The sequence below is a fragment of the Lissotriton helveticus genome, chromosome 12 (assembly GCF_964261635.1).
Source record: "Lissotriton helveticus chromosome 12, aLisHel1.1, whole genome shotgun sequence".
NCBI classification, from domain to species: domain Eukaryota; kingdom Metazoa; phylum Chordata; class Amphibia; order Caudata; family Salamandridae; genus Lissotriton; species Lissotriton helveticus.
In genome coordinates, this window is record NC_136073.1 from 112,926,253 (window position 1) to 113,070,431 (window position 144,179).

At 46.1% G+C, this 144,179-nt stretch overlaps 1 long non-coding RNA gene across 1 annotated transcript; it reads left to right on the forward strand.

Moving 5' to 3' along the window:
• The first annotated feature begins 25,061 nt into the window (after positions 1-25,061).
• LOC144799785 (uncharacterized) lies at positions 25,062-87,041 on the forward strand. Its single transcript, XR_013603868.1, has 2 exons — positions 25,062-25,239; positions 86,485-87,041. It is a non-coding gene; the product is annotated as an uncharacterized LOC144799785 (long non-coding RNA).
• Positions 87,042-144,179: the final 57,138 nt, after the last annotated feature.

Consider the following 144,179-nt stretch of genomic DNA (forward strand, 5'->3'; position numbering starts at 1 on the left):
CAAATCAGTTTGCGCCTCACCACTGTAAAATGTCACCAGCCGCCCCTGACAGTTGGACCTGAATTTTTTACTTTCCTCAGAAATTATCCTTATGGAGAGTTCAGCAAGAGTAAGATGCAGTGAGGGCTCTGCTGCCACAGGTTCAGGAGTGCTTTCTGAGAGTAACTAGTGGTGCAGTTCGCAGGACAAGAATAGCATTATTATGAAGGAAGTTGGCACACCCAGGGTACCTAGGTCAATCTTTATCCTTTGAATGGGAAGTCCTACCACTGTTAGTACAAAGAGAGGGCGTGTCTTCCATGCAGGCATGTCTGACACAACCTCGTTATAGCTACACCCCCTGCCAGGCCAGAACAATAATGATGTACCCTTTCCCTTGCTATCTTAACCCTGAGGGCCATGCTGAGGGTCCCTTGGGAGACCCCTGCCTCAGGATATTCCTCTGTACCTGGAGGACAATCAGCCTCTGGGTGACACAAGACCCAGAATTGGCAGCTCGGTGCGAAGTAGCCCACATTTCCGTGAAATATCTTATCTTACAGCTTCACCTTCAAGCTATACTTCCTCTGTGCAGCACAGCCCAATAAAGATGCAACACTTCTACCTGCGCCTTCAACAACTCTTTCGAGGCCCCTCAATGCAGCTCATGGTCGCAAGAGGATCTTCCTATTCCTCTATTTTCTTTCATCTTTTTTTTTTAAGAGCCGACCGGTGGAAGCTCAAATACGTGCATGCTTTGGGCTTCTTTTCCCTGCATGAGACTGAGGGGAAAATCATGATGAGCCTAACGCTTTAATTTATTCCACTCAGAAAGTAAGAAGCACTTCCGGGGATATTGGGGATGCAGGGGACAGGAGGCGTGAAGATCCTGGAAGGTTAATATCCATGACGCACAGGGACAAAAGGTGTGAAGGTGCATGAGCAGATACCCATAATGTCATGGCAGCGAAGGTGTGAAGGTCCTGGAAGGTTAATATCCATGATACACAGGGACAGGAGGTGTGAAGGTGCATGAGCAGATATCATTAATGTCCTGGCAGCGAAGGTGTGAAGGTCCTGGAAGGTTAATATCCATGATACACAGGGACAGGAGGTGTGAAGGTACTGGAGTGTTTATATCAGTGGTGCACAGGGACAGAAGGTTTGAAGGTCCTGAAAGGTTAATATCCGTGATACACAGGGACAGGAGGTGTGAAGGTACTGGAGTGTTTATATCAGTGGTGCACAGGGACAGAAGGTTTGAAGGTCCTGAAAGGTTAATATCCGTGATACCGTGATACACAGGGACAGGAGGTGTGAAGGTGCATGAGCAGATATCATTAATGTCCTGGCAGCGAAGGTGTGAAGGTTCTGGAGTGATACAAGTGATTTAAGGGACTAAAGATGTGATGGTTCCCAGAGAACTATAGCAGTGCTGTCAGGGTACAAGAGTTTGGAAGAAGATGCACAAATGTTTAAGAATATAAGAGTTATTTCAGTGATGCTCAAGTTTTAATAGTGTGATTGCCTGAGAGGTAATTTCGATGATGCACAGAAATGAATGGTGTGAGGGGCCTGCATGTCTCTCCAAATGTCAATAATAAAAATATTCTTCGACCAAAATATCAAGCCACGTCCTAAATATGCAAGACCTAAAGATCATGGAGGTAAGAGCAAGTAGGAAAGCATAGATTCACTATCCTTAACTCCAGCTCTGCGTACCTTGATCTATATATTTTGTGAAGATGCATATAGTTCAAGTTAAATGTAGTGTAATATTTTGGTCCTCAATTTTATGGGCCCAATATATTTTGTAGCTGATATCCCAGTGAATAACTAGGCGCCTACTGGTGCAATTATGTGTACTAGGCGTAGCATCTGATCCCTTGGTAGGCTATTATTGGGAGCATGTCCATGACTAGAGAACACAAATACTTAAAACTAATCTTCAGTATAGATTGAAATCTGACTTTACTAGCAACAGTTAGGACTCTGTCATTGGGTTCATATTACAACATCCAGCGCCACTTTTGCAGAACCAGACTTCACACTGGCAGGACCGGGGCGGTTAAAAGCTTGTGAAACCTTTTCAGAGCCAGGAAGGGAACCAAAAATTGACATTTTAATGCAGTTTATTAGCTTACTTTGAATCCTATTTTCCTGCCTTACAAAAGAAACTGCCTAGTGTTACAGAGGGTGATTAGTCCCTCACTTTGCTGCAAATCTGTATATTTACAGCCTGTTGGAGACATTGCTACTCATATGACTTCGTCTAAGCTGTTTGTTTGTACGAGTAAGTCTTTATTGGTATAATGTGCATAGACATTGGACAGTTAGAACAATTATATCAAGCGCAATAATACAGATATTTCGCTAGTACACTTTAGTCATGAGCTGATGCCAAACTGTATTGACAACAAGAATTATATAAAGTATATTTCCAATGTTGATCCAAAACTTGCAACTGCCCGGCACATGGGGTTGGGGATGTTGTATTTTGGGCGAAACGGTCTGTGGAACGGCGGGTTGGGGTGGGGAGGGGGGTCCATCTGGGACACACGGGGGGTCACAGTCTGAAACATTCGATGACTACATATAGGAGTACGGTACGTGTCTTGCAGTTGTTAAACATTTGTCTTCCCGAAATTCAACCATACAACTGCCACTATTAATCCATACAACAATTGTTATTTTGCCTAAATTATGCTAATGACCCTACCCCTACTGATCTATGCACTGTCATCAATACTATGCAAGAAGTTACTGATCATAATATAATTGCTGTCCAAATAAATCAGACTGGCAGACAACGCCTTGGTCATTTGTAGGAGTGGTGGGCACCCTCCCATTGCTATCCCATTCTCCTTTCAGTTTTCCCCAGATTCCTCTTCCATGCCCCCACGGAAGGTTCAATATTGCACTGGGACAGAGTCTGAGAAGGTCCGTGGACATATAGCTGTAATATTCAGGTGTGAAGGGTCCTCTGGAGATGTGCCAGTAATACACAGGGATAGAAGGTGTGAAGGATCCTCATTAGACATGCTAATGACACACCAGGGAAGAGGATGTGAAGGTTCCTCTGAGACATGCCAGTGACACACAAGGAAAGAAGGGGCGAGGGTTCCACAGGAGACATGCCAGTAACGCACAATGAAAGGAAGTGCGAGGGTTCCACAGGAGACATGCCAGTGACACACAAGGAAAGAAGATGTGAGCGTTCCACAGGAGACATGCCAGTAATAAACAAGGAAAGGAGGTGCGAGGGTTCCACAGGAAACATGCCAGTAATAAACAAGGAAAGGAGGTGCGAGGGTTCCACAGGAAACATGCCAGTGATACACAAAGGAGTTGCGAGTGTTCCTCAGGAGACATGCCAGTGATACGCAAGGAAAGGAGGTGCGAGGGTTCCACAGGAGACATGCCAGTGATACGCAAGGAAATGAGGTGCGAGGGTTCCACGGGAGACATGCCAGTGATACGCAAGGAAAGGAGTCCGAGGGTTCCACAGGAAACATGCCAGTGATACACAAAGGAGTTGCGAGTGTTCCTCAGGAGACATGCCAGTAATAAACAAGGAAAGGAGGTGCGAGAGTTTCACAGAAAACATGCCAGTGATACACAAAGGAGTTGCGAGTGTTCCTCAGGAGACATGCCAGTGATACGCAAGGAAAGGAGGTGCGAGGGTTCCACAGGAAACATGCCAGTAATAAACAAGGAAAGGAGGTGCGAGGGTTCCACAGGAAACATGCCAGTGATACACAAAGGAGTTGCGAGTGTTCCTCAGGAGACATGCCAGTGACACACAAGGAAATGAGGTGCGAGGGTTCCACGGGAGACATGCCAGTGATACGCAAGGAAAGGAGGTGCGAGGGTTCCACAGGAAACATGCCAGTGATACACAAAGGAGTTGCGAGTGTTCCTCAGGAGACCTGCCAGTGATTCACAAGGAAAGGAGTTGCGAGGGTTCCTCAGGAGACATGCCAGTGACACACAAGGAAAGGAGGTGCAAGGTTTCCACGGGAGACATGCCAGTGACACAAGGAAAGGAGGTGCGAGGGTTCCACGGGAGACATGCCAGTGATGCGCAAGGAAAAGAGGTGCGAGGGTTCCACGGGAGACATGCCAGTGACACACAAGGAAAGAAGATGTGAGCGTTCCACAGGAGACATGCCAGTAATAAACAAGGAAAGGAGGTGCAAGGGTTCCACAGGAAACATGCCAGTAATAAACAAGGAAAGGAGGTGCGAGGGTTCCACAGGAAACATGCCAGTGATACACAAAGGAGTTGCGAGTGTTCCTCAGGAGACATGCCAGTGATACGCAAGGAAAGGAGGTGCGAGGGTTCCACAGGAGACATGCCAGTGATACGCAAGGAAATGAGGTGCGAGGGTTCCACGGGAGACATGCCAGTGATACGCAAGGAAAGGAGTGCGAGGGTTCCACAGGAAACATGCCAGTGATAAACAAAGGAGTTGCGAGTGTTCCTCAGGAGACATGCCAGTGACACACAAGGAAAGGAGGTGCGAGGGTTCCACGGGAGACATGCCAGTGACACACAAAGGAGTTGCGAGTGTTTCTCAGGAGACATGCCAGTGACACACAAGGAAATGAGGTGCGAGGGTTCCACGGGAGACATGCCAGTGATACGCAAGGAAAGGAGGTGCGAGGGTTCCACAGGAAACATGCCAGTGATACACAAAGGAGTTGCGAGTGTTCCTCAGGAGACCTGCCAGTGATTCACAAGGAAAGGAGTTGCGAGGGTTCCTCAGGAGACATGCCAGTGACACACAAGGAAAGGAGGTGCAAGGTTTCCACGGGAGACATGCCAGTGACACAAGGAAAGGAGGTGCGAGGGTTCCACGGGAGACATGCCAGTGATGCGCAAGGAAAAGAGGTGCGAGGGTTCCACGGGAGACATGCCAGTGACACACAAGGAAAGAAGATGTGAGCGTTCCACAGGAGACATGCCAGTAATAAACAAGGAAAGGAGGTGCGAGGGTTCCACAGGAAACATGCCAGTAATAAACAAGGAAAGGAGGTGCGAGGGTTCCACAGGAAACATGCCAGTGATACACAAAGGAGTTGCGAGTGTTCCTCAGGAGACATGCCAGTGATACGCAAGGAAAGGAGGTGCGAGGGTTCCACAGGAGACATGCCAGTGATACGCAAGGAAATAAGGTGCGAGGGTTCCACGGGAGACATGCCAGTGATACGCAAGGAAAGGAGTGCGAGGGTTCCACAGGAAACATGCCAGTGATACACAAAGGAGTTGCGAGTGTTCCTCAGGAGACATGCCAGTAATAAACAAGGAAAGGAGGTGCGAGAGTTTCACAGGAAACATGCCAGTGATACACAAAGGAGTTGCGAGTGTTCCTCAGGAGACATGCCAGTGATACGCAAGGAAAGGAGGTGCGAGGGTTCCACAGGAAACATGCCAGTAATAAACAAGGAAAGGAGGTGCGAGGGTTCCACAGGAAACATGCCAGTGATACACAAAGGAGTTGCGAGTGTTCCTCAGGAGACATGCCAGTGACACACAAGGAAAGGAGATGCGAAGGTTCCACGGGAGACATGCCAGTGATTCGCAAGGAAAGGAGGTGCGAGGGTTCCACAGGAGACATGCCAGTGATACGCAAGGAAATGAGGTGCGAGGGTTCCACGGGAGACATGCCAGTGATACGCAAGGAAAGGAGTGCGAGGGTTCCACAGGAAACATGCCAGTGATACACAAAGGAGTTGCGAGTGTTCCTCAGGAGACATGCCAGTGACACACAAGGAAAGGAGGTGCGAGGGTTCCACGGGAGACATGCCAGTGACACACAAAGGAGTTGCGAGTGTTCCTCAGGAGACATGCCAGTGACACACAAGGAAATGAGGTGCGAGGGTTCCACGGGAGACATGCCAGTGATACGCAAGGAAAGGAGGTGCAAGGTTTCCACGGGAGACATGCCAGTGACACAAGGAAAGGAGGTGCGAGGGTTCCACGGGAGACATGCCAGTGATGCGCAAGGAAAAGAGGTGTGAGGGATCCACAGGAGACATGCCAGTGATACGCAAGGAAAAGAGGTGCGAGGGATCCACAGGAGACATGCCAGTGATACGCAAGGGAAGGAGGTGAGAGGGTACCACAGGAGACATGCCAGTGATACACAAGGAAAGAAGGTGTGAAGGTTGTCGAGGGGAAAGCCAGTTGTGCTTTGCGACAGAAAGTGTGCAGGCCGTGTGAAGGGATATCTGTTCCTGGAACTGAGTGCAGAAATGGGAGAAGGCCTGCTTTGTGGTCTTTCCTTTCTTGAATCATTGTGTCTCCAGTCTGAGTTCTGGGCTTCTGTTATAACCCTGTTCCCAAATGTCATTGATTTCTTAGCCAGGCATGGAGGGTGTCATTTCCGAATGCCCAGGAGGAGATGCTGCTTGTCTAGGAGACATTGCAGGCTTATAAGGGGGAGCAGTTTAGGTCCTTTGGCATTGGGGTGATGTAGTCACCTTTCTTCAGGCTGCTGATGAGATGCGATGCACCATGTATGAGGCCTGTCAGCAGTCTCAATTTATTGTTTGAGCACCGACTGAGCGTAGCAGGGCCTCATTGATGGTGCAAGAGGCCCAAGACGTGCACTGTTGATCTGAAGTTTGTTTCCGGTAGAAATACTTGTATCTTTTTTTCAGGGGGTAAAGCAGATAGCATGCACACCTGGTTTTGCTGGTGATGTGCTCATTAAATGAGTGGTCTGAGGCTAGGAAGAAATGTGTGATACCCTTCATTGGTTGTCAGTCAGTAAATCCTTCTAGGCTCATGGCAAATAGTTGGGGTTACACATGTGATTGTTCGGTGCTATTGGTGATGAAAAGAAACACTTTCATTCCTCCTATAGTAATGGTGCCCAACAGAATTCATGCAATCAGATTGCTCATCTGATGGGTGAGACTTGGGCAGAGAAGTCTGGCAGTCCGATATCCTTTACGCGCCCCTGGCTGTTGGAGCTAGTTTGAGAGCTTCAGGACACTAACTCCAGGAATTGAATCTGTCCACCTCTGATGTCCTGGGGCTGACTTACTATGTGAACTAAAAGTAGAGCACCAAGTCACCCCTTCAGCATTTGTCTCTCAAGGTAGTGAGGTGAGCAATCCAGGGCTTACTCTGGGGGAGTTGGTGTATTCAGTAAATTACAAACTAACTTTTAATAAATCTATTAGTAAACCAGTACTAAATGTTCAATAGGAGAAAGTGCTTTATTCTACCTATATCACTACCCTACGCTACAGTATTGGGATATGCAAACAATTACAGGAAATAAACCTGCACGCTTCAGGTTTTTGAGCGATTCAAGCTTCTGGATATGATCCTAGGGTTTAGTCCTTTAGTTCTCTTACACCGGCTGTTATTGCAGATGCCAAAGGGCAGGACCGTATGTGCAAATTGAAAGTCTCACTTTGCTATCGGCTTCGGTAGGCGCATTTACCTTGATTTCCATGCAAAGGCTCAGTTCGCAGAGCAGGTGCACAGCTGCTGCGGCTGCCTCGTCGCATCTTCTTAAACTGCCATATTACTTGGATTACATACCGGTAGTAATCTTCATTACTCCGATTCTCTCTTCCTTGTCCCAGTAGTTACACCTTGAGGTTTACCTCTGGGATACCCCTCAGGGACAATCTACCAAGCTATTTTCTCTCTTTACTAAAACAAAACTAAGCCCCTTCCATAAACACCTCCCTGTCCTATCGCACTTCCTGTACACCGAAGGAGGAACTAAAGGCAGAACATTTCTAGACACTGCATGTGCAAGATAGTTTCCCGTCCTCCCACACCACAGAATCTGTCTTATCACAACAACTTCAGGAATGCATTGAACGAACCAAGAAACATATATTGCGTATTTGGCAGACTTCATTCATGCACCATTTTCAACATCAGCCCAAAATATGAAATACAAACTGTTCATTGTCCACCACAACTGCTTACGCATTCTGCTACACAGATACCATGTGCACACCTATGACATATGTGACACACACCGTATGCTGCGAAGGAACCCGGTACTGGGCACTGGCGGACCAATAAAAAAGGTAGGCTAGTAGAGCATATTAACACAAATGTCTGCCCAGTGAGAGGCACTGCCTCTCCCTGGGGACAGCCTAGTGAGCTGACTGTAGTCGCACTCGATTAACGAGGGTGAGCATGAACCCCGCTACATCATAAACTGGGCCATCCATGTGCACGCTTCATGTTGTGTACACAGAGGCAAAAGGAAATGTATCCAACTCCAGAGGCTTGGTCGTTGCACACTCTGAGCCATGGATGGACATTTGCGTCCCAACACTGGCCTTTCACATTGAGGTGCCCAACTGGCCGTCAGCCTGACTGTCAGCACCTTCATATTCCATGCCAATTTACAAATTCCATTTTTAAGTTAAAAAACAAAATAAAACTAAGAATCAAAGTAATTGAATGCATTAGTCAGTTTAGCATAACTTTAAAGAGAAAGGACAGGGGTATGTAAATTGATCGGTGCAAATAAAAGGTGGTTACAATTCATGTAACAATCTTAATACAAAATGTAAAATAACCAGTTAATATAATATCAACCTGAGGAAAGTCAAGGAGGTTTAGAGACTTCTTGTTGCACTGGATTCAGGGAGAAGGAGCGTCTAGCACTAGCATCAACAAACAATTTAATGGGTATATTTAATCAAAAAGCTTCATTCATGTACACAGGCCGTGAGACGGTATATCTTGGTTCTCCACCTTGTTAAACACGTGACCGCATCATCATTTGGTTTCTTTTCTCGTATGCTTTCCTCCACCAGGAGGAAAAACCACTGGTTATTACAGTAGTGATCTTTGATGAAAACATGGAAGTGCTCAAGGCGAGTTAAAAAAGGAAAACTTTGCATTACCTGAACTGTACCTTTATTCAGTTCGTAATGGAGGCAAGTAAAAACAGTGTTGTGCGTGAGAAGACAAATTATTCATCTAACGCATTGAATTGTCCATGTGCATGGTTGACCTGTTTCAGCCCCATAAAATTGCCCTCACTGGTCAGGGGGCCTTCTTCAGGACCTTACAATGTGGAGGCTGCGAGTTGTCACAGCATGGGTGAGTGCTACATTGGCTCACCTAATTAGATAAAGTACCTTTGAGTCCTTAATTACGGACTTCCTCAGGGTGCCGGCGGGCGTATCGACCTGCTGGCTTGAATGTGCAGCGCGACTTGTGCTCACTCTCCTCTCGGTGCCCCGGCTCAATGTAGTAGGCAACCATAAATTTGAGCATGTTGTTGCCATGTGAATAGGGTATACAAAAGTTTTATCTAATCTATGGTTATAACAAACAGCGTACCACCATGCTTGATAGGATAATTTGGTCAAATCTTTACAATTTTTGGTTATTTGTTGAAGAGCAACTGCGAACAATAAGTCTATTATCTTTGTATTAGAATCACAATCTGCCCAGATGGGGGATAAGCTTCCCAAAAACACATGAGAAGTAGAACAAGCATTTGCAATGCAATAGGTCTCGCATTTACGCAAGTTTAAGCTATTGGCATTGTAAAAGACGATGCATATTATTTTGGTTTTTTAAAACCTAAATTAAAGGGATTGTCATTTACAATGCTAATACCTTAAACTCGTGTAAATGAGACCTATTGCATTGCAAATGCTTGTTTTCTAAAGGTAAAAGGCCAGGGCTTCCATGTCCTTACATAGAGACCATGATCTTGGTCAACGACCTCAATGTTAGGACATATGTATTTCCTCTTCACCAGATTTGTCCACCTTGCCCCCTCAGTATACATAGTAGTGTGATTGCCTGATATGCCCCCACGCCCCACATCAGAGTAGGAGACCCACCAGAATCTCTGAGGGTTCTTTCGTGGCCATTGCATCTTTAGTTTCAATCAGGAATCAGAATTCCAAATTCATGCCTCATAAGATCTAGTCACAGTATTCCATCTATCAGAGCCTGAAAGGTAATAATGACCTGACAGTGGCCTAGGCCTCGATTGATAAGAGGTAGCCTATCTGTGAGCTCTGGAAGCCTGTCCCTTACGATCAGCTAACAATATGGGTCTTGTGGCTTGTCCCCTTTGATCAGCTAACAATATGGGTTTGGCGGCTTGTCCCTTTCGATCGGCTAACAATATGGGTCTGGTGGCCTATCCTTTTCGATCAACTAACAATATGGCCAGGGCTTGAAGTGGGACGGGCCCTGCCGGTGCTCAGCAACTGCAGTTCTAAAAAGCAGGTGCTGAGACTGGGCTCTATCGGGCTGCCAGGGTGAAAAACAAATCGTAACTCTGCAGCAGCACCACCCTTCATTGCCTTTGATGTTACTTCAAAGAGACTAGCTAGAGTACTTTCACAGTCTTGTTTTAGAATGAAAGCATTTTCAATATTATATACAATGTAGAAATAGTTTTTGCTTATGCCTCTTATGCAAATAAGAACCTGGATGCAATGACGGAAGCAGCAAAATACCAGTCTGGCGGCACACTATGTTAAGCACAGAATTTTAGCTTACATGTTTTCAAACCACACTCTTAATTATCAACCATGCCCCTTTGAGAGACTCCCCCCAGTTTTTTCGTCCCACTTAAACCGCTTAATATAGCACTGGTGGCTTTTCCCTTTCGATCAGCTCGAAGTATGTCCCCTAGCCTGACCGGAAATAAATATGCCACAGGGAAGGTAAGCAGTCATGCAACAATCACCAAAGGTGCCTCACTAGTCACATGGACTACCATCTTAGTTATTCTGAACAAAAGGATAGAAAGACAACAATGCCAATCTAAACAACAAGCATTTATCGTAGTGACAGACAATCGTTCCCCTATGTCTGCACATTTGTGATTCTCTCTGAAAAACAATACATTTCACAAGAACTTTGTGCTTGTCGAAATACCTCATGTTTTGCGTATGGTATTCTTGAAAGACAAAGCTTGCGCCCTAGTGTCTGAACCATTGACATATTTAACTCCTAACGAGCTTTTGACGAGATCCTTTCCATGCTTTCCATGCACAAGTTATCAGTACCCGAAGAGCACCGCATTTATCACTTTTATCTAGTATAATCGGGCAAAGCCTGCTGTGATTGCGGACATCCGTCTGACAAGACCCAGCGTGGCTAAAAGATGCTACAGCAGCTGCTAACAAAAACCAACAAACCTCACCGCTGCAATAGTCCCCAGATGCCCGGGTCTTCCCTAGAGCTGCTATATCTTAGCACTGGGTGGGCTGGAATTTGTGGCAGATGCTATTGATGCCATTCAGGCCAGAGTGACCTTACCGTGACATGCTTTTACAGCCTCCTATGTGGCTCAAACTCCACCTTGAAAGCCATAAGACATGCTTTATCTCGCCCTTCCAGGATTGCTTCAACTGAAAATGTATCCGCAACAGTCCCTTGTTTGCATGCACTTTAAACAAGCTGAAAGAGACACTGTGATTGTGCGTGTGTGCACATTGGCTGTCCAGACGCAAGCTAAAAGACGCGCGTGCCCATGTGCTGTCTGGGCATGCACATGTTTTGTCCCCTTCGCGCACCAAACCGACAATAGTCTTGCCAAGGCGAAGCAGCACATGCGCTGCGTTTGCTAGGCAAGACCTAAAAAGAACATCTGGAATAAAAAATTGTATTAATTTGAGACCATACATTTTTCCAAAAATTATGAACAGGCGGGCATGTAAAAAGTAAGTGGTATAGATCTGCATGTGGAGAAGAACATGTCCAACAGGTATCTGAGAGCTCAGCGTGTCTTGCATTTAAAGTAACCGGGGATAACAGAAGTCTATTTTATATATAAAAGTGTCTGTGTGGTGTTCGCTGCTCTAGAGGATTTCCTCATTTTAGTCCATATTTTTGTTCCATATCGCTGAGTACCAACAAACCTCTAAATCTTTTTCTCGAGCGCTCCCACTTAGTTTTCCCTCGTGTATTACAGGAAGTATGTAAATAAATATAAATAAGAGGCTTTGTGGTTAATGCGTAAAAAAAATATGTAATTTGTTGACCGGAGAGGAAGCCGGATCAGTAGGAGGGTTTGGGAGTGTGTATTGGGCTTGAGCATTTAAAATGACTTGTTTCAGAAGGAGATATTTAGGTTGGAAAGATGTAGGTAGGCCACAGTCTACTAGCTTGCGAGAGACATAATCTCAACTTGTGTATATACAGTTGAGGTATCCAGATTAAACCTCTTTGCCTCCATGAATTCCAATATAAAGGCCTGGCACGTATCAATATCATGTTATTATGCCATATTGTGGATCTGGATAGAGAAGTCCAATCCCTAGAATCTAGCGGAGAGTTAGGCATCAATATTTTGGATGAGTGTTTAAGTACTGGAGTAGATAAAGATTGTGGTTTGTGAGAGAAAGGTAAATATTCTTGAAAGGAGAGCTAAAAAATGGTTCAAGTTGAGCCCAAAGAGGACAATCTACGAGAGACTCGGAGAGCCATCTCAACGCTTGACAAAGTAAAAAAGATTTGTGGTATGTAGGGAAATCGGGGAAATTAACACCACCTTCTGACTTTGGAGATGTCAATTCTGATAGACATACACAATTTTTTTATTACTCCATAGAAAAAGGGATAATATAGAGTTAATTTTCTTTAAAAAATCCAAGGGAATAGAAACTGGGATATTGGAAATTATATAGAGATTTATAGGGGACAACATCTTTATGATGTCTAAACAGCCCCGCCAAGATGGGTATAAAGGGTGCCATCTAGTGGTCAAAGAGGATATTCTCTGTGTTCAATTTTCCATCCAACGTGAAATTTGTACCTGAAATAGAAGGGTTAAACTGTAAGCTTAAATACTTAATATATTGAGGGCTACATGTGAAGTTGGAGATAACGAAATTGTCTTTGAAAGTGTATATTTTGTTAAAGGTAAGATTTCACATTGATTTTTATTTAATTTATATCCAGAGACCGCTGCAAAGGAATAAACTTTTTGTAGGAATGCGGAGAGAGAGGTCTGAGGTTGTGAAATAAATAATACATCATCAGCGTAAGCTGCCAATTTAATATGAGTATCTTTAAAGTGAAATCCATGAATATATTTATATTGACGGATTCTTGATAATAAAAAAAGGTCTAAGGCTAAATTGAAAAGGAATGGGGACAGTGGACAACCCTGTCAGACACCTCTACCTAAATTAAAGTAAGAAGATGTACCACCGTTTGCACACACTGCTGCTTGTGGATTAGTATATTAAATTGATATGAAAGAAATAATTTTAGGACCAAAGCCAAACCACTTAAGTGTGGGAATTAGGTAAGGCCATTCCACTCTATCAACCACTTTTTATGCACCTAAGGCTATTGCTGCCAAGGAATGTGAGACATGGAAGGATTTGGACAGGATGTCAAAAAATAAACGAGTATTGTCTGTAATGAGGCAACCCTTAACAAAACCAGATTGTTCCGTTCCTAATAAATCAGGCACATAGGATTCCAGGGTTCATTTACAAATTCCTTTTAAGAGTCCAGGAGGCCTTTTATAACTTGCTTATTTAATAGCTACTTCCCTAATGCTATAAGCAATTAGTTGTGTGAGGGCACTGTATGCATTGAGGTACTCTAAGACAACCAGCAGCAGCGTTTGATGGGAGAAGTCAAGATGAAAGAGACCTCGCAAATCATCCCAAATATAGAGATCAGTAAAGTTTCTCAGTTTGGTAAATTCTCATCTGTTACCTTTTATACAGAGTGTCTCTTTCTGACTTGTAAAGATATACACAAGTGTTCCCTGGGATTCAATTTCAAACAAATAACAATCAATCTAAAGCAATCAGTGGTTCAGAAATGTACTGAAATCTTCCAGAGGAAAAGATGGGTCCATGTGTGTTTAAAAAAAAAAAGTTATGTGACTGAAATCATTATGAAAACTACAATTGAGTTGTAGATCCAATACCAGACACTGTATGTGTGTGGACGGATTTACTGATGTAGCAGAGTGTATGGTGCATTAATGTGTTCAAGAAATCCCCAAAACCACCAGAGCAAAGGAGCAAACGGGTCTCCTGGGTAATCATTTCATAAGGCTTTATTCGGAACATAAAGGAATATCCATAAAAGCACACATAGTGGTAAAAACAGGTCACAGTTACAGTACCATTTACATAAGCAATTAACAGTTGTGGTTAAAAATGGAACATAATATACAGACGGGGACAGAATAAATATTTAAAAACTCATACTTTTCCTAATGCCAATTGCTTTAAGCAGAAAGGTAGCAGTAAAAAAACAGACGTCAGGATGGTGCAGGTTAAAAAGCAATTTCATAGAATCATGGACTGTCCTTACACCAAACTTGACGAAAATCTGTTTTAAAAAGGGTTTACGATAATTCCCATACAATTGACACAGCAGAAGAAAGTGCATAGTGCTTTGTGCAGAGATATTGTCACACAAACAGGGGCCAACGGGGTGCTTGTTCACGGAAGGGAAAGCAACTAAATTGTGCACAATCCCCATCCTTAACCTAGTTAAAACAAACAGATGGGAAGCTCTGGTCACTTGGGTCAGATATTGTTGATAGCCCCCAATTTCATTCATACTGTTGTAGATGACACAGGTAGATAACTTGCCTTCCTTACAGGTCCTCCTCTCTGATTTACAGTTCAAAAAAATATTCTTCATATCAGACTTAGAAAAGTCTACAGCGCCGTATCGGTCAGTAAGAATATTAAGACCATAGGATTCCTGGAAGTTGTCAATAATATATTTAATCCAGGGAATCTTTAAATGGTGATCCATAGTTAGACAGTCATTAATAATATCTCAAGTTAGAGATGACTCCTCTTTCCGCCATATGGAGCGCCACAACACTAGTGGTCTCAGAAGAATTAAATCACTTAAGTATTGGATTCCGAGTTCTCTATGAACTAAATCATTAGAAGTAGATTTAGGCAGACACAATCTTTTTAAGAAGGCGTTCTCCTCCACCTGAAGGCTCCCAGCAGGGGCCTGACCCCAAACCCCGGCCCCATAGAGGGCAACCGCAAGACATCTGGACTGAAAGATCTTGAGCATGTCTTTAATCCGTTTGTTCCCTATTTTAGTGGCAAAAGTGAACACCCCGTTGGCACTCCTCAGCATCTTAATCTTAACATTCTTATGCTCGCTGGCCCAACTGCAATTCTTAGAAAAAGTAATCCTGAGATAGCAAAAGTTATCAACTTTTTTGACCCTTTGACCTTCTATATGATAAGACTGAGGCTTACTCGGACCAGGCCCACACTCCATGATATAGGTTTTGCTTTTATTAATCACAAGTTTTCTATCCTTAATAAATTGCGAAAACCTGTCCAAACGTTGAAGGCCAATAGGGGTCCTTGCTAGCAGCACGGCATTGTCCGCATAGAGTAATACAGGAACATTAAAATCATTAACTCTCGGGGCATCTGCCACTACTGTCTGTAAAACCGAGTCTACTTCGTTGATGAAGAGTGTAAAAAGCAAGGGGGCTAAAACACACCCCTGCCTTATACCCCTCCCGATATTAAATTTGGTGGAACACTCCCCATTTCTGACATCTAATGCTGGTACGTAGTTTGGCATAAAGGCGGGCCAAAAAGAAAATAATACCCTCAGGTGCCCCCATTTCGATCAGTTTTCTCCAGAGAATAGCGTGGTCCACCATGTCAAAGGCGCTACTCAAATCTGCGAAACAGAGATAAATAGAGCCCTTCTTTGCCTGGGTATATTTTCCGATCAGGAATTCGAGATTTAAGCACTGCTCAATTGTTCCACATCCTTTCCTAAACCCGAACTGGCAGTTAGCTAAGATCCCGTTAGTTTCAGCCCATTCTTCCAATCGAACTAGAAGTACCCGGCTCATAATTTTCACCGAGGAATCCAACAAAGAAATTGGACGATAATTTTTCGCATCTCCCCGGTCACCTTTCTTAAATATGGGGATAATAATTTATTCCTCCCAGGTCGCGGGTATCCCATAACATACTGCTGCATTAAAAACTTTAACCAGCAGTGGGCCCCATACATCCGGGGCTGTTTTATAGACCTCAATGGGGACCCCATCAGGTCCCTGAGCCTTTCCCCCTTTACTAGCTCTAATGCTATCCAGTACCTCTATAATAGTAATATCCAGAGGGATAATGGGCCACCCATCTATACAATTACCCAAGGCTTTATCTGAATCAAAGATAATAGAGAAATGGGCAATCCATGATTCCATACTAATCATGGAAGTTAATTCTGGAACCTTCTCATCTTTGAGAAACGGGCAATTAACAGTGGCCCAAAATAGTGTGCAATTTTTTAACTCTGCCGCCTCATTCAATTTATCCCATGCCTCAAGCTGAAGCTCTTTCTTTCTTCGTTTTAAAATTATCTTATAGTTAATTCTAAGCTGGGACACCTGATTCCTATCTCTAGGTTTGACTGCCAGAGCCTCTTTAAGCTCTTTTAATGTAATAGTGCAAGCATGGTCAAACCATCCCCTTGATTGGTCGGGCTTAGGGCCAGCTTTTTTGGTAAACTTATTGTCAATGATGGTGTTAATTTTAATAAAATATCCGATCAGTTCAACAGTGACATTAACTTGCTCGAGGATCACAGTGATTTCTGACCGGCAACTACTTATAATAAAATCTGATGTCATTTCAGCCTTATCCCCCTTCCATCTTAACCTAGTACCATTAGGTCTATGGGGTTCAATGTTAACAATAACACCTAGATCAGGTACAGGTTTTTCTTTCCAGAGTGTGGCCTCAATGGTTAAACAGTTATGGTCGCTAAGCATTATATCCACGACCTTGTGGGCCAGACTCCAAGGGACAAGGTTAGAAGACATACATATAAAATCAATGACAGTATTTGCCCCCCTACCTACAAAAGTGGGGATACATTCATCTAAATCATTCCTCATGTTGTCCAATATTTCCATATCAAGTACTGCCAACAAATTGTTCAAGGATTCACCGTACAAGTTATGGGGAAAGTGGAGATCTGCATCCCCAACACGGTTGGTAACCCCACATATACCGTGGAGGGAGAGGGGGCAGACTGCAATGTTAAAATCCCCTACCAAAATAAATTCAAAAATAACGTTTGATCCATCTATAACAGTGGTTCCCAAACTTTTTTGACCCGTGGCTCCCTTGACCTAATTGGCAGTTGGCCATGGCTCCCCACCATTTTTTTTACCGGTGGGCGGGTGGGAGAGGATGTAAGCCCGACAGCAAGCAAGCAGCTGTCTGCAAAACAGCCTTCAGGGGAGCAAAATGTATTTTAGAAAGTTATGTCTACTTCTAGAGTACTTGTGGGGAGTTTGTATGTTGCTCTACATTATGGTGTCCAGTTGATCAGGCCTCATTTGAGGTGTCCTGCATAGTTCTGGAAGCGTCACCTCAACACTGTCTGGTTCTAAAGGCCACCCCAGTGCATGCAGGACCAAACTTTGAACCTATTCAGTGCCACCTGCCAGCCACTTATGCATGGAGCATGCCAGCAGGGCAGCCTCTGTACCCTTTACGTGCCATGTGCCAGCCAGTCTCACCTTTGGATGGAGGCTGCCAGCAGCGCTATCTCTGCCCATGTGCCACTCAATCTTATCTCTGGATGCAGGATGGCAGCGGTGCACTCTAAGTGCCCACTCCGTGCCAGGTTTAAGGTAACATCCCCTTTGAGTAAAGGATGCCAGCAGAGCAATGTCAGTGCGAGTCAAGGCCTTTCTGTGGTGAATCCTCCAGATAGCTGGAATGTAGGCTCCGTCAGTAGTATGTCGACCGTCTTCTTAGAGGTGTTAGATGATGTGCTTAGAAGCTGTGGCAAGGACCAGGTATCCTTCCCGGCTCACTGACCTCATCTTCTCGAGGTCACGGGCAGGGATGGGGTGCACCCAGCAGCATTAGCTTGGTTCATTGCAAGTGCTTGTGGGGTACATTGGCTGAGATCAGGTATTTGTTGAACAAGAGTTTTATTCTGCAGAAAGTCCAAGACACAGTTCATTGCTAGGAATTGACCAAACTCTGAGGGGCTTCATGTAAGGTTGGTTCAGTGTTTGGTGGTTCTTAAAGCTCTTGCTTTCCAGCCTTAGCGCCTACTTGCTTCTCATCACCCTGCACCCTCTATGAATATTGCATCGGTCCTAAAGGTGGTTCATAGAGGCGCCCTGTTTGTGGTTAGTATTAAACTTATCCAAGCAAAGCCTAATGCTAAAAGCACGCTTATGAAATACAGCTCGAAAGTGAAGAGCGAAACAGAGGAAAATACCGGAGAACTTCATTTGAAAATCTTGAATGCTCAAGATATCTGGGGAAGCGCACTGCCAGCTAAAACACCATGAAACAGTCAAAATGAATATCACGTGACCTCGTCACATTCTCTGCAGCAAAGACGCACAGACAAATGGCAACACTGAACCGAGCAAGCGTAAGCACCGTCCTAGGACACGCCTGGTCCCAATAAACGCAAAACACACAAAAAATGATAACATCAGGGCAGTGTGAAATATGCCATCCATCTCTAAAGTACATACTTGGGGCCGCACGAGCAAAGAGTATGGGTGTGTTATAAAAACGGCTCAAATTACAAATCAACCCCAACTGCCCATTTAACTTATCTTATGTGGGAAGAGGTTCCAACGACAGAAGACTGCAGGCTGCAGAAGACAGCGGGAGGCAGAAGACGACAGCAGTAACTTCCCCTCAAACGGCCAGAGCAGCGTATGGCATGCGTATGCCAGTAATGTAGACTACCTCCGTAGGTACACTTGCCTCCCTTCCTCTCACGAATTGGTAATTGATCTTAAAAATTACCCAAAGTGACATTTTCAAACAAATGAGGGAAGTAACCATGATAGGTACATTTAAAGAAGGTCGTTTTTCATTGAGTAAAAACATTTGCTGAGTTTCAGGTGATAGTTAATACGTTGGTGTTTGTGCTCTGATGAGGGATGGCTTGCAGCTGCAGCCATATATACATATCTTGCTCCCTGAGCAGCTAATAGCCTTGTTAATTACCCTATTTAACACCTTTAGACAGTCCTTCAGGAACCAGGCTCCTGACAATACAAATTACGCTGCAGATGAGAGGTTCTCCATGGGTTTCCTCCTCCTTGGCTCACAGTACACAGAGACCTTGCAATGGGCTAGTCCGGTAAGGATAAACAACAGGAAAGCCACTGTGCAGAGTCTCCGCCAATTGTAAAATGCACGTACAACGCACGCGTATACATACGCACATATGGCGGCAGTGCGCTCTTGGGACAAACCATGTCCCCGTTTTTTTGCAGGGGGGACGTATTTTGGCTGCGGGTGCAAGAGGCTTCACATTTCCACACTGTGGCCGCGGCGCCCCTGGCTCCTCATTACGGCGCACCGGGGAGCCGCGGCGCACAGTTTGGGAACCACAGATCTATAATGTCAACCAGAGCACTCTCTAGTGCGTTAATCACCAGATGCCTGGTACCATCAAAAATGTTATTATAAAAATTGATTAAAAGAATATTTCTTCCCTCCTCCTGTGACAACCATAAAATTTGAGAGTGAGCCCCCACGATAACATATTTTTTAACGATTATAGGTATTTTTACAGATATCAATATCAAAAGCCCGCCCTTGGCTCTACCAGAGGTTGATGCCGTAGCGGGCAGATGGTTAGACACAAAACCATTATAACCCAAATTTTTTTTACACCAGGTTTCCTGGAGGCAAATAATATCAAAGAGGTCAACAAATTCCATCCACCCCAGACAATCCTCCTTAGACTTTAGACCCGCAACATTCCAACTGGCAATAAAGCAGCTAGAAAGCCCGGTAGGTGTATGCATAGTATCTACAGTAATAATAGTTGGATTAGTACAATGGTTGTCCTGTACAACATTGGGATCTATATAAGTTGAACTTAGCCTATCTACTGTAGGTAAACCCTCGATATGCCCATCAGAATCATCCAAGGCAATGTGAATCATACGATTAACATTTTGCTTACCTACAATGGTAGTAGACCCCAAATCATTTCCCACTACTACTAATTCTCCACCATGGAATTCACTATTTACTACAGGTTGAGAAGGAGGCTGGTCAAGGTTCAGTCAATTATTGGAGTTTAAATCACTCAGGGGTTGGTAGCGGTTAGATGTTGCCAACTCAAAACCCCTAGACATACTAGAGGCACTACCTCTTCTTCCCCCAAAATCGTTAATTGGCTGAGCAAATAGATGTCTATAAAAGAACCCCAAAGGCCTTAATGTTATCCCCTGATCATTTGGTGGGCGGGAGGTAGCTCTAATCAGAGAGGTAGTGGCTAGATGGGGATTTTTAAAATTAACTATTACACAATCGCCACTAATATTTTTGTGTGATTTCCCTATCCAGTTGGTTCTTGTAGTAGTTAAGATCTGGTCGGACAAAGCTACAGGGAAACCACACTCTCGATTGAGCCAACCCACGGTTTTGTTCTTTAGGGATTCTTGAGTTTCAAAGTTGCCAAATAATTCTGATTCCCTGACTGGTGGAACATTAGTCAAGACTGCCACATAGGGGGCACAGTCAGGTGGTAAGTCGGGTTGCGGATAGCCGTGTCGCCTTGACTTCTCTTTTACTGGCCCTGGCTTATCCGCAGAAACTGTTCCAATAGGGGTCCTTAAACTCACCGTTTGCACTGGGTTAGATATAGCTATGTTAACAGGACAAGGTCCCTCATTGGGGATATCTGGTATCTCTATCACAGGACCATTAACCCTAGTACTGGTTTCTAAGATAACATTAGACCCTGCGTGTAAACTCAGGAGAAGGCCTCCCAACCTTGTTACCTCCCCCGAGATAGCATCAAGTCTGTCCATTAACGGTTTCAAAATGTTATCCATCTTTGCATCGATAATGCTAATCAAAAGCTCTAACTGTTCTGGGACCAGTTTAACCTGGGGATTGTTAACAACAGCTTCCAAATCGCTTGAGGCGCTGTTAGATAATGGCTCTGGTCTTTTCTTGCTGTGCTTCCCCTCCCCCCCCCCGCTCCCCGTTTTTGTGTATCTATCCTGCTGATATTCCTCCCAGATCTTAATACCCTCTGGGCTCTAGGAGTCGGAGAGTCAGAAGCTGTTATATCAAGAGGAGATTCTGGCATAGCCACATTAGGCTCAAGTTCCATAGGGGTAGCCACAGGGAATTCCAGATTAGAGCTTATTTCGATTAAAGAAGTAGACAAGGATATGGGTGACTGGGGTGGGTCAGAAAGGGTAACAGAGGGGCTCCCCCGCCCCAATGAAAGTCGGCGATCTTTATTAATTTTATCTACTACCTTAACAAGATAATTGTCAAAAATAGCTAGGGCGGGGCGAGTGTTTACACTGTTACATTTAGACATAATTAACACTCTCAAAATACTACACAAAGAATATTACAATTCCGAAAGCCTTAGTCAGGAACAAAAAAATAGTTCCAACACACAGTTAAAAAATGAATCGGTTCAAACACAGTCCAGGGAACAAACCAGCTAAAAGCAGCTTGGAAATGACAAAAACAGGTTTGAGTACCAGTAGCAGAACTAGAACAAGATAGTTTAAGGGTACCTCAGCTTGTTCCAGAACCAAGGACCATGGCCCTGCCCCTATCTGTCACAGACTGGCCGCCTTTAGTCCGGGCTTCGTCCGGCGCGTCCCGCGGATGCGGGAGGCGTTCCTTCCTTTTCAAGCGCCTCCGGGTGCGGTGTTACCGGCGTCAGGTGTGAGCCGCCGGGGCACCTGGGAGCTGTAGTTCAGCCGTTCCCCACACGGCGTCAGCGGGACACTCTCCAGTGCGGCCGTTCCCCTCACGGCAGGATAGAGTGCCAGGTAAGTTTTCCAGCAGCCTTTTCGGTGTCCCTCCTGGGTAATCAATGGTTTCAGAGACTAGCTGCTTCAGAAGGAAAGGGTACATTTAATTAAATTAGACCTATTCAGTCCCAGCAGTGGTGATCTTTCTGACTGTAAATACATTGTATTGCCATTTTGTCTGCTCAGAGTGACTCCAGCCCACTGGTTCCTGCAACAAGAGTTAAGGTAACAATAACATCACCTCTAGATGAGCAATGATGCAGCTCATAAGTGACCCAAAGGTTATTCTTCTAGTTGTCTTGCTTAAATTACGTTTAATCAGATTACATAGCCTAGATCTTGGGCACTGTTAATTTCATGATAAACCAGGGCATTAATATGAAGAAGGGTGCCTGCAGCCTGGATAATGACAACTTTATAATTCCCCCTGTTTAAGCAGGAGGAGGATTCAGCTCATGGATATGAATAAAGGGGTAGCTGCTGCTATCCGTGTCACCGTATCCTAGCCTTTGGTCCCCTTTGCGCTACCTAAGCAATCCCTAGTCTCTGGAACAAAATGTATGATCAAAAAGTAAATTGAGCTGCAAGGAGCCCTGACTTTTTTCGAACTTTACCTCCTTGCCTTCACCTAACCCCCAGTAGGTAATCGGGGGCTGGGGGGTATTGTGGGGCTGAGGGTAAGCACTGTGATGTCATTGGGTTTGAAGGGTGCGTGACGTCACTCCTGCTACCACTGGCATTTTGGTGAATCTACATCATGGTGGGGCAAGGGTTGGGGAATGAGTTGTTGTTCGGGATAAGGGGGCGGGTGTGGGATTCCTTAGGTGGGATTGCAGTACAGAGCAGGTCTTAAATACAGAAGGGCTTATCAGAGCATGGATGTTGTCCCCAGACCTAACTTTTTTTAACCTGATTTTCTCTTCTCCTTTGCAGTGTCTGGGAAAGTCATCACAGCAGGGATGTCCATTGCAAGCATCACTGTCGGTGAGTGGGTCCTACCCTGTGCTGCCCTGCTAATGTGTAGGCTGAACCTGCTGCATGTCTTGAGTTACACCCTAGAGGGGTTTAGGATGTTGCAGCAGGGTAAACCTGATTTGTCTGCCTTTGACTAGAGGAATCCAACTGAATTCTAGGCTGCATGGTGCCCTGATGTACTTGGTCCAGGATTTATTTTTCATTTCATTTGACAACAATCCCCTCATAAAGCTGAGCGTTCATCGCCATCAGTTGTATCTGGTCATTATTCTACCAGCATAGCCACTAATTTAACGTTGAGACTGGTAAAAACAAATCATAAAAATAAGCAAAAATGTATTTTTTCCTTTTGAATCTTTAACCTAACACAGCAGATAAATGGAGACCTCATTCAAAGGTATTTTAGCACTGCCTAAACTATTCCTAAATGATTTTTAAAGCAGCTAGAGGCAGAATTACCATAATATAAAGTAATAGAGGATTTTGCAAATATTCCCTTGAGGTATGAGCTCCTGACTCTTTCAAAATCTGAAGACACAAAAATTGGCTGTTCTTCTTTGAAAAAGGTGTCAATCCTAGCTCGACCTGTACTAATGGCTCCAGACCTCTCTTGCCCCAGGAGACAAGACTATGATAAACACTGCTCTGATTTAGGGGGCTGTACACCTTGTAAACATGCTGGGGAAGGAAACGTGTCCCAAGGAAGCAAGACCATGCCCCATTTTTGGAGCACGCTTCTTCAGCCATGAAACCATGGAACTCCAGCTCAATGAGCCATCTACCCAGCTATTGATCACTCCATCACAAGCATATTAACTATCACTGCTTCAAGGTATCAGTGACCATACGTACACCCTGGCTCACCTGCTGCTTGCATTATAAACCTCCATTCCCTCAAAGACCGTCCCAAATCAGACTAGAGTTGCATTTATTGTTGAAGTTTAGTTTTTGGGTAAATTCTATACCACACCCAGAAAACCACAGAATAAAGTCAGTAAAATTATACATTAACCAATATGAAAAAAAGCCTTCTGCAAGCGGTCCTGAGTGTAGTATGTGATTCCAAGCTTTCCTTCACCTAGAAGGGCAAACATAGTCAACTACACATGCTCCTGCAGGGTCAACCCTTGTTCCAGGCCACACACACACTGGAGCTGAACAGACCCTTAACTGTGCAGCAATACAACATAAGGTCGGGCATGTCTGGCCAAAAACACATTCAGAAATGAATGCATGCAGTAATGGCCCTAAATTGCTACACTGCTTACCAGCGGAACAAAGAATATTGAAGACAAAAAGCACCATCACCAAATGCTTTAATCCTGGCTAACGTCTACAGTCAGGCAGGCACAGAGAGTGGGTGTAGAGTCCGGAACTGTACGGCACAAAATTACGAATTTTTCACCAAGTGACTTAGATATTTCTCTTCCACCAGAGTAAACGGGGAGACATAACTGCAACCAAATTGGTTGCCATCAGCCTGAACCTTCCTGGCGTACTTGTGTACTACAAAGCCATTCACATTTAGGGTAAACCTCATAAAAATGGGTGTTCTAGCTCTAAAAAAACAAGACAAATAGTTCCATTTAGACGAGTCAAACACTGAAAGTTTGTACAAACGATATGTGTTCCTGTTTGACTCTTTTTCCTGTTAGAAGATGGTCCCTTATTCGGCTGACGACTGCTTGTACTTCACCTCAAATTATTCCAAAACGTGCTTAGGAGTTATTAAGGTCGCAAAATTAGTCTTAAACACATAATGAATGGCCACACATCAGGCTGAAGAATGTGAACGAGCAGAATAGTATCTGACTTGTGTTGCTTGTTGTTACAGTACAATATTGCACTACTAGTAGTAGATGCAATTCATAGATGTTTATGAGGAAGCCTCTCTAAAACACCTTTCGAAGTAGTACCCCAGAACAGTTTTAGGAGTAAGGGCAAACTGAAATTCCTGTCTCCAAAAACAAACCACAAAGAAACAGGTGGGTACTTGGGATTACAATGAAAGGAGTCGAGCAACTACAAATTACCATTATGTGCTTATTCCCCTCAAACTACCCCTCGGTTTAACAACATGTGTAATATAGAGAAGCATTGCTGCCACTTTGCTGTTTACACTGATCTGCCTTTACATAGTGGCTTTAAAACCAGTTTACACATTAAATGAAAACCCAACTTGGCCACTTAAATGCATTTTTGTGCACAGATGCTCGCCTCCTTCCTCTCACTGAAAGAAGCCGAAATGAAAGGAGGCTTGGGATGGAAGGTGCAGTACTACTCTGATGATGCTCTCTTCTTGCTCCCACAGGGTCGGTGTACTTCCACGACTGCCCTGCACAGTACCTCATCCCCTACTACCTGATCATTTCCGGTGTCTCCAGCCTCCTGCTTCTCATTCCAAGCATCTTGCCCTGCAGAAACCGAGAAGAGCCCTCCATTCTGGTCAACGTCTTCCATTCGATCTTCGGCCTCTTCCAGCTGGCGTTTTTCATTGCAGGTCAGCATTAATCACTGGGTGGGACACAGGTTTCAGCTTCATAGAGGTTCACCTGTAGAGTATCATCACAGCTCCACATTTGAACTTTGCCACTACTGACGATTACCTCAACAAAAAATACTTCTACCATACAACTACCTCATTTGCTTCTACATAGTATTAAAAAAATTTATGTTCGAGGCATATGAGCTGTAGATCATATGCCTTAGGATAGATCACCATCTAGTGTTGGGTCCAGATGTTTGCACTTTTATTTTTGTTTGAAGAAGTCTTTGCAGTCACAAGGTAGGGGACTCCTCCTTTTGGTGATAGTGCACATGGGCATCGACTCCAAACCCAGATTTTTTTTCCGCCATCGGGTTCGGAAGTGTATTGCTGTGGTTCGGTATCGTTCTCGAACCGATTCGACGTGCAAACCTCTAACCTCGATGGTATTGCCTTTCGATCGCGGTTTCCTGTTCGATGCGTATTGTTTAAACTGTGAAAACCTCCGATCAAGAACTTCGGGGCGCCATTCTGACTATGCCAGCAGTTGATGGAATGCACTCAATTTAAACTATGTCCCGGGTGTAGTGCTAAATTTCCATGGACACACTTGCACGAGGTGTGCAACCTCTGCTTATCCCGGAACACGACGAAAAGGACTGTGAAGCGTGCCGATTGTTCCGATCCAAGGAAACCATTTGTGATCGTCGGGCTCGATGCCACGTGATACAGCACAGTAGTGGCTCCATACCGGACATCTTCGTTGAAGTTTTAGATTCCCATCGTCCAGCTGCAGAAGCAGAGGACTAAGAACTGGTCTCTGTGTCCCAAGCTGACTCCGACATGGTAGAGCTACTGAATATCACTCCGGATCAACGTACCGGGAGAACAGAACTCCATGTGCCCACTCAAGCAAAACCTAAGGCTCCGGTATCACCTTTGCCTTTGGGCTCAGGTCGGCACCAAGAAAATGTTTCAGATGCCTGGCTATGAAACACAAAGACGAGCCTTCCGGCTCATTCTCGAGCCAGCCACATTCCGATGCGGAACCAACACCCTCGGCACCGAAACATAAGACGAAGCATTTGCCAGTCTCCACACCACCGGCACCTTCAACACCGAAGGCTTCGGAGCCGAAATCCTGCAAATCTAAAGCTTCGGAGCCTAAATCCTCAATCTAAAGCTTCATGGCCGAAATCCTCCAAATGTAAAGCTTCAGGGCCGAAATCCTCCAAATCTAAAGATTCGGAGCAGAAATCGTCTAAACCGATATCTTCAGAGCAGAAATCCTCGACATCTGAAGGCTCGGAGCTGAGATCCGCTGTGCCGAAAGGTTCGGAACCAAGAACTTCCATTCCGAAAGCTTCAGAGCCCAAACCGGCTAAAACCAAGCACTCAGATTCAAAATATTAAACGCCCAAAGACTCTCAGCCCAAATCTTCGACGCCGAAATCAACTCCTAAAGAAAAAGGTACCCCATACAAAGAGCCTCAGTCCGACAACCCACCTTCGAATCCAAAACAAAAGACTAAGTATTGACCCTAAAACTGGACACCTCCTGGCCACTCTTCTTCCTAAAAAACGTAAGCTGTATCTCTGAGGATTGCTCTATACCTTTGAAGAAAAAGGACATGGGTACTAACGCCTCTCCCCTTTACATACCCCCTCTCCTCCTTACTCAAATGTAATCATTACACTATAAAATACAACACCACCTCCACTACCACCTGACCCACAGGATGAAGATCATGGGGATGAAGATCAGGATATGCCACAAGTTCAGGACCTACCACAGGACACTGATCCCTGATAGAATTATTATAAGGAACCAGATCAGGACAATGACCCAGACCCTTATCCCTCCAGACCCTCCCCATCTGACGACCACATTGGCAATGTTCAGCTTATCAACAGGGCTGCTCAATATCACGGGGTGGAGCTTCATACAGACTTTCTAGAAGAAAATTTCCTTGTTGAGACACTAACGCACTCATAAAGGTCTACTAATTCTTTACCAATGCTCAAGGGCATGTTAAATCACATGGATGAGGTATTCAAGGACCCAGTTGGATCCAGAATACTCACACCTAGACTAGATAAAAAAATACAAAGCTGCTCCTACAGACCACGCATATATAAAAGGTCAGTTGCCCTTAGACTCTTGTAATATCTAACACCCACAAAAGGGCAAACTCTCAAAACACAGGTGATGCCCCTTCTCCTGATAGTGAGTCTAAAGTCACTGATGCCTCAGGCAAAAGAGTGGCTTCGCAGGCAGCTAACCACTGCCGTATTGCCAATGCTCAAGCGCTTTTAGCATGCTACGATAGGGCTCACTACGATGAGTTGGAAAAACTCATGCAATATTTGCCAGATGAGTATAAAACCAAAGCTAATGACCTCTTAAGAAGGGAAGCTCATTACCAACACTTCCATCCAAAATGCGCACTGGATGCAGCACACACAGCATATCGTGCCATCAACACTAGCATACTATTTCGCTGACACGCTTGGCTTAGAATCTCTGGATTCAAGCAGGAGGTACGGTCCTCCATACTTAATCAACCCTTTCATAAAGAGCATCTTTTCGGGCCAGCTGTCGCTATTTCCCTAGAAGATATGAAGAAAGACACGGAAACTACAAAGTCCATGGGGGCCTTACAATTACCTTGTAGCAGGGGTTCCTTTCAACCCTCCTTTTACAGGGGTGGCTCAAAAACAGTGTCCACAAAGAATCCCTCCTCCTCCTATAAGGGTAACAACCAATCTCCCTCCTCCAGAGGTTGTTTTCGAGGAGGCAACAGTGGAAATAAGAATAAGGTCTAGATGACTGGCTAATAAAAGTCAGATCACAGCACGGCTGGATACACCACACTCACAAGACAGTTCAGCTGCTTCACGACTTGGGTTTCACTGTAAACTGCACCAAGTCTCACCTCCAACCATCCAACATGCAAGCATACCTAGGAGCCACAATAGACACTTGCAGAGCTCTAGCATACTCCAACCCAGCCAAAATACGCAACATGCAAAATCTGATATCACAATTTCAGCCTCAACACTCACTACCAGCCTGAGTGTTCATGCAATTAATCGGCATGAAGGCTTCTTGCATTTTCATCGTTCCTTACACGATACTTCAAATGCGTCCCCTACAGGGATGCTTAGCACATCAGTGGAACCAGGCTCCAGGTCAGTTAACTGATCTAGTGTTGGTGGTCAGCCGCAACAATCGCTCTCTCCAGTGGTAGAATACACAAAATCTTTCCAAGGGGGTGGCCATTCGTCGACCTAGTTCCACAATAGTGCTAACAGCAGACGCATCGCTCACTGGTTGGGGGGGCTCACCTTCAAAAACATACCATTCAGGGCATATGGCCCCTATAACAAAAACAACTCCACATAAACCAGCTGGAGCTAATAGAACTTTTCCTAGCATTGAAAGCTTTTCAACTGCATCTAGTAGGCAAATCAGTCCTAGTTCGTACAGACAACATGACAGCAATGTACCTCATACAAAAACAGGGGGGGGACTCTACACCTTTCACAACTACCTCAAAGCATATGGAGATGGGCCATACCTCAAAAAAATATATCTCCTTACAGAACACCTCCCAGGAGTAAACAACCAGATTGCAGATCTGCTCAGTCGACAAAGACAACAGATCCATGAATGTGGACTACATCCTCCAGTTCTCCTCCCATTCTTCCAAATGTGGGGCTACCCAGAAATAGATCTCTTTGCCACACACATCAACGCAAAATGCCCAAGCTTCGCATCTTGGTATTCTCGTCCATTGTCCTATGCACTGCGCTATGGATGAATTGGTCACGAAAATGTGCTTCCGCTTTTCCATCTCTCCGGCTAATTCCATTACTGGTTCAGAAGCGCACACAACATTCCCTGTCAATGATCCTAGTTGCTCCCACATGGGCTCGAGAGCCATGGTTCCCAACCCTGTTGGAACTGTCCGTAGTTCCTCACCAAAACTACACCTCTCCCCCAAGCTTTTCACTCTGAAACATGGAGAGATCAGACATCCAGATCCCAGTCAACTCAAACTTGCGATCTGACATCTGAAATCATAGAGTTTGGCAACCTTAATCTTCCGCCAGACTGCATGAATGTCATTAAAGAGGCTAGATGCCCTACCACAAGAGCATGCTATGCTGCGAAGTGGAAACAATTTGTCATTTACTGTACAAACAACAACATCAATCCACTAGATGCTTCCATACAAAAAATAACTTTCTATCTGCTACACCTACAGCGTTCTAACTTAGCATATACATCTATACGCTTACACCTTGCTGCAATAGCGTTGTATCTACAAAACAGACAACACTTGTTTTTGTTTCGAGTGCCTGCTATCAAAGCCTTCATGGAAGGACTCAAAAGAATAATTCCTCCTAGACTTCCACCCTCTCCAGAGTGGAATCTTACTACAGTCCTTACAAGACTCATGGGTCCACCCTATGGGCCATTGCACAAATGTGAATTACAATTTCTCACCCGGAAGGCAGCCTTCCTTATAGCCATCACATCTCTTAGAAGAGTAGGTGAGCTCCAGGCACTAACTATACAAGAACGATTTTTACTAATTCACCAAAATAAAGTGATTTTTAGGACTAACCCTAAATTATTACTAAAAGTAGTTTCTTCATTTCATCTCAACCAATCCGCTGAGTTAGCTGTTTTTTTCCCTCAAACAGACTCAGTGGCAGAATGCACTTTTCACAAACTGGATGTAAAAGAAGCCATACTATTTTACCTTGAAAGAACTAAATCTTTTAGGAAAACTAAACAACTTTGTTGCTTTTTCGGCACTGCATAAAGTCAATCCCATATCAAAAGCTGGTGTTGCACTGTGGATAGTTATGTGCATCCAAATATGCTACATTAAAGCTAAGCGCTCATTAACAATTCCCCCTAGGGCGCACTCTACACACAAACTAGGGGCTTCCATGGCATTCTTAGGGAATATACCCTTAGATTACATCTGCAAAGCTCCAAAATGGCCTATATCTCACACATTCCCAAAGCCCTATTGTGTAGATGTGTTGGCAAACCAACAAGCTAGTGGGGGCAAGGCAGTTTTAAGAACACTATTTCAAACCACTGCAACAGATACAGGTTAACCACCGCATGGAGGATAACTGCTGTTTAGTCTTTGCTAAAGCATATGATCTGCAGCTCATATGCCTCGAACGGAAAATGCTACTTACCCAGAATGCTTCTGTTCTTGGCATATAGAACTGTAAAGCCGTATGCCCCCACCAGCCTCCCCGGGTACCTTTTATCTGTTGCAGTATTATCTTACTTAGATACACTATACATGGACATCCCTTTACTACTTTTACTAACGCCATCATCACCTTACGGCAAAACAATCTGGGGGTGGAGTCAATGGCCATATGCACTATCACCAAAAGGAGGAGTCTCCTACCTCGTGACTGCAAGCACTTCTTCGAACAAAAACAAAGTGCAAACATGCGGACCCAACACTAGATGGCGATCTATGCTAAAGCAAATGGCTCTGCAGCTCTATATGCCAAGAACAGATGCATACTGGGTAAGTAGAATTTTCCTTAACATGCATTTATTTCAGTTTAATTAAATGCAATTACATATAAATGTAAATTATTTAAAGGATCCAGTCACAGTATTCAAGAACCAGACACTAGAACCCAAGGTCTGCAGTATTTCAATTTATTGCAGTGTCTCCAAATACGCCATTCGGTTGGTATCAGCCTTGTTCACATTAAGTAAACCGTTGTTGTTGTTGTTGTGTAATTTACGTGCTTGCGTGCCACATGGCTCAGTGAATATAGTGAAAATACTTATGACCAGCTTATTGCCTATTTCATTTCCAAAATATCTAGTGATTTTCAGAAATACAGCCATAAATATAAATTAATCTAATCACATAACTATTGGTTGGGGTTAGTTTTAAAACTCACATTAGTTATTGTATATTCATTTACCAGTCGGTGGTATTATTAGTGCTATGGTAAGGGCACCATATTTTATTAAAAAACATTAATTGAATTTACATCTATTATATATTTATCATTGGAAAGCGTTTTTATTAGGGGCTATAGTATGAGTTGCTTAATTGGAGCTATCCATATAAAAAATAATTAAAGGTTTTAATTTCTAAGTCATAGTACAATGGTTAGGTACAAAAAAATGAAACTCAATCATATTGTATTTTTATTAAATATAATTTAAAACTTAAATATCACAGTTTATAAATATAGTGAATACGTTTCGTACTGAAATACATTTAATGTTTATTTGTAAGCTCTATGATTAGGCATTAAAGTGCAGGTAAACATCCAAATGAGGAAAAATAGAGCTGAGAGGTAATGGAAGACCATTAATAATAATTTTAAGGTAATTGTATTGTAATTGCATTTATATAGCGCTTACTACCCTAGACAAAACGCTGAGGCGCTTTTTCGGCGAGTAGCACACTACTCCGGGACCCATAAAGGAATTAGTGTTGAATTAGTATAGTAAAATATGAAAGTAATTTAAGTGGTGGATAGGTTAGTCAGTTATTTGGATTCGGAAGGATAGTAGAGTAAAAAAGGTTTGTATTTATATAGCGCTTGTTATCCCTGATGGGATGTTGAAGCACTTTTTTTGGCGAGTAGCACACTACTCCGGAAACCCATAAAGGATTAGTGGTGAATTAGTATAGTGAAATATGAAAGTAATTTGAGTAGTGGATATTAGTACATAATTTGGAATAAGAATGATAGCGGAGGGATAGAGGGGGAAGAAAGGTTTGCATTCATATAGCACCTGTTATCCCTGATTGGTGTTGAAGTGCTTTTCTGGTGAGTAGCACGTTACTCCAGAACCCATAAAGGATTAGTGTTAAAAATTAGTGTAGTGAAATATGAAGTCATTTGAGTGGGGGATATGTTATTCAGTTATTTGGATAGAGAAGGGTAAGTGGCGGGATAGAAGAGGGAAAGAGGTTTGTATTTATATAGCGCATTCTACCCCTAATGGGGTTTTGAAGCGCTTTTTTGGGCAAGTAGCACACTACTCTTGAACCCATAAGGATTAGTGTTGAATTAGTATAGCGAAATATGAAAGTAATTTGAGTGGTGGATATGTTAGTCAGTTATTTGGATTGAGAAGGGTTGGGGAGGGGTTGAAAACGGAAAAAGGTTTGCATTTATATAGCGCTTGTAACCCTGATGGGTGTTGAAGCACTTTATTGGCGAGTAGCACGCTACTCTGAAAACTGTAAAGGATTAGTGGTGAATTAGTATAGTGGAATTTGAAATTTGAGAAGTGAACATGTTAGTCTGTTATTTTGATTGAAAAGGATAGTGGAGGGATCGAAGAGTGAAGGATTTAGAGATGTATATGTTCGAGGCATGTGGGCTGCTGAATTCATATCAATAGCATAGATCGCCGCCTAGTGTTGGGTCCGGATGATTGCACATTGTTGTCCTGGAAGAGTCTTCGAAGTATCACGAGATAGGTGGCTCCTCCCCTGGACTACAGTGCGCATGGGCATCGACTTCATCCTTAGATTGTTTTTTTCCGCCATTGGGTTCGGATGTGATTTCGTTAACTCCTGTTCGGAATCGATATAAAACTCTTTCGAGGCCAAAAGGCCTTCTTCTAACCGTCGGTATTGTTTGCGTTCGGTGCCCGACTTCTTCCAACTCATCGAGTCGGATATCCGGGCGGTCGTGTGACTCTTCGGGGATCGAGGCCCAGGCGACGCGGCAAGACTTTCGACGGCATGGAACGGAGTCCGTTCAAGAAGTGTCCCGTGTGTGGATCCAAGTACCCACACATCGATGTCCACCCAGTCTGCAACAAATGCCTGTCGCCGGACCACGACGAGGCCAATTGTATGGCCTGTTCCAGGTTTCGTTCTAAGAAAACGATCAAGCTTCGGCGCGTAGCGCGACTCGAGGCCCGGCAATCGGCTCCGGCACCGGTGGACATCTTCGTCGACGCAGAAGCGGACGAGCAAGAGGTTCAACTGCAGATTTCACCTCCATCGGTGGTCGTCGAGTCCCACTATGAAGCGGACGCCGAAGGCCAAGATGTGGAGGAAGTCGTCGACGAGGTAGGGGGCGACGACGAGGCCTATGGGGCCATGGAAGATAGCTCGGAGGAAGAGCTATACCCCGTTCGTACTCTTACAAAGGCTCAGGTCGAGGGATCGCCACATGGCCTTACCCAAGACCTTACACCTAGATCCACGGCCCCGCCTTCCGGCCCGGCTACGGACACTTCAGCGGAGCCGCCATTGTCGAAACCGAAACTGAAACCAACGGTGTCGACAAAGACAAAGATGGCCGAGGCGCCATCGAAACCGAAGACGTCTGCTACCCCATCGACGCCGTCGTCTTCGGAGGCCTCAAAGCCAAAGAAGGCTATCGAGCCAGCCAAGGTGCCAAAAGTGGTCAAGGAGCAGAGCTCAAAGAAGGCCGTCGAATCGGTGTCGAGCAAGGCAGTCGAGCCGAAATCCAAGAAGGCTGTCGTGACTGCATCGGACAAGGCCATCAAGAGCGCAGAGCCGAAATCTGGGATCCCGACGTCAAAGGTCAAGGCTGCCGATCCGAAGCCGTCGGCGTCGTCGTCTGCGGCCGTGGACAAGGATCGTAGCGCACCAGTGAAGGATGCTCCTGCGCCTCGATCGGAGACACAGAAGGCATCAACGCTCGGGTTCTTCCCCTGGGGGCGGACCCAGGTCATCGGTCGGGTCGACGAAACCATCCGCTTCCTTTACGAAGCAGGTCTCGGACTCCCTCAAGCGACTTAAGAACAAGGCTTCTGCGTCGGAACCGAAAACACCTTCCGCACCGACGCAAATAACTTCGACGCCGATCCTCTTCACGTTACCGCCTAAGGTGGCGCCGAAGGCCTTTGCACCGCGGTCGGTGCCCAAAGACTCGGTATTGTCGACGCCAATTCACCCGGCTGGGAGTTTGAAGCATCGACAACACTCTTTGGAGGAGCAGTCGGAGCATTTCATCGATGCCGACACCGGAAAGCTTACGCTTTACAAGAGGAAGATTACAGCATCGAAGCCCTTTGTCATTCACAATTCCCCTAAAGCGCAAAAAGCCTGCACCAGAAACACCAGTCTTGGTTGAGCCATTAGTTCCACAGACTCTAAGAGGTGCAACACCCTCACCCACTTATTCTGATGGAGAGGATGGAGGGGAGCAGGATGAGAAGTACAATTTTCCTACCATCACAGAGCCCGATGAGCAACAGGACTCGTGGGTGGAGGCAGGTGATCAAGGGGATCAGCAGGCAGTCCATGACCCTCAGGTGTACAACGTCAAGACTTCTCCCACTGAGGATTCTATGGCATTTCATGCTTTGATTGAGAGGGCAGCTAAAAACCATGATGTTGAAATGCATGCTGACCCTGTGGAGGCTGACTTCCTTTTTGACACTTTCTCCACTGCAGAAAAAACTGTCAAGACTCTTCCAATGCTAAAAGGGGTCCTTAGGCATGCTGCGGACATTTTCAAAGAACCCACGAGGTCAAGGGTTGTTAACCCTCGAATTGAAAAGAAATACAGACCAGCGCCTGGCGATCCAACCTACGTAAAGGGCCAGTTGCCATTGGACTCTTTGGTGGTCTCCAATGCCCGCAAACGGGCGAACTCGCAAACCACGGGTGAAGCTCCTCCCCCAGACAAAGAGTCAAAAGTGCTGGAGGCATCAGGAAAGAGAGTAGCAGCTCAGGCGGCCAACATCTGACGTATCTCAAACACGCAGGCGCTATTGGCTAGATACGACAGGGCACACTATGACACCCTAGAGACCCTGTTGCAACACCTGCCTGATCAGTTTAAGGAGGGAGCTGAGATGCTTGTCCAGGAGGGAAAGCTCATTTCCAACGCTGCTATAAAGTGTGCACTAGTCGTTGCGGACACAGCAGCAAGGGCAATCAACACTAGCGTGATGTTGAGGCGTCAAGCATGGCTCCGAATCTCAGGGTTCAAGCCAGAGATACAGACTACTATCCTCAACCAGCCGGTGAACCCAGACAGGTTATTTGGTCCAGAGGTGGATACCACCCTGGAAAAAATTAAGAAAGATACTGAGACTGCCAAGTCCATGGGGGCTCTCCAGTCCCAACAGTTTCGAGGGAACACTTTTCGTCGCTCAGGCAATCGAGGTGTTAACAGAGGCCAGATGTCACAGCAGACACAGTTCAATAAAGGCGGGGCGCAATCCTCATACACAAAGCAGAGTAGAGGAGGATACCGGGGAAACAGCTCCAAGGGCAGAGGCAACAACAGTTCCCGTACCTCTGCCACCAACAAACAGTGACTCCCTGTCACTGCCCCCCGACCATCCAACACCTGTCGGGGGGAGACTACAGCAGTTCCTGCCAGTCTGGAAGTCCATCACCACAGACAGGTGGGTCAGGAAACTTATCCAGTTCGGCTATTGTTTGGAGCTGACATCCACTCCACCCAACATACCCCCAAAACACCGTCCTATGTCAGCAGAGCATTTGCACTTATTGCAGCAGGAGGTTCTTGCGATGCTGCAAAAAGGCGCAATAGAGCTCGTGCCAGTGGAGGAAGAAGGCACAGGGGTGTATTCCCTGTACTTCTTAATCCCAAAAAAGGACGGGACACTCAGACCTATTCTGGACCTACGGCCCCTGAACCAGTACATTCTCTCAGAACACTTCCATATGCTAATACTGCAGCAGGTTCTTGCATTGCTAAACCAGGGAGACTTCCTCGCAACCTTAGACCTCAAGGATGCTTACTTTCACATCCCGCTCAATCCTTCCCACATGAAATACGTCAGGTTCACCATCCAGAACAGGCATTACCAATTCAAGGTCCTTCCTTTCGGAGTGACCACAGCCCCCAGAGTGTTCACGAAATGTCTGGCGACAGTGGCGGCGCACCTCAGGAGACAGAACGCCCATGTCTACCCTTATCTGGGCGACTCGCTGGTTCAAGCAAAGTCAGCCCAGCAGTGCGCAGCCGACATGTCCCACACTATTCACCTTCTTCACAGTCTGGGGTTTTCACTAAACTATCCGAAGTCGCACCTTCAGCCAGCCCATGTGCGGCAGTATTTGGGCGCAACGATAGACACTCTGGCCGCCACGGCTCAGCCAAACGCAGTGAGGATAGGCAACATCCAGTCGCTCATCCAACAGTTCAGACCACAACACTCCCTTCCTGCGAGAGTGTTCATGCAGTTGATAGGCATGATGGCCTCCTGCATCTTCATAGTCCCGCACGCACGGTTGCATATGCGTCCGCTCCAAGAATGCTTGGCACATCAGTGGACTCAGGCTCAAGGACAGTTGAAAGACCTAGTATTGGTGACCGGTCGGGCATACAACTCTCTGCATTGGTGGAATCCACACAACCTTTGCAAGGGCCGACCGTTCCAGGAGCCTGTGCCACAGATTGTCCTGACGACGGACGCATCTCTCCAGGGATGGGGAGCTCATGTGCTCCACTACACGGTGCAGGGACTATGGACGCCGCAGCAAAAGAAGATGCACATCAACTACCTAGAGCTGATGGCAATCTTCATGGCGCTCAAGTCCTTCAGAGTACATCTGTGCAACAAAGTCGTGTTGATCCGGACGGACAACATGACAGCCATGTACTACATCCAAAAGCAGGGAGGTACACACTCTCCCCAGTTGTCTCATATGGCTCAGAGCATGTAGAAGTGGGCCATTCAAAGGAACATCTTCCTCATGGCGGAACACCTCCCGGGCAAGGAGAATCAGATGGCGGATCTGTTCAGCAGGTACAGCCACCAGATGCACGAGTGGGAGATACACCCATCAGTACTCCACCCATACTTCCAGCAGTGGGGTCATCCAGAGATAGACCTGTTTGCCACAAGGGAAAACGCAAAATGCCAAAGCTTTGCCGCCAGATTCCCTCACCCACAGTCGCAGGGCAATGCGATATGGATGAACTGGTCAGGCAGATTTGCGTACGCTTTTCCCCCAGCACCTCTCATACCGCTGGTGGCAAGAAAGCTAAAGCAACACTCGATGACTCTCATCCTGGTTGCTCCAACGTGGGCACGCCAACCATGGTACACCACGTTTCTAGAACTCTCCGTGGTACCGCATCAAAGGCTGCACCTCACACCCAGGCTCTTGACGCAGAACCATGGCGACATTCAGCATCCAGATCCGCAACAGCTCAATCTGGCGATCTGGCTCCTGAGGTCTTAGAGTTTGGCTACCTTAATCTACCTCCTGAATGCATGGACATCATCCGGGAGGCAAGAAAGCCCACTACCCGAGCTTGCTATGCAGCAAAATGGAAGCGGTTTGTCAATTACTGTAAAGACCACAATATCAACCCGCTAGATGCATCCATTCCTAATATCATCTGCTATTTGTTACATCTTTACAAATGCAATCTGGCATATGCTTCCATTCGGATACACTTATCCGCCATAGCGGCTTATCTTCAGAACAGGCAGCATCTCTCTGTCTTCAGGGTGCCTGCCATTAAAGCATTCCTAGAAGGGCTGAAGCGGGTCATCCCCACCTAGGACCCCGCCAGCTCCTGTGTGGAACCTCAATGTGGTCCTCACCAGATTAATGGGTCCCCCGTTTGAGCCTCTACATTCATGTGAGATTCAGTTCTTGACATGGAAAGTGGCTTTTCTCATTGCCATCACGTCTCTACGACGCGTTAGTGAGCTACAGGCGCTCACAGTCCAAGAGCCATTTATACAAATTCACTCTAACAGGGTGGTGCTGCGCACTAACCCTAAGTTTCTTCCTAAGGTGGTTTCGCAGTTTCATGTCAATCAAACCATCGAACTGCCCGCATTCTTTCCAAACCCTGAAACAGTAGCAGAAAGAATGCTCCACACGCTTGATGTCAAAAGGGCGTTAATGTACTACATTGACAGAACGAAAGATTTTAGAAAGACACAACAGCTCTTTGTTGCCTTCTCAGCCCAGCACAAAGGCAACCCCATTTCCAAAGCAGGAATAGCCAGGTGGATCGTTAAGTGTATTCAGATTTGCTATCACAAAGCTAAGCGCACTTTAACGGTCCCCCCTAGGGCCCACTCCACACGTAAGTTGGGGGCCTCCATGGCGTTCCTAGGTAATATTCCTTTGGAAGACATTTGTAGAGCAGCCACATGGTCTACACCACATACGTTTACTAAACACTACTGTGTAGATGTGCACTCCAAGCAGCAGGCAGCTGTAGGACAGGCTGTTCTTAAAACACTTTTTCAGACTTCTGCAACTGGCACGGGCGGCCGCCGTTAATGGAGGGACTGCTATGTATTCTATGCTATAGATATGAATTCAGCAGCCCACTTGCCTCGAACTGAATATGCTACTTACCAGTATGCATCTGTTCTTGGCATGTAGGGCTGCTGACATTCATATCGCCCGCCCTCCTCCCCGGCGCCCGTAGCGGTTGCAGACTTTTTCTTACATTTACTCTTAGGCATGGCCATCGCTTACACTATTACACTCCATCTTTGCCACAATGGCTAAAAACAATCTAAGGATGGAGTCGATGCCCATGCGCACTGTAGTCCAGGGGAGGAGCCACCTATCTCGTGATACTTCGAAGACTCTTCCAGGACAACAATGTGCAATCATCCGGACCCAACACTAGGCGGCGATCTATGCTATAGATATGAATGTCAGCAGCCCTACATGCCAAGAACAGATGCATACTGGTAAGTAGCATATTCATTATATTTTTTGTGAGGTCACAGCAGTAGGAGGAGGCTTTTGGATGAGTAAAAAGGGGCTGTGGAGGGGAAGAATCAGAGGGAAGAGTTTAGAAAGGTTTGTTTTGGGGGATCGGTATAGTAAAAGAGGTGTCAGATGATGCAAGGCGGGGTATAGTAGACGAGAGTCTAGAAAGGGTTATTTTGGGGATCATAGTAGTGGTATGAGTTTGGGATAAATAAGCGTGAATGTAGAGGATATATTGATAGATGTATTGGGTGAGAAATAGGGTAGTGCATTAGAAAGAGTAGTTGAAAGATGAGTCAGAAAGTTGGGAGCGAACGTATATTGAGAAAAGTATAGGCTAAGAAATAAGGTAGTGCATTGGAAATGCTAAATTTGAAGAAAGTGATATATATAGATCCATACGAACGGATATAGATGCATAAAGGAGGTAATTATATGTAGATTAAAGATATTGATAGCGGTACAGGATGAGAAATAGGGTAGTGCATTGGATATGCTTTTTCAGGAGAAAAGTAACAAACCCATAGATCCAAGTACATACTTGCACAATGGAAGCAAGAACATGTAGCCCAAAGATGCACCAGATAAACTCCTGTTTTCAAGTGCTATTGTACTTAATTATTTTTTTTAAAACATAATTATTCTACATGTTTATACAAAGCAATACACAAAGATCGGTACATATCTATAGTGAAAATAATGCTTATATACAGAGGGATATGCTGTAAATTTCTGTTTGCGTATGGTGCTTATGTGGGGAAGAGCCAACTCTTGAGTAGTTTTCTGAAGATAAGGTGGCTGTCCGTGGATCTTCTGTTAGGGGTAAAGAGATCCATAGTTTGGCTGCTTGAACGGAGAAGTATGTGCCACCCATGTTTTTTGTTCTTGTATCTTGGGATTTTGAAGCGAGGTGCCCCTTAGGTGCGGAGGTTCCTTTGTTGAATGTGTTTGGTGATTTTATTCCTGATGAATAGCGGTCCCATTCCAAGTATTGCTTTGTGGGTGATACAAAGCAGCTTGAACGCGGTTCTTCTGGCAACCGGTAACCAATGCAGGGCTTTCAAGGCATGTGAGATTTGGTGTTGCGGTTTGATATACAAGAGCAGTCTGGCAGCCGAGTTCTGAATCCGTTGTAGTCTGTTCATGGTCGTTAAAGGTGATCTGTGGTAGAGGCTATTGGCGTAATCGAGTTTTGACAGAACAAGGGAGATGGAACCTTGTGTGGAAATCCCAAATGAGGGGAAATTAATCGCATCGTTTTTATAGTGACAAAGCTTGATCTTGCTAGTTTGTCTACTTGGGCATTCATCGATAGCTTGGAGTCTAAGATTAGACATTAAAGGCAAGGTAACCTCTGAATGAGGAAAAATAGAGCTGAGCGGTAATGAAAGACATTTAATAATTTTAAGGTAATGGTAGAAGAGGTAATATCAGGCTTCTTGGATCCCTCAATAGGGCATCAATGTGGGCTCAGCAGCTCTTAGTGTGGGTGTGGAGTGACAAGGTGGTGTTTTCATGATCTTTGTAAAGACCCGAGCCCACACAGAGCTCTAGTATTGAATTCTACCTTGACGAAGGTGATCAAATGAGTAGGGATATAAGTGTTTGAAGAAAAGCACCTGATTAAATAACATTTGCTCCACATAACTTGTTCAGAAAACTACATGTTCGAGGCATATGAGCTTCAGATCGCCACCTGGTGTTGGGCTTGGATGATTGCAGGTTGTTGTCTTCTTGGAAGAAGTCTTTGTAGTCACGAGATAGGTGACTCCTCCCTTGGACAATACTGCGCATGGTCATCGACTCCATCGACTCCATTGTTTTTTTCCGCCACTGGGTTCGGATGAAAGTTTTCCGCTCCGGCTAGAAAATACTTTTTCAGCAATTTCGAAGGGAGAAACTTTAGATAAACATTTTAGACATCGAATAGACTTTTCAACATCACCAGCTACATTCCGGTGCGTCAACTCGGGCCATTGGGCCTATCGGCGCCGTACGGCCTACGCCTCATGGACATAACTCCATTCAAGAGATGCCTGCTATGTCGAGCAAAATTCCCTCATGGCGACCATCACGAGGTTTGCAACCTCTGTCTATCGCCGGAACACGACGAGTCGACCTGCACAGCCTGTGCATCCTTCCGATCAAAGACGACCATTCGGGATTGGAGGGCCCGTCGACACGAGATGAGATCAGCGCCAGCACCTAAGGCCATCTTTGAGGAGGAGATCGTCGGAGAGGACGTCTCCGGGGACGAGGATCCACTCAAAGATATCTCCAAGGACGAGGCTCCACTCATCGCCGAGGAAGACACACCTGATCTCCAGATCATTTTGGGGGCAGAGGACTCAGACGACTCGATTCCATCTCGGCAGCCCGTGAGTACTCTTGCCCCTGCACAACATACACTACCCAAGCCAAAGGCAGCGGTCGGCACTCCGCCCATGGGGCCCAGTCGAGACCGAGATCTACCCTCAAACGCCCCGCCTTCCGACTCTGCTCAGAGGAAAAAGACTACGCCTTCCGGTGCCTCGGCACTGACGAAACCACATGTGCCAATCCCACCTCCTCCATTGGCACCGAAACATCCTTCGACACCGAAGGACTCTACGACACCGAAGCCAAAACGCCCTTTGGTGACCAAAGACAAGGACCCTTCGGCACCCAAACCAAAAGACACATCGGTGCCGAAGCCAAAAACTGTACCGGACTCGAAAGCTTCGACTCCAAAACCTTCCTGTACCAAAAACAAAGATGGAAAACCAGAGTGCGGCGCCGCAGGGCCAACGAGACCTGTCTCCACGCCGAAATCTCCAACATCGGTACCAAAGACTCCAAGGCCTGATACAGACAAGCCTACCAAGCCGAAACCACTGTCTGCACTGAAAAATTTGCTGCAGGACTCCACAACTCCTCTTAACCGCTTCCGTGCGGCGCCGATTCCGCCCCTGTGCTGGACATTCCAGAACAGGGTGCGGTTGTGACGGAACCATTCCGTCATCCGCACAGCTCAACCGTGACTGATGACGGTGGGTTCCGTCACCAGCATCGAAGGGGTTAAAGCCAAAAACAAAAAAATACCCCTATAGGCACTGAAAAAAATCGACGCCGAAGAAGACTGTAGAGGAGGAAGAACTGTTTAGACCAGATCCTAAACAAAGAAAGCTCCATATTAACCCAAAAACTGGACATGTGGAAGCAATTCCTTACAAGAAGAGTCCAGCAGAGACACCACTTCTACCTGTGGTTCCTGCCAAGAAAAAGGATTGTGCAACTTCTCCAATGCACCCTTACTCTCCTTCACCTTCTTCCTCTCCTATCCCTCCATATATTGAACCTATAACTTCTCCTGCATCATCACACCACACTGACGAGAAGTATGATCTAGGTGGGGGAATGATGTACCAGAGCCACATGTATATCCCTTAGATGAGGATGTCAATCCAGAATATCCTAAGGATGACGATATATATAGTGTTCCACCACACAATGTGCCAGATATTCCTGATCCTCAGTACTACCCAACAAAACCTTCTCCTCCAGAAGATAGTATTGGGTTTAATAACTTATTAAATAGAGCTGCACTTTACCATGGGGTTCCAATGCACTCTGATGCCATTGATGAGGATTTTTTACTGGATACATTTGAGCAGTCACAAAGGTCCACGCAAATACTGCCCATGATCAAGGGAGTTATTAAACATGCTCCAGACATATTTAAAGACCCTGTACGATGTAGGGTGCTAAATCCAAGAATAGAAAAAAAGTATAGACCAACACCATCTGATCCAGTCTATATTAAGGGACATCTACCACTAGACTCTTTGGTAGTATCTAATGCATGTAAAAGAGCCAACTCCCAGACTTCTGGTGACACGCCCCCGCCTGACAAAGAATCTAAAGTTATTGATGCGTCAGGGAAACTAATTGCTGCACAAGCAACAAACATATGGCGCATAGCAAACCCACAAGCCTTACTCTCACGCTATGACAGAACCCACTACTACCAATTAGAAAAACTAATGGAGCACCTCCCAGATCAATACAAAGATCAGGCAGTAGAGCTCTTATAAGATGGAAAATTAATATCCAATGCCTCAATTAAATGTGCACTAGATGTAGCTGACACTGCATCCAGAGCAGTCAATACTAGTGTGATACTTGGACGTCATGCTTGGCTACGCATTTCAGGTTTAAACCAGAGGTACAGACTACCATCTTGAACCAACCCTTCCATCAGAACCAGTTGTTCGGGCTGGAAGTAGACGTCACACTAGAAAAAATGAAGAAAGACACGGACACAGCTAAGTCTATGGGTGCATTACAATCCACACAGACTAGAGGTTATTTTCGCCGCTCCTTTTATAGAGGAGGCTCCAAGCAATCCGGCACAGATACATCATCGTCACACACACAGACCTCCTCTAACAAAGGATACTTTAGAGGAGGATACAGAGGCAACAATAACAAGGGAAGAGGTAGAGGTAATAACAACCGCTCCTCTTCCACGCCTCAACAGTGACTTCCCTCTGCCTCCCCTACAGCATTCCACTCCTGTGGGGGGCAGATTATCACATTCCTACCTGTCTGGAATTCCATCACAACAGACAGGTGGGTAAGACAGATTATCCAACATATCTACTGCCTAGAACTCGCAGCAACCCCCCCCACCCCCCAAACATACCACCCAGGCAGCGTCCAATGTCCACAGAACATATAACTCTGCTTCAACATGAAGTTATAGCACTTCTACAGAAGGATGCTATTCAAGTAGTTCCTTTAGAGGAACGGGGAACAGGAGTTTACTCCCTGTACTTCCTAATTCCCAAGAAGGACGGGACACTAAGACCAATTCTCAACCTCAGGCCCCTCAACCATTACATACAATCAGATCATTTTCACATGATCACTTTACAAGTACTCCCACTACTACAACAGGGAGATTTTCTTTCAACACTAGACCTAAAGGATGCCTATTTTCATGTTCCTATACATCCTGCACACAGGAAGTATCAAAGGTTTGTCATACAAGGACAGCACTATCAGTTCAAAGTCCTTCCATTCGGGGTCACAACAGCACCACGAGTGTTTACAAAGTGCTTAGCAGTAGTAGAAGCACATCTCAGAAGACAACGGATACATGTCTTCCCTTACCTCGACGATTGGCTCATAAAAGCAAAATCGTTCAACCAGTGTGTCCAACACACAAAACAAACAATTCAAACATTGCACGACTTAGAGTTTACAATAAACTACACCAAGTTGCACCTAGAGCCTTTGCACGTTCACCAGTATCTAGGAGCTACCATAGACACATCTACAGCTATAGCGTATCCCAGTCCAGCCAGGATACAGAGCATTCAGACTTTAGTCTCCATTTTTCAACACCAGCAGTCTCTCCAAGCCAGAGTGTTCATGAGACTGATAGACATGATGGCGTCTTGCATCTTCATAGTTCCTCATGCAAGACTGCAAATGCGCCCATTACAATAATGTCTAGCACAACAGTGGAATCGGGCTCAAGGTCAGCTCACAGACCGGGTGTTGGTAGACAGCCGTACATATCGCTCTTTGCAATGGTGGAGCACCAAAAATTTAACAAAGGGACGGCCGTTCCTAGAACCTGTTCCACAGATAGTGCTCACGACAGATGCATCCCTCACAGGATGGGAAGCCCATCTCTTGCATTATACCACACAAGGTCAATGGAACAACCAACAAAAACAGTTCCATATCAACCATTTAGAGCTGCTAGCAATTTTCCTAGCACTCAAAACGTTTCAAGTACAAGTACGAAACAAAGCTGTCCTAATCCGGACGGACAATGACAGCCATGTATTATATACAAAAACAGGGGGGGGACACTCTCTGCAACTGTCCCAACTTGCACAGAACATTTGGAGATGGGCCATTCCTCAAAACCTGCACCTGACTGTGAATTCCTGGAAGGTGTTCTACTATCCGATAGCAGATCTGTTGAGTCGTCAGTCACAACAGATTCACGAATGGGAGATACACCCACAAGTTCTTCAACCATTCTTCCAAAGGTGGGGGCATCCACAGATAGATCTGTTTGCCACCCACGGAAATGCAAAATGCCCAAGCTTCGCCGCCAGGTTTCCACACCCAAGGTCGGAGGGGAATGCGATATGTATGAATTGGTCAGGCAGATTTGCGTATGCTTTTACGCCTCTCCCACTCATTCCACTAGTAGTACGCAAGCTCAGACAAGTCTCTCAAACTGATACTAATGGCTCCCACATGGGCACGTCAGCCGTGGTTCACCACACTACTAGATCTCTCATTGGTTCCACATCAAAAATTACGGCTCACGCCATCCCTGTTAACACAGAACCATGGAGAAATAAGACACCCAGAACCAAGCCAACTGAATTTGGCGATCTGGCTCCTGAAGTCTTAGAGTTTGGTTACTTAAACCTACCACCAGACTGTATGAACATAATTAAAGAAGCTAGAAGACCCACTACCAGAGCATGTTATGCAGCTAAGTGGAAAAGATTTGCAATATATTGTAACAATAATCATATTGATCCACTGGATGTTTCCATCCAAAATATTATTTGCTACCTTCTACACCTACAAAGGTCCAATCTAGCTTATTCTTCCATACACCTGCATCTGGCAGCAATTGCAGCCTACCTACAGAATAGACAACATCTATCTCTCTTTAGAGTACCTGCAATCACAGCATTTATGCAAAGATTAAAACGAATAATCCTACCTAGGTTACCACCTGCTCCAGTATGGAACCTAAACGTGGTCAGAACAAGACTTATGGGACCCCCTTTCGAGCCTTTACACAAATGTGAATTGCAATTCCTAACATGGAAAACTGCTTTCCTTGTTGACATCACCTCTCTCAGAAGAGTTAGTGAAATACAAGCATTCACAATACAAGAACCATTTTTTCAGATACATCCTAACAAAGTGGTTCTTAGGCCAAATCCTAAATTCCTGCCAAAAGTTATCACTCCTTTTCACCTTAATCAATCAGTAGAGCTACCAGTGTATTTCCAAAAACCGGACTCTGTTGCAGAAAGGGCTTTACACACCTTAGATGTTAGAACCTGAGCTCTGTTATACTACACAGACAGGACTAAATCCTTCAGAAAGACAAAACAACTATTTGTATCTTTCTCTCCCCCACACAAAGGCAATCTCATCTCTAAAAGAGGAATTGCCAGGTGGATTGTAAAGTGAATACAAATATGCTATCAAAAAGCTAAACGTACACGAACGGTTCCTCCTAGAGCGCACTCCACTCGCATACTAGGAGCCTCTATGGCTTTCTTAGGAAATATACCACTAGAGGACATATGCAAGCCAGCAGCATGGTCTACAATACACACCTTCACCAAACACTATTGTGTTGATATGCAAGCCAAGCAGCAAGCTGCGGTACACCAAGCTGTCCTTAAAACACTATTTCAGTATGCTGCAACGGATACAAGCGACCACCGCTAGGGGAGACACTGCTGCACAATCGTTGCAAAAGTGTACGATCTGCAGCTCATACGCCTCGAACGGAATATGCTACTTACCAGTATGCATCTGTTCTTGGCATGTAGAGCTGCAGAGTCGTACACGCCCTCCCACCTCCCCGGGACTTGTATCCGTTCCAGTACTCATCTTACTTAGATGCACACGCATGGACAGCCTTTCTCTTTACTTCTACTAACTCCATCATTTCCCATCATGGCGAACAACAATCTGAGGATGGAGTCGATGACCATGCGCAGTATTGTCCAAGGGAGGAGTCACCTATCTCGTGACTACAAAGACTTCTTCCAAGAAGACAACAACCTGCAATCATCCAAGCCCAACACCAGGTGGCGATCTATTGCAAAGGTGTACGACTGTGCAGCTCTACATGCCAAGAACAGATGCATACTGGTAAGTAGCATATTCCTTACCCTGACTGGTTAGTGCAGCACTGCCATTTTGCCAGGCTTGGCTTCTTTTGAGAGCCACTGCACCCACACTTGCACATAGAGGTGTTTGTGCACAGGTTCTGGGCCGATGAATCCAGAGAATACTTCCACCACCCGTTTAAGAATAGTCGGATAGGAGACGTGGAGACTTTACTACTAACTAGGCAATGCGCCTAACAGTGGGTGTATCTACCTAGCCCTCAATCATCTTGGTGAGTAGGACTATTTAAGGGTTGGAAGGGTGTCCTCCGTTTATTTTATGCGTTCGAGGCATGTGGGCTGCTGAATTCATATCTTTAGCATAGATCGCCGCCTAGTGTTGGGTCCGGATGATTGCACATTGTTGTCCTGGAAGAGTCTTCGAAGTATCACGAGATAGGTGGCTCCTCCCCTGGACTACAGTGCGCATGGGCATCGACTCCATCCTCAGATTGTTTTTTTCCGCCATTGGGTTCGGATGTAATTTCGTTATCTCCAGTTCGGAATCAACAAACTTTTTCGAGGCCCGAAGGCCTTTTTCGAACCATCGGTATTGTTTGCGTTCGGTGCCCAGTTCTGTTCCGACTCAGTTCCTGAGTTGGACATCCAGGGAGTCGCGTGACTCTTCGGTGATCGAGGCCCAGTCGACGCAGCAAGACCTTCGACGACAACATGGAACGGAGCCCGTTCAAGAAGTGTCCCGTGTGTGGATCGAAGTATCCCCACATCGACGTCCACCCGGTGTGCAACAAGTGCCTGTCGCCGGACCACGATGAAGCCAGCTGTATGGCGTGTTCCAGGTTTCGTTCGAAGAAGACGATTCAGCTTCGGCGCGTGGCGCGCCTGGAGGCCCGGCAGTCGGCCCCGGCACCGGTGGACATCTTCGACAACGAAGAAGCAGACAAACACGAGGTTCAGATGCAGATTTCGCCTCCAGCGGAGGAAATCGACTACGACTATGAAGCGGATGTCGAAGGCCTAGAAGTGGAAGAAGTCGTAGACGAGGTAGGAGACGACAATGAGGTCTATGGGGCCATGGAAGATAGCTCAGAGGAAGAGCTATGCCCCGTTCGAACAATTACAAAGGCTCAGGTCGAGGGATCGCCACACGGCCTTACCCAAGACCTTATACCAGGATCCACAGCCCCGCCTCCAGGCCCAGCTACGGACACTTCGGCGGAGCCGCCATTGTCGAAAACTAAACCGAAAGTGAAACCATCGGTGTCGACAAAAACGAAATTGGTTGAGACGCAATCGAAACCGAAGACGTCTGCTCCTTGTATTGTGGTATTGTGGTATTGTGGTATACTTATATAGCGCAACCTGTCACCACCAAGGGCATCCTGGCGCTTTTGACCCATGATCCAAGCAGAAGCAATAGCTCAACCCGCCCTAGGGAAAAGGTAAGTTTTCAAATCCTTTCTAAAGGCTGAAAGATCCTCAAGACCTCTCAGGGATAGAGGCAGGGAGTTCCAGAGTTTGGCCGCCGCTACTCTGAACGAACGACCACCCATCCTCACTCTCTGGAAGCGCGGGACAACAAGTAGCCTGGACGACGAGGAACACAAAGCTCGAGATGGGAGATACCAGGCAAACATTCGCCGCAGAGGAATTGGGCCCAGGCCATGGACAGCCCTGAACACAATACACGCTGCTTTATAGCGTACGCGTAAATGGACCGGCAGCCAATGGAGTTCCTGCAGCGCTGCCGTGGAAGAGCTGTGGTAGGGGCGGGAAAGGGCGAGTTTGGCAGCCATATTTTGCACCCTTTGAAGCTTGCCCATAAGTGTTAACGGGGCCTCCAGAAGCAGTGCGTTGCAGTAGTCGAGTCGACTTAAGATGGTACTTCGCACTACTTCTGGTCTGGCTTGCTCAGGAAGAAGGGGTAAAACCTTGCGCAGCATGCGGATCAGCATCATACACGTTGAGGTGGTCTTATTCACGTGCAGATCCAGCTGCAGGTTAGGCCCAAAAATGACGCCCAGATTGCGCGCCGATTGTGCGGCTGACACCGTCTCTAAAAAGGACGGGGGCCAAAAATCATCAGGGAGATCTCGGGGAACTCGGTCAGTGGAGCAGTGCAAGACCTCTGTCTTGGTTCCGTTGAACTGTAACGAATTCAAACGGAGCCATTCCGCTGTAGCCTCAATGCACCGGTGAAAAGACTCCACTGGGACTGCATCCTGTCCCTCCAGGGAAAAGACCAGCTGGGTATCATCCGCATAATTAAATGCGGAGATACCAAATGATTTAATGAGCTGGACTAGAGGGCGGAGGTAGATATTAAAGAGTATGGGGCTGATGGCTGAGTCCTGGGGTACTCCTTGTCCCACTCTCCGCTCCTCTGAGCTGAAGGGAGGTAGCGAAACCCGTTGCTGACGGCTGTCCAGGTAGGAGACTAACCAGTCCCTGGCCTTGTCTTTAACCCCGCATTCTTCCAACCTCGAAATCAAGGTAGGATGACTTACCGTGTCGAACGCGGCCGACATATCGAGCAACACCAGAAATGCTGCCCGACCACTGTCGACACGCGCCCGCAGATTGTCTAATACGGTCACCAACGCGGATTCCGTCCCGTGAGCAGGGCGAAAACCGAATTGCGTCTCATCCAACCAGGTGTTCCCTTCTAAGAAGCCGGACAGAGTGCGGGTAACCAACTTTTCCATGATTTTAACCGGAAAAGGAAGCAGGGAAATTGGCCGGTAGTTAGAGAGGCACCCAGGGTCGAGCGTAGGTTTTTTTAAGAGCGGAGAAACCACTGCCTTCTTCCAACAGCCTGGTACAATCCCTGTTTCAAACGACTGGCAACAGATGGCATGCAAGGGCTGGAAGAGATCCTCTTGGAACACCTTCCATAGTTTTGGAGGAAGAGGATCCAGAGGCGATCCAGATGAGATCGTGAGGGCTAAACTGCCAAACTCCTCCAGAGAAGGGAGGTGAAAACTACTCAGCTGGGGTCGACTGGCCACAATCGCCGGAGCTCCCAAGCTGATAGCCGGATCCAGAGAGGGAGGAGAGAGGCTACTCAGCTGGGGTCGACTGGCCACAGACGCCGGAGCTCCCAGGCTGGTAGCCGGATCCAGAGAGGGAGGAGGAAAGCTACTCCGCTGGGGTCGACTGGCCGCAGTCGCCGGAGCTCCCAAGCTGATAGCCAGCTCCAGAGAGGGAGGAGAGAGGCTACTCAGCTGGGGTCGACTGGCCACAATCGCCGGAGCTCCCAGGCTGATAGCCGGATCCAGAGAGGGAGGAGGTAAGCTACTCAGCTGGGGTCGACTGGCCACAATCGCCGGAGCTCCCAAGCTGATAGCCGGATCCAGAGAGGGAGGAGAGAGGCTACTCAGCTGGGGTCGACTGGCCACAGACGCCGGAGCTCCCAGGCTGATAGCCGGATCCAGAGAGGAAGGAGGAAAGCTACTCAGCTGGGGTCGACTGGCCACAGTCGCCGGAGCTCCCAAGCTGATAGCCAGCTCCAGAGAGGGAAGAGAAAGGCTACTCAGCTGGGGTCGACTGGCCACAATCGCCGGAGCTCCCAGGCTGATAGCCGGATCCAAAGAGGGAGGAGGAAAGCTACTCAGCTGGGGTCGACTGGCCACAGTCGCCGGAGCTCCCAAGCTGATAGCCAGCTCCAGAGAGGAAGGAGAGGAGCTACTCAGCTGGGGTCGACTGGCCCCAAACGCCGGAGCTCCCAAGCAGAGAGCCGAATCCAAAGAGGGAGAGGGAAAGCTACTCAGCTGGGGTCGACTGGCCTCGCTGGCCGGAGCACCCAGACTGAGGGCCAACTCCAAAGCTGGGGGGGGAAAGCCACTCAGCTGGGGTCGACTGGCCTCCATCGCCGGAGCTCCCAAGCTGGAGGGCTGATCCGCTGGACGGGGTCGACTGGAGGGCGTGGCCGGAGCTTACACACAGAGGTGAGCGACCCTCTGCGGGGGTCGACTGGCCATCTCCTCCGGAGCTCCCGCCTCAGTGGTGGGATTAACTGGATCCTGCAGACCCGCTAAGATTTTACAGATTTTCTCCTCAAAGGCATCCGCAAGTGAGTCACAGAGAGTTTGCGATGCCGGGACTGCACTAGCCACACACATAGGGTGGGCAAGGTCTCTAACGATTTTAAAGAGGGCCTGGGCCTTATTTGGGGCCTGATTCAAGGTAGACTCAAGAAAGGTCGCCTTAGCCATCTTGATTTGAGCCTTGTATTTTTGCATAGCAGACCTAAACACCATCTTCTCAGAGTCTAGATACTGTTTCCTCCAAACCCTTTCTGCGTGTTTGCTGTCAAGTTTAAGCTGGCGTAGTTCGCTCGTGTACCATGGACTGGCTCGGTTCACCCTTCCTCGTGACTTCCGAAGGGGTGCCAGCTGATCCAGCGAGCTCGATATGGACTGGCAGAAGAGGGTATAGCTCTCTTCAGCTGTGTTGCCAAGCTTAAAATCCTTACCTAAGATGTTCGGTAATGGGGAGGTTTTAAGGATTCGGGACCAAGGTCTCTCTAGCTTAGCTAGGGGTAGTCCGGCCTTACGCGAAGTGAGGTCCTCAGAGCAGAGGGAGAACATGATCAACGAGTGGTCTGTCCAATACTGGCACTTGATGTCGACTAATGATACCCACTGTGGGTCCGCAAACACTAAGTCCAGGATGTGGCCTTTTTGATGCGTGGAGGCGTTCACCAGCTGTTCTAAATTGATATCGGTACAGGCTTGACTAAGGGAGGAAAATGCCTTGTCCAGCGAGCTACCTGCCCACAGATTAAAATCTCCAAGAACCAATAACTTGGAGTGGGAGCTAGAGAGTTCATAAATCAGGTCAATGAGAAGAGATATGGAGGGTGCCGGTCCCGGGGGGCGATAGCATAAAACACCCGAGCAGCATATCACCTCCTGCTGTTTGACTGAAAAACCCATCAGTTCAAATCCCGGTACTTCACGGATCTTTAGCTGGGAGAGGGTCAGCGAGTCTCTATAGATGTACCCGATTCCCCCTCCTCGATTGAGTGGGCGCGGAGTGTGGTTGATTTTGTAGCCTGAAGGGCAGGCTAAACCCAGCTCGACCTCACAATCCGCCCGCGTCCACGTTTCTGTGAGAAAGAGGACATCGAGATTTTCAGAATCGATGAGGAATGCTATTTCCGTGTAATGCTTGCAGAGGGATCTGACATTAAGCAGACCACAGGAAATTGGCCTAGAGATTAAAGGCCTAACCGGGTCCTGACATGGTCTGAGTCTGAGTAGCTCAGCCCGAGTATGAACTATGCGAAGTGGGCCAGAGGGGCCGGAGGTAGCGGCCCTAAGCACGTCCGTTGCGCGAACGGGCGCAAACGGGCTTACCTCTGGCGCACCTCCGGCGCCCCTACGGCGCCCCCGCTGCGCACCGTCGCTGCGCACGTGTCTAGCGGCCATCTTATATGGCCGACGGGTGTCGCGTGGGTCCTGGCCGGGCGAGTGTCTCTCCCTCACCCAAGATGGTGCTCAGAGTGGAAGGACCTTCTCCCCACTCCAAAATGGCGCTCGAAACCGGCGCGATGATACTGTAGTGCCCCCGAGTCCCTTCTGTCCCACAAAATGTGGGTGTGCAGCAGTTACAGTGCAGATAAGAGCTCCCTTATTTCCCCCTAAGCGGTACTAACAATATAAAGTTAAAAGCGCGAAGCGCTCGGCGCAAACTAGATAAAACGGAGTAAAGCAATATTTTAAAAATTACAAGGCAGGAGGAGCGTTATGCACGCAGCGCTAAAGCAAGGGTTAGAATCAGACTGGGACGAGGTGGGAGGTCCTACTATTATTACCTCCTCCACCAATGCGTGGGTCCTGGCAGGGCGAGTGTCTCTCCCTCACCCAAGATGGCGCTCAGAGTGGAAGGACCTTCTCCCCACTCCAAAATGGCGCTCGAAACCGGCGCGATGATACTGTAGTGCAGTGTAGTGTAGCTCCTCTGTCGACACCCTCGTCTTCCGAGGTGTCGTGGCTACCCAAGCCGAAGAAGGCTATCGACCCAGTGAAGTCGGGCAAAGGCGTCGAGCCGAAGCTGGTCAAGGGCGTCGAGCCGAAGTCCAAGAAGGGCATCGAGCCGGAGTCAAGCAAGAGCGTCGAGCCGAAGTCCAAAAAGGGCGTCGAGCCGAAGTCAAGCAAGGGCGTCGAGCTGACGACTGGGGCCCCGAAACCAGTGATCCAGGCTGCCGATCCGAAACAGCCGGCGTCGACGTCTGTTGCCACGGAAGGAGGGCGTGGCGCCCCTAAGAAGGATGCTCCTATGCCTCGGTCAGAAAAGCCCAAGTCATCGACGCTCGAGTCTTCACATGTTAGTGGATCGAGATCGTCTGTCGGGTTGACGAAACCGTCCGCTTCCTTTACGAAGCAGGTCTCGGACTCCCTGAAGCGCATCAGGGACAAGGCTTCAGCGGAAGAACCAAAGACGCCTTCCACCCCGAAGCAATCGGTCCCAACGCCAAAGTCTTCGACGCCAATCCTCTTCACGTTGCCGCCAAAAGTGGCACCGAAGGCCTTCGCACCACGATCGGTGCCCAAAGCGCACTTGCAGGGATCTGCGGGGTCGAAGCCAACTTACCCAGCTGGGGGCTAGAAGCATCGACCACCCTTGGTAGAGGAGCAGTCGGAGCATTTCATCGATGCCGACACCGGGAAGCTTACGCTTTACAAAAGAAAGATCACGGCGACACAGCCTTTGGAGTCATACACAATTCCTCTAAAGCGCAAGAAGCCTGATTCAGATTCACCAGTATTGGTCGAGCCACTGGTTCCTCGGACTCCACGAATTGCCACACCCTCACCCACTTATTCGGATGTGGAGGATGCTGGGGATGAGGACGAGGAATACAACTTTCCTGCCAGCACGGATCCTGATGAACAACAGGACTCTTGGGTAGGGGCAGGTGACCAAGGGGATCAGCAAACCGCCCATGACCCTCAGGTGTACAACGTCAAAACCTCTCCCACTGAGGATTCTGCAGCATTTAATGCCTTAATTGAGAGGGTGGCTAAGAACCACGACGTTGAGCTGCATGCTGACCCTGTTGAGGTGGACTTCCTCTTTGACACTTTTTCAACAGCTGAAAAGACTGTAAAGACTCTCCCAATGCTAAAGGGGGTCCTCAAACATGCTGCGGACATTTTTAAGGAACCCACGCGGTCAAGGGTGGTCAACCCCAGAATTGAAAAAAAATACAGGCCGGCACCTGGCGATCCTACCTACATCAAGGGCCAGTTGCCATTGGACTCTCTAATCGTTTCTAATGCCCGCAAAAGGACGAATTCGCAAACCACTGGTGAAGCTCCTCCCCCGGACAAAGAATCCAAAATGCTGGAGGCATCAGGAAAGAGAGTAGCAGCTCAGGCGGCCAATATCTGGCGTATCTCTAACACGCAGGCACTCTTGGCTAGATACGACAGGGCACACTACGACACACTAGAGACCCTGTTGCAACATCTACCAGACCAATATAAAGAGGCAGCGGAGATGCTTATCCAGGAAGGGAAACTCATCTCCAACGCTTCCATTAAGTGTGCACTAGACGTTGCGGACACTGCAGCCAGGGCAATTAACACCAGTGTGATGTTAAGACGTCAGGCATGGCTCAGAATCTCCGGGTTTAAGCTGGAGATACAGACTACCATCCTCAACCAGCCGGTAAACCCTGACAGATTTTTTGGTCCTGAGGTGGATACCACCCTGGAAAAAATAAGGAAGGATACCGAGACTGCGAAGTCCATGGGAGCTCTCCAGTCCCAACAGTTTAGAGGGAGCACTTTTCGTCGCTCAGGCAATAGAGGTGTTTCCATAGGCCAGATGTCCCAGCAAACGCAATTCAATAAAGGTGGGGCGCAATCCTCTTACACCAAGCAAATTAGAGGAGGATACCGGGGCAACAGCGCCAAGGGCAGAGGCACGGGGAACAACAACTCCCGTTCCTCCGCCACCAACAAACAGTGACGCCCTGTCACTGCCTCCTGACCATTCCACACCTGTCGGGGGAAGACTCCAGCAGTTCCTGCCAGTCTGGAAATCCATCACCACAGACAGGTGGGTCAGGAAGCTTATCCAATTCGGTTATTGTTTGGAGCTAACATCCACTCCACCCAACATACCACCAAAACACCGTCCTATGTCCACAGACCATTTGCACTTATTGCAGCAGGAGGTTCTTGTCATGCTGCAAAAAGGCGCAATAGAGCTCGTGCCAGTGGAGGAAGAAGGCACAGGAGTGTACTCCCTGTACTTCTTGATCCCAAAAAAGGACGGGTCCCTCAGACCTATTCTGGACCTCAGACCCCTAAATCAGTATATTCTCTCCGAACACTTCCACATGCTAACGCTGCAGCAAGTTCTTCCGTTGCTTAATCAGGGAGACTTCCTCGCAACCTTGGATCTCAAAGATGCTTACTTTCACATTCCACTCCATCCATCACACAAAAAATACCTCAGATTCACCATTCAAAATCGGCATTATCAATTCAAGGTCCTTCCTTTCGGAGTGACCACGGCCCCCAGAGTGTTCACGAAATGTCTGGCGACAGTGGCTGCGCACCTCAGGAGACAGAACGTCCATGTCTACCCTTATCTGGACGACTGGCTGGTTCAGGCAAAGTCAGCCCAGCAGTGCGCCACCAACATGTCCCACACCATTCACCTTCTTCACCGTCTGGGCTTCTCACTGAACTATCCGAAGTCGCACCTTCAGCCAGCCCATGTGCGGCAGTATCTGGGCGCGACTATAGATACTCTGGCGGGCACGGCTCAGCCAAATTCAGTGAGGATCGACAACATCCAGTCGCTAATCCAGAAGTTCAGACCGCAGCACTCACTTCCAGCAAGAGTGTTCATGCAGTTGATAGGCATGATGGCCTCCTGCATCTTCATAGTCCCGCACGCGCGGTTACATATGCGTCCGCTCCAAGAATGTTTGGCACATCAGTGGACTCAGGCTCAAGGACAGTTGAACGACCTAGTGTTGGTGACCGGTCGGGCATACAACTCTCTGCATTGGTGGAATCCACACAACCTTTGCAAGGGCCGACCGTTCCAGGAGCCTGTGCCACAGATTATCCTGACGACGGACGCATCTCTCCAGGGATGGGGAGCTCATGGCGTTGGAGGCATTCAAAGTACATCTGTGCAACAAGGTCGTGTTGATCTGGAGGGACAACATGACGGCCATGTACTACATCCAAAAGCAGGGAGGTACACATTCTCCACAGTTGTCTCATCTGGCTCAGAGCATGTGGAAGTGGGCCATTCAGAGGAACATCTTCCTCATGGCGGAACACCTCCTGGGCAAGGACAATCAGATGGCGGACCTGCTCAGCAGGTACAGCCACCAAATGCACGAGTGGGAGATACATCCATCAGTACTCCGCCCGTACTTTCAGCAGTGGGGTCATCCAGAGATCGACCTGTTCGCCACATGGGAAAACGCAAAATGCCAAAGCTTTGCCGCCAGGTTCCCTCACCCACAGTTGCAGGGCAATGCGATATGCATGAACTGGTCAGGCAGATTTGCTTACGCTTTTCCCCCAGCACCTCTCATACCGCTGGTGGCAAGAAAGCTAAAGCAACACTCGATGACACTCATCCTGGTTGCTCCAACGTGGGCACGCCAACCATGGTACACCACGTTTCTAGAACTCTCCGTGGTACCGCATCAAAGGCTGCACCTCACACCCAGGCTTTTTTTTTCACAACAAAATTTTATTGATTGAGCTGAGCAGAGTGAGAGAAGTGGTTCCCCACAATCAGGAGAGCACCACCAAGTATCATAGTACAGTTTATATTGTAATAGCTATGACCAATCAAGAGTAGGAGTAAACCAAGAAAATTAACCCCCTCCCCCACCCCTACCCCCTCCAACTCCCAATCCCCAACTGCCCCGCTACCCGCCCCTTATCCCTCCCTAACCCTATGCACGTGCAGATAGAAACTCGGCAGTACTTGTTCGTAGTGTGACAGGCATGACACAGTTTACAGGCCCGTATGGCACCACCACCTATACTTCTTCCTCATGTTCCACAGGGGGATCCAATGGCAACTCCCTATAATCTGCCCACCTCTTCCAGATCTTGAAGTGTTTACGGGGGCATCCTCTCGCCTCAAACACAGGTTGTTCCAGCCCCATATAGTAGTCCAGTCCGGCCTTCCATGCACACAGGGGGGGGCTCGGTCTCCCTTCCACGCTCGGGCCAGGTCCCGTTTGGCAACTACCAGCCCCAATAACAATAAATGGCGTTTGTATAAGTTCCCACCAACCCCCTCAAGTATGTGGAGTAGCCCTAATCGATGAGTGCGTGGGAGGTCCCATCCCAGAACTTCAGACAGGCAATTCCATACACCCCTCCAGAAGCCAATCAGTCTAGGACACGACCACACCGTATGCAGCAGCGTGCCCACTGCAGCCCCACACCGCAGACATTCCGGCAAACCAATCAGTCCAGCCTTCCAAAGCCGCTCTCGGGTATAATAAGCCCTGTGGAGATACTTGAACTGGATTAATCTAAGCCGCACTGCTAACGCAGTCCCCCGTGGGGATTCTAGGGCCTCCCTCCAGTCATCTTCATCGAGGGGACCAACATCAGCCTCCCAAGCCGCCCTCAGGGGAAGCAGGGTGGAGGAGCAATGAGTGACCATCGTTTGGTAGATGCGGGAGACTTTCTTATCTCCAAGGTCTCCCATGAATACCTTCGCCTCAACAGGGCTAAATTCAGGGAGCGATTCCAGATCAGCGACACTGGGCGTAAGTGCATGACGAAATTGTAAGTAGCGAAAGAATTGGGTTTGGGGCATGTGGAACTCAGCACTGAGTTCCTGGAACGATTTAAGAGTGACCCCGGACATTACATGTCCCAGCGTCGAAATCCCAATCGCCTCCCAGCCGTCGAACCCCGGCAGCGTGGACAGTCCGGGGAGTCGTCCGTTATTCCACAACGGCGTTTCCGCAGTCAGTCTACCCCACCAGCCCATGCGACGCAACGCCTGCCGCCAAACGGCAAAGACAACTTTCGTGACGCACGGCAATGTCCGCCGCAGCCGGGCTGAATAAAGAATCGTGTGTAGTGTACTATCTCCCATCAGTGAGCGCTCAAGGGCGTATGCCGGGTCTCCCCTGTCACCATACCACCACTCATTGAGTATTAGCAGTTGGGAGGCTTGGTAATAGGACAGTAGATCAGGGGTGGCTAAGCCACCGCAATACGTGGATAGGAAGCACGTCCGTAGCGCCACTCTAACCGCGCCCCCAGCCCACAGGAAGCGACCTAATGCAGAGTTGACCTGCCGAAACCACTGGGGAGGGATGGGATGAGGATAGTTCTGCAGCTGGTATAAGAGACGCGGAAGAGCCACCATTTTGAAGATCGCGGATCTACCGAAAATAGTTAGAGGCATCCGGGACCACGTTTTAAGATCCGCCTGAACCCTCTCCCACACAGGTACTATGTTGCGTTCCCATGTGGTGCGTATGGATTCCGAGAGGAATACCCCCAAATATTTCAAACCTCCGGTTGCCAACTGTAAACCCGTCGCCCAGGGGTCCATCTCTTCTGCGCCCCCCAGTACCCAAAGGGTTTATTTGCCTAAATTCAGATAAAGGCCCGAGACCTCCCCAAAGATTCGCATAATTTCTAAGACTTGGGGCCCCGAGCGACACAAGTCAGTAAGGAAGAAGAGGACGTCGTCCGCATATAAAGCAATTCTATCTACAAGGGTTTCAGTCCAAACAAAGCCCCGGATCTGTGCGTCAATGCGCACCCAAGAGGCCAGAGGCTCCATGGCCAAGGCGAACAGGTATGGGGACAATGGGCACCCCTGACGGGTCCCCCGTCCAATGGAAAACGTCTCCGAGATGGCCCCGGCAACCCGCACGGACGCCGTAATATCCGTGTACAGCAGTGAAATATATGACAAACACTGGGCCCAGGTTGAGACGAGACAGGAGCGCAAAGAGGTACGTCCAGCTAACTGAATCAAAAGCTTTATGAATATCAGCCAGTAACAAAGCCGCTCGTTCCCCCGTGGCCCCCATGGCATCCACCGCCGCCTGCGCACGCCGGATGTTGTGCCGCGTCGCCCGATGAGGCATAAAGCTGGCCTGATCAGGGTGTACCAGGTCCGTCATATATGGGAGTAAACGGTTTGCTAGAGCCTTTGCTAGTATTTTAGCCTCTATATTGAGCAATGAGATAGGGCGATATGAGTCATGTCTGTCAGGGGGTCTACCCGGCTTTTGGAAAACTACAATTTCAGCGTGGCGCCAGTCAGGAGGCAACCTACCCAGCTCTCGTGCCGTCTCCAGTGCGCATCGATAATGGGATCCCAGGAGGAGTTGGAACTTCTTAAAAAATTCACAGGGGTAGCCACTCGGTCCAGGTGCCTTCCCTACATTAAGTTGACCCAGTGCCTCCCCCAGTTCATCAGCCGTAAGGGGAGCGTCAAGTGTTTTCCTGGTCTCATCGGAGACAGCCCTAGGCGGCAAGTCGTCTATGAATTTAGCTACGTCGTCCACGGGGAGGCAGTCTCGCGGGGCATATTGTGCCCTGAAATAATTGGCAAAACTCGCCGCCAGCTCAGCCGGGTCTGTAATCGCCACTCCGTCCTCAGCAGTGAGGCCCGGCAGCGTAATCGGTTGAAGACTGCGCTGACATAACCTATGGAGCATGGTACAGGACTTATCTCCCCACTGGTATATTCTGCTCCGCGTGGCCAACCACGCCTGCTTAGCCTCGTCCATCAAGAGAGATGCATAAGACTGTTGTGCCTGGAGAAGCAACCGTATCGCTACCTCGTCTCCCCCTCCCCGACTCCGTTGCTCCAAAATACCACCAGTTTGGAAGCCGTAATGGTCGACTCCCGCTGTCTGCGACGGGCCGCAGCACACCACGCGATGTCTACCCCCCTTATAGTGGGCTTCATAGCCTCCCAAACCACTGCTGCGTCCATATCGTCGATTAGGTTTTCCCGCCAGTAATGGGCGATCGCCTCTCGCAGGTGTTGGACATAGCTGGGCTGCTGAAGATGCCACGAGGACATCCTCCACCGGAGGGGTTGTCCCTTCCTAAGGAGTTCTACCCTGACTAATACTGGGGAATGATCAGACAGCCCCCTCGGTAAGATCGCAGCTTCTCGCACCCTGCTCAGGCAGACACCAGGCACAAACACATAATCCAGTCTCGAGAATGAGCCATGTACCGCAGAGACATACGTGTAGTCGCGCTCTGCGGGGTGCATATGTCGCCACACATCCACCCATCCCAATCCCTCAACCATAGCATGCAATCGGGTAGGGGAAACTGGGAGAGAGCCAGCAAGCACCCCCTGTCGCCTCTGACGATCAATACATACATCCATCACCTCATTCCAGTCGCCCCCAACCACAGCCAAGGACTCCGGGATATCATCCCACACCGTGAACAGCTTCTTGGACAGGGCCCACTGCAGAGGGGGAGGGGCATAGACACTTCCAAAAACCACCGGCTCCGCACCCACCATACCTTTGACAAAAATATAGCGACCTTGTGGGTCCGCCCACTGCCTCTCATGGACGTAGGCCACCCTGCGATGTACCAGAATAGCAACGCCTCTGGACCCCCTGACGAAACCAGCATGAAAGACCTGATGATAGCCAAATCTCTGCAAGCTAAGTACTTTAGAGCCCATCATGTGTGTTTCTTGGAGCAAGAGCACATCAGCAGATTCCCTCTTCCCCCAACGCAAAACAGCTCCCCTTTTAATCTTATCAAGCATCCCCCTGACATTCCAGGTGATTATCCGTAGGGACTCTCCGGGGAGTCCATTAGACATGTCAGCCATAGTCTAGTGAGGTCCAACAAGTAGGCCCCCCGCGCCACCCCCACACACTTCGTACCTTCCTCAGGACATTTGTAAACAGCACGTGCATTTCCCCCCACCCGTCCCAAAACCCCTCAGCATCAACAATAGCAACCCCTGCCTGACCCCCACTCCCAGTCATCCACATCTCTACATTTCCCTCCCCCTTCCCCTGCCCCCAACACCCTCCACCCCTATACCTCATAGAACTCTGAAGTACCTGTCGCGGCATGGGCAGCCCCGGGCCCAAAACAGAGGGCCCAAGACCAACCATACCAATGGATCCCAACACCCCTTAGGAACAGTAAAGCCCGCCCCTCCCCTAGTCAACACCCACAGCGTGTGGTAGTTGGAGGCCCCTATCAAGTCGCCCCTGAACCTCCATCCACAATACCACTCACAGCTAAACCATCCCTAAGAACAAGCACTGTAGGCAGCGCCAGTACTTCCAAGAGACGAAACCTGGCCGTGGGTCCCCCGGCAGTCCGAGTCCACTGCGCCAGCCGAGAAGTGCGTCCCTTCCCAGGGTCTCAAGAATTATCGTCGGAGTGGTCAGATGCAATAGCTCCACTATCTTGAGTCGCGCTGGCGGAGGCGGATCTCTTCCGCGACCGGGACCTCCGATGTCGTCCGCTCCGGACCGGCTGACCTCTCCGCTCCTGCGACGAACCTCCAGGGTCACCAGGATTCAGACCCGGCTGGGCATGCAGCCTGATTGGCACAGATTCGTCAGTCCACTTGAAGACGTCCTCAGGAGAATCGAAAAAGTGAGTCCGGGACTGATAAACAACTCGCAGGCGGGCCGGGTACAATAGAGAATATTGAATCTTCAGACCCCGTAACTTGGCCTTGGCATCCAAAAAGGAACGGCGTTGCTGCTGCACTAATCTGGTATAGTCGGGAAAGATCATGATCTTCCGATTTTCGTACATAATGGAGTCCCTGGCTCTCGCTTCCCGCAAGATAACGTCCCTGTCATGATAGTTCAAGAGTCTGGCGATTACAGCTCTGGGACGCTCACCTTCCGGCGGTCGCTGTGTTAAGGCTCGATGTGCTCGTTCAATTATAAAGCAATTGGAAGGGGCCCCTGAGGGGAGCCAGCTCTCCAGCCATTGGGTTAGAAACAGTTCCATATTGTCCTTCTCACACCTCTCCGGAAAGCCAACGAAGCGAAGGTTGTTTCTACGTGCGCGACCTTCAGCATCCTCCACTCGGGTCGCAAGGTTCTTTTGGATGTGCTCCATCGCAGCCATCTTGCGTTTCAGGGTCCCAACATCGTCTTCCACCACCGAGATCCTCGATTCTGTGTCCGTAATCCGTGCCACGGCATTTCGCAGGTCTTGGCGCAACAGAGTCACATCCGCGCCCACTGCTCCAATTTTCGCGTCCAGCATGTCCCTGGACTGGGTGATCGCCGCCATGAGCGCCGCGTTGTCCGGCCCCGCCGCACCGCCTCCACCAGCTGCTCCGGACCCACCACTGGGCCCCGTAAATTTGTCGATGGGCCCCTGCTTGGGCGGGTCGCCACCTCCTCTGGTCATGGCTGCTTGTAGTCTCAGGGCCTCGACGCGTGAAGGAGTTGCACAAGTGCAGGCACCGCGCACGTCCAGGGACGACCACCGCAGGACCACGCAGCAAGCCTCCCACCTTCGTGTAAACGCGGCCGAGGCACCTCGGCTTGTGGTATTGAGTCGGTCCTCAGCCTTGCCAGGGCCAGCGTCGTGGATCAATCGCAGGCCAGTCGCCGGTCCGCCCTCACTGCTCCGGCCGCCCGGTGGACCACCTCAGGCGCCACGGGCTCACGCAGTACCATGGACGTCTTTCACCGCTCCACAGCCGACCACCTCAAGCAGAGGGCCCAGGGGAATCACAGACTGCCCGCAGGCCGCCCCGAGCAGGTCCAACACACTAATCCTCACTCTGGCCCAAAAGTCCACCTGCAGGGGTAGCGCTGCAGCGTTACTCACGGTGTGTTCCGGTTGTAAGCGAGGGCCACAGTCACCCAGGCACCTCCACTGATTCACCCCCGCCCAGGTTCGGGCTGTCACCGGGAGCACGAAACTCGAGGCCCCGGCTGCTCGGCGTCCACGTAGGCCCCTGTGTCCTCTAGGGGGTCCAATGTGCTCCAGGCACCACCCCTGTGATCAGCACGGTAGTCCGGTGCTTATTTACGGCGTCTCCGAGCCTCCTCGGCCCCAGGTCCAGCAGCCGGCCGTGCGGTCGGCCCGTCCGTCAGTGCACCCCCACGGCTGCTTCAAAATCGAGGCCCCGGTCTCGTTGGCAGCGACTAGGCCGCACGCCTCCTCCCGCAGCACAGCCGCACCGGATAGCTCAAGGACGCCGCCCGGGGCGCCAGAGGGTTCCCAGCGCTGCCACACGCACTCGCCCTGTAAACTGGTTGCGGAATGGGCTCAGGGGCCAGGATAATTGAGCGGATGTCGTCCGGGCCGGCGGGAGCTCTACGAAGCTGCGACCGCCATCTTCGCCCGCTAAGCCACCCCCCCTCACACCCAGGCTTTTAACGCAGAACCATGGCCACATTCAGCATCCAGATCCGCAACAGCTCAACCTGGCGATCTGGCTCCTGAGATCTTAGAGTTTGGCTACCTTGGCTTGCCTCCTGAATGCATGGATATAATTCGGGAAGCGAGAAAGCCCACCACTAGGGCCTGCTATGCAGCGAAATGGAAGCGGTTTGTCATTTACTGTACTGAACACCACATTAACCCGCTAGATGCATCCATTCCCAACATCATATGTTATTTGTTACATCTTTACAAATGCAATCTAGCATATGCTTCCATTCGGATACACTTATCCGCCATAGCGGCTTATCTCCAGAACAGGCAGCATCTCTCCGTTTTCAGAGTGCCTGCCATTAAAGCCTTCCTAGAAGGACTAAAGCGGGTCATCCCTCCCAGGACCCCGCCAGCTCCTGTATGGAACCTCAACGTGGTCCTCACCAGGTTGATGGGTCCACCTTTTGAGCCTGTACATTCATGTGAGATTCAGTTCTTAACGTGGAAAGTGGCTTTTCTCATTGCCATTACGTCTCTACGACGTGTTAGTGAGCTACAGGCGCTCACTGTACAAGAGCCATTCATTCAAATTCACTCCAACAGGGTGGTGCTGCGCACTAACCCTAAATTTCTTCCTAAAGTGGTTTCGCAGTTCCATGTCAATCAGACCATTGAACTGCCCGCGTTCTTTCAAAACCCAGAGACGGTGGCCGAAAGAATGCTCCACACTCTTGATGTCAAAAGGGCTTTGATGTACTACATCGATAGAACCAAGGACTTTCGGAAGACACAACAACTCTTTGTGGCCTTTTCAGCCCAGCACAAAGGCAACCCCATTTGCAAAGCAGGTATAGCCAGGTGGATCGTTAAGTGTATTCAGATTTGCTATCACAAGGCTAAGCGCACTTTAACGGTCCCCCCCCAGAGCCCACTCCACCCGCAAGTTGGGGGCCTCCATGGCTTTCCTTGGTAATATCCCTTTGGAAGATATATGTAGAGCAGCCACATGGTCTACACCACACACATTTACTAAACATTACTGTGTAGGTGTGCACTCCAAGCAGCAGGCAGCTGTAGGGCAGGCTGTTCTTAAAACACTTTTTCAGACTTCTGCAGCTGGCGCAGGCGGCCGCCGTTAATTGAGGGACTGCTATGTATTCTATGCTATAGATATGAATTCAGCAGCCCACATGCCTCGAACTGAATATGCTACTTACCAGTATGCATCTGTTCTTGGCATGTAGGGCTGCTGACATTCATATCGCCCGCCCTCCTCCCCGGCGCCTGTAGCGGCTGCAGACTTTCTTACACTTACTCTTAGCATGGCCATCGCTTACACTGTTACACTCCATCTTTGCCACAATGGCTAAAAACAATCTGAGGATGGAGTCGATGCCCATGCGCACTGTAGTCCAGGGGAGGAGCCACCTATCTCGTGATACTTCGAAGACTCTTCCAGGACAACAATGTGCAATCATCCGGACCCAACACTAGGCGGCGATCTATGCTATAGATATGAATGTCAGCAGCCCTACATGCCAAGAACAGATGCATACTGGTAAGTAGCATATTCATTATCTAGCTGCATTCCCAGTATTTATCTGTTTCTTAGCATCTATTCCTTAGTGTGACTATTACACAGCGAAGGCACTTAAAAGATCAATGTTGTCTTCGGCTGAGCATATGTGATTTTGTTTTTTAAATATGCCAGTCATCAAGGGTTAATTCATGGGTATCCTGTATGGTGACATTTGAAGTGCACAATATTCAGCAATGAAAATATTTTCATTTATAGCCGGGAATAAATACATTGGATCTTCATGTTAGATAGAGCTTTATATTGTTAGTGATGCACTAGAGCATTTGGCCAAAGCCAGAGTTATGAAGTTTTCATTCGTCATAAATTGGGGCTCAGTTTAAATTCAGGATCCTGAGGACAATAACCTTTTGAGAAGCTGGAGGGTTCTCAAGCATTACCAAATGAGTGATTTTGAATAAACCTCTTTTTATTTCCTTATCTTGAGTCGTTTCTTCAAGTGGAAAAGAAATACTATGAAACAGGCCAATATTAAGAAGTCGACTAGAGAGGCCGGGGAGAGTTGAAGAAAGTATCTTCGACCCTTGCACAATAGTCCTATTTGATGAGACAGATATTCACATGGTTCCACATATCTCCAGGTTAGTAATAAAATAGATCCATTTGAAGGGTAAGATAAGTGAGCACTTATAGTTTGTGTAAAGTTTTCTCTGAGTAGCTGTGACGAGCAGAAGCAAACCACAATTCCCAACAGATTATTCGGGCAAGGTGAACGTGGAACTGGTGGAGGTGAATGGATACCACACTATTCGGCTCCGGTGTCACAGTACTGCTGCAGCTACCTCCGAAAGTAGTAGATCCATACCTAGAAAACATTATTTACATGGCTTAGGAGTGGACAGATTAGTTCAGTGTGAACAGCTTGTTACATATGGCGGCCCTGCACATCTCCACCTCGCCCTCCAAACACAATTTTTAAAGTGGTCCTGTGAATCTTGCTTGGGTACCCAACCTCTCACCCGCCGTACAGCCAACTCTCTCATCCAATCACAACACTGTTCTCATGTTAAGCAGTATGAGTAAATCTTCTTGATTCGCGAGAGTTGGCTGGCTCTGTGCCCCAAAAGATACAATAGGCTTATTCCTGCTCTCCAACCTAGCTGTCCAAGACAGCTTGGCTCCGGGTAATGAAAGGTAAACAATACACACTTTTTCAAAAATGCCCATAGTGTGGGCCAAAGTACACTTACTCTGATCAGCACAACATCTGTAACCTTTGCCTGTCGCTGGAATGGAACATAACATACAGTATTGCACAGCCTTCGACCTGTTCAAGAACAAGAAAACGCTTCACTCTTGACACAATAGACCTCTATCTCACACCATGGAGATGGCGACCCAGCCAGAATTCGTCACAGAGGAAGAACCATTAGGGCTGGCAGAGAAGAAGAGGAGGATGGTGCCGAAAGGGGTGTTCTCTTGTGCAGTCCGCATTATTTCACTTCTGAGAACTCCAAACAATGTGAAGAGGAAGGACCGGATGAAGCCTCATCACCACTTCTGGAACTACTAGACCAGTCCACGACTACGAGATCCAGGCCAGAATGAAGACTACTCCAAGGGCCGTAAGTACCCAGGGTCACAAGACCCATGCTTACACCATGAAAGTACACCCATGCATCACCGCCTTTGTTCGCCACAGCCTTCTGGTTCTGGTCTACACGAGAGCGCTCATCGGAGTTGACCGGACCGCTGCATCAATCCTAATTGGGCTCCGGGCCTACAAGACAAAGGAGGAGGCATGCAGCCCTCGAAGCCAAAGCAATATGCAGTGCCCACAAAGCAATTGACACCTGCACAATCTTCAACGCCGAACAAACCATTGGTACTGCGTACCAATTCGGTGCCGGCAAAGTCGTCTGAGTAAAGTAGACATACAAGTTCGACTCCACTCGCATCATCCGCTTCTATGCCTAAAAAGCCATCTGCACCAAAGACCCCAACAACAATGTCTTCGGCTCCACTGGAGTGTCGGATAAAAAGAGACTTGAGGAAAGTCCATAGCACAGGCCGCGATGATGCAGAGGGCAATGTCTTTGAGAACCTTCAAAGACTAATGAATAGTAAAAGACATGGACCATTTTTTTTTTAAAAACCAAGTCCTCAAAGAACAGGGCAGGATATGCTTCAGCCCCCTAAAGAAAAAAAGACTACTGAACACAAAGCAACCAGCTCTATGCCACTGGACATTTCACCACAATCCATGTCACCAGTTTCCATGCACTCAGGTGACATAGACACAGGGAGCCCTACTCATGACCATGACTTTCAGAGAGTGGCCCCAGATAGTACAGATCCTTGGGACGCATTTAATGTCATTCCACCAGACCGTGACATTGATGTGCTGAACCCAACATCACCACCAGGCAACACTAATTCCTATCATAGTTTTACCGCACACAGCTCAGTATCACAAAATTCAGATGCACACCACAGAAGAGGAAGGTGACTTTTTAGCGGAGACTCTCTCCAAAACTCAGATCAATACCTTCCTATGGTAGGGTTACTGCTTAGTGTCTACAGAGATATTTATAGACCCAGTTAAGTCTAGGATACTAACACCTCGTATTAAGTGCAAGTACAAAACTTCTCCAAATGATCCGTGTAACATTAGGGGACACCCCACGGTGGCTTTCCTAGTGTTTACAACAGCTAGGAAAAAAGCTGCTTCCCAAAGTACAGGTGACACTCCCCCCTCCGGGTAAGAGGAGTAAGCATATAGGACATGCCAGTCATTGGCGCATAGCCAATTCAGTGGGCCTACTCTTGTGGCATTATAGAGCTACCCGGGATGATCTAGAGAAGCTGGTACAACATGTACTAGATAAATATAAACAAAGAGCAGGGGAACTAGTTTCAGAGGGCAAACAAATCTCCTAGGCACCTATTTTGTGTGCCCTGGACAGTGCGGATACTGTAGCACAAGTGATGAATCCTTCAATTGTACTACACTGACATGCTTGGCTGCGCATATCCTGATTTAAACCTGAGGTTCAGCAAAACCTCTTAAACATCCCTTTTGATGGATAAAAAACATTTGGCCCAGAGATGGATACTCCATTAGAATAAATGAAAAAGACACAAACTGCAAAATCCATGGGAGCGTTGCAGAACACAACCCGTAGGCAGCCGTCCTTTCATAGGGGTCAGAATAGGGGTGCAGTCAAGACCACCACAACTGACATCCAGTCCTAGCAGACACAACAACTGGTATACCACTAGTAAAATGCTTGGGGTTACTACAGAGGAGTATACAAGAGGGGCAATCAAAGATGTAAAGGTACTCCTGGAAAGGGAGCCTCTACTTCTAAACAATGACTCTCCTCAACTAACCCCCCCCCCAATCACACACCTGTTGGGGGAAGACTGCAGCAGTTCCACCACCTTTGGCCTGAAATGACATCTGATTAATGGGTGCTGTTCATCGTTTCACATGGATGATGTTTAGACCTCATACCACAGCCCCAAACATGCCTCCACACACAGACCATCAACACCTTCACCTTCTCAAGGAGGAGTTCAAAGCTCTGCTGTCCAAAGATGCCATCGAGCCAGTTCCAAAGAACGCCTTGGAAGAGGCATGTATTCCCTATACTCCTTGATACCCAAGAAGGATGGAACACTGAGATCAATACGGCATCTTTGCCTTTTCAATCCATACATGTTATCGGGAACACTTCCATATGGTAACATTACAGGATGTAATCCGCCTGCTTCAAAAAGGCAACCTCATGGTGGTACTAAAGTTCTTAATTTTATGTTTTTTATTTATAAACAGTTGGCATGTTACAGACATGAGCTTTTAAATTGGAAAGAGAAAATTACATGGTGGGTATTGCACATACTTCTGGTGTACAGCTAGACACATAGCACAAATTCTGTTAACCTCAAGGATGCAGAAAGGGTGTCCTCCCCAAACCCCTTGGCGTAACAGTACAATGCAAGCACCTGATTTCATTACAGTGTTGTGGAGCCCCCAGGTGAGTGATGCGGTACCCTCGAGTGCTTGGGAGGACTGTTATGATTACTGTTTGGGGCCTTGGGTAAGTTTTCTGTTGCCGAAGATAGATGGTAAAGGGTTCCCAGATGTCTCAGAGGCGGGCACCACGGCAGCATCAGGTCCCAGTAGTTGGATAATTGTTTGTGGTAGTACGTAACATCTGTGATCCAGTCTTGGCCTTGTGGTGCCCATGCGCGTCTCCATTTCATTGCTATTCTTTGTTTAGCGGTAAGGACCATCAAAGCAAGCCATTTACGGGAATCACTGGGCATGTCCTTTAAAAGGCCCAGTAGCCCCAACAGTGGGGACGGGGATACCGGTATGTTTGCGACTCTCCATATTATGCAGAAGATCTCCACCCAGTAGGCAGCAATAGCAGGACAGTGCCAGGCCAAGTGAATGGAGTCCCCCCTGAGGTGAATGGCAGCGTGGGCAACGGGACTCCGGGGATAGCCCCATCGGCTGTATTTGTATAGGGGTTCGGTATGGATTGTGCAAATATTTGAAATGGATAAGTCGTAGTCTGTAGTTGGGAGAAATCTTGTCAGGCTGGCCGCAGTAGAAGGCCCACTAGGTATCGGTTAGGAGAAGGGCGAGGTCTTTTCGCCAAGGCCTCTCAGGCTGGTGTGGCCACCGCTGGTGCAGTGCGCTGCATGTGGTTATATAGGGATGTTATCAGTTTCCGGGGCGAGAGTGCCGTGTATATGTCGGCTAACGCTGTGAGTGTCTTTGGGGGAGCTGGGATGGTGTTGTGAAGAGCCCGGCATGTTGCACACAATTGGTAATACAAAAAGACATCCAAGGGTGCACCTGTGTCGGTTGTCGAGGTTGGAGGGGCAAGGAATTGGCCGTTAGGATAGAGATCCGCAAAGGTATGAATATTTTGCTTGTTGGCAGGGCTGATTGCGCCCTTATTATGTAAAGGAGGTAACTGGGTGTTTTACCACTGGAACTGATGGGGCATACAGTTGAGTGGTGCCTGTGCATCTTGCCATCCTGATCCATGCATACATTGCGGAGCATTGATCTCTGGGCCTGGCAGTTTATAAGGAAGAAATAGCGCTGTATATAATGGCCACGGGGAGATCATGTCTGTCTTGAGCATGATGTGTGGTTGAAAAGGTGTGGGGTGAGTCCAGTAGTGTAAGAAATGTGCCTGGGCACACAGCGCATATAGCTGCAGATCTGGTGCACCCATCCCTCCCTGTGATTGTGGCAGTGGTATAAGTTTGTATGCAATGTAGTGCTGTTGGCCCGCCCAGGCTAGCCTGATGAAGTTGGAGCAAATATGTTTAAAAAAAGGCCTTTGTATTTGGGATTGGAATATTCACAAATAAGGAAATTTGGTTTGCACAACCATCTTTGCAATGGCAATCCATCCAGCCATGGACAATGGAAGCTCAGACCACAGAGGAACATGGTCCTCTAACCAGGCTATGGCTCTGCTAAACTTAGCTTGATATAGTTCCTCAACATTCCTGCTGACCAGGGTGCCCAGGTATTTAACAGGCCCAGTGGCCCATTGGAGTGGGTAGCCTATCGGTAACGAAACTGTGGCATCCGTTAAGGGAAGAAGCGTAGATTTGGCCCAATTAACTTGAACACCAGACATATGACTTCACAGATTAATGGGGAGAGATTAGTCTCAGGGTGAATAGCATAAAGGGTAATGTTGTCCGCATAAAAGGATATGACCAGTCCGGGAGATGTAAAGCCTATGTCCCGGTTCGTGTGGTGCTGACTGATTTTGGCCGCTAGGGGTTCTATTGCGATGGCGAAAATTAAGGGGGAGAGCGGGCACCATTGCTGCGTGCCCATGGTAACCGGGAAAGGGTGTGATATTTGCCCATTAAGGCATACTAGGGTGGTGAGCAGAGTGTAGAGCAGGCGTATCTGTGCAATGAAGTTGGCGTAGAGACCTAGTTGTGATAGCAATGGGAAGAGGTATTCCCACGAAAGCCTTGCCAACGCTTTTGTGGCATTGAACAGTGCAGCCACTGCAGAGTTACGGGGATGTAGATGATGCATTACTGCAAATGTGGTTCCTAAGTTATGAGCCGTGGAGCAGCCCAGTATAAATCTGGGTTGATCGGGTCTGATCCTTACAGTACTGAATCAAATATTTTGTTGTCTATGTTGATGAGAGACAGGGGGCAACATGAGTCCTATTGGTTTGCTGGCTTGTCCGGCTTGAGGAGTGTGAAAATGACTGCCTCCCGCATAGATTGGGGGGGTTGGAGGGAGCCAGCCCACCTTAAGGGTGTCCTGGTAAACGTTCAGAAGTTTAGGAGTATGAATAGAAGAGTATTCTAGGCCGGGAGCTCTATCTGGGGGAGGCTGGCGATTGCCTCTTGTATTTCCTCTGCAGTGATCGGGAAGTCTAACAACTCCTGCTGTGCATCTGATAGCCATACCAATTCGATTGCATCAAAGTAGGAATGGAGGTCAGAGGGAGCTGCCCTTTGCAAAGTGGAGTAGAGGTGGGCAAAAAAGTCAACCATGAGTTGTAGGAGCTCTGGGGTGGAGGAGCAGGTCCGAATCGCTGGGTTGAGCAATTCAGAGATGTAGGATGAAGCATGTGGACTCCGGGGCAGCCTGGCCAAAGGTCTAACAGGGCGATCACCCTCACCGTATCCACGGGCTTGAGTCTCTTTCTCCATGAAAAGTGTTTCTCTCCGCTCCTCGTCCTGATACATCAACATCTTGTTTCGTATGTTTGCCAGTGTGTCGCGAATGCTGGAGCAGTAGAAATGGGCTTCAAGCGTAGCAATGTTTGTTTCGAAAGTGTCCCATGTATGGATTTGAGGATGCCATGCTGTTTGGCTATACACATGCCGCGTATGGCCGCTTTGAAAGTATCCAAAAGCACGGCTTGAGAGTCGACTGAGCCTGTGTTTTGTTCAAAGTATTCTTGAATAGTTGTGCATATTTCCTCTCTGAAGACCGTGTTCCTGAGAGCTCCCTGTGGTAGTTTTCACGAGAATGCGGTAGGTCGGGTGTGGGAGGCTGAAGAACTATTTGCACCATGGAATGATCTTAGAGAGTGTGCAGTAAATGAGAAACCATTGGCTGCCAGGCCAGTATGTCCCTGGTTGCAAGTCAGTAGTCAGTCCTTGACCATGCGCTTGCAGCAATGAGAAGCATGTGCTTTAATGCATGGCATGGTGGATATCGCGCCAGAGATCAGTAAGGTGGTTGTCCATGATTATCGAGGTGAGTGTCTAGGCCGCTTGGGGATGGGGTCGTCTGGAACTACCTGCTCTGTCCGTCATGTCGTCCAGTGCGTCATTAAAATCGCCACACCAAAGTACTGTTGGCGGGCCAGCACTGGCAATTAGGTGCCAAACCCTGATGAAGGAGTTGGGATTGTCTATATTTGGTCCGTAGATGGTGGCAAGAGTTATGGAGTGATTGTACAATGTGCCTACTAATATGACATATTGACCTTCGCTGTCGCAAATGCAGTGGGTGGTGGTCCAAGCCTGGCCCCTACGTATAAGTACACAGATCCCTCTCGCGTAATTAGAGTATATTGATGAGTTGGATAGACCCCAGTCACTAGTGAGTAAAGTGGGAAGAGTGTTTCTTTTTTGGTGAGTGTCTTGGAGTAGGCAAATATCGATCTTGTGGTTGTTCAGGTACTCATGCACTAGATGAACTTTCCTGCCATCATTGAGGCCCCTTATGTTCCATGTGATGAGTCTGACCATCGCTGCCCTATTCATCCTTACACTTGGGGGAAGATCGCTAAGTGGTTGCCATGCTGTGTATGTGGTGTATGTGGTGGAATGTGTAGTGTCCTACACATTAGTACGATAATAGTGTATATGCATGCCAATAGGCCAAAAATTTTGAGATGCATTAAACCAAACTTGTAACTGTCCCCAACAAAAAAAAACGACCCTCACCCTGCACCCACACCAACCCACAATAAGGTTATGGTTCACTCACCCAAAACATTGTCAACTGGAAGTTCTCCCCTGGGGCAGTGGAATCTCTGAGCTTACGACCCACCGTGAAGGCTAAGTGGCCAAGCGTCGGTCATGGGGGGCCTCCAGCCACATATCACATAACTGCACGCCCACAAACACAGGCAGACTGTCTCTGATAAAACATTCGGGGAGTGCCCTGACTGCATTCCAATACATTATAGAAGAACAGCACATTTAAAAAGGCAAATGGTTTGTAACCCAGCACTGTCTGTGATTCTAAACACTTTAACAACTCTTGTATTATTGAACAGAAGAAAAGAAATAGTTCACAGCTAATCATTGTCACTCAGTAGCACCTCAGATGGGGGTCATTATGTGAGTTCCCGGAAACAGAGAGCCTTGACTTGTTGCTTAGCAAACTTGAAGGCTTGTATCGCATCTGAAATGGTTCATTTTGCGAGTAATTTCAAGCTTGACTGGATACAACATGGCATACTTTATATTGGCCTGCTGCAATAGATGTTTAGTTAGTTGGAAGTCCCGGCGGGCCGCCTGCACTGCCTGAGTAAAATTGTGATAGAAGGATATATTGGATTTGGCCCATTCTCTGGCCAGCTTAAGGATCGTGTCGCGGTCCTTGTAGTTCAGCAGGTGAGCAACAATCGAGCAGGGGGGGCTCCTAGCGGAGGCCTGCTGACCATCGAACTGTGGGCTCTTTTAGGGATGAATACCGGGAACAAGTCTGCGCCAAAGGGGTTCCATAACGTGGTATCCACGAAGTCCTCCATTCTCAAGACTGATGTGGACTCCGGCACCCCCACCACTCGAATGTTATTGCGCCTCAACCGGGCTTCAAGATTTTCATTGTTTTGTTTGAGTTCTAGACCTTTGTCCATGCACAGGAGTTGTTCGGAGGTGGTAGCTATGTTGTCTTCTGATTCCAAGATGCAGGATTCCATGTGGTTGAGTCTTGAATTGTGGGCATCCACTCGGTTCTTCACCTTGTCAAGGTTGCAGGACAGTATATCTAGCTTGGTGTCTGTTTTTCAGAATTGACTTTACCTCCAGCAGAATTTCTTTTAAGACTAGGTCCTGTTCTCTGGTGTCATCTGTGGGATGAGAGGCAGCACCCTTCCCCACCTCATGATAAACTTGCCTGGTGCTGCTTTTTCTCTCAATGGAGAGTTTGGTTTGCTGGCCCGCCTGTTTGCCCATAGTTATATGTGAACTGGGATCAGCTATTCCGTACGTCATCCTGGAATCGGCGCAGCGATGAAGAGCAATGGGACCGTGGATCTTTGTGAGAGAAAGTCTTGGGGAGTATGTCCTGTCGCTGTATCCGCAAGGGAGGGGGCGAGAGGGCTGGCGCGCCGTGTAACTGTCCAGATGAGTTAATGGCAATTCCCAAGGGGATCCGGGCCCAGCCCAGCACAAAGTGGTCCGCTGTTCTGAGATTGCAGATCACTGCGAGTAGTGGGGCCAAAGTCCCACCGTGCACTCTTCCTCCCAGCGTCACTACAGGTTCTAGTTGTAGGATGCTGATGGCCTCTCCAAAAAGGTGGGGGGTTGCCGAGGTCCAGCAGCCCAGCGCAAGTGGCACTTCATGCAGGAGGGACCGGGGTAATCCGCCAAGCGGCTTGTGCCACAGCCCCACTGCTCAGGCACAATCTCCCGCCGCCGGTCTCCCTGGGTTCTCTGGAGCAGCAGCAGTGCGTATAGTTAGGTAGGCCACATAGCTAACGGTCCATCGGGCCACCCCACAGGCACTAAGGCTTGTGACTCCAGAAGGTGGGGGGGAGGGTGTTTGGGGAGCGGAACACTCCAAAGCGGGGGGTGGTGATGCAGGCACTAGTAATGGCAAAATAAGCCCGCAAATTATTCTCGCCCAAGCTCACTGTGAACTCCGCCCCGGTATCCCCGCAGAAGCCACTGACAAGACAGCGATGCCTTCTCCCGATTGGGGGGGGGGGCACCCAGGCCCGGCAGATCAGCGCAGTCCGCACCATGCACAGGAGGGATCATAGCACGCCAGCAGCTCTGCTCCCACGGCACCCCCACAGCGCAGGCCCAGCCTCTCACTGTCGGTCAACGGGAAAGGGGCTGCTGTGTCAAGAGAAAGTGCCCCAAAGAGAGCTCCCAGCCACAGCAGGTCTCCCACGGTTCACGCCCATATGCTGGCTCAGCCGGTCTGCTCCCACAAGGCTATCGTTGCTGCAGCACCAGCATGCACCCTCACTGTCTGGTGATTTACTCTGGCACGCACCAGTTACGGCACCAATGCTGGTCAGCCACTGCACTTAGTGTCGCCAATGCACCCCGGGCACCCCGCTCGCGATGCCGCGGCCAGATGAATCCCTTATTGGATGGATTCTGCTGCATTTCTGGCAAGGCCGGCAGAGCTTGCCTAAAGTGCGGCCATTTTGCAGCACAGGGAGACCACATCTCTCCATGGTGGCCCTCAGCTTGACGGACACCTACTTTCACATCTCCATTCATCCAGCATGTCACCGTTACCTCAGGTTTGTGGTAAGTGAATGTCCCTACCAATTAAAGGTCTTGACTTCTGGGATGACAAGGGCACCAAGAGTCTTTACCAAATACCTGCCATGCCTGGCAGCTGCAGCAGCCAATCTAAGGAAACACAACATTTGTATCTTCCCATACCTGAAAAATTGTCTGATCAAGAGTTCAGGCAGACAAAAATGCCTGCAGCATACACAAATGAGCATCAACTTGTTACACAAATTGGGTTTCACAATTAATGCAACAGTCCCACTTACAGCCTCACCCAGATAGAAACATATCTGGGAATAACTCTAAATTCGGTTATAGCTAAAGCATATCCTACAGACGAGCAGGTTCTCAATCTCCAGAGCCAACTAGTTCTTTATCATCCACGGCATCACCTGTCTGTCAGGATAGTGATGCACCTCTTCTGAATAATGATGTCCTGTATAGCAATTGTGCACACGCCAGGCTTCCCATACATCCCCTACAGAAGTGTCTGGCATCTCAGTGGTCACAAGCGGAGGGCAGGGTAGAGGATGTAGTGTGAATTTCACCCTCTGTCCATTGGTCCTTGCAATGATGGAGCACAGACAACCTTCTCTAGGGCAGACCTTTTCAGACCCAATTCCGCTAGTGATATTACCACTGATGCATCACTGAAAGTGTGGGGAGCACATATTGAGGGGGTGCATGGACCGATCACAAACAAATACTGCAAAACAATGTACTTGAACTTGTAATGATTCAGTTAGGACTAAAAGCCTTCATTACCAATGTAATTGGGAAATTTGTTCTACAAAGAAAAGAAAACATGACAACAATGTATTGGGTACAGAAACTGGTGAACACCCATTCAATACAGTTGTCTCAATTAGCACAGGCGGTTTAACATTGGGCTCCTCACCATCGCATCTACCTTCTGGCAGAATATCTCCCGGGAGTCGACTGTTCTACAGCAGACCTGCTCAGCAGGATGCTGCAACAGGTCCATGAGTGGGAGTTCCACCCACAGGTCCCACAGCATCTGGTCCATCTTTATAGTACAGCTGGCCCATTGCACATTGGGGCCTATGCCTCTGCTGATGGTGCCAACACACACAATATTTGAATAAAGGCAGTGACAGGGAAGTGACCTTGTGGGTGTTCTGGGAGAAACCAGATTCGTCACTCTGGAGGTTGTGTCTTTCTACCCTCACTTCAAAATATATTTTCAAACGACATGTAGGACTTTAATTGGAGTCTGAAACTACAGTCCATGCACATACCTTATGCCATGCTCTACCCTGGGTACCTAAAGGTCATTCTGGATGTCAAAACTTGGATATTCAAAGACCCTCCAGATGGCACTAATTTCTCAACTAGCAATCGAAAGAAAATCCATCTATGTCAACACAGAACGGACATGAAGAATCAACAGAATGCATGAGTCACGGCGTTTAGATCGGGAGGTCCTAGTTACAGTCACGAAAACGTAATGTATTATTTATATACTGAACCAAATTAAACTACACAAACATTAGAAATTCTAAAGTTATAACTTTAAGTTATAATTTGCACCCCCCCCCACAAAACTTAATTTAACTGGTGCACCTCCGAACACAGAGTTGACAACTCACTAGCCATAGTAAATGTACTTTCACTTGTTCCTTTCTCATGCACTGCTTAGACCCTTTCATATTACATCACTTATGGCATTCACCAGGCTCATGACATCTGAGATTACATCATTTAGCACACTGCATGGTAGAGGGTGAGTTATAGTTCTCTTACAGTGACTAGCCAGTATGTTATAGAGTGGTGTGGCGCACATCGCAGTGGCATGTCGTAGAGTTGTGTGTTGTAGAATGGAGTGGAGTAGCGTGATGTAGAGTGCAGGAGTGTACAGTGGAGTAGAATGTTATAGAGTGAAGTGGATGCATTGTAGTGTGGAAAAGTGTCATAGAGTGCCTTGCCATAGTGTATCGTAGAGTGGAGTTGTGTGTTGTGGAGTGGCGTAAAGTGGAGTGTTGGCATTCAGTGTCGCTTTGTACAGTGTCATACAGTAGAGTGGTGTGTCATGGAGTGGCATGTCATGGAGTGGTGTGTTGTAGAGTGGAGTGGCATGTTGTAGTTTCTTTTGTCATATCTAACTTTTTTAATGTTTTATTTCAATCGGTACCGCAGTACGTCCTAAATAGTTTCAAGAAAGTACAGCAGTGCTCCATAAACATTGTTTAAAAATATATAAAACATCAATAATCCCTTTTCCTACCTAAACATACTGTGCTAAAGGGCCTCATTTGTTTCAATACAGTAAAAAACAGTAGGAAGCTATCTTTCTCGTTCAAATCCAGAACAAAGACAAAGTGTGGCCAGTACAGTATGGCTACCTTTTTGTTTTGTAAGGGATGTTATTAATCAATAATACTATGTTTTGTCACCGCTAGAAATCAATACCCTGGGAGTGGATCTACATATCCTAAAAGATGACCACTGACAACTGGTGCAATGGGTCACCGCAGCAGGAGACTAATAATAGAGCATCCCCTTAGCCCTACGTGAAAGACTTGTACTTTTGGAGGGAAAGTCCAGTTCCCAGAGCTTAGGGCGGAAGATGCCGTAAACCGATTGTGGAGAAATAACATTTGTGTGATTGACCTGCTGGAGCAAGTGGAAGGGAGTTACATGCTGGACTACCTAGAGAAATGGCTACATGAAGTGGTGGCCCCTGAAGGACTTTTGCTTTTTTTTAATCCTCTGGAGAGTTCCGGCAGGAACCCCCCTGCATTTTCGCAACCAGTGGTAGCCAGACAATCTAATACAGAGCCCAGGAATATATACTGGATCGGGCCAGAAAGAAGGGGGACATTATAGTGGACAATAGTAAGGTCATGATCTTCCCAGACTTCATTGAGAAGGTGCAAAAATAATGTTCAATGTTCTTGGATGCAAAACGGTGGCTCCTTCAGATGGGCTTGACCTATGCCATGCTGTTCCTGACCAGGTTGCACGTTGGGGTGCAGTTTTTTCAGACCCCACAGGAGGTGTGGGAATGGATCGATCTGTAGGCTGGGCCCAGCCGGAGACACCCACAACAGACACCCAGACTGAAAAGGTTGACACGCAAAGAGAGGAATACCCACAGAATCGCCCATTTAGGAGAAGAGGTCCAGTGAGATCAGCAGAGGTGTTGGCAGCAATGAGTGTTGGAAGGGCAAGCCCGGCTATATAGATGGGTGAAGATAACACCCGTGACTCGGACATAGGATATGGAACGAACTCAATTGACATTGAGTTTCTAATAGTGATGCCTGTCACTGCAGATGACCTTATTTGAAGCAGACACTGTAATGTATGACTGAGGCTTTTTGATTGGGAGGCAGCCAGCTGTGCCACGTGGGGGAAACTTGCAGATGCCATGGTGAACCCCTGGATCTGAAACTCATTTTGCCTACCAACGATTGGATAAGTGGGACCCTAGTGAGGAGTTCTTGAATGGTCACATTCAACATTTGTTTGTGGTTTGCGTGGGTCCACCCACGAGTGTTAGCAATTTGGCTGTGCGTTTGGATGGGGGGGGGCGCTTTCTGCTTTTTCTGGGGTATGGGAGTTGGGATGTTTGCTGTTTGACTGTTGGAGAGAGCTGTAGGAGTCATGCTGAGTGGGTAATTCACTCCTTTTTTATTTTTTTTATTTTATTTGGCTGGACATGCAGCCATAAAAGTACAGAATAAACAATGAAGCAATATAAAAAGCAGACGCCAGACATTCAACTACACAAGCATTTGCAATTCTAATGATTCTGGAAGCCTGCAGTAACATCTTTGAAATAGTTTTAAAAAGCTATGTGCTTGATCAAAGTGCATTGAGTGTCTAGAGCGCATAGTTGCCCATAAAATTAAGCTTACATAAAAGCATTTTTCATCATCGTGCATCTATTTCAGAAAAATAAATGACTGCATGCAATGTGTCAAATTTCTAGATTTGAACATTTTTGCATATTTCTGATTTAAAAAAAACACAGAAAAAGGTGAAATGAAGCATGGACTGTTTAAAATTATTTTTACATGGGCAAACGAGTGAGTCAAAATTGTCCTGAAAACCTAAAGGAAAGCAAAGTAGGTATTTTATTTTATCTGCCTGAAAATGGAACAGTAAAGAACACTTCCATTTTCCTCTCCTTGTGCTCAAGTAATTGCTAAAGATATTATCACGATCCACAGCGAGATAAGTAAAATAGAGGTTTTTTTATATTTCCATGCTTAGCCTACTCTCCCTTGCGTGAGTTGGTAATGAAGACCAAACATGCCTCCTGCCCAGTGTAACACAAGTTTCAACATTGGTGAATGCTTGAGGGAGATCAACAGCTGCAATAGATTTTTGTAGGAAGGCCAGCCCGGAATATCAAGATCTTTGTCACAGGCTAGACCATATTTAAGAACATTTCTTGTTTGGAACGCCTCGTCATTTTTCCATATCGAGAGCCATAGCTAAGAGGGGCAGGTTTGTACTAGATCGCATATATAACTCGGTCCCAACTCACTGTGACAAATGAAGTGGGGTGAGGAAAGGGGAACAGATCAGTGCTTGCGACAAAAGCATTTGTCTTCTGTTTGGATAGCTGATACGTCCCTAATGCCCCAAACTCCGCCCCATAAGTTGCAGCTGGTACACATTGCCTGGAATGAATTTGTATATTGGGGTGACCGCTCAATCCCCTGGTGGGAACGGTAGACTAAAAAGTGAGCCAGTCACCAAGAGAGCTTAGTTCTCCACTTGTCTATGTTAGATAACTATGATCCATTAGAACTAAAGACCACCCTAATATAGGAAAAGGTGTTAGTACTATCTAATTCACTCCCTGTTCCACTGTTGGATGGTGGAATGTCTCTGTAAGCCCGAGAACAGGTGGACTTGGTTAGTAGTCTTTATTCCGATAAGATGGTAGGCCCCTTGACATACAACATATTATCCTGTAATATTAGGTCAATGCACAACATAGCTAAGAGGTATAAAGGACTTTCGCCCCTCAATGAGCGAGGGATCCAAATAGCACACCTCAAAGGGACGCACCTAATAGTTAAGGAAGGAGCAGCCCTGCAGTGAAGATGGAGAGGTCAGGCCTACTATTACCTACTTGGCCTATGCGAGAGGCACAATGGAGTGGATATGGCCAGGGGTTCCCTCCACTATCCCGGTGATTTGATTGAACAAGCGGGCAAATTTATGGCGATGACGGGCCACCTGGATGGTAAGGGCGTAACAAAAGTCAATGTCTATGTCCCAAATGGAGATCAGGAAGTGTTCTTTGTGGAGCAATCCAGAGTATTGGCCCCCTGCCTGATAGACTCAATCATTATTGGGGGAGGGGAATTAGAATTGTGTAGCAGACCCCCTACTTGACCGCTCCCATCCACCACTAAGAGATTCTCCAGCTATTAGAATAGCCTGCCTATTTTCTGACTGGCAGACAGAATGAGGAATCATTGACTCCTGGCACCCCCAGGAGCAAGATTACACATTTTTTTTTTCCTCACCTCTCCACGTGCTCCTGCGTTTCTTTGCACTCCAGACATCTATGGATTGGTGCAAGCCATTGAATATCTACCTCCGTCCATATCAGATCATAATTCCATCAACTTTGCTATATGCTATTGAATCAATCCCTGTAAAGGATTGGAGCTTTTTAGAGAGGATAGCAGGCCAGATTTTACGTAAATTATGTCATTTTAATACGCTAGTTCCATCAGCTGCTATTAGCTCGGAATTTTGATTGAGAAGGGCCTATGTCCAAGGCATTTCCAGAGTTTTACGTTGGGGATACCAGTTAAAAAATAGTGAATCTTACTCACTAAGAGGTTTCATGTGTCAAGAATTCTTTGGTGGCATGGGTGGGAAATACTGCTTATATTCGTGACTTCTCTCTGGCACTAAAATGTTTTTGTGTTCAGGAAGAATCTGTGATGTCCCTCAAGCTATTAGAATTTAAATCCTTTGTAAAAAAACGTATGTGGTAAGATCAGTTTTAATAGAGATATTGAGTTCTGTAATACTAAAGAGAGATTAAAGATAATAGCCAGGACAACTTCCCCAGAAATATTTAACTTGGAACTTAGATCATAGAACAAGACGCCGGTTCTCCTTATTTCGCATAAATCTCCTACCTCTAAATAATTTAACAGCATACTGGTCCCAGAATTCGAAAAATTGAAATTGTAAAACATTTTGTGAACTGAGCATTCAGAACCTGGATCATGTTTTGTTTGTCCAGCACTGGCCTTCAATCGTCGTCGCTGGCTTAGGCCAATGTTTTTTACAAAATGGTGTTAAGGATGTAGCTTCAGCTCGTGACTTTCTCTTTAGTCCCAAAAATAAAGCAGTTTGTGCAAAACTGTTCACCTTTGTCAAGGAATTTATATACATATTTTAATTGTATATTTTTCAAATGGGATGTAATTCCTGTGCCGTTTCCCCACTGTGTAGTCGTAATATCCTCTCCTATTCTCTAATGTATGTCGCATTGTTCTGTCTACCATTCTAAAAGCTTTTGCATATTTAATTTTTTTATTTTAATTGTAAATTTGCACATGATCCGGTTGCGCTCTAATAGTTATGTGCACAATTCAGGAAGCCCTGTTCCCTCTTTTTTGGCTGCTAATTCCAAACTTTACTCCTTGAAATTGCTATATGTTGAAAAAAATTGTAATCAGAGTGATTCGTCATTATTGCGCTGTCACATGTCTTTATTGCACTTTTTGTATTAATTGGTATGTATCCTTTTAAGTGGACCTCATTGGAGTTCCAAAACTTTAATGAACTGAATTGAAAATGTTGAGTAAAGATGGAAAACAATGAAGTTTGTTTTAGAAAAAGTATGGGAAGCCTTCAAGCCCTACCTCTGGGGATTTACATAGCCAAAACATCATGGGCCCTAAAGTAACTCGGAAATAGCTAAATATCTTAAAATCCACAATTTATGATCTTGAGACAATACACTCAATCTGGTGAGACAGCTATGATAAACTTACATACTGTACGTCTTGAATTTAGAAAAAAAACACTGAGCGTGAAGTTAGATTTTAGGGAAAATGTTCCTCCTCCAGCACCTATGGATAAGGAAAATACCCTGTGGGACCCTGGCCCGAATGCTAAATCCCTCCTGTGCTACCAGTGATAATACGTTAATAGAAAGGGCAGTTGATCGAAAAGGCCCTTGTATGTTATTCTGCTTTAGATAATAGTATGAGACTACACACTCCTCGAGTACCATATTATGAGATAATGACCTCAGCATACTTAGATAAAACAACTATAGCCTGGCTGGAAATAGGTAGAAAGGAAGATATGTTTACTTTAAAACATGGTTGGGCACATGCCTGGGGGAGCACCAGGAGCAGATAGGCTCACAAATGAATTGTGCATTTTTGCCACATAAAGCTCATATATTTCAAGGGTGAACTCCCCCAGCACTTCAGAGGCAGTGATAATAACTCTGTTGAAACCGAGCAATCTAGAAGCATCCTGTAGTTTCTACAGAACTTTATTATGAATCAACATTGATAAGATACTAAAATCATTATGGCAATTTGTCCCTGGTCACTCAGCAGTATGCAGTCTGCGAGTTTTCTTAATGTCTTTTGAACTGCTGCATCAAGGGGTGAGGGCGATGCAGTCTTTTTTGACTCCCTGAAATGGGGCTACAAGAGTGCCATGCTGCGTAGAATGGGGATGGGTGTCAGGCTAGTGGCATGGATCACCCTGATCTTTACACACCCCACCACTGCAGTTAGATTTATTGAGCTACACCTGTACCGTTTGATATAACATGAGATACTCGACAGGGATGCCCCTTATCCCCACTGCTGATCCCTTGGTGTGCACACACATAATCAGAGAGGCCTGCAGTTTGAAGGGTGGTGTTTTTGCTGTTCTTCCATGCAGAGGATATTCTGCTCTGTGTGTGATGCAAAACATGTTTAAAGACAACAGGGTAACATTTAACAAATTATCTGACTTTGCCTCTTTCCTTGGCTGAGCATATTGCCCTTGTGAGAATGGTGATCCTTCCAGACTCTTATAGCTGTTCATGAACCTGCCCATCACTATTGTTTTGTCATGAACCTAAAATACCTAATGCTAATGTTGGCATGGGTAGACAGGCAGCACACAGTGGAATGGATGGACAACATTGACCCTACCCTTTGCTTTGTGGTGCTTCAGCGCAAATCACAAGCTTCTGGTTTCATTGGTCCAGTGAAACACTCCATTGCTACTTCTTTGTAGTAACTCCACACCACTGATGGTGTCCGGGCACATCTGAGGCACAAAACTAGCCGGCGAACAGATAGGGTATTACAGTCTCTCTTCTTCTCTGGGGCAGACGGTTCTTCATAAGACACCTAGGGCCATATGTATCAAGCAGAATTGCATTCGCAAATGCTGCAATTCGCAGAATTTTGGCGTTTGCGATCACAATTTTACCAAATGGTATGTGTGAGGCAAATCTGCGTGCAAAATAAGGAATTGCAAAATTTGCGATTCCTTATTTTGCGATTGCATTTATGGGATCGCAAATTTTGCGATTCCTTAAATGCAATATAAGAAGCACCAAAAAGTGCAATTTGGCCTTAAGGAATCGCAAATTACCACCAACTTCAAGTTGGTGGTAATTTAGTAACCTAGTGAAGCTGATTTCATACACTCGTCCTAGTAATGCCCGGTTTGACTGCTTTTTGGAAAGAGCTATTCAGTGAATTACACTTGATGACACAGCTGAAGACATACCCTCACTCCTGGTGGAGCTACTAGGACATGCCGGATATATCCTGCTCCCCAGTAGATACACAGCCTTGTTTTGGAGCCTAGGAGAAAAGACCTACACAAAAAAGAGGGGGGCTCCAAAGCCCCGAAAAATGATTGGTGAAGACTTAGCCTATTCTATATACTGCAGAAAAACACGGGTGAACCGAAGAAGTCGCTGGGACCTGGGTGAATATTGGTACAAACAGTGTGGTCCCAGATACTAGAACAGCTAAACCTTAATATATACAAATTGAATGCATACAAGACAACTTATACCAACATTGTTTTTATTCACAATGTGTACCTTAAAATTCATTCATAGAATAATTACATAGTATATCACATTTAATGCCCCTAAAAGAACAGACAGGGAAGGGTGGTGATGGGATGGTGAGGGTATTGAGTGAAAGATAAAGAAAGTAACACTGGTCACTTAGACCTTAATATGCTAAAAAGTTTGATCAATTAACATATCAGAAATCACAAATAATAAGTTGGATTACAAAAGACACATGCCTCAAAATTAACAAAATCACAAATGATAAATCAGGGAAGAGGCTGGGCAACAGAAAAAGTGTCGACGTTTCGACCCAAGCAATTGCAGGCGTGATTTAAACCTTGCTAGAGGGTCTTCATCAGGACAGAGGACGTAGGAGGGGGCTTGAATCTGACAAATGGGGAATGATGTTTATTTCATCCACTTCGGTGATTGATAATCAATTGGAACCAAGGTCTGTTTGAAAAAGATGTTTCCGGTCTAATCCAAAGTGCAGCAGTGCTCCTAGCACTGCTGCACTTTGGATTAGACCGGAAACATCTTTTTCAAACAGACCTTGGTTTGATGTGAGCGATAATGTTATTACGACACCTCGAATCACTCGTGGAGTAAACCTGACGGCATTCAATGAATGCAGTGACCCAACCGGACCCCCATCGTTTGGGCTGCTACTCGTTCACATACAGAATCCCATTTTATACCTGTGGCTATCTGATCTCGATATTCCACGCTGACTCTATGAGAGGCTGTGGTTTCGACACTTTTTCTGTTGCCCAGCCTCTTCCCTGATTTATCATTTGTGATTTTGTTCATTTTGAGGCATGTGTCTTTTGTAATCCAACTTATTATTTGTGATTTCTGATATGTTAATTGATCAAACTTTTTAGCATATTAAGGTCTAAGTGACCAGTGTTACTTTCTTTATCTTTCACTCAATACCCTCACCATCCCATCACCACCCTTCCCTGTCTGTTCTTTTAGGGGCATTAAATGTGATATACTATGTAATTATTCTATGAATGAATTTTAAGGTACACATTGTGAATAAAAACAATGTTGGTATAAGTTGTCTTGTATGCATTCAATTTGTATATATTAAGGTTTAGCTGTTCTAGTATCTGGGACCACACTGTTTGTATTTTATATACTGGGCACGCATGCTACATCCCTGCACATCAATACCACTGTCTAGCCTACCAGTACACCAATAGTTGTGTATATCTTGTAATATTGAAACGTGTGTCAGATGTTGATATTAAAAATGACTACTAAAAAGTACACTTTTTTCATGAAGGCTGTTTGTTTCTGCTTTGTAAACTCTGGTGTAATGGTATCATTGTTGTGTTGCAAACACAAGGAGATGATGGAGGGAGCGCTAAAACCTTTGAGACACTTGCCGCCCCCCTCATCCCCCCACACCCCGCCACCCCCGTCACAGATCTGGGTTGAATCCATCATTGTTCTTTAGCTCCCTTCGCCACACCAGTTCAAACCCAGCTATATGCAAATCAATCTTGACCCTGTGCCTCATGGGAACAGTCCAGCCCGAACTGCCTAGCCAGACCTCAATGTCTGTCAGCAACAGGTTGACTTGTAGTCTATAGTAATGCTTTATGAAGTAAATAAAGTTGGACAACATATCCAGTTGGCAAGGGATGGAACAGTGGCAGAAAGTGAAGTTGAAAAGAGAACATATTCATGCATAGAAGTCTCATTCCAAGAACGAACGCTGGAGGGGAAAGACCACAGACTTCACTTGTGTGTTAAGGTCTCTGGATGTTTCTGATAAGCTGTGGCAGTCTCTTTGATGCAGCCATCCTGCAGTCATATTCTTCCTCTCTTCTCCTCATTTAGTCCCCATTATTTCCTGTGTTTTAGTCTTTCCAGTCTCTCTCTGCCCCCCATTCTCTCACCATTCTGCCCTTGTGCCTCCCTTCGGCCTCACTGTCATCTTGTTTTTCGCTGGACAGTTTTTCTCTTTTCCTTCTGATCTCTCCCAGCTTTGTTCCTTACTAACTTCTCTTTTGTTGCCAAGATAGAGTTTAGGTAAAAGGAGTATAAAACTATGTTGGTCTTGAGCGTATACCAAGTACAATCTGGTTTTATTCATTACTTGTAATTAGATGTTTATCTCTCTCTCTTTCTCACCCAGGAAACGTTTGGATTTATTCCATTTATGCCCCAAATTATACAGACCCCACTGCTGCAAACTACTGCCACAAGGGGCTCTACCTCTACGCCTTCTGGATTACAACTTTGGTCTACATTTTCCTTGGACTGTTCATCGTCATTGGCTGCTGTACGCTTCTATGTGCCTGTTGCATGTCGTCCAGAGCCTCTTCGGAAGTCCCTGAGTAGAAAGATAGCGCTGTGCCCAACTCCTGATTGACATTTCAGTAGACTTCGTATTGTTGGGTGTCAGGTCTGCTGACGTCATCTAAAAATGTTTATTTACTGGTCTACTCCTTTTTCTGCCCCATCAGCAGCTCTTCTGGTTCCTGTTGCAACAGGTTGTACTGGAAAAAAGAAAACCCTATGGACCCAATAAACAAAGACCAAAAGGAGTCCATTAAAACCAATAGAAGCCAAATGTACGAGTGAGGTTGACAAACTAAAGGTCACAAAGACCTGATCACTGGTTCTGTCATTGAAAGTGTGTAATTTGAAGTCATTAAACACCAATATTTTCCAATAAAAAGCCTAATGTAATCAATAGAGGACAGTTTTTTTAATCCATCAGGAATTATCTTTAATGCAGCCTCCAGGCTTCTTTCTTAAGAAGTCAAGAACAACCACCTAGGTCTGATGCTCAAGAGGAAGTGGCCAACTTAGCTTAACTTTGACCTCCACCCTCCTTCCGGCTTCCTGAAAAAGGCAGCCGGAAGAGCTCCAGAAAGGGTACACCCATGCAGCTCTTTGAGTAGAGTATCATCCTGTTCTTGCACCCCGGACCTTTTTCTGCTACTCCAGTGAGAAAAGTCTCTCCCTCCATAGAATCTGCCACTCCAAGTTCAAATTCAAACTCCATTTTAAGACAGTGCACTGTTTCTGCATATAATATTCAATGGGGCTTGAAGTGTAATATGGGGCTTTGAGTACATTTTTCTGTGAAAATAGGCCTGACAGTCAACTTTAATTTAAACAATCCTTGCAAATGTCAACCGGTCTGGCTTATAAATAAAAGCGCCTCTTATTTTTGCACTCACACATCCATTCATCCACCCACTGACTCATTCTTGCATTTATCCACTTGCACAACCAAGCAGCCCCAAAAAACTCAACAACATATGCATGGCAGGCACATGCTTGCAAAACAAATAAAATCAAACATAGTAGCAGATAACCATATTGCAACTGTATTGTACATAGTGTATGATTTTTGAAGAGTTAAGATGTTTAGAACCCACACACAGTCAATCTTGAAATGGTAAAAAATTAATACACCGTGGGCATTACCATTCCATTATAGTCACATGATTTAGAGGCAGCGGCCGCACAAGATGCGGCGCAGTGCAGATTAAATGAGCTGTAAGCAAGAAGCTTGTTAATGCTCTCTGGGGAACTTTTGAATGCTCTAAACAAAAGTAAGGGTGACAAATAATGGCAGGGCATTCATTCTATCAGAACTCTGATAATAGCCTCTGTGATTATTCCAGGGCTCCTATTGTAAATGGATTTAGATTCTAGCAAGACACTGATTTTGCCACCTTTCCACAGTGCAGGTCGTAAAGAGGCCTAAGAGCTAATTCAAGTGATGAACACCATGTGAGTCGGTGCACTACATGATTAATGGTATTCTTCAACTCCTATACAATCTCTCCCCACTCTGAAAAAGACTGGAAAGTCAAGAGTAAAACCTCTGCAGGGAGGGAAAAATAGGATGTGGGGAAAGTGAATTTGCAATCTGTAGTAAGTAGGCACTATACAAGTTGTAATTGCTGAAATTGTATCTTTATTTGTCACAGGTGCCGCACAGCTACCAGCAGGGGGGGAACATCAGAAAGCAACTGACTCAAAGAAATGAGTCACCTTAAACATTCTAAATAAGAACAAACAGCTATCTGGCACAAGGAAGCTTGTAATACAATCTATTAAGACAAGACCACTACATTATCCTCCTCCTCCTATAAAATAAACAGAAACAAAATTATATACATTGTGGAATTTTAGTGAAATCTGACAGGAACAAAACGCTGCCTATTGCTCCTACGCAAGACCGTAGAAGAATGATCTGGAGAAGAAGAAATTCCATTTTCATCTGACGATTCATTTTGCAAAATCCTTCCACATGAATTTCTTACAATTCTAGATACATTCAACCACTGTTTGTTATTCATTTTAACAGTGTTTCCTTGAAATTTTTCTATGACCAACAGGTCAGAGAACTTCAAACAACCTTTCTTTTTATACATTGGTAATATCACACGAACAGTATTACCAACAGTAAATGAATGAGAAAGAGATCTTTTCCTTAAATCAAAATAGGTTTTTTGCTTAGATTTGGCTTGTGAAACATTCTCTCTAACAGTATCATCTAAATAAGTAATGGAGTCCATCCTCACCCCTTTGGTCATCCAACCAGGACAAACCTTTGAACAAGGTTTTCTTCCACGCAAAAGTTCATAAGGGGAAACTTTTGTGGAAGAGTGAGGTGTTGTAAGATAGAACTATAGCATGGATCTTACCGCATTTTACACATTACATTTCCCTGCCAAAGCCCACTGCACACAATTATTGAGAACTCTATTCATACGTTCAACTAATACATTTGTTTGTGGATGATAAAGTGAACTTTTTTAATGAACAATACCACCTTGTTTCAGAAATTGTACAAACTCTTGGCTCACAAACTGTACACTATTGTCACTAACAATGGTTGAAGGAAACCCTTCACGTAAGAAAATATCTTTGAGAAAATCAATTATACTTGAATTTGGTTCACCAATAAAACACACCTCAGGCCATTTCGAATAATATTCAGTTGCCACTATGGCAAATGTTGAGGAAGCTGGAAGAACATTAAACGGTCCTACAAGATCAATGCCGATTTTTGCCATGGTCCGTAAGGTAAATCAATTGGTTGTAAAGGTGGAGTTCTGACGTTAAATGTTTCTGCACCAGAGCAAACTACATAATCACCCACATATGAATCAACATCCTTATCCATATGGGGCCACCAAAAATATTTTCGTAGCCTCCTCTTAGTTAGAGTTTTCCCCAAATGACCCTCATGTGCTCTTTAACCAAACGCAGCTTCAAAACATCAGGGGTAATCAGCCGGTTGCTTCGTACTAACAACCCATCTTCCACAGAAACTTCTACAGAAACTTTCACATAGGTCTGCAGTGCAAATGAAATATTTTTCTCTTTAGGCCATTCTTCTTTAACATGCTTAATAACACAATAGAGTAAATTGTCCTTAGCAAGTTCATCTCTCCACACCTCACTATTAGCAAACATGTCATCCAATACCAGACTAGCAATAAAACATTCATCTTCATCTTCCAAATGGCATTCATCTTCAACAGGAAATCTAGAAAAATAGTCAGCCCTTCCATTTTTATTTCCCAGAATATATGATACTTCAAAATCATATTGTAGTAGTTTGTAGACAAATGAGCAATTCTTGGAGTTTGGTCCTTCAACTTTTCACCTGAAAGTATAGCAACAAGAGGACTGTGATCTGTGCGTAACTGGAAATGCCTTCCCCAAACATACAAATTGAACTTCCTAACCTCCCACCAACAGGCCAAAAGTTCTCTTTCGATGACAGCAACATTGAGTTCAGTACCAAGCAGAACTCTTTAAGCATATCCAAAGGTGTTTTCAGTCCCATTTATAGATTGAGTAAGGACACCACCAAGTCCCAAACCACTGGCATCAGCAGTTATAGTACACATAGCACTTGGATCAAAAGATTTAAGAACTTTTGGACAGACCAGCTGTGTTTTCATCCATTCAAAAGCCTTTTGAGAATGAACATCCCAAAAAATGGTACACTTTTCGTGAATATGTTAGTGAGAGGTTGAGCCCTCGAAGCATAGTCTGGTACAAATCAAGAATAAAACTCCCAAAGTCCAATAAATGACTTAGCCCAGCTCCCATAGACAAGAATGGGCATATCAACAATAGCTTTGATAATAGCAGGTCTGGGTTCAACACCTTGTTCAGACAAAACATGACCTAAATATTCAATCTTTTTGACTTTAAACACACCTTTCTTGTTTCAAGACAACACCACGGTCCTGCATAACTTCAAGAACGTGAAAAAGAGCTTCATCATGAGAATCACTTGTATCACCATGTATCAGCACATCATCTTGGAAGACCACTACACAATCACTGAGCAGAGTTTTGGATGAGCAAATGTAAACTTGTGTATTTGCTCATTCAAAAGTGGCCTTCATAAAATTCGGCTAGTATTGTGTAATACCACACTTCCCAATAGGAACTGTGCATTTGTTGGGCAACATAAACGTACAGATCGTGCCAGACTGATTTGACGCTCTTCTGCAGGCTATGTCATCCTTCAGACTAGCCCACAATGCCACCAGATGCACCCCTAAACCTAGACAGGTAGCAAATGATTTTGGCAACCACAGAACATGACATCCCTGAACCACTCTCAGAGCTCCTGGTAAATAATCTAGAACCTTTTTGCTCAGTCACTACTGCTCTCTTCCTCTCCAAGAAATATGCAAAGAATACACAGTGGGGCATTTTCAATATTTATTGAACCATCGTGATTCTCGTATAAAATATATGTGCTGCTATGATCAATAGACGGAAGCAGATAAAAGTGATTAGCAATGTAAGGACAGTGAAAAGAATGAAGAGCTCCACCACCTTGCTAAGTCAATGGATATATGGACTCATATAAAACAATATATATATATATATATTCATTGAAAAAACATGTTTCAGGGACGTTCTAGTTAGTTGGACATTTCACTCGTACAAAACCATAGAAATTCCCCTGTTATAGTTAGTTCAGCTAACCATAACTTGCGCCCCCGCAATGCACTGCTGATGACGTCACATATTACATCATTCATGACATGGTCAGTGACATCACTGATGACATCTCAAATTACATCACTGATGACATCATCCAGTGACTGTGTGTTTCTGTAAAGTTTAAATATGTTTTATATATATGCCAAGGTGTATTGAAGAATGAGTGGGTGTATAAGTGTCTGGAAAAAGGATTTAGTAGGTGCGTGACTGACTGTATAAGTAAGTGATTAAATGTGTCTTACTGAATGCATGGGCTAGTGACTAAAGTGTCTGAAAGTGTGTATCAGTATGTGTGTTGTGTAAGCTGCTGCAAGTGTTGGTCAGTAGCTACATGAGTGTCTATATGGGTTATTGATTGGTTGCCTGAGTATTTGTATGGGAGACTGAGTGTGTGCGTGAGAGGTATGTGACTGTGCATAGATGTGTGAGTGGTTGATTCACTGGGTGTATGGGTTCAAGAGTGCATGTGGAAACAGCTGTATGGGCGGGTGAGTGTGTATATGGGTGTGTCGGTGAGTGAATGGATGTCTCAGTGGTACATGTCCAAGTAACTACATATGTAAAGGCAGTGTATGTGAGATTTGGAGTATATAAATGACTATACGGAAGAGTCCGTGATTGTGAGAGTGGCTGTGTGGATGATTACGTACCTGTATCGGTGATTGTATAAGAGAGTAAGTATGTGTTAATATATGTTTGAATAAGTGAGGTGGTGTGTGTATAACTGTATAGGTGAGTAAATGGGAGTGTCATTGATTGTTTGCATGCCTGACTAGGTGTGTGAGTAACTCCATGGATGAGTGGTGGTGTGTGAATGTATAGGTGTATGAGTGAATATGATAGTGTTGTATTGATGAGTGACTGAATGTATGAGTTATTGTATGGGTGAATGAGTGGATGTGTGTGTAGACATATGAATCAGTGAGTGCATATGTAGTAACTGGTATTGGTGTGTTGATGGTTTCGAAAATGGTAGTCTGTATTTTGCAGTGGGTGTATCAAAGGTTATATTAGAGTGTGAGGAGGTGCTTCAGTTTTTCACGTGGATGATGTCATCAGTAATGTCATTTGAGATGTCATCAGTGATGTCACTGACCATGTCATGAATGATGTAATATCTGGCGTCATCGGCAGTGCATTGTGGGGGCGCAAGTTATATTTAGCTGAACTAACTATAACAGGGGGATTTATATGGTTGTGTACGAGTGAAATGTCCAACTAACTATAACGTCCCTGAAACCTATGGTTTTTTCTGTGGATTTCTAAGGTTTTTTAAATGCTAATTTCTAACTATAACGTACTTGAAACCTATGCTTTTTTCAGTTAATTTTAATGGTTTTTTAAATGCTAATTTCTAACTATAACGTAGCAATCGCATTTGGAGAGTGGTGGAGAAAGGTGAGCGTGGCCTCCCAATACCCCTGTTCCTGTTCTAGGTGAAGGAAGCTTGCACTGCTGCCAGGCTATACCTGTTCTAGGTGAAGGAACCTTGCACTGCTGGTGCCGAGCTGTACCTGTTCTAGGTGGAAAAAAAGCTTCCGCTTCTGCCAGGCTGTACCTGTTGTAGGTGAAGGAAGCTTTCACTGCTGCCAGGCTGTACCTGTTGTAGGTGAAGGAAGCTTTCACTGGTGCCAGGCTGTACCTGTTCTAGAGAAAGAAGCTTGCAGTGTTGCAACCATGCTGTACCTGTTCTAGGTGAAGGAAGCTTGCAACTTGAAACACGGGGCACGTTTTCACAGTGGTGCAGGGAGGGGGTAGGGCCTGATGTGACAAGTGTGCAAACGCGCCCCGTGGCACGTTTTAAGTTGGGGGATTAAGTCTCCTTGAATCCTGAGGGTCCCTGAGGGCCAACAAGCCCACCACGTTCCTCCAGTAAGCGCCACAGAGCTGTGTTGCAGAGAGGTGGTCCGAGGCCATGCCCCTTTTTACACACACTATTATTTTTAAAAAATAGAGCCCGGGGAGGTGGTGGTCCTCTGGGCTGCATGCCCACCTGCAAAACATAAATGAAGCCCCGGGGAGGTTGCGGTCCCCGGGGCTGCGGGGCTGCGGGGCCTCCCGTGGTCCCCTGCTATACATTTTTTTGCATGCCCCCGGGACCTGGCCCATCCCGGGGCTTTAAAATAATGAAGGACGGGAGCCTGCGATTTTTTTATTTTTTATCCAGATTCACGCACCCAGTGTGAATCCGGCTGATTTTCCTTTTAAAAAAATGCTTTTTTGGCCCTGGGGGTCTTTGTGGGACCCTCTGAGCAGGCCTAGGGTGTCAGGGTGTTTTTACCATACCCCCTTTTCCTGCTTAATTCTCTGTTTTCCTGTGACTCGGTTCTACCAAGTCACAAGATGGCTGCCAACACTTCCTGGTTTGGAGTGTTGACAGCCAATTAGAAAAAAAATCGTGGTCGGGAGGGTTCACAAATCCACCACGGCCATAGATATAAAAACTTTCTTTTTTTAATTTCTTAGCAACTACTGAACGGATTTACACCATTTAAAAAAAGGTCGCTTTCTGAACCAAGCACTACGTTTTTGCCAAATTTGCTGTAATTCTGTTCAGCAGTTCTGGCCTGTCTCAAAATTTCCTATGGAAATTAACACACGAAAAACTCATTTTGGGACCCCCTTTTTTCTCAGCCCCCGCTTGACGAATCACCCCCAAACTTTCAGGATAGGAGCTGACCTGGATAGACTTTTTTGGGAGAATTTCGCGAAGTTTCAACAAACGATGCCAAAGTTATTGGCAAATCAAAAAACACTTTTCCTATGGAAACTAGGTTCTAACTACAACTACCTACTGGCGGTATATATAGTGATATATGTAAAGCGTACTCCCACTATGCGTGCCCTAATCTAGATGCCTAGGATGTATGTATGTTTTCTGCCAAGAATCTTCTATCTGGATGATACAACCCCCTTACCTGAAGGGAAAGAATGTAAGTCCCCGTCTTACTCACAAATTGGACATCCCTTGCTGAGAGATCAGCAAGCAGCTGGGCTGAAGGATCAGCGCATAGTGACCTCGCAATGACAGCAAAGTGCTCCTCTGGTGATACCTGGAAATGCTTGTTTATTTAGAACTAGGGCTCCTGGTTTTATGGTATTTTTTTTTTTTGCCATTTCCGTCTATTTATCCATATTTATTTTTTGGGCATTTTTTCTGTATTTATCCACATTTATTTTTGCCACAAGTAAAAGGCGATGCTATAGCTAGTATTTTTCCACATTAATTTAAATTGATAATGCACACATGCGCTCACTTAAACTAGCGATATATTGTGGCTTTAGCAGTGCTTTAAATGGTCCAGTACTGAGTAATTTAAAAAGGAGAGTATATGTGCTTCTCAGTTCTGCTATAAAAACACTTTAGGATAGAGTACAAGCACTTATCAGGAGCAAACATGTGCCAGCGCTTCTGTATTTCCATCTAAAGCCAGCTGAAAATCTGCCTTCAAATGTCTATGGTTATCACACAGAAAGTACGTAAGGTTACCTATATTGGTGGTGATGTGTTTATGTGTAGATAGACAGACAGACCGATAGATCCCAAGCTACATGCTACGTACCCTGACAGTTACTATCTCAGTCTAAGGTTCACCGACTGAAAATAGATGCTAAACCACTCTAGGGTGATCCCAGTGACCAGAATAAATTATCGCCTATTCCACTCCATCCATGTTTTCTCACACCCACAGCAAAGTGTGCTATGAGACTTTCATGCCTTAGAAATGTAAAGGTAATATTCATATATGTACTGCAAACAAAGTTAAGAAAATCATGGGGGTGGTACAAAATATTAACCAGAGGAACAGCGATCAGTGGTGCAGCAGGTGCAGGGGCACCGGAGCCTTCGGGCTCCACTGTACTCCACTATAGCTGCACTTCACCGCCCAAACTGTGGACAAAAAGGGTTCCAATTTCCTTCTTGCTTATGGCAAATGTGCTATGCCACTCACTGCATATTCCTGTGTGGGCTCCACATGCAGATATTCTAGTGGGGGAGGTGTGGCATAGGGTTGTTGATCTGATGCCTGACAGAGCTGTGTAGGAAATGTGCAGTGGTCGTGGAAAGCTCAGCAAGAGAAGAGACTCTCCTGTCCTCTCAGGAACCGGAGCCGGCTACATAAGATAGATCTGTCAAGAAATGCACAAAATACCCGCCCGCCAGCAATTTTGTGCTTCGAAAATTATACAATACCTCCTTATATGAGGAAAAGTCATCTTCATGTAGGTTTAAAAAAGCTGTGCGCCAGGATGCGCTGCTGCAGCACTGTGAATTCAAGTGCTTAAAACATGCACTGTATGTGTTACACCTTATCCTTCCTGTATGGGGTCCTTAACTGCTTGTATTACACTACATCTCCCACAATGCATTGGGTGGGGGGGATTAGGTTGTGTGCTATCCCAAGCTGCATCCAGGAAGTATCAGATGACATCACTGCCTCTAAAAGAAGACCGCCCCGCTCCGACATGCAGCCACTCGACATTTGACCCTGCAATGAAAGCAGCCTGAAATGGCGCAGCTGAGTGTCTTTTTCTCCCAGAAGGAGTTCTTTTGTTTTTACTCAGGTCGAGGTCGCGCTTTCACCACTTTGGTCCCACCAGCATACAGCTGCATGGACTTTGTTGCACAACCCCCAATGAGCGTGCTGTAGCGCTGTTTCTTTACTACTCATAACTGTTGTATCGGCTGCACTCGAGGAGCATTATTTTTCTATTTTTGTATTGAAGTTAGTTCAGAAAAGGATAGGAAAGTCTATAACCTCACGTATTTGGATCTTTTGACAATAATTGTTTCCGAAGTGCACTCAAGATATTCAAACCATAAAAAGACTGGACTTCTACAATATTCCTTCCGTTTTATTTGTTATCCAACGCTTGGGCAGATGTATGCCTCTCTATTATTTTGGAACGACGTACAAGCTGACTCAATATTAATACCAGTTCCTTGAATTGATGTTTAATAAACCAGATATCTCTCCATATCCCGGGAAATTTCCTACTTGCTGTGAGTTTGGAATTGTACACAAACTGCCTGTAAAGGTGGTCGAAGCCTTCAAATAAGGACACGAAGCGTTATGGGGGAATACGCTATTTATTTAATTACAATTATCACAGAGAGCGCCGAGCCGGTGATCTCCCGAGCTCCGGCACTCGCGCCTTCTCAATGGGGATGCGCGCGCATCCCAAGATGGCCGAAGGCGCGTTGCGCCATCACGCGACGTGCATAAACTAGAGCGCCAACTCTACATATCTCCCTTTTTTCCAAACAATGGAACAACATAAAACTTACAGTCTGCTGCTCATATCAAAGTCTTGAAATCTGGATGGTCTCACCACCACTCTCCCTCTGCGGGTCTGTCTTACCGGGGTGGCCGTGACTTCTCTCTCGTGCGTCTCTGCGCCACCTCCCCTATTGTTCAGCGCAGTGGGGCTCTCCGTTGACCTCCTTGTATTCATCTCCTTCTCCGTCCAGGGGCTACTTCTGTTGCTTTGCTCCTCGTTGGTTTCTCCTCTTCCCATGTCCATCTCCAACTCACATTGTTCATTTCCTGCATCGGGCTCCTCCGCACCTTCCGGCCCTTGCTCACCTTGGCTCCACTGCAGCACTTTGTTGCACCTCGCCATGCGGTCTTGAGACCATACGTTGCCATCACTCAGCAAGGCGGCTCTGTCATACACCTCCTTGACTTGCAGGGGTTTGCTGTATTTACTGTCCCCCTTCCTTTGCATTACTGCCAACTTAACTCGCTCCCATTCACCTTCTTCTAATCCAGTGTCTTTCACATTCTTTCGCATGTTGTAGTATTTGGCATAGACTGCCTGTGCCTTCTCCAAGTTCGCCTAAACCACTGCGGGGGACCATTTGCTTGTTATGGTTTTCTCCTTCCACGCTCGGTTGTCCTTCGTGAAGGGGTCACGGCCCCTCAAGATTTGGAAGGGGCTATATCCTGTTCCTGTGGGGGTGATTCTGTACGCCCATATCATGTGCCATATTTCCTTCTCCCAGTCCTTGTTATTTGTTATTGCGGCTTGCACGGACCCCATCACCACCCGGTTGAAGCGTTCTACTAGTCCATTTCCTGCCGGGTGATAAGTGTGTTTGGAGAGGATGCCATTTCTCTCCATGAATTTGGTCCATTTGTCTGAGGTGAACTGGGGGCCATTGTCACTCAAAATGGATTTGGGTATGCCCTCTCTCACAAACGTGTCACTCAAAAACTTTAGGATTGTCTCTGTGTCCATTATTTCTTCAACTTTCACTTCAGGCCATTTCGAGTACCTGTCGATGAGAACGCATACATATTTTTGGTTTCCTTGTCCGTCCAAGATCGGGCCCAGGATATCGATGGATAATTCTTCCCAAGGGTTCTTTGGGGGGTCGAATCTTCCCAGCGCCGGTCGTAGTGGCTTGAGCGTTTTGTCCGCTTCCTGGCACGGTACGCATTCTCTAACATACCGTTCCGCTTGCAGGTCCATGCCTGGCCACCAGTATCCTTCCTTGGTCCTCAAATTCGTCTTTCCTATCCCCAAGAGACCTTCATGGAGGATCGCCAATAGTTTTGGAACTATGCCCGCTGGGGGAATGACCTTGTCTCCCCTGTAAACGAACACTCCCTGATCGTCCATTGACCATTCTTCTCTGACCTCATAGTACTTCCTTAGGTTTTCACTGAGGTGTTTCTTTTCTGGCCAGCCCTTTACTATGCATTCCTTCACCTCCTGCATTGCCTGATCTTCTCTGTAGGCCTCATTCCACCCCTGGTTGCTGATAACCTTCTCCTGGTTGTCCGTCAGGGCTACCATTTCTTCCATTTCTTCCCCTCCTGCTTGGTCCTATTCTCCGGGTTCCATGGCTGCCGACCTACTTAAGTACGGAGGACCAAATGATAATATTGATCACACATGGTTTTTGATGGGAATCCTAACATAGGTACTCACTCCGCTAACACGAGGATAACCATCTTCTGTATGACGCCTTGAATCAGAACCTTGCTCTCTGATTTCATCTCAGCATACCAATGAGTTGCTGGTATGCAATTATCTGATTAGTTTCTCAGGTGTTAGACCCATAGGTTTGTTAGGTTGTTCATATTGATATAGGGAGACATAACCTATGCAGGTCTTAAAACGTCTCTCAGGCCCTCCCTAATTGTGTGTGTTATATATACTTTTCCCACTCTGCCATCAAGCCTTTTCCTTCCAGCACTCTCAGTACTTTGGTCAGTTTAGCATCGTGGTCCAACCTGTCTCGCCCCATCACTAGGATGTCATCCTGGAAGTACTGGATGCCATCCATATTCTTGAACAGTTGGTGCATCAATTTCTGAAACACTGCTGCCGCCGATGCCAGTCCGAACGGCATGCGACGGAACTGATAGCACCCGAAGGGGGTAATGAATGACGTCAACCTCCTGCTCTCCGGGTGCAATGCGATCTGATGATATGCTGAGGTTAAGTCAATGGTAGAGTACCACTTGATTCCTCTTGTTTTGGCCAACATCTCTTCGATCCTCGGCAAGGGGAACTTCTCCACCACGATGTTTTTATTCAGTTCGCGCAGGTCCACGCATAGCCTGACCTTTCCGCTGGGTTTCATGACCACGACCAATGGCGCCAACCATTCTGCGCACGTGATCGGTTCGATGATGCCTCTTCTTTCCAACTCCTGCAATTCTTCTTGCACCGCCTCTCTCACCGCCAGGGGTACATTTCTCACTTTGTGAGACACTGGTACTGCACCTGCCTTGAGTACAATCTTGTGTGCGAACTTCTCGAGTCTTCCCACCGTGCCTCCGAATACCTTGGGGTACTCTCTCTTCCACTTGTCCAAGTCTGGCCAACCTTCCGGTTCGGTGAGTAGTATCTGGACTTTGCCTCCCGGGTCTAGTTTGATGCCCAGGTCGCCCTGATCCAGCCATCCCAGCACCGATGGTCCTTTTTCAGATATGTACAATTTGCAGTTGGCACTGCATCCTCTGAATTCGAACTTTAATGGACGGAGCCCAACCATGGGTATGCGATCTCCGTTGTACGTGACCGGCCTTATGTCCAGTTTCTCAAGTTCTGGGCCCAAATGTGGTTTAAAGGTTTCATTCCACACCGCCCTCTGGACTATAGTATAGGGCGATCCTGTGTCTGCCACTATACTTATTGGCACTTCGCCAATCGTCATGTCCTACACCGGCTTGGTCTATCGTTTATTGTCTATGCTTAACACTTGGTCGTAGATGCAAAGTATGGTGTCATCCTCTTCTTGGTTATTCTCCTCCAGGTCCTCTTGTCCTTGGTCAATGTACTTAACCATGCTCCTGGCTGACTTCCTGCGGCACACTTTCTCGTAGTGCCCTACGATCCCACAGTACATGCGCCTGGCACGAAACGCCGGACACTTCCTGTCGTAGGCTTCATGTGCCCCGCTTCCACAGCGATAGCAGGCTTTCTTGTTGTTCCCCATCTGTTTTCCCGGTGGTCCTGGATTTCCTTGCCACCTGTTCGGTCCCTTCGGGGTGGGCCCTTTGCTCCTATTGTCCTTTCCGGGCTCCTCCTTCTTCTATCCTGTTCACCATCGGACTGGCCAACGTCTCTCTCTTTGCCGCTTCCGCGCATCGTCGTGCCAATTCCGCTTTCTTGACTATTACCATGACTTCCTTCAGCGTGGCGTCCCCGCTGGCCCACAGCTTGTCTTGCACGGCTGTACTTGTGGTGTGCGTTACAATTTGATCCTTAATTAATTCATCTTGGAACGTGTCGTACTTGCATGTAGACGCCAACTTACTTAACGCCGTCACATACTCTTCCACTGACTCTCCCGGTTGTTGCTTCCTTTGTTGGAAGTTGTATCTATCAATCGAGACACAAACCGCGGGTCTGAAGTGTTCATTTAGGTCTTCGATTGCGTGGGCATACACATCGTCACCTGTGCTCCCTTGTTGTTTGGACACTAGATTTTTGAAAATCCTGAGCCCCTCCGGGCCTAGATTATGTAGCAGTATCCGCTTCTTCCTCTTACTAGTAAACTTTTCCTCATTTTCATCCTCGAGTACCTCAATGAAGTTGTCAATGTAGTCTCTCCAGGTTTCAATAATTGCAATTGTAGAGATGAGCAGGAGAGGAGGTGACATTTACACCAAAAGAAAGAAACGTGAACAACATTATATGTCACGTTTTAACAGTGTTAGAGCAGGGATGAACAGTAGAGAAGATTGGGAGCGTATAATCTAACCAATAATCCCCTGTAACTTTGTCAACCACGTTGTTCACACTAATCCTATATTCGAATTAACTAAAATCTCTGGACGCTAAATAAACGTTTCTTCCTCTTTGTGAATATGAGCCTCTTAGTAAATAGTATCATTTTACTAATAACGCTTATAGTGCAAACAGTGATACTCTAGTCATAAGTGCAGAGAAATTAGAATAGGTACCTGCCGAAACCGACCCCAAAATGAATAGTAGACCGATGAGATACCAGATATGGGGTCTAGCCCTTATAATCTATCCATCGGGCATTCCTGCATTTGATGTTAATCGTTTTGTTTTGTTTTGACATTTTGTCGAATTAAAATCGAAACAAAATACGATTAGCATTGATAAAATAGTTTTTATAAATGTGTACAATGAGTAAGTAATAAACTCGCCTCTTATTCGTCATTAACGAACTATGTAAATACCAGGGACTCATAGAAGGAATGAACAATAAAGTTCCTTCCCAACGCGTGACAACTTTAAAAAAACGCGCATAAAACTTTGACGACACGACCAGGGGTGTGTATCTAAGGTCGCACGTGATAGGATTGGACATAACCTATTGGCGGTGACCTTCTATTTAAATACTATGCCAGACAGCCAATCAGACTTCGTGATATACAAATTGGCGGAGAGGAACGTCTGCCGCGATTGCATCTACAGACGGAGCAGGGAGGCCGTATCCTTACACCCGGGTAAGCGCGCTTTGAGATTCCAGAGATAACTGCAGCGTAATGGTAGTAGAATACTGCTTAAAATCCCGAGATTATCACTGTAATAATGTTGATTGATAAAAAGTCACCAGCGATCCAACTTTGTCGGATGACATTCGCACACAGTAATTTTAAAAGCTGTATATCAGTCACAATGCGAGAATGCAAATCGGATACATTGTAACGAAGTATATGTCGCTGACTGACAAAAATTTAACACAGAGTCCATTATTCGGTTTTTAGAGACTGGTCCCAATTGAAAAGATACTAATCCAGGAGGCTCCCCCCTTGAAGGCAATCCCCTATAAAAGTTGGATCAAGACCATATCAGAGATCCACTCATATATCAACCACGCCTGTGCATTTAATCAGGTGAGTAGGATAATCAGACAGCTATGGTATAACTCTACATAATCTAACAAGGATATATTGAGTGTAATATCACATCTACTGTTTGTTTTAGCTCCAAGATAGAGTACCCGAAATTGAAAACGGTGGCTCTGCTGTATATTGTTATGTGGACTGATACTGAAAATAAAGGTAAATAAGTAATAATCCCTAATAAAAACCTAGCGTAAGGTAACATCTACGCGACTATACTACTAATTAGTATGATTTACGTCTAGGCAAATTCTAATACGGTACCAACACTGAGAAAGGTGGTACATAGAGTTGGTGAATTATACTCATGAGGGAGAATGGAAAGGTCCCCAGTGTGCTGCTAAACTAAAGGTATGCAGTGAACTTTATACCACTTTGAACTAGATTAAGCAGGGGTTAAGATGTTGTGGCGTCGCTAGGGTACTCTTAGCTGATTCTGTTTAGGTAACTATTCTCTGAGTGAGATGACTAACATGAGGCCTGTGTGTAAAGAGAAATCATTTATCAATCATGTATAAAAAAAAGAGCACAAGTCATTGTAAAATCTATTTGTTTAACTATCTGAACTTGTAGGAATGTATTATATATAAATTGCAGACAGAATGTGTAGATTAGGCGTGTGAAAGGTTGAAATACGACGATTGAAATACGACGAATAATTAATTCGACTGTCACTTTGTTTTGCAATTGATAATAACTATGTGTTTTTATTGATTTAGAAACTGTTCTGAAGGTGTTTTTAACTTCAAAAAAACCGAAACGCTGCGTTGACAAATTGTTTCTTTTTTAATTTTTATTTGTCATTTGTATTTACAGTATTGTGATACTGGTTTTATATATTATTGTTGTGATTTTAGATTGTTTAAACACAAAATGTTGATTGAAAACTTTGCATTTAATGAACTTGTATGAATTTATCATGTAAAACTTTGTGACTGTCTTATAAATGATGCCTTGATATTAGTCTTTCATTTGTGAAATACACGCCAATATCTGAATGCATGAAGAGAATGATTAGTTTTAATGATGCCCATGTTTACCTAGTGGTGTACCAATAATTGTGTATATATAGGTCTTGGAGAAATAAACCTAATTGGTTTATGTATACTTGGGACCCTTCTATTTCTATTTGTCTCTCCAGTCTTCCCACCGCATGAGGGGTTCCCCTGGCTTGGGTAGGAACTGTACGGGGGCCGTCGCCGAAGATGCCTGCGCGCACATATTTTCGCGCCTTACCGGGGTGGGGTCCCACCGTGGCTCCTGGGGCTTCCCGGTGTGCCGTTTTCCTCCTGTTCCTCAATTTGTAGCTGGGGGCCTTCTGTCTCTACCCCTTCGCTCTTCCCTGAGGTCGCCAGTGCTCCTGCCCGTGGTTGTGCTGTGCTGTGGCGTGCCTTTGGCAGTCTTACCCTCTGTGTGCCCTTTCACTTTCTCCCCAGATGATCAGTGTGGCTCCTCCGTGGGGCTATGGGCTCTGCCGCGCTCTCTGCTGTTCCTCCGCCACTATGTGGTTGTTCATCTACTTGCAGGCTGTAGCGTTGGTTGGTTGTTGCTCCTGCCTGGGTTCGGGGCTTCTAGCTATTCCCACAAAAGTTTTTTTTTTTTTTTTTTTGCTTTGTTCGGTCGTTTTTTCTTTTACCATCCCGTCCTCGTCGCCATTGTAAAGGTGGTCGAAGCCTTCAAATAAGGACACGAAGCGTTATGGGGGAATACGCTATTTATTTAATTACAATTATTGCAGAAAGCGCCGAGCCGGTGATCTCCCGAGCTCCGGCACTCGCGCCTTCTCAATGGGGATGCGCGCGCATCCCAAGATGGCCGAAGGCACGTCGCGTCATCACGCGACGTGCATAAACTAGAGCGCCAACTCTACACTGCCCTCAGCTTTTTTATTAAAACTCACTTCTACAAATATGGATAGCAAATTAACCCTTTCCTATTTTGGTTTGTTGTTTTCTTTGTTGTTCTACAGGGTCGAGAATCCACCTTCCTTGGTTTTCCTTCTGCCCTTGGCCGACCTAGTTGACCTTCTTCCTGGTGTCTCTTCTCTTGGGGGGGAGGGGTATTAGTCAGTATTCTGTGGACCCTTTGTTGCTAGAGTTGGCTATACCTTTTGGGAGAGCTGGGGCTCTCTCTTCGCGCCTGAGATGATCTGTTTATCTGACAAGATGTCCTGAATCCCGACAGAATGGGGCCTGGAACAGGAAGTCAGGGGCGTTGGGAGAGGCGGTGAAAAAACAATAAAGCCTCGTTAACAAGTAAATGGTCTTTGTAAAGACCTGTGAAATACTCGGGTGCGGCTGTGTGTGTGCCCGCAAAGGATTTCCAGCAGCAGGAAGGGGGCATGGCGAGAGCTCTAGATTAGAGTGCAGCAACATTTTCTAGTATTTTACGGTTTCTAAATATAAATACAGACAAAGGAATTTAGATTTCCGTCTGTATTTATATCTAAAAATCTGTAAAAACGGAAAACCGGGAGCCCCATTTATAACAAACGGAAACATTGCTCTGGAGCTGAGACCTTAGTCAGGTCTACATTGTTAAGATCTATTGATAGCTTAGTGACCTTATGGATGAAAACAAATAATGAAATTTGCACAATGTGTATCGAGGCCTTGTACGTGGTGTTCAAGGTGTCATGATAGCGTTCCTACTAAGTGGAATTCGTAAGAAATGTAGTTTCAGGGAAACTGACCCTGCAGTGTCACACATGCAAATGTGTGTCAAAAGTCATCTTGTGGAGGAGAAGGCAACTTAGGAAACATGTATGTGGTAAAGATGGCTGCGATTCTCCCTGGACCTAACCAAGACACATGACAACCACTCCTCAAACATAAATCAGCAAATAAGCTATCTAATAATAAGAAAGCCACGGTAAATTGTGATATGCTATATGCATATAAAGGTGAAGATAAAATCTATCTAAACATCTATTTTTAAACAGCGATCACACAGTTCGAAAGCCAAAGAACATAGAAAGCCATTTTCAAAAATCAGAAAATCCACAATTCAAAATTAATTAAAGACTTTAAAACCAGGCCAAATTAAAAGTTCCCATCAAATATAATAGTTAATTGTTTGTAGCAACCACAGATGATGTTCCCACAGGTGCACCTCGAAGCAGGTTTATGGAGCAAATCTGTTCCCATCCAATCCCCACAGCAGCTGCTGTGGGAGTGACCAGGGGAAGTGGAAGATGCACAGAACCAGAGCAGGGATGCACCAAAGCATTGTACTATGCGTTCACGGCACAGCTGCACATGTGGTAGTGCCATCTTCACATGTTTTTGAAATGGGATATCCATTTTGGAGCAAAGAGATTAAAATCACAGTCCCGACAATCAGGAGCAGCACAAGTGTAACACCCCCAAAAATGCTTCTGATCACCGACTTGATAAATGATGGAATAAGTCCGAAAACGGGCTTAAAGGTACTAACCAATACAGAGCCTATATATTTAAAAAAGTGCACTATTCCTATTGTATCAGAAATATTACAAATATGGGAGACCAAATTCCCAGAATATAGTGGGAAGTTAGTATAGAGTAGTGAATGTATCTCTGAAGAGGACCTTGCAACCTGGAGACCACACCTCTCTTTTTTAGATGTTAAGGCCACATCTTTTAGAAACAACAAAGCTTTCAGTTAGCTCAGGACGTCAAAGTGCAAGTTGGAAAGTTTTATTAAAGGCCAGAGCATTGCCTCCCTAATTGTACTGGCAGGCAGAAACAGTACTTATGTACAACAAGTAACTATGGAAGAAACCGTCACTAGATGGACGATTCCTGGTTTAATTTTGCAGCATCCAAAAACAATTGAGGAAGTGCAGAGGTAGTGGTGATAGAATCACCCTCCAAAAAGGTATGCAAAAACAAAGAGATTCTATCAATGTAAAAGAAGTGAATGATATTTATGTTTTTCAACTTTGCAGTGAAAAGGCAGTGAGAGAAACTCTCTTTGTGAGTGGCAAATAGAGAGCCCTTTTAAAAATACCCCTCACACACTAAGAATCCCTTAGTGTCCTGCTTCATCATGGGGGTCTTCCCGTCCCTCTACGGGGCGGGGCGTGCTGCGACCTACGAGCTACGCGGGAGCACCTAATTCGAGATGGTAGGCTATGTGTGGTGTAAGGACAGTGATAGGTGGTAAGTGATAGGGGTGTAGGGACCTAAATAAGTGAATACAAAAAATATTAAAAATTCCCTGGCTAGTGGAAAAAAATAATTTAATGGATTCCCTAGCTGGGAACAGTAAAAAGGGGTTCGTGGAGTAGAACAGAGTATGTTAACTACCTGGTCGACATGACATGTTTCGTAAGCAGTCCCCTACTGCTTACTCATCAGGACCTATAGTGATCCCTACTAAAAATGCTCAATTCTAAATAAGTATGATATGCCTACAATCCTAAAACCTAATAGCAAAAATCAGCTAACAGGTTCTGCTTCCGGGCTTGAGTGGGCCCACAGTGAAGCGAAAAAATGGGGTGACCTGTTGTGGTCCCTGTAAAGGAAAGTGGGAAAGAAAATACAGTTTTGTAAATGCACAAAAAGGCAACACATGGTTCTCATATTACGATTGTTGCGTGAGGCACATTTGTGGCATTGTATCCATATATGGGTAGAGCTGCAATGGCTAGTAAGACAGCTCGTCTTCAAGGGAATGGTGATATATTTTTCTCCCACCACTGATATATTGGGTATATTGACCCTCCAAAGTCTCACACTCACAAATGCGTGCGGACCTTACCTTAGGGCTCTCTATTTGCCACTTGCAAAGAGAGTTTCTCTCACTGCCTTTTCACTGCAAAGTTGAAAAACATAAATATCATTCACTTCTTTTACATTGATAGAATCTCTTTGTTTTTGCATTAATTTTGCAGCAGCCTTGATGAAAAAAACTCCAATAAGAGACCCCCCCCAGTCACCCATTACCGATAGCCCTGAGACACCTGCGTCCTCGGAAACAGCCATACCACCTCTCGGAAGAATAAGTTCAGGCCCTCCTCCTCACCTACACATCGCCCCCTGTTACTCCTAGTCCACCAGACCTCACAGAGGAAGAAGTTTTTGACCTCCTCCTTACCTACAATTCTGCCCTGGTAACCCCATGACTCTCAGACCTGAGTGATGAACACGCCATCCCGATGGTAGCAACCAAACCCAACAGAACAGCTACCTTCCGTAGCAGAGAATTCGTCCAAAGCAACCTAGCATTAGTACCCATCACTGCCGCAACCCACGACACTCACCCAGACCCCCCCCCACTAGCCGGCCTACTAATTAACTGCCGGTCAGCAGTAAAGCATGCAGATGATGTCGCTGTACTCATCTTGAGCCTAAAATCAGACAGAGCGAACCTAACCGAATCTTGGCTCAATGAATCCTCATCACCCCGCCTAGACCTCTTAGTCCCTTCCAATTATAACATCGTTAGACTAGACAGGCAGTCTAGCAAAAAAGGGGGAGGCATTGGTGCATCCACTGCTCCAACCTCTACGTTACCGAACTGCTGGCAGATCCCACAGACTCCTGCGAATACCAGGCTCTGTCCGTATGCAGCAACACCACCCAACTGTGCAGACTACACATCCTTTACCATGCCCAGGTAGGAATGACACCTTCACTGACCACCTCTTGGAAGTCATCACAGCCATGGTTTCCCCCAACACTAGAGACATTTTTCTTGGCCATTTCAACCTACACTGGGATGACCCCAAGGACCCTCAGGTCAACGCCATCAGAGACTTCCTGGCCTACCAAGCCATTACCCAAGATTTCCCACTCCCAACTCACTAGAAAGGCGCCACTCTGGACTGGATCATCGGGAAGGATTCTGCGGTCAAACCGATCTCTATAGACCCATGCGATTGGTCTGATCACCATGCTATCACCTTACTTCTGCCTGGGACACACAAGACATGGGTTTCACAACCTGTGGTTCCCAAACGTTGGTTTCGAGACACCAAGGACCCGGATCTCAGGAAATAGGCTGCTCGGTGTAAGGCTGACCCCCCCCTCATATCACTACGGCCAACAACCTCACTGAACACTATTCCACGGCCATATCCAACATTCTAGATGACCTTGCTCCACTTAAACTAAAAAGAACTCAGATCAAAGACCGGACCTCTGGTTCAACGGATCAATGAGAGGAGAGCCCTCCAGAAGACAGAACTAAACTGGAAACAGCACCCATCAGCAACCCATCTAAAACTTCTCCGCGAGTCCAGAAATGCCTACAACAGGAAAATCCTCAACTCAAAAAAAGAATTTTTCAGAACAGAACTGGAGAATGCCAAGAATAAATCACGCTAACGTTTCGAATTGGTCAAACGTCAATCTAACAAACTGGCAAAAACCTCTAAATAAATCCCTAAATCTTTGATATCTTGCGAGGAATTTTCTTCATTCTTCTCCAACAAGATCATTGCCCTAGGAAATGAACTCGGATACGCCACTCTCTCCCAAATCCCTCCGACTCTTCCCCTGCTCTCCACGTTGCCCCCCCAGGCATCACCCAAAAAACCAAGTGCATTGGTCCGACTTCAAAGGCTATGACGACCACTCAGTCTCAAAAATGCTATCCTCCCTTAACCCGAACAACCACTTCAATGACCCTCTCCCCTCAAACTGCTTAGCCGCCACCTCTCATGCTATCATCCCTTCTTGGACTGCAATTATCAACACCTCCCTCCTTCAAGGATTGATACGTGACTCTCTCAAAGCCGGCCAAGTCATCCCCATCCTAAAAAAAACTACACTGAATCCTGCTTCCCCTGACAACTACAAACATATATCCAACATTCCACTCCATGCTAAAATGCTGGAGAAATGTGTCCAACAGCAGCTGAGCCAACACATCACCAGCTTTCACCTACTGGATGACTTTCAATCAGGGTTCAGACCTGGCCCCAGCACTGAAACCACCCTCCTCCACATCATGCATGATGCTCTCCAAGCCCTTGACCAAGGCAAAACCTGTCTCCTAATCCTCCTAGACCTTACCTCGGCTTTCGATACGGTCAACCATGAAAAACTCCTTGGATGCCTCAAAATCAGGATGGGACTGGATGACCCTGTTCTTGAATGGTTCAGGTCCTTCCTCCAGAATCTCTCTCAAAGATTCCTACTCAATGGCAACCTATCCGCTCCCTCCCCGATCACGGTTGGAGTCCCCCAAGGATCAACTCTGTCCCCCACCCTCTGAAATCTCTACCTTGAACCGCTTTCAGAAGTATTACGCACCACCAATATCTCCTACCACATGTATGCTGATGACACCCAGATCTACATACAAAACTCTTCTCCCAAGGACATTCTTTCCTTGAATGAGGCCTTGAAGCTGACTGTCTATTGGCTCACCTCTGACCAGCTCAAGCTTAATGCTAAAAAAATGGAATTCCTTCAAATCTCCCCACCTAAAACAAACCCTGACATCCAGGAATGGATCAAGGCGATCTCAGCGCTCAACTGCCTGCCAACCATAGTGGACTCTGCTAAATCCCTTGGAATTACCCTAGACTGCAGACTGAATATGCGTGGCCACATTAACTCGATGGCCTTAAACCTTAAACCTTTCCTCGACACTCCTGACCTGAAAATGGCAAACCAGGCTCTAATCATCTCCAGACTAGAATATGGATTCTCTACCCTCACAGGTCTTCCCAAGACCTCCCTGGCATCTGTGAAAGCCTGCCTCAATGCTGCCGCCAGGCTCAAAGAAATTCGACCACATAACCTCTCACCTTAAAGCTCTCAACTGGCTTCCTTTCAAGGCCAGAATCCAGCTTAAGCTGGCGTGCATCACTCACAAGGCGTTAAACTCGAACTCACCGGCATTCCTCACCCAAAAACTTGTAGTATCTGGAGGAACAAGAATCCCATTCCAACCAGAGACCTCTTGCTCCAACCTGCACGCATGCGGGGAAAAAAAAGTACAAACGGGCCTTCTCAGGGGCCGCACCAAGAATTTGTAACGCTCTCCCGCTGGCCATCCATAAAATTGCGTCCCTGGCACGCTTCAAAATGGAGGCCAACTCTTTCCTTATGGGCAAATTCCTCTCCTAACGCTTCATCACAATCACCTTAGCGACTTTGTGCTTCCTTCCTGTGGGCTCTCCTGGTGTCTGGATGACACCCACCTGGCACCTCTGGGTATATCACCCTGGATCTGAGACTGCCTGTCTCTTGTAATATGTATTTACCTGTTTTTATCCTAACTGTTTCCATTCAGTATTAACTCTTATGTAACCTCCCCCTCTAAGTTTCCTTGTACACTACTTGCCTTTCCTGTAAAGCGCTCCGATACTCTTACGGGTCTGTTTCGTGCTCTATAAAATCTTAAATAAATAAATAAGACTATCTAATCCGCTGACTTTGTTTCCGCTATGGTGAAAGCTAATTTCTTTAGTTTTTCTATGTGTAACATAGTGTACCTTTCCTCTTTTCATGCCACCAGTATTTGCCATTTGGTGAGGTGGCCAGAATGTAGTGTCTGAAGTGCCGAGCTCAATAACATAATTGACTCAAGTTGTGACTGACCATGTTGTAATGCAGACATATCTTGTTGTATAATGTCTATTGCTGATAGCACTGTGTGCTGCAAAGAGTCTATTCTAGAGGATAAGGTGTCTTAATGTTGTCAACCACTGCCGGAGCTTTTTCTAAAATGGCCCTGTCAATTTCACACAGTCTTTCAGCAACTTTCTGCTGAGAAACTGTTCATATCTCGTATATTGCATACAAGAAGCACTTTTGACGTTGTTTTTGAGGACCTAATAAAAAATCCAAAAGTTCCAGGTCTTCAAATAGAAGGTACAAGTGTTGTTTCACCTGAGACAACATGGAGGTTTTCATACAATCACGGCACAACATCCCAGCACTGTAAATTGTCGCCACCTGAGTGTTCAGGTTGCACATAACACAGGTCAGGCCTACTGATCTTGAAACCCTTGGTGTTACCTAGGAATTGTGCCTGACATCCATTAGTGTCTAATGCCCAAACTAACCATCCCTTACAATTGTGGTCTGATGAATTGTGTAAGCCATTAAGTAGCATGGCGTCTAATGTTTCCTCCTTGTATTTTGAAAACTGTTGCCAGTTTTCAAAACGTGCAAATGTGGGAATGCGTGGTGTGTCTAAATTTTTTATTTTGGCTACTCCAAGACATGTTCGTTGCACAGTTTTGTTCGAAAAAATCATCTCTTGTGGTATTAGGCATGCTCTAAACAAAGACTCAGATCCCTGAACCTCTCACTCTTTTGTTCCCCAAATAGATTTTGTCTTTATAGTGTCCCTCTTAGTTGAAACCTTGTTCGCACAGCTGGGAACGAAAAGAAGCAGAATATATCAGCTTGGTATTTGTTAGCATATTTTTCCTTGCAAATGATGGCGCAAGCCCATAGTAATAAGTTGTTTAGTCAGTTCTGTTGTAACCAACAAAATAAGCAAACTTCTGTACAAATGTTTTTGAACTCCCCCCTGGTTGTGTAGGGCAATGTTCCCATTGTATGCAATTAAAAATTGCACGCGAAGTACTTGCTTTATGCATAACATGATGACTGTTATTTTGAAAACAGTACATTTGTTCTTAATTAGATGTACCATCATACAATTCCTCAGATGAAAACACAGTAGAATGCTCTCGATCTTCTAGCATTTCCTGCACTGTATCCATAGCCCAATCATCAGAAACAGTATTAGGGGTAATGAAATCGTTCATTGATAATTTAAACAGATAAGGAATTTGTAAAAGACTGTCACTAAGCCAATCCAGAAGACAGGGAAAAGTAACACAATTGTAATCCAAAGGTGTCACCATGAAGGAACAAAGTATGTCGTTTTCAGCTAAAGAGAGAAAACACGCACTTTCAGCCTGAATGGTAAAGGTGGCAGTGGTGGTGGATCCGATGCATCGGAAGATAAATCATCAACATCGCTGAAGTAGCCAGAGGCTGTCATATTAATTTTTGGCACCTCAGCAGGTTTTGTAGAACTGAGAGATGACTTGTTCTGTGGTACATTGACGTAGACAGTATTCTTGTCAGGATTCCAAATTGAAATCATCCACGTTGCTTTGATCATCCCAGAAGACATTCAGTTCCTCTAAAACAGCCAGTAATGTCAAATGGTGTTTCCACTGCCACTCTGCTGGGATTGTCGAGGTCTAGGACCCACATCTTTACCCCAAATAAGATCTCAGAGGGAGTTCGACCACCTAGGGATTTTCTAGGCAGGTTGTTCAGTTGTTCACTGCCCTCTGGTCCCCATATAGATGATGGACCCAAATGTGGCCTGAGCCTAGTACCCTCACTGTTAAAGACTGTTTTAAGTCACAGTCTTTCCTCTCCACAACTGAATATGCCTCAGGTTGGTATGGGGAATAGAAGCCCAATTCCACACCCAACCTTCCCATGACATCTTTGTAAGCCCTCGAGCTACACGCCGGACCCCGGCCCGAATGTAATGTGCCTACTGTGTATGCTGATGAAGACTTGCAGATCCTTTATAACAGTCCGGGAGTTAGCTGACCACTTTGGCCATACCCATAGGAAGCGGGAGCAGGAATCCACTCCTACCAAGATGTACTTGTAAGCTCCAACTGACGACAGAGGACGATAGTGGTCCAGGTAAACACAAGCTAGAGACTTGTTTGAGATCAGTAGAGTTGTCTCTTGTGGGCACGCCACGGTGGACCCCTTCATCTGCTGACAGATGTTGCATTTAAGGACAAACAGACACATGCATCAAAGTTTTTTGCGTTTGCGATGGCAAAATTAGCTTTTGCGATACATCAAGGGTCAAGGCCCTCACAATTTGAGAATTTGTCATTAATTGTGAGTTCTCAAATTGTGATTGCATTTAAGGAATCGCATTTTGCAATTCCTTAAATGCAATGCAAGAACCACTTTGAAGTAGCGAATTCGCTAATAGGAGTAGCAAATTACCGTGAAGTTGAACTTCATGGTCATTTGCAAAAACTTTGAAAAATACCCTTTTGTGCATTTTTCAAAGTTTCATGTTGCGCACACACATACCCTTAGGGCATGTGTGCGCGCAACATATTTGCGAGGACCTATTGGAATAGAATGCCTCTGTCCTAAATGCTTTGTGAGCCTCAAAGTCTCTGCCTGTAGATGACAGACCATGTTGTAATACTTTCTGTGTAACCACATGTCTGCAGTTCTCAGGGATGTTAAGAGCTTCTGCATCTTCATCAGCCATTATTCAAAATGAATTCTAGAGGGGGTAAAACAAAGAAAATAGATCCTTTTAAAGGTCCAGGGTTGAACAACCTAAGGCCAGTACATAGGGGGTCAGCTACTCCGCTGAGGAGGATAGTCCCTTCCACCATGGACAACTCTAGTTAAGAGGTCAGTAGGGGTCTTTGCGATAGCACAATCAATCAATCATGGAATTGTCAAGCGCGCTACTTACACGTGAGCGTCTCGAGGCCCTTGGAGGGACAAGGGAGAAGAGCTCCGGTCAGTCAAAGAGCCAGGTTTTGAGGGTCTTCCTGAAGATGTGCAGTGAAGGGGGCGTGTCTGATGTTGATAAGGAGATCGTTCCAGGTCTTGACCACGATGTAGGAAAAGGCCCTTACACCTGCGCGGAGTTTTGGCCAGATGTGTCACGTTGTAAATACCCCGCAGCATGGTGCTGATTTTGCGCCGCACAAAAGTGACGCAACGGCGGCGTAAAAGAGGCGCAAGGGGCTTGTAAATCTGCCCCTAAGTCTTTCATCCTGAGCTCTGCCCCTGAGCTCTGGCATATGGGCGATGGCCGGATGGCCGGATGTGGGAGCTCCTTTGGTCGCAGTAGCTTTGCGGCCTGTTCAGGAGGACCAGCCAGATCCTGGGCCCAGTACTCATAACATGCCACTGTAAATAACAGAGCCTGCCTGCAGCTGGATGGATTACCCTGGTGGAGGGGACTACCACAAGTCCTGGCAAGTATGGGGTCTACAGGCAGGTGAGACACATGGTGGTGTGGCAACCTGGGGGGACTTTTTTCCCAGGCCTTTTCATCTGGTGCTGCTACTTGAATCCCCGCAGCCCCAGTTTCATTGTCTTCTCATCTCCCCTCCCCCTCCCTTCCTTGTGGATACCACCTGTAACTTTGAACTTGTGCTGAGTTGTGCCTAGAGAGGCTCCCCCCTGTCTGCTTCTCCCTGGTCCTGGGGGGACTCATGCGGCTACTGGAGATCATGTGCTCTGCGAGGGGTTAACCTGATGGCCAGCTGAGGAGTTAACGCCTTGGTGTCCTTCTGCCTGGTCTTGAGTGAATCTTAGTTGAAGGACTGTCGTTCTGGCATCTTTAGGACAGGTGTTGAGATTGTGGGTGGTGGACCCAGTGCAGGCAGTAAGCTGGCCCCCCATTTGACTACCAAGATAAACGGGGCTCGATACCACGGATCTGCCTCTGTAGTGATGCTTCTTCATCACTACACTGTGACTGCGTGAGTCCCATCTCGGCATCCAGGTGTTCTGTAAATTCTAGTTACAACCAATTCAAAGCTTGGGTGCTCATGCTTCTGCGATCCGTAGTAGGCGGGGAGAATAGCACTCTACAAATTGATGGTACTTCCCAGATTCTTTGACCTTTTTCAAAACTTCCCCCATGTATATCTTGCCATTGGTTTAGAGAGTTTGACGCACAGGCAACTTTTTTTTCATGGCACGATTTCGGACCCTGTTGTGCCTTCCTGAATTGTCAATGTGCCCCTTATGAGGGAGGGCTGGTTATGGCCAGCCCATACTTATACTATTTGGCTACCCACCACCTGATTGTCAATGATTGGCTCATTGGAGAGTGGTCAGATCCTACTTATAGAAACAAGCTTACAACACTGGGCTTCCCCCGAATTCTAGTCTTTCTTTACGGTTGCACTATACCCCGAACACTCCCAGAGGTGACTCGGTTGGTCTTCATGAGATGGAGGACTGCACTGCGGCACACCGGCTGGTGGAGAAAAATCACTCCATAGACCCCCTAGTGACATGGCAAATTGCTTGGGGAGGTGGTGGCCTTGGAGGGGTTTGTGTCTTGGGACACCATAGGTAATACTGGGTGACATTTGTACCGGATCTCACATGATTTCCTTTCAGGATTTGCAGCAGACCTATGCATTATCTAAGACACAATTCTATAAAGGTTTACAGCTGCATCATGCTTTTGAGGTTTATGTTCCCTCTGGTACGACTGTCACTGAGTTTAGCCCCATTGAGGCCAAATTGATGATGGAAACACTGGGTAAGGGGGTGTCTCCCAGATTTATCGCACCTTGATTATACATGCCCCAAGACACTCCATGATCTTAGAGCCCGCTGGGAGAACGGGCTGAGGCCTTGGAATGACTAACATTGGCGAGACACCTTAATGGCCCCCCAAGGTCCTCACAATCTACTCCAGGCTCGGATTAATACAAAAATATTACCTAAACTGTACTTATCCCCGAAAGGTTGTCCAGGGCGGGACTCAAAACCAACCATTGTGATTCTGATGTTCATCATTACCCTCTCTCACGATTCCGCAAGCACAGCTGCCTCACTAAGTTCTTGCCTGGAGGAGGTAGCGGGTGGAGGGATCAAAACTGCCTTAAGTTGAATGGAGGGCAACCGAGATCTTATTGCCGGACAAACAACTCATCATCTGATCGACCTCCTGATGGCCAGACACTCTTGGCCCTCTACCCAGCCCCAAGCCCACAGTTTAAAATCTGGGTATCTGGTTCAACCAGGAGCTATACTTTGACAGACAAATAACAGCTCTGGCTGGGTAATGTTTCAGGATCCTAAAGACCCTCACAAAAATAGTCTGATTTTTACCTGAATTCGCAAAAAGAACAGTGGTCCTGGCCTTAATCATGTCCAGGCTGGACTACTGAAACATGTTGTACCTAGAGGTGTCACAGTCTCGCAGGAAGAGACTTCAAGTGCAGAATGCAGCAGCATGCCTGCTGCTAAATCTCCCCTAATGCCCCTCCATGGAGTCTGCACTTTCCAAGCTACACTGTTTCTCCATTACTATTTGTTTTATTTAAATATTGACATACATAAGATATGCTTTAGTAAATTATGCTTTAGAAAAATGCTAACTGAAGTCGTGCAGCAGAATATCAAAACTTTTTTTCAAGTTGCATTTTTATTTTGAAAGCAAATAATCCCCAATCTTGTTTTCAGACTTCTACATTTATTTGCATATGATCAGGGATTATTCTGAAAACATTAGTAGCCTCAAATTGTCAAATTTTGTATAACTATGTACACATTTTTATACAGAAATCCCTTTCACTGCATTTCCTTGAAGGGCTCACTGTTAATGTAAAGGCTTTGCAATAAAGAACCATCTATCAAAGTTTGAACATTTACATCTATGGATACAAATCGTGCCTTAGATGTAGGTAATCCACTATCACAGATCTGCACTTTGGTGCTGTAAACTGGCAGCCAAAGAGTTAATGCTGTGGTAAAGCACCTGTTAAAGCCCTGATATAGGAGGTGGCAATAAATTGGAACTCCACCTTTTACATGTTGTAATGTCTGTTTGAGCAGTACAAACAAATCAATGACGGTCATTCAAAGAGAAGGAAATGCAGTTGAAAAAGCTATGACCATGGATGTGGACAAATGGGGCCTAGTCAAAGGCCTGACACAGATGATACTCCCTTTTGAGTTTTTCACGCAGTAAGTTAGCAAGGAGGACAGTACGATGGGCCAATCTATCCCATTGCTGCATCTCCTACTAGACCAGGTAAAGAAGGTGTCTGAAAGGGTCGACCCTGCATGTGTGAATGAAAGCACAGAAGCACATGCCTTGTTTGAGAGCTTAGTCCTGCACTTGCTAATATAAGGCTGCAACATGACATCATTGAGTCCAAAGAGTACATATGTGTCACACTACTTGATCCACAGTACCAAATAATTCTGCCCACTTTCATCCCTTTTTCAGAACAGGATGTTTTAAAATACAATTCGGTGGATTGTAGAGCAAGCCAGAGACTTGAAAGAAGAATGGCAGTCTTGTCTCATAGCAGCCACCAACAACATCATCCATAATACCGTCAACAACAGCAAAAGAAGGGCCGGACCCAACCTCTGCATTGCATTGGTATCAATTGGAAGGGCTCAAGTCTAGTGTAGAGGTGATGGCAAAACAGAGCAAGTGGCAGCACCAATCGCCATCCACAGGATGTTCCAGGAGTATCTGGGTGATCCAAAAGAGGTCTATGTGGATCAAAATCCATTGATGTATTGCTTTGGGAAGATGCGCCAATGGCCAGAGCTCATCAGGCTTGCAATAGAGTAACTGGCTTGTCCTGTCACTAGTTGTCTGCTGAACGTGTGTTCAGTGCAGCTGGTGCGTTCGTCACAGTGAGATGGACCAGTCTCTCACCTCAAAATGTGGAGAGATTGACTATGATCGAAATGAACCAACATTTTATACCACACAAATAAACAAGTTCCTAAAAAAGTAGCACAGGAGGAGGAAGAGTGTGATTGGTCCGAAATTGAATCAAATGGTTAGTTGACCAACTTCTGGGTGAACCACCTGAGTTTGAGGAAAAACTCTATTTCCCTTACTAAGTATGCCAGTGCCCTCATAGAACTATTACAATTTTCTCATTGAACTTAATTCTTTCTTTGCAAAATGTTTTTTTTAATTAGCTAGAGAAACATTATAATTTTTGTGTCAGATTTATGCTGCCCCCCTTTTTTGTATTAGTCACATATATATTGCCGGATTGCAGTTGGACCAGTGTGCATTGAAGAAGCCACCACAATTCCTTCATGACAGTGGGGACAATGTGTGTCCCCCTCGCATGCCTATTGCCAAATACCTATCACTTTTTGCATCATTTAGTACTACAACGGCTGCCGCATAAACGGCTGCCAGTCCTGTACAAGTGGAAGAGGTGTGGCGCCGCGGCCAGGGCGACTGACGCTGGAATCTGGGGACCACGGTTCGATCCCCGGCTCCGGCGGCAGGTTAGTCCAGCACCATGTGACTCTGGGCAATAGCTCGCTTAATCTTCCCGACGGCCCCCAGCGCCTAGAGACCCTTACGGGTGATTGTGCGCTTTACAAATGTGGACTTTACTTTACTTTACATGAAATCATTTATTATGTACAGGACTGCCTGCCAATACCAAATTCCAATGGGTTGCCTGCATCAAAGATGATTGAATACCCAATACCTGAACTAGCCATGCTTGCCTTGGATTGGATGAGGTAACTTTAACTATTGGAACGAGAGTGACTGATGGCATGAGTGATGATTTAAGTTGGTTGATAATTCATGTGGCAGCAAACACTCAGGGAGGGTGTGTGTTGAACTTTAATATGGGAAATTTCTTTTGATGATAATTGATTTGCATTATTTGAGGCTTGAGTGATCAGTGCATACTTTCTTTTTCCTGTGGGTGATCATCAGCCCTTTCACACTTAGCCAGATTTAATTAATTGCAGGGGTGTTCTCCCTTTTTTCTGTTTTTTTAGACACAAGAAGAGTCACTTTAGTTATTAAACAAAAAGCTAGGCAAAATACTGCAATTCTGTTTCATTCTCTACTTGTTCTTCAACAGCAGTACACTGCAGTCAACTTCTATCTTGCTTGGGTAATCGTGATTGATGATGATGATGATGATGATGACTGGTCTGGTACTCGGAGTCACTCAGGACTGGAGCAGTATCGTGGAAAAACTTGGGGCAGGATTGGAAGCTACAGGACTACCTCATCAACAGCAAGAAGGTATCAAGTATAGACTTTAGTTCAAAGGCAAACCAAGAGTTTGAGGCCTAGTACTACTCAGCTATTTAGAATAGAGAAAGGTGTGTTTGTGAAATGCTGCTCTGTGTGTGTGTTGGACTTGTGGCAAAAGTGTAACTCTGTGCCCCCGCTTGCTTTTTTTACACTGCCTCCGAGTCTTCTTATCTTGATATACTCCACACGAAGCTTACCTTCCTTCTGTCCTTCTCCTTGACTCTAAAATACAGTTTTTGTTTGACAATGTGCAGACCTTCTACTAGTCTCCTTCACGAACAAAAGACGAAAGCTAGCTGAGCTCAAGAACACTCCTACTTACCTACTGGACCAGTGCAGAGAGGTCACAAAGAGTGGACATTCCCGAGGGGAATGTAGGTGCACCACCAAATTTTGCAATACAGTATAATTTTTTTTAACAGTCATATTAACTAAGAGAAGTGGGTGGGTGGGTTTACTCTCTAACCTAGAAGACAGTACATTTATATATATTGTAAATTGGGTGTCAGGGATAGAAGGACTGTTTTCAATGCATGTATCTGTACTCTGTCATACTCAATCCTTTGTTTCCTTCTAACAGCAGATTTGATGGCGAATGATGTGCTGCTACTTATTGCCCAGAATGAATGTTGGAGTTGTGTTGTAGTGTCTGTCTTTGTCAAACCTTTACCCAAATCCTATTATCCAACTATTCATCAAACCCCTAACCCTCTTCCTCTGAGCTATGTGATTTATTGAGCTGTAGCTTAAATTACACCATCAATGGATCACACACTTGGTTGGGCTGATGTGGTGAAAGCATGCACAGTTTTCTCAAAGAATTAAACTGACTGCGAGGAAGAGGGCAGCCTGGGGATGCCGCATGCCATGTAAGTAGTTTTAATTTAATTTTAAGTAATGTACAATTAATTGTTAATATGGGGGGGTGGAGGCATGCGCTGCCGAACTCCGCTCCGCTGCGGAGAGTGCAGAGATTTGCCTTTTTCTGCATTCTCTGCAGAACGCGGAGGAGGTAAAACTCCACACATTCAGCGGGTGGAGCGGCGGACTCCGCCCAGAGTTAAATACATGTTGTGTGTGGTGCTAGAAGATTGAAGCCATGCTCGTTGCTAGACAGCAGCTCTGCTAGTTTGCTACGGGATACAGCTGTAGTTGACAAGTTTCTAATTCCAATTGCATTGCTCTTCGCCAAATGCATTTCTCGCTCTACTCCATCTCCAAAGAGGTTTATGAATAATAAATTAGATACTACGTCACACACACGCATCATGTATGAAATGCGGATATTAATATATTATCCTGTCTGCTGTAAGTAGACGTTGAGGAAAATTAATCTAATGGACTGCACTACTGGTAATACAGGCAAAGGAACAGATTATATAGATTTTATTCGGCACATTCGTCACTGTGTATCCCATATGCCAAACTTGATATCAATCATGCACTTGCTCCCACTTTACTCTGTGGCCTCGCCTGCCACCACGTTTTCCCCAAAATTAATTTTCTGGGCAAGAACGAAGGAAAGAAAACTTGATTTTCTCTACTGCATGGGTTAGGGTGTAGGGATTAGACGCTTAGGGTAGAGCTTTTTTATATTTATAATAGAGGGGTCACTACACTGATCATCAATTCATCATCTTGGGTTTATTCATTCACGGTTCAATTCAAAAGGGAAAAATCTGAACAAGTGTCAATTAATCTGTTATGGGAAACCATGATATATGTTCTGTAAACACTTCACATGGGTATCAAATGATTAAATGTGGCACATGCAAAGAATGGCCCACCAACCCTTTCATTCATATGCCATTACCTTTCTTTTAAGTTAGCTTCCGTTCTTTCATGTCTCCCTCAAGCCATCAAAGCTCATTATGTGAGATTTTGTTCCATTGCAGATAGAGTCCATAATAATTCAACCACCGCTGTGGTTGGTAAAGCTGGGGGGTAGGGGTTTGAACTCAGTCATTTTTGATGATGACGAGGCGCGACCCCATGGCAATAGCCAGTGAGCACAGTAGTTGCAAGAAATATGTCACTTACTAGTGTCTGTCCCTGCTGCTGCTTCTCCTGCAACTGAGCCATCGCCTTTTCCTCCAGCAACGGCATTGGAGCTGGCATCACCTGCGGCTAGAATATAAAATATTATATATAATTTAGATCCCAGATATGTAACCCCAATTACAACAGCAATGCAGCACTACAGCTCAGTTAGTAGGTATCTTCCAAATATCCTTCTGGGCATTTGATTGGTTGGTTTACAAAGTTAGACAAGCCAGGCGTGGAATAACGCTCATGAAGCCTATGGTGTTGGGTGGCAAATGCAATGCGAGTGGGACCTCTTATTTTTTTTTCCAGCCTTGCTGCACTGTCATTGGTAGCTGGTGGTGTACTGTAACTATAAATAAATGGGTCTATAGCACACTACACTGGGAGGAGAGGGTGGTCTATGATGATCATGGCCACTTTCTCTTGAACTGAACTGTGTTAGAGCTAGGCATAAGCAGGAAAAGGAAGCCTTCTGAACAAACATACAGGGTGTTTTTTATACATTTAAAATGCTAGCTTACTTGGGCCCGCTATCTGAATCTTCACGAAACGCAATAAATAGCAGCAACATTTCAATAGACAAAATACCCCAATATTCCATGGTTCTACCCTAAGAAGTCCACAACAATCATAAAAGGACTTACTGGGATCTGCAGAGCTCTCTGCAGCGGCTCTTGTGGTCGGTGCCGGCTGACCAGATTGCCCCAGACTGTTGAATTTGTCCCTGTTATTCCCCTTGGGTGCTGATGAAAGAAATTAAGAAGAGAAATAAAAATAGATTAGTGATTCTGTTAATAATCGCCACAAAATGTTTTATCGAAAGCAAACACAGTCACGAAAACAGATCACCTATAGCACTACTAGTTTCTTTTGACTCAAGTTCATCGTCTGTCGTTAAATCCATAATAAAAATTTCCTTCACAAAAACTACAAATGGAACTATTGTATTGCAGTTAATGATCTTTGATTCTTTTCTATTCCCATCTCTCAACACCCTTGATGAGAAAACTCAGTCTCCCTTTTTTGCAATACATAGATGCATACTTCACATCATCACTGTGATCTCAATTAAATAACCTGGAACTGTGTGAGCTACATAAACAAGGTCACAGAGGGAAGGCGCTACTCAGTAATTCACTATAGTGACAGAAGGAACATTCTGCAATGGCTTCTTAATTAATCATAATGATCAACAACAAGAGAGAAAGGGCTAAGGGGCAATCCTATACCCCAATAAAATTTTATCGAACAACAATGGAGTGACTTCTCTAGTGACTAAACATAGCCACCATATGAGAACAAAAAGTGAGGAGGGGAAAGGTTGTGCAGCAAGAAAAAAATATATATATATATTTTTTTTATTTATAACCCTCACTCACCCGTCTATTAATTAATCAGCCAAAGCGAGCGCCTAATGAATGGTAATAGGTACTGGCACCTGCCCAGCAGAAACTAGAAACTGGATCACACAATAATATACCAGCATAAACTTTACTACACATAACTTGCCTCCAAGTGTGAGCAGCTTGCTATTCTGATTTTTTTAGCAATGTAAAATACCAACACAACAAATAATTAATACTCACTGAACCATAGAATCTCGACGCCTAGCAGGTCGAACGGGTCCTCTTTCTGGTCCAGAATGTCCGCCCAGCGGCGTGTAAAATACTGGGCGGTGCACTGAACCTGGCTGGTGCAACGCATATAATGGGGCACTGCCCCCCAGCCCCACCAACGCTCCTGCAGGGGGTAGCTGCTACTGAGCATGCCACCTGCTGCCAGCAAAAAGGGGAGTTGGAACTGCACCCAAAAAACTAGTGCTGCCACCTTCTCTTCTTCAAAGATCGCCAGGGACTGCATACCTGGGCCGTGGCACTGCCCTCATGGAACCCATCCCTCTGCCATGGCGCTGGGTGGAGAAATAATAAACTGAGAAGGGAAAAGAAGGTAGAAAAAAGAAGAAAGAAAGAAGGAAAGAAGGGGACACAAACTAGGTCAAAAAAGTAACCCTGGGCGTAAACCTCCGCTCTGCATTTGCGGAGGTTTGACAACTTTGCTTTCCGCGTAGAACGTGGAGTTGCCAGAAAACTCTGCACTCCGCAACAAACCGGAGTTTTTTTGTGTTTGCGGGAGCGACTTACTGGGTGCCTGCAATCGCCAATGAGATTTCCCATCCGTTCGCGGGCGCCACGAGATTTGGTAGCCAGCCGCACGGTCCCGCGCGAGTGTACGAACACGTCATTCGGGCGCGCCATTTGAACACGATCCTGAACATGCAGAATCTGCAATCTGGCGAAGGTTCTCTCCCAAGCATCAAACCTTCTCGAAATGACGATTTGGATTAAAAACTCAGATTGACATTTGGCTGTACTTTTTTGTGCAAGGAGTCCTTTTTCTCTTTTTACTTTTCTTTTGAAGAGGAAGGAAGTGCCCCAGATTCTCCAACGTCCTGTTCCGATTCAACAGGCTTCTCCTAGTACTTTGTCCATCTGCTGTTCATTTTTCATTTGGATTTGGATCTGGAAGAATCACTCTTTGTGTCTGCTGCATCATATATCATTGGATTTGAGGACTTTAGAATTTGTATGTTTGATTGGGGCATTGCACCAACATTTTTTTGTACTTTTCATCATTTTTTTACATTTATTGTGGTGAATGGCCTGTAGTTTCAGTAGGGGTCTAGTCGTTTGTAAGTAATTGTTCTTCTTTTATGAAGGAAACATATTGCACAGTTCAGTACATTTTCTCCAACTTTTGAAATCAATTTGCAATGTTTATTTAATTCACTAGCCCAGTAGTCTGCCAATCGGCCTTTCAGTCAGTAGGCCTAGAGCTACTCATGGGTGCATGAAACAACTATTTATGTGGTGTATGTGGAATTTAAACATATTTTAAGGCATGGATGGCATTGGATTAAAATGCAAAAAATTTGGGGAGGAGTTCATTTTTTTTATGTGATGTTTGTTAAATAAATGCCTTTGGTGGATGGGTGTGGTTGTTGTGTAATTGCAAACCTTTTTCATTTCGGCACTGTTGCATTAAATCTGTGTTGTTTAGCATGCCTCCTTTGTCTGGCCGGTGTGTGAGTGTGTTTGTAAAAGTGAGCCAGCATTTGCCTTTGCTGAGCCTCCCTATGTGGCCAGGGGCCATTTTGTGAAGTCTCTATCCATATAGGCCTGCTTAAGTTCATTGTTTTCCAGGCCTCCTGCTTGTTGTGACTGACCATGTGGCTGGTGGCCATTTTGTGAAGGCAGCCAGTGTGTTTTTTGCCATAGACCTGCATTGTCTGTCTTCCCTTTTTTCATGTTGTGGCCCGGCCATGTGGCTGGCTGACATTTTGTGAACGCAGCCAATGTGCATTTGCCATTTCCCTGCATTGTTTGTGTTCCCTTCTTGTTGTTGTAGCCTGGCCGCCATGTGGCTGACAGCCATTTTGTGAATGCAGCCAGTGTACTTCTGCATTAGGCCTGCAAGCCTTCTTTGTGGTGGCCATGCCTTGTTGTTGCTTTGCATTCAATTGTTTCTCTTTTATCCAGCATAACATGCAGCACAGTTCAAGACATTTTCTAATACATTTGCAATATGATTTATTTGAATTGATTCACTATGTGGCCTAGTCTACCAATGGGTTTTCCAACCAATAGTTCCAGAGCTACTTATGCATGCATGAAACAACTGTTTCTGTGGTGTCTGTTGAAGTTAAACATCATTTAGGGCATGGATGGCATTGGATTGAAATGCTAAATGTGTTTTTTCACTTTTTTCATGTGTGTTAAATAAATGCCTTTGTTGGATGTGTGTGGTTGTTGTGTAACTTGCAAACCTTTTTTAGCCCTGTGGATTTTCGTTTTGGCATTGTAGCATTAAAGCTGTGTTGTTTAGCATGCCTCCTTTGTCTGGCCAGTGTGTGAGTGTGTTTATAATAGTGGGCCAGTATTAGCCTTGGCTGATCCTCCCCATGTGGCCAGGTATAATTTATTTTTTAAAGTCTGTGTCCAACTCCATATGTAGGCCTGCCTGAGTGTATTGCTTTCCAGGCCATGTTGTTGTTGTAACTGTGAGTGCCCATGTGGTTGGTGCCCATTTTATGGTGGCAGTTAGTGTGCTTTACTACTTTTGCCATAGGTCTGCCTGTCTTTCCTTTCTTCCGCTTGGCTTATTACTTCCTTCCTATTGTCAGCTACAGCTCCCTGAATGCTGCATCCCAAGTGATGAACAATGCCAAACCGGTTCCGTTAAATTTTTGTTGTTGTTCTACTTCTTTCCTATCCTTCCTGAGTGTACTACAGTACACCATGAAAGCCCTCGTTGTCAAAGTCTCACAAATGACTACTCTGTATTGTTATGTTTTTTAAATAACTGAGGTAATAAATGTAATAATATTAATAACACTAAAAGTGTGACCACGCACTCAATTATATATTATATGTGTTTGTTTGTACTAGTAGTAATTAAATCATAACAACGAATGCCACGTTTCACTGATGCTCTTCTTGCTTCTTTGCTTTTAGGTTAACAAAAGAGTAGGCGACAACATCACCCATTGTACTGCCAGACAGAAGTCCTGCTGCACAGGACGTCATGTGATGTGTGACCACAGACATCTCTTCAACTTGTTCCACTGTGTACGGCTGACATCTTGAAGATGGTCCCAAAGAAAGGTACCAGGTCCAGTACCAAGAAAGTTGCCAAAGAGAAGAAGGCACTGCCACTTACCAAGACCGGTATGTTGCCCAAAACCTTTTCTGGGAAACCAAAAATTGTGCCTGCAGCAGCGGCGTCCGGGAAGCAAGCTGGGAGCAGCACCCCTGCATCAGTGGACCCACTCCACCAATGTAGGTCCTAGCCCATGTCCGTCTGAGAGGCAGCCAGTCTAATCACAAGTCCAACGCCGACGAGCAGTGATGTTATCGCAGAGTAGTACCCAATCAATGCAGTAAAGTCAGATAAGTGGGCAACAACAGCCACAACCACCCGCAATAGTAGTTGTTCCTCCCGAAGTTGGGACAGTTCAGGAGATTGAGCTTCCTGCAGAGGAAGAAGAGCAAGCCACTCTTTCAGAAGATCCATTGTCTTCCAGATCCCCAGCAAGGGAAAGGAGGGTTAGACCATCAAGTTCTTCTTCAAGCCCCCTTCTGATGATCTTGACACCACTTCGATCCTGCCTCAGTCTGAGAGTGAGATAAACCACGCCCACAAAATAAGGCTAAGGAAAAGGAAGGTTACGGGAAGCCTGAGATTTATGGAGGTATAAGTAGAAGAGGAGAATGATGATGAGCCAGTCATCATGGACATTAGTCCCGCCCAAGTGGAGACTGACAATACCCCATCCCAATTTGCTGTGAGGGATGTCGCACGGATACCACCTACACAGATACCACCAACACCACCACCAGCTTCCATATTTGCAAAGGCCCGGCAGTGATCTACATCCACCACAACCACCTCAGTATCAGTAGGTGCTGCAGAGAGTCAAACACCAGGCCCACCTACCAGTTAATCGGACATTGCAAGTGGCACCACCAGATCCAGAAAATTGACCTCCCCAGTTTGGACTTTTTTTCGGTTAGTAGGAAGGAGGTGAACATTGCTATGTGCTCCATTTATGGATAAGGTGTTAGTCAGGGTAAGCTTTGTACAAACTATGGTACCGGAGGCCAAACAACCCATCTGAGAAAACAGCACTTCATTCAGTGGGAGGTGCACCTTATCGGCCAAAACATTGCACGTATTGATGGTGGAGGGAATGAAGAAGAAGATGCGATCACAGTGGAAGGTGAACAAGAGGGAGACATTTTCTCTGTTACACAAAGCAGCCCTTTCCCCAGCAGTGCTGTGGTTCTGCCCACATCATCATCAGTAACATCACAATTGCACAAGAGTCAGATTAAGACACCACGAGGTCCAAGGCAAGAGAGTGCTGCAACAAAATAACGTACATTGAGCCTAAATCTGGCGTCAAGAAGCAAGTCACCTGCATAAGTGGCACCAGAATAAAAAGAAATCCAGGCTATCATTCTCAGCATGTTTAGGTCAGAGAGGCAGTACGAACACAACCACCCAATGGCACGTTTGTACCACCGAAGCTGGCTAAAGTGTTAGCAACGGACCTCCTCCCTTTTTCTTTTGTGGAAGGGGTGACTTTTCTTGAATTTATGGCAGCCATCTGCCCAAAATGGAAGGTTCCCAGCCGGTACAATTTCACCAGAGTTGCGATTCCAGCACTACATGACTATGTGCTGGAATTGCTTGGACAATATTTGCGGCAGAGTGCTGTTCACACTATCCACATGCCAACAGACATGTGGACCAGTTGCAAAGCCACTGATTACATGTGCAACACTGCACACAGGATCTCCTTTGTGTGGGTTAGAGGAATGATATCTGCAGGTGTTGACACTGCTGAGATTGTTAATGCAACTCAGAAACATGCAACTGTAGCCATGTTCGCCATACTGCTGCAAACATTTTGGAAGACTTTGACACCAAGGTCTTTGAATTGCTGCGACCAAGAGGGCTTAACATTGGTTTTGTTGCCACGGACAATGGCAGTAATATCGTTAAAGCCATGGCCGGTGGTGGCTATTTCAAGGTCCTGGGTTTGGCGCACTGCATTAACATCATTGTTCAAGACTTTCTTCAAAAGACAGACCAAGTCAGCAACTTAATGACAAACTGCAGAAGAATCTGCACACATTTCAGCCATTATTTTAAAGCCAGGAAGCAGCGGAGGATAATGTAACGAGATAACGCATGCCAGTTAAAGCACTCATCCAGGAGGTGCCAACATGTTGGAACTCAACTTATGACATGTTTGAACGTCTGTTTGAGCAGTACAGACCAATCAATGATTATGTCATGCAAAGAGGAGATGCTATTGTGAAAGGCATAATCATTGTGATGGACCAATGGTATGTCTGACAGAGATGCTACTTCCTTTCGAAGTCTTCACACGTTAAGTCAGCAAGGTGGACTGTGCTATGGATCAAGAGATACCATTGTTGCTGATCCAGCGCCCGTATCGAAAATTTGCCATAAACAACACAACCCAACTCCACAATACTCACCATTAATCATAAATCATTCACAAGACCCATAAACTAACATGACATATTTGAGCAACTGAATTATGTGACCTAATTAATAAACCCTTTTCACAAATTATATATGCATTCTATATACAACTGCAGTATAATGTTCTCACCATGGTTATATAAAACTTTTGCAAATAATTAAGCCACTTAGGCGAATGAATCTGCTAATGGTAACCTAAAACTCATAAAATAACAAGGCCAGCTTGTATTTTAGAATCTTATTTATTAACTATTATTCAAAGAAAGTGCATTTTTATTAAAATCTTTTTATTCAAGCATTATCATTTTAGAGGATTTAGCAAAAGTATTGACAGTCATAAGCAAAATCAGTTAGCAAATTTCAAAAATGAATAAACAGTTTTTCATTACCTAAACCCTAACATCCCTGTCTAACACTCACTTCACCTAAAGGAATAAAGTAAAGTCTTTTAGTCCTGTTAATGCTTACGTATTCCAAGAAAGTTCATCAGCATGTCACCGTCACAGGAGAAGATGAGCAGCAAGCGCGCTCTCCCTCCCAAGGTGTCGTAATTTGGCAGCGATTAGGTTAGCATTTAGCTCAGCTACACGAACTTTCATCATTAACTTGACCATGTTTGCGGAGGCCATTTTGTATTACTGGCTTCCATTTTCAATGAACATGCTGCCTCCTGGTCAGCATGCCCTTTTGTTCTTTCTCTGTACCAATGACCATCTAACCTGCCCAGCAACTGGCTATTTTTAGCACTGGTCAAGTTCACGCATGCGTACTCGAACATTTAGATTAGTGATGGTCACCTCTGAGGAATGTTCTCCAAAACTGACCAGTGGTACTAGACTCCTCCCACAAGTTGGCTGTGTTCCAAAAATGCCCTTATATGTACCTAAACTGCTCAAAAGTATACCGCCTACCCTTTTTATTGCTGTAAAACTGTATAAAAGAGGTCACCCACCGATGTCCGGTGTGATACTTCTTGCATTACCGAAGGGTGCTGTAGGATTGTACCACCACCCCGTGGGGTTTTAATAAACTTGTCTTTTGCATTTCCAGTTTCCGTGCCAACTTCTATTCTATGGGGTTTGAGAGTTTCTTACAGAGAATGTAGACCTGACGAAACCCAATACCACAAATTGGCGACCACGAAGGGACTCATCGGCGACTCGGATGCCCGAAGGAGTGGTCGTGACGAAGGATTGGAAACTCGCCATGGACGCGTATGCTGCCACTGAGTGACCCGAGTCTTGGCACCCACGGCGTTTCTTCCTTTCCTTCTGACCCGACCTTCTAGGTGGCGCCGGTCCCCGACGGAGATCCTGATCGGTTGGGTTGTCGTGCAGTGCCCATTCGGTTGATTCGATTAAAGAACTTGGCAGTTGGAACCTGGACGTTTGGGAATATTTGGTAAGCTTGTGATTGGTAAGGTAGTCTATTGACACTTACTGTGGCTTTTTGGATTTGTTTGAGTTAGCTAACATTTGGACCTATGATTTGAGTTATATGTGGAGTGCACCTCACATAGGCAGGTATGTAGAGATATTTCTCTGACTTAGTATTTGTTTGAACGGCACACCATGTGTAAAACATATTAAGTGCCATTTGTGTAATATCGCGTTTTCGTGATATTTTGACATGCCTGTTTTAAGCACACTCCGAGGAATGTGCTGTTTTGGAAATGGTACCAATTATCGATTAAATGAATCTCAGCCGGCTCCCCCAGAGGGGACCCCTAATCGTGAAATGTAAATAAAATTTGGCCTTCCCCCTATAATGTATAGTACATTATGGCATAAATATACGAAAACTGATCACGAATTGCAATGGCCACTACATGGTTCGTTTGATTTGCGAAAGGTTCAATATGTGGAGCAGTGTTTGTTTCAGCGTAGGTCTAGACAGGATATGTTTGATTGCGTGCGTATGTGGGAGAAAGCGGTGCGTGAATGAATGAAGCGCGAACAAGCCTTGGCGGACAAGGAGCAGCGAAAGACTGCTCGTGACAAAGCTTTACAGTTGCAGGAAAAAGAATTGCAGGAACAGAAAGAGAGAGAGACTCGAGAACGTAATTTGCAGGTTAATGGTCAGTTTCCTATTCAACGTCCTCTTTATCCTGTCCTTACTAATGAATCTGATGATTTTTTATTGCTAGATCGTTGCCCGCCTCCGTATGTTTCACCTACGGCTCCGGATGAGGACTCGGGCGAGGATGATCAAAGGGATAATCGCACCAGGCTAAGTGTTGATCGAGCTACAGTATTACGTGGGTTGGCTCGTAAACTTAATATTAATTCTATAACTGTTTCAGAGATTGATGGCCTTATGCGTAAATGGTCTGAAAAAGAATGATTGTATTTTCTGGATCATTTTGGAGAAGAAGTAGTTGAACGGTTTGGAAAATACTCATCTGAGTTGGAACCTAAGGATATATCAGTTGGTTGTGGTAATTTACGTAAAGGTATTTTTGTTCTTACAGATGCGGATGGGTTTTTCCAGCGTTTGGTTCAGCTACGGGATGAAGCGTCACAACTACGGGCGTTGAAAAAGGCATCGGGTTCGCCTGCGTCTGGATCGACGGAATTATCCAAAGAGTGTCCTATCTTTGAAACAGATAAGAGTGCTACAGTCCATATTATGCCTATGCGAGAAGCTGCGCCTTTGTATGTTCCTCCTAAAGGGCAAGGTACAGATGATAATAAATTGTCTGCGGATGCAAAGGGTTATTTTATATATAATTGGGTTTATACACCTTGGAATAGAACAGATGTTATGGCACTTAAGAATGCTTTGCCTGACCCCCGTAAAAACCCAGCAGCTTTCTATGAAGGAGTGGAAGGTGCTATTTCTTCGTGTGTTATGACATTAGTTGATATTGATCTTTTCTTTGGGTTAATATTGCCTCCTGATATGTGGAGGGCGATTCGTAAGTTTGATGATCGAGCGGCTTTGGGTGCAGATTGGAAGGACTTAGCTCGAGCTGATTTGGATAGGGAACCCGCGTGTAAGCCATGCCAATTGATTTTAGACCTCCCGGAGGCTATTTTGAATAAATTAAAAACGCTTGTCCCCCCCTAAGAAAATCGATTGGACGATGTTGGCTTCTTGCAAACAGAAGCCGGATGAATCGGTCTCTGACTTCTTTTCACGTTTCGAGGAAGCGTTTCATGATTACAGTGGTCAATTATTAACAGAGGACACAGGCAGGCATTTGTTCGTTGATAAGTACGTGGCTAATCTCGTACCGGAGATTGCAAAACATTTAAAGACTAGTGAAAGTTCGTGGACCATGGCAACCCCTGCTTCTTTATTGACTATGGCTCTGTATTATGAACGACAGGAATTGGAGGCTAAGGAAAGTAGTGATAAGAAAGCAAAGGATTTGAAGACGACGGTGATGTTGGCTCAGGTTTAAGCTACACAGCCGAGAGGGAATAATAGGGGTAGACGTGGATCGTATGGCACGTTTTCTGCTCGTTCCGATATTTCTGAGGATCAGTGTGCATACTGTAAACAGTTTGGACATTGGGCTTCAGATTGTCCGGTGCTTCGAGAACAGCGTAATCAGCGTGGTCGAGGAAGTGGAAGGTCTCGGAATAGTTATTCAGGGTCGAGGGGTAAAGCGAATGATCATGGTAGGTTTGAAGCTAGGGGTCGTGGTCAGACTGATCATAATACTTTTGATCGACGGATTCAGTATCAGATAGCGGAGGGTGAGTCTACTGAGTTTCAGGATAATACATATGCATAGGATTGCGTAGGATGGGGTGTGGAATCGGTTGAAGTACCAGTAGATCAAAGGGGTCCATATATATCAGCGCATGTTTTGGGTTCTACTGATCAGTTTCTGGTTGATACAGGAGCTACTCGTAGCGCTCTGTCCAAACACTTGGTTCCAAGGGCTCACCTGTCTGGCGAAACGATTACATCCATAGGGTTCGATGGAACACCTTCTCTTAGCCCATTGTCTCAACCCCTTACATTTCACATTGATAAGTTTACTGCCTCATGCCCGTTTTTGTTATCTCCAAACACACCGGATAATATTGTGGGACTCAATATGCTTAAACATTTTCGAGCAACTATACGCTGTGCCCCGGAAGGGGTGCGGGTCATTTTGAATGAGAACTATCGAGAGGTTGAGAGATTGTGCCTCATGCAGGAGGCCAATGTGTTAGCCTCTCTTCCAAATACTTTGTGGGCTACTTCCGATACTGATGTGGGACAGATGATTATCCCTCCCGTACGTATTACTGTAAAGGAGGGAGCGTCTTTGCCTCGCGTCCCACAGTACAAAATTTCTAGAGAAGGTGAAGTTGCCTTGACACATATCGTAAATGACTTGATTATGGCAGGGGTGGTGGAGGAAGTCCCCTATAATGTTTGTAACAGCCCAATTCTTCCGATCCTCAAGAAAGATACAGACACGAAGATCTATCGTTTTATTATTGATTTGAGGGAAGTCAATAAGATAGTAGTGCCCCAGTATCTGGTGGTGTCTGATATTACTACCTTACTTACTTCGATTCCACCTACATCCACTACCTTCACGGTTATTGACTTGAAAAATGCCTTCTTTTCGATTCCCATTCATCCGGATAGCCGATATTTGTTCGGCTTTACATTAAATAACAAATCATATAGATTTTTTCGGGTTCCTCAAGGCTACACAGAAAGCCCTAGCATTTATAGCCAGGCTTTAAAAAGACAGCTTGATTCGTTCAACTTACAGTCTGGGGTGGCTCTTATTCAATATGTTGATGACATTTTACTTGCAGCAGACACGCAGGAACAATGTGAGGAGAGTACTCTTTCCCTGCTTTCTTTTCTTGCCAAGAATCATCACAAGGTTTCGAGGAAGAAGTTGCAATATTGTAGACCAAAGGTGACCTACCTCGGTCATCTTTTGTCTAAGGAGGGACGTGCATTGACATCAGATCGAATTCAAGCAATTTTAGATACACCAGTCCCTTGCACTCAGAAAGATGTTCGTGCTTTCATAGGTTTGACGTCCTTTTGTAGACAGTGCATATTAGGATTTTCACACATTATAAAGCCTTTTTGTCCAAAACTACACCGATTCCCAGTGAATGGACAGATGAATGTCAGAATGCTTTTGAACAATTGAGGCAAGCTCTTTGTTCTGCACCAGTGTTAGGTACACCGGATTATACAAAGATCTTTACGTTATATGTACACGAGAAGGATGGGTGCGCATTGTCAGTCTTAGTGCAGACACACGGAGACAAACAGAGACCTTGTGCGTACTTCTCAGCAGTACTCGACCCTGTGGCTCGAGGACTGCCTGGGTGTTTTCGAGCAACAGCTGTGGCTATACGACAGAGTGAGGGAATAGTTTTGTCACACAAATTGCTTGTGTTAGTTCCCCATGCGGTAGATACTTTATTGAACCAAACGAAAACACAGCATCTAACTAGTGCTCGTTTAACAGGATACGAGCTAACGCTGTTGGCGCCACATATTACATTGAAGAGGTGTGCCACTTTGAACCCTGCTACTTTATTGTCATATCCTGTTGCTGAGACCCAGAAGGAAGAACACCATGATTGTGTTTTTCTGACTGAAGAAAAAACAAAGGGTCGTTTCGACTTACAGGATACGCCATTTCCAGATGTAGAGGGGGAACTGTGGGTTGATGGGTTGTGTTTAAAGTTGCCAGATGGCACGACTTCCGCAGTTTATGCGATCACGACACTTAAGACAGTGGTAGAAACAGCACGAATACCGCAAAAATTGGCCCAAGCGGCTGAATTGATAGCCTTAACGAAAGCATGTGAGTTAAGTGCTGGATTATGTGTGAATATCTACACTGATAGTCGTTACGCTTTTGGAGTAGTGCACGATTTTGGCCTACTCTGGAAGGATCGAGGGTTCCTGACCTCGCATGGAGTGCATATTATGCATGGACAATTAGTACGTGATCTCCTGAATGCATTATTATGTCCAAAGAAAGTAGCGATACTCAAATGTAGTGCACATAAGAAGGTGACAGACAAAATAGGACAAGGAAACGCTTTTGCAGATCACATAGCGAGAGAGACTGCAATGTTGCAGAATGTCTCTCCTATGTATGTGGTGAAATCACAGGCTGAGCGATTGCATGATGCTAGAGAGGAAATCTTAGACATACAGAAATCAGCATCTGAAGCAGAACTTGCAACCTGGGCAACAGAGGGAGTGTTGGATGATGAGGGTTGTTGGCGTAGCAAAGATATGGAGAGATGGAAATTGCCTGCCGCTTATTTGCAAGCAATGGTTCAAATGACACATGGGCTGGCACATGTTGGAGCTCTTGCAATTACTAAATTGCTTACACAAGTTTGGGAGAATCCTGAGATTGCCAGCACGGCTAAGAGAGTAGTGCAGACCTGTCTGATATGCTTACAGTACAATCCTGCAAAAGGGACTTATACTCCTAAAGGAGGGTTCGTTCCACCTACTGCACCATTCGAAGTACTGCAAATGGATTACATCCAGCTTAAGCGCTGTAATAACTTCAAGTATGTCTTAGTGGTGGTGTGTGCCTTCAGTAAATGGATCGAGGCCTACCCCACGAAGGATAATACAGCATTGACAACAGCTAAGGTGTTAATCAAGGAGTACTTCCCACACTATGGTGTTTGTAAATTTTTGTGGAATACAATGGTCCCCATTTTGTTGGGAAAATAGTGGAGTATGTCCTGAAAGGATTGGGAATTAAACAAAAGTTCCTCGCTGTATTCCACCCGCAGTCAGCTGGTCTAGTAGAGAGATATAATGCAACTCTGAAGCTGAAGCTAGCAAAGATCGTGGCATCCACGTCTTTGAAATGGCCGGACGCCCTGCCCTTGGCGTTATTGTCTATTAGATCAGTGCCACATTCTCGATCTGGCCTCACACCTTATGAAGTGGTGTTTGGAAGGCCTATGAATATTTGGGGAGTCCCTAAGCCTCGGTTAATACATGATGTGCCTTGTATAATGATGAACGATTATTTGGCACGATTAACGAATGATTTACTCTCTATTCTTCAACAGGTTCGAGAAGCGCTCCCCAATAATTCCATTGGAGAGGCTCACGATCTCCGTCCTGGGGATCATGATCTGCGCGTTCGAGAGAACCAGTAGTTTGGAGCCAAGGTGGCGTGGCCCTGAACAAGTGTTGCTGGCAACTCGGACGGCTGTGCGAGTCACGAATAAGAAGCGGTGGGTGCATTCCACTCACTGTCATCGTGTCTCCCCGGATCTGGTGAATCCTGAGGTGCTGTCTGATTATCGAGACGTCTTGGATGCAGAGAAGAGCCCAGCTACTGCGCCTCACGAATCAGAGGGAGCCTTCCCGGACCACACTGTTTCTGGTGGAGCGAAATACAATCTACGGCCAAGAAAAGCAATTGTTTTGTGCGAGACTGGTTGAGTTACCGTTCTGAGGTTTGTGAAAACGGAAGCCGAGAATATCAAGGGGGGGGATCAGTTCTGTCCAGTGAGCGACACCCGTCTTGAATCTCTGAGAAGAAACCAACGGCTACCTCGGATCTCAGCACTCACATTTTTATTTTTTGTTTTGTTTTGAAACTTTTGTTCTTTGAATTATGGCACCTACTACGATAAGAAACAGGAGAATTCTTGGTGCAGTGCTTTTTGTTACGACTATAGTGGTAATAGCAGTAATAGCTTGGATTGTAGAACGATTGCTTCCTGCACGAGAATATTTACTGCCTACCACTCCAATCCCATCAGAACATTTTCATTTCACTCTGCCTTATCACGAAGAGAGACATAGACAGACTTACTTAAATACGTACTCGAACATTTAGATTAGTGATGTCACCTCTCAGGAATGTTCTCCAAAACTGACCAGTGGTACTAGACTCCTCCCACAAGTTGGCTGTGTTCCAAAAATGCCCTTATATGAACCTAAACTGCTCAAAAGTATACCGCCTACCTTTTTTATTGCTGTAAAACTGTATAAAAGAGGTCACCCACCGATGTCCGGTGTGATACTTCTTGCATTACCGAAGGGTGCTGTAGGATTGTACCTCCACCCCAGGGGTCTTAATAAACTTGTCTTTTGCATTTCCAGTTTCCGTGCCAACTTCTATTCTATGGTGTTTGAGAGTTTCTTACAGAGTATGTAGACCTGACGAAACCCAATACCACAAAGGGGTCATGTGAAAAGGCAGGGACAATGTCGACCAAGAACCTTCAGTGTTTGCCCGGCGATAGCCGCCTCTCATACCATTCGATATTACCAAACAAAGAGGCAGGCGCTGGAGACAGGAAGGCAAGAAACAGGAGTTTATTCCGACGGAGCAGAACACGTCAAATCAGACAACAGGGTATCTTCTCGAGGTGCTCTAACCGCATCTCTGAGGCCTGGCCTCTTATACACAGGTTTATGGCTTTATTACATACATTGCATCCGTAATGTTTCTTTGAAGGCCAGGAAAGACATCCTCGGAATCCCCGGTCCAGGCCCGTTCCCACACACATCTACAGTAGAGTTCCCACCCCGATCTCAGCGTGTGGGGGTTATCGCGCAGCTGGACATTCCGCTGGGAACGGGAAAGTGGGCGATCGGTCGGATCTGGAGGTGTGAGGGTGTTGATTAAACCCCGCTCCTTTGATATGGGGTGAGTTCCTACTGTAGGGGCAATAAACTGCATCTGTTGGGCTAGGTGATGGCCTGGGATCAGGCCGGACAATCGGGCAGGGAGGAAAAGGTTATCAAAAGGGCCTGTTCTATGAATGAGATGAAAGAGCGAGGGGGTTCAGCACGGGATGTGGCCCGGAGACCGGGTCGCGTTAGAGGTGCGTTTATGGGTCAAGCAGGAGAGACCGGGGGCTGTCGGGGCGCGGGGGAATGCTTGCGAGGCCGGGGAGTGAGGGGGAGAGACGCGCAGGCTATTGGCAGTGGGCAGAGAGGTCATGACACACAAAATGGCTGCCACCTACGTGCATGATGGGGCCTAAAAGGGACAAGATGGCGTGGCCACTGTTTCGCGATTTTCACTCTACTGTCAACAGTGGCTGTGGTGCACATAAATGAACGCCGCTTATGTATACCTAATTTTAGTCATTTTCCACAGTCCCCAGTTTTTATCATAAGTTAGTTCATTCCTGTTCATGTCATAGGTGAGGATGTACAAGCTGACATTAGTTATATAATTCGCTTTGGTAACCCATATGCATTACAGGCAGGTGGAAATAATTCTGCTATCAATGTAGACAGACTCGTACATAACCATATGTAGTCAATGTGATGGGCGGGGAGGCAGCGCATACAAAATTACATTAGCTGTGTCATACATTTGACCTGGAGATGGGGACATTACTTAGATGATGTAGGGGATTTCGTTCGAATACAAACATGATGTCATACAAAATGTTCTGGCAGAATAAGGGCTGTTAAGTACATTTCTTGAGGTCTGGACTTCCGTGAGGATCAAAACTAGACAGCATGTTCATGTGTATGACTGGTGTTCTATAATCATCATGATACAGAGTTAACGCTTTCTTAGTTACCCATGTACAGTTGAAAGTGACCGATGTAAGGTTTCGAAAGCTCAATAGGGTGATAATCAATACAAAGTGGTTGGGAGAGGAATCCAACTTAATACAAGGGACAGTCAAGGGGTGGCAATGTTCAAAAAAAGGGTTCGTCTTCCCAGTGTCTTATTTACAGCGAGCCATCACTGGTAGGCTCTCATCGTTCTTCCTCTTTCGTTGGCACTGTTGAGCACCGGCGGTGGAGCTATGCGTCCCGCTCTAATTCAGATTTCGCGTAGCAGGGTGCGGCCATTCTTTGCTCTCGGACCACAGTCCTGTGTTTGTCCTGTTCCCTAACTAATCTATCATAGGTACCTTAGGCGGGGTACCCGCATTCCGTTCTTCCTTCGTGACAAACCCTATTCTATCTTTTGTGCTGTGTTTCTTCTCCAAGTCAAGTTCAAAAACTCCATATGAAAAAAGGGGGGGGGTGATGGGGGCGTGCTTTGGGAGCCGAGGGAAGAGAGGGTGGAGTGGGATCAGATCTGAGACGGACCAAGGAGGGCAGAAATTTCAAGCAAGTGGGCCCATCAATCGGGCACAATGGGCTGGGACTTTTGGCACGAGCTCATCAACACGCAGAGGCTTCTGGGCAGCCCTTCTTTCCTTCACTTTCCACGTTGAGAATGGTGCCTTGTCCCGCAACTCTTTGCTCTGTGGCTCCACCTTGGTCGAGGTCATAGATATTCCCCGATCTGCAGCCAGGCTGTGCGTCACGTCCGGCCCCTCTCCTCCGACGACTGCACATTATCGTTAAATGAGTAAAAAAAACAAGTCTTAGAGAACTGGCAGGGGAAGACGTTTACACACTTTTAATCTCTCTCCCAACCCCAAGTAGTTGGGGAAACGTTTATTGGTCACGATAGGGTGGATGCTTAGTAATCCTTACATCGGTGTATGCTGTTAACTCATGCATCATTGCTGTAGTGCAGGTCGGCAAGCATTTTTCTATTTTCAAACATCATGTCTGTCTGGTATTTTATTCCTGTTATATTTGCGAACGTGGCAAGAAGTCTGATATCTAAAATTTACATGGTTTATCGAATTCAAACCGGCTCCTCCAGTAGAGACTCATGTTTGTCTAAAACAAATCCTGTTGAGCTATATATTTCTTCAAGGTCTGCTAATTTATGATAAGTGTGAAGTGCTATTATCATGGGCTTACAGCTACTTTTTCCAGGGAAGGCTAACCTTTATCAGTTTTTAGACGATTTATCTTTAAAAACAAGGTCATCAGCTATAGTCTTTAAGATTTTCTGGGACGGCTGGTACAGAACTGGGACCATTCTGGAAAAACAGGGACGTTTCGGACATTCTATTTTTGTGAAATGGGCGGTGGTAATCCGAATGATGAGGGTGGTGTTACTAAAGCACTAAAACAAAAGCCACTGACATATAGTTCCCTTTTAAGGGTCAGATTAGGGGACATCAGTCGTCTTACCTGTCCTTTCTTTCTCAGCCAATTAAGTTTCATCATTTTACAGAAAGGAGAGGTAGTAATATGGCGAAAACACGGTCGTTTTGTTTCTGTCAATTTGTTTGAATACTGTCGTGTCTAAAGCCAATTATACCTGTACCGGCGAGGTACAGTGTCGTCATTTATTCAAGCGGGAGCAAGGGAGCCCTCAGAGGGAGAGAGCGTCGTGAGCACCAAATAGGCTATTAGTACACGTACAACATAAAGAGAGAGAGAGAGAGGAAAAACGTGTATAATAATAAGCTATTCAGTGCACACACATATAGAACAGTACGGGTCAGTTTTACGTGTAAAAACACAAGCTGAGGGAAAACATAAATTCCTAGTTTACGTACACATGGATACCAGATAGGGCGCGACAGTACATACATCAAGTACGAAAACCTAAGACAAAACACAGAGCTATTTTGGGCAAAAGGACTTTTTCATGCGTGTTGCATATTCTCAGTATTCCAATTAATTCATTTGGGGGTCGAGCTCTTTGTGCTCCTTCCCTCCTAATAGTAGACAATTTATGTTGGTAACCTCGTTTCAAAAATACTTTACTCCTTTTAATTGGTCGGACACCAGTCCCGTCGTGCTTATACTCACGGTGGGGTCTTCCAACATCTAGCAAATGATGATGAGAATGGGACAATTCCGATTTTTCTATGAGGATGAAAGAAGAAGAGGTAAATCTAAAACATGACAATATCCCCAATTTCTGGGCTGAGGGGGATTTTGGATGAACCCCGACCCGGGGTACTCTTAACTTTTCTTATTTAGTCAGCACATAAGTTGACTCACTGGTGTGCGTCATTTTGGATATATATATATATTTGGGATATCGGTTGGGGTCGGGTTCGTTGTACTGCAATAACCCTTCAAGTTTCTGGTGTAGGCCACTCTCCAATTTACTAGCTCCAGAGAGAGTGTCGTCTCTAATTTAGGGAATGTGCTATATTTTTATTCGTCTTTCACATGCAGGTACCATGTTTGGGCTTAATTTTCCTATCCCATTAACCATTCGATCAACACCTCAGTTATACAAAAAGCATTCTTTTTGTCGATCCAGACGTGCGCCACACATAAGCATTCATACGACACAAATCAGGGCCCATGCGCACATTCATACCATACAATTTTTCACGCTCCCAGGGATAGCTCCTGTATACAATGTACCATCTCACAGGGCTAGCCTATTTTTTTTTTCTTTTCTTTTCCTTTCTGCGTGGAACACGGTGCGTTTTAGGTCTTCTCCATACTTCAGCTGAAATTCCGATATTAACCTGCAGAAAAAGAAAAGAGGGGGGGGTGACAGCGTTCAAAGCACATCAGCGCGCATAAACACGAAAATGTTTTTACCTACCACGTACCTGACTTATCTTCTTTGCAGTACCTTGCATCTCGGCATTGAAGCCCAGAGGAACTGGTCTACTGTCCTATTCATAGATATATCTAAATATCAGGATCTTTACCTATTGCTTATGCTGCAGGAATGTAAAATACGACAGATCCTGACTATTCTTTTCGCATTATTTCTATGTACCACGTCTTTCTAATTTTTCATAACCAAAATTGTTTCATTTTACTTGCCCTTTATTTGTTTGAGAATAGTAGCCTTTATTCGAGAACCCACCAATCTAAGTGACTGTTATGAGGCTAGTTCCACATATTTAAAAAAACTTTATTTGTGAAGATGTCAGCATTCAAATACGGGCCTCCGACCATGTAGGCCGGTCACAGAGCAGGCGGGAAACGCGTGAGGTAAGGAGACATTACACTGTAGTATAGAAGTAAGTAAAGGACGAGCCATTTAATTGAAAAAACTAAACGCGCCAAACGGTTGCAGGACCAGTGAAGGTTTATTTTATAGTTGGAAGTATAACAGGATTAGTTACAATAAAATCGTCCATACGTACACCATGGGCGAGTATCATCAGTAACATTACTTCGAAGCTATAATAATACAATAATCAAAAAATGACAACAAAAAAAAACACATCAATAGGGTTGTCCGCATGCCCAGTCAGTACCCTTCCCCGCCCGCCGTGTGCACAAAGACCGCATACATATCCCATAACATCAAGGCTTAAGCAACTAGAATGTCATAAGGAGTTGCAAGTCCCGCCTATACTGGTGCCATTTTGGTCGAGGCTGGGCGGGTCCAGAGTATCGTCCAAATGCCTCCAATAACAAGTGGTCGGACCAGAACCCCTTTCGGCAGTTCAAAAAATTCCGTTAACGCCAGCAGAAAGGGCAGGTGGCATGAACCGCGACTTAAAGGTGAGGAAGGCAAAATCTTCCCTACCGGGTCACGCTGAGGTGCCACCGGAGCTGATCAAGTTGGCAGTCTACAGCGTCTCTTAGCAATTCGGACAAAAGCGGGCGTCAGCATGAGAGCACCACCATCTTGTGGCAACGTTGTGGCTACTCCAGAGAGCGGGACAGCAGGCGTGTCCCTCCACCGATGCGCTGAATCAGCCTTTCCTACGGCACCAGATGTGGATAAGGCGGCGGTCACCCGGTGCAGCGGCATATCCATGGGGGGGGTAGTCGAGCAACAGTGGCGGTTGCCCCCACCGGAAGCCCGCGGGAGTCGAGGGCCAATGAGCCGGCCTCCATCTTGTGAGTCCCGCAGCAGCCGCCCTTCACCACGGCCACCGGAGCGGGTCCCCCGGCCAGTCAACCGCGGGGCCCCGTTGAGTGGAACGCTAATGGCAATCTTGGTGCATGAGAGGAACCTCCACCTGGAGGGGGAGGGGGCCGTCCGCGCCACCTCTCCGCGGGCGCCCCACGCCATCTCCTGGCGTAGATATACAAAATGGCCGGACCCACGACCCTGAGTTTAAGAGTCTCATGCTCGATCGATTGAGCTAGCTGGGCCAGGCAACAGAAGAGGGTGCGGAGGGTGAGGAGAGCCATCAGCAAGGCATCCCCCGCACACAACTTGCTGGACACCACCTCTGGACGTTCTGGGGACGGGCCTCGGCGCGTGGTGTTGCCTCCGGGCTATTCGCACAACGGTCCTCCACCCCAGGCCGCCACCGATGCTACCTCGCCGGCTGATGGCTTTTGTAGACTTTCTAAAGCCCAAAACCAATTAAAAAGCAGCCCAAAGTAGCCCAATATTGCTACTTTAAGGAAAGGGGGGACAGGAACAGCGTCAAGCAGATGGCGAATGCATTGGGATTGATTGTTGCAGCCGGCTGCCATGTAAATATTTGTTATAATAAAACGTTTTAACATATTACTTTGCTGGAGTGTTGTATATATTTATAGTGTTTGTATAGGGTTTGTCGTCATTTGGGAGGGTTGGGTGGCGGAGCCGAGCTGTCTTGCGGCCATTATGGCGTCGAGCTCGGTTCCTCTCACTAGTTTCATGTTTCTCATGAGGGGTTGTTCCTAATGTTTCTATTTTAGCGAGGTCAAAAAGATCCCATCAGTGGCCTGCTGATTTTGCTCGGTTCTTTTTGTTTTTCCTAGCGATTTTTATGTCATAGTTCGTTGCAACGATACAGCGGCTAATCCGTATTTTATGTACATGTCCTTTTTATTAGGGGTGCCCTCCGGTGGAGCCGGGTAATCTACCTCTAATAAATGGTCCGGGCTGAACCAACTACCAACAAACGGGGCGAAGATAGGCATGACGGGTTACAAAGGGGACAAAAGTCTGCACTACCTATCCTTCACTATCCGCAAAGACTAAACAGAGTATTGCGACTCTGTGCTTATTTGTGAATACAGAATAACCCAAAGAGAACCAATTACGAACAATCAATGTTCGGACAAATAATCAATCAAATGAGGGATAAAAATAGGCACGACGGATTACAACGGGGGCAAAAGCCTGCGTTACCTATCCTTCACTATCTGCAAAGACTAAACAGAGTATTGCGACTCTGTGCTTGTTTGCAAATAGAGAATGATCCAAAGAGAACCAATTCCAAAACAGTAAATGCTTGGATAACAATCAATCAAATGGAGAGGGAAGCAGGCACGACGGATTACAACGGGGGCAAAGGCCTGCGTTACCTACCCTTCACTATCTGCAAAGAGAGAATACTCCTATTCTTCCCTGTTTGCAGACAGAGAATCTCTCAGAAACAATCAAATGAGTAATACTAGTATTTTCAAACAATCAAACAATCAATTCGCAACTCGTTGTGTTACACAACCTTACCCGGACCGCATGGACAGTTTCTCGTCTTCCGCTTCCAGCGCCTGATCGTCCTCTATTCTCCGTAATTGCTGTGGCACTCCTGATGGTTCCCAGTCAGGACCGTAGATCACTCGAGAGAGGTCTGCTCAGAACCGGTGAAGTTCGGATGATCGGCTGCCAGACGAGGGTCTATCGGGCAGGTGCACTTCCCGATCGTTGCAGTCGTTCACTCTGTCGTTGGGACCTCTCCCACTGGATCCACGTGTCACTGATGGGCCCCACGTTTGGGACGCCAATTGTGAAAAGGCAGGGACAATGTCGACCAAGAACCTTCAGTGTTTGCCCGGCGATAGCCGCCTCTCATACCATTCGATAATACCAAACAAAGAGGCAGGCGCTGGAGACAGGAAGGCAAGAAACAGGAGTTTATTCCGACGGAGCAGAACACATCAAATCAGACAAAAGGGTATCTTCTCGAGGTGCTCTAACCGCATCTCTGAGGCCTGGCCTCTTATACACAGGTTTATGGCTTTATTACATACATTGCATCCGTAATGTTTCTTTGAAGGCCAGGAAAGACATCCTCGGAATCCCCGGTCCAGGCCCGTTCCCACACACATCTACAGTAGAGTTCCCACCCCGATCTCAGCGTGTGGGGGTTATCGCGCAGCTAGACATTCCGCTGGGAACGGGAAAGTGGGCGATCGGTCGGATCTGGAGGTGTGAGGGTGTTGATTAACCCCCGCTCCTTTGATATGGGGTGAGTTCCTACTGTAGGGGCAATAAACTGCATCTGTTGGGCTAGGTGATGGCCTGGGATCAGGCCGGACAATCGGGCAGGGAGGAAGAGGTTATCAAAAGGGCCTGTTCTATGAATGAGATGAAAGAGCGAGGGGGTTCAGCACGGGATGTGGCTCGGAGACCGGGTCGCGTTAGAGGTGCGTTTATGGGTCAAGCAGGAGAGACCGGGGGCTGTCGGGCGCGGGGAATGCTTGCGAGGCCGGGGAGTGAGGGGGAGAGACGCGCAGGCTATTGGCAGTGGGCAGAGAGGTCATGACACACAAAATGGCTGCCACCTACGTGCATGATGGGGCCTAAAAGGGACAAGATGGCGTGGCCATTGTTTCGCGATTTTCACTCTACTGTCAACAGTGGCTGTGGTGCACATAAATGAACGCCGCTTATGTATACCTAATTTTAGTCATTTTCCACAGTCAGTTTTTATACCTTTCTAACTAACTAAAGTAACAGCAGCGTATATTTTTTTCATTAATCCAGATATTTCATTGGTCAAGCCACGACAGTCCACAATGAGGTCACACGCTCATGACCACGTCCGGGGCTTCATCTTTGCCCTTATTGTTCTTAGTCTCACCATTCTTTTTGCTTCCTCAAAATGATACTTTCGACGGAGGAAACTTTTGCTTCCTGAACTTGGCAGGACCACATCCGTCC